Source organism: Cupressus sempervirens, chromosome 6 (assembly GCF_028749045.1).
Source record: "Cupressus sempervirens isolate cs-2001-9-10 chromosome 6, ASM2874904v1, whole genome shotgun sequence".
Lineage (NCBI taxonomy): Eukaryota > Viridiplantae > Streptophyta > Pinopsida > Cupressales > Cupressaceae > Cupressus > Cupressus sempervirens.
The window spans coordinates 325,566,604-325,710,782 of NC_143123.1; positions in this window are offsets into that span (position 1 = coordinate 325,566,604).

Here is a 144,179-nt window from a genome sequence, read left to right on the forward strand (position 1 = left end):
GGGGTCATAGGTTGACCTATGACCCCTTTCGACCAATTACACAACGACATATGTCCCTAGGGGTCCTAGGACCCCTAGTGACATATTAGAATCGTTCTTATGGGTCGAAGTGGGTCATAGGTTGACCTATGACTCCCTTCAACACATTACATGACGACATACGCCCCTAGGTGTCCTAGGACCACTAGGGACATATTATAATCATTCTTATGGATCAAAGAGGGTCATAGGTTGACCTATGACCCCCTCCAAACCATTAAATGACAACATACGTCCCTAGGGGTCTAGGACCCTTAGGGACATATTAGAATCATTCTTATAGGTTAAAGGGGGTCATAGGTTGACTTATAACCCCCTTCCGCCCATTAAATGGTGACATATCTCCCTAGGGGTCCTAAGATGCCTAGGGACATATTAGAATCATTTATATGGGTCAAAGGGCATCATAGGTTGACCTATAATCCCCTTCCACCAATTACATGATGACATATGTCCCTAGGGGTCCTAGCACCCCTAGGGACATATTAGAATCGTTCATATGGGTCGAAGGGGGTCATAGGTTGACCTATGATCCCCTTTGACCCATTATATAATGACATATGTCCCTAAGGGTCCTAGGACCCATAGGGACATATTAAAATCGTTCTTACGGGTCGAAGGGGGTCATAGGTTGACCTATGACCCCCTCCGACACATTACATGACGAAATATGTCTCTAGGGGTCCTGGGACCCCTAGGGACATATTAGAATCATTCATATGGGTCAAAGGGGGTCATAGGTTGACCTATGACTCCATTATACCCATTACATGAAGACATATGTCCTTAGGGATCCTAGGATCCCTAGGGACATATTAGAATTGCTCATATAGGTCAAAGGAAATCGCAGGGTGACTTATGACTCCCTTTGACCTATTAAATGATGACATATATCCTTAGGGGTCCTAGGACCCGTAGGGACATATTAGAATTGTTCATATGGGTCAAACAGGGTCATAGGTTGACCTATGACCTCTTTTGACCCAATAAATGATCACATATGTCCTTAAGGGTCTTAGGACCCCTAAGGACATATTAGCAATTTTCATATAGGTCAAGGGGGTCATAGATTGACCTATGAGCCCCTTCAATCCATTAAATGATGACATATCTCCCTAGCGGTCCTAGGACTCTTAGGAACATATTAGAATTGTTCATATGGGTCAAAGGGGGTCATAGGTTGACCTATGACCTACTTTGACCCATTCCATGATGACATATGTCTCTAAGACCCCTAGGGACATATGAGAATCATTCTTATGGGTCAAAGGGGGTCATAGGTTGACTTATGACCCCCTTCGACACATTACATAATGAAATATGTCCCTAGGGGTCCTAGGACCCCTAGGGAGATATTAGAATTGTTCATAAGGGTCGAAGGGGATCATAGGTTGACCTATGATTCCCTTTGACCTATATGAACAATTCTAATATGTCCCTAGGGGTCCTAGGAACCCTAAGGACATATTAGAATTGTTCATATGGGTCAAAGGGGGTAATAGGTTGACCTATGACCCCCTTTGACCCATTACATAATGACATATGTCCCTAGGACCCCTAGGGACATATGAGAATTGTTCGTATGGGTCAAAGGGGGTCATAGGTTGACCTATGACCCTCTTTGATGCATTACATGATGACATATGTCCTTAGGGATCCTAAGACCCCTAAAAAAATATTAGAATTGTTCTTATGGGTCAAAGGTGGTCATAGGTTAACCTATGACCTGCTTCGACCCATTACATGATGACATATGTCCCTATTAGTCCTCATAACCCTGGGGACATATTAGAATCATTCTTATGTGTCTAAAGGGATCATATGTTGACATATGACCCCCTTTGACCCATTACATGATGACATATGTCCCTAGGGGTCATAGAACCCCTAGAGACATATTTGAATATTTTTTATGGGTCAAAAGGGATCATAGGTTGACCTATGACCCCTTTCAACCCATTATATGACGACATATGTCCAAAGGGGTTCTAGGACCCCTAAGGACATATTAGAATTGTTCTTATGGATCAAAAGGGGTCATAGGATGACTTATGACCCCCTTTGACCTTTCAAATGATGACATATGTCCTTAGGGGTTGTAGGACCCCTAGCGACACATTAGAATCATTCTTATAGGTCAAACAGGGTCACAGAGTGACCTATGACAACCTTTGACCCATTACATGATGACATATGTTCCTAGGGGTCATAGGACACCTAAAGACATATTAGAATTGTTCATATGAGTCAAAGGGGGTCATAGGTTGACCTATGACCCCTTTCGACCCATTAAATGATGACATATGTCCCTAGGGGTCCTAAGACACCTAGGGACATCTTACAATTGTTCATATAAGTCAAAGGGGGTCATAGGTCCTTTCACTCATTACATGATGATATATGTCAATAAGACCCCTAGGGACATAGAGTCATTCTAATGGGTCAAATGGGGTCATAGGTTGACCTATGACCCCCTCAACCTATGACCCCCTTCGACACATTACATGATAACATATATCTCTAGGGGTCTTATGACCCCTAGGGACATCTTAGAATTGTTCATATAGGTCGATCGATTAAAAGATGAGATATGTCCCTAAGAGTTCTAGGACCCCTAGTGACATATTAGAATTGTTCATATGGGTCAAAGGGGGTCATAGGTTGACCTATGACCCCCTTTGACCTATTACATCACAACATATGTCCCTGGGACCCCTAGGGACATATGAGAATCATTCTTATGGGTCAAAAGGGTGTCATAGGTTGACCTATGACCCCCTTCGATGTATTATATGACAATATATGTCCTTAGGGATCCTATGACCTCTAGAGAAATATTAGAATCATTCTTATGGGTCAAAGGTGGTAATAGGTTGACCAATGATCTGCTTCGACCCATTACATGATGACATATGTCCCTAGGGGTCCTCGAAAGCTGAGGGACATATTAGAATCATTCTTATGGGTCTAGGGGGTCATAGGTGTACCTATGACCTATTTTAACCTTTTACATGATGACATATGTTCCTAGAAGTCCTATGAGCCCTAGGGACATATTAGAATCATTCTTATGGGTAAAAAGGGGTCATAGGGTGACTTATGACAACCTTCAACCCATTATATGATGACATATGTCCTTAGGGGTCCTAAGACCCTTGGGGACATATTAGAATCATTCTTATGGGTTGACAGGAATCATAGGTCAACCTATGACCCCCTTCAATCCATTAAATGATGACATATGTCCCTAGGGGTCATAGGACACCTAGGGACATATTAGAATTATTCATATGGGTCAAAGGGGGTCATAAGTTGACCTATGACCTTCTTCAACCCATTAAATGATGACATATATGTTCCTAGTGGTCCTCAAAACCCTAGGGATATATTAGAATCATTCTTATGTGTCTAAGGGTTCATAGGTTGACATATGACCCCCTTTGACCCATTACATGATGACATATGTCCCTAGGGGTCCTAGAATCCTTATGGACATATTCGAATTCTTCTTATGGGTCAAAGGGGATCATAGGTTGAATTATAACCCCTTTCGACCCATTACATGATGACATGTCCAAAGGGGCCCTAAGACCCCTAAGAACATATTAGAATTGTTCTTATGGGTCAAAGGGGGTCATAGGTTGACCTATGACCCCCTTTGACCCTTTGCATGAGGACATATGTCCCTACGGGTCCTAGGACCCCTAGGGACATATTAGAATCATTCTTATGGGTCAAAGCGGGTCATAGGGTGACCTATGACAAACTTTGACCCATTACATGATGACATATGTCCCTAAGGGTCCTAGGACCCCTAGGGACATATTAGAATCATTTTTATAAGTCAAAGGGAGTCATAGGTCAACCTATGACCCCCTTCGACCTATTACATGATGACATATGTCCCTAGGGGTCATAGGACACCAAGGGACATATTAGAATTGTTCATATGGGTCAAAAGGGGTCATAGGTTGACCTATGACCCCCTTTGACCATTTAAATGATGACATATGTCCCTAGGGGTCCTAGGACCCCTAGGGACATATCAGAATTGTTCATATGGGTCAAAGGCCTTTCATCCATTACATGATGACATATGTCCCTAGGACCCCTAGCAACATATGAGAGTCATTCTTATAGGTCAAATGGGGTCATAAGTTGACCTATGATCCCCATCGATACATTACATGATGACATGTCCCTAGGGGTCCTATGACCCATAGGGACATATTAGAATCGTTCATATGGGTCGAAGGGGGTCATTGGTTGATCTATGATCCTCTTCGATCCATTAAATGATATTATATGTCCCTACGGGTCTTAGGACCCCTAAAAGTATCTTAGAATAGTTCATATGGGTCAAAAGGGGTCATAGGTTGACCTATGATCCCCTTTGACCCACTACATGATGACATATGTCCCTAGGACCCCTAGAGACATATGAGAATCGTTCTTATGGGTCAAAGGGTGTCATACGTTGACCTATGACCACCTTCGATGTATTACATGACAACATATGTCGCTATGGGTTTTAGGACCCCTAGAGAAATATTATAATCATTTTGATGGGTCAAAGATGTTCATAGGTTGACCAATGACCCGCTTTGACCTATTACATGATGACATATGTCCTTGGGGGCCCTCAAAACCCTAGGGACATATTAGAATCATTCTTATGGTCTAAGAGTATTATAGGTTGAGCTTTGACCTCATTTGACCCATTACATGATGACATATGTATCTAGGGATCCTAGAACCCCTAGGGACATATTCAAATGCTTCTTATGGGTCAAAAGGGGTCATAGGTTGACCTATGACCCCCTTCGACCTATTACATGATGACATATGTCCAAATGGGTCCTAGGACCCCTAGGGACATATTAGAATCATTCTTATTAGTCAAATTATATGACGACATATGTCCCTAGGGGTCTTAGGACCCCTAGGGACATATTAGAATCATTATTATGGGTCAAAAGGGGTCACATGTTGACCTCTGACCCCCTTCGACCCATTAAAAGATTACATATGCCCCTAGGGGTCGTAGGACCCTTAAAGACATTAGAATCTTTCAAATGGGTCAAAGAGTGACATAGGTTGACCTATGACCCCCTTCGACTCATTACATAATGACATATGTCCCTAGAGGTCCTAGCACCTCTAAGGACATATGTCATCATTTAATCGATCAAAAAAGGTCATAAGTCAACCTATGAACCCCGTTGACCCATATGAAGCATTCGAATATGTTTGTAGGGGTCCTAGGACCCCTAAGGACATATGTCGTCATGTAATAGTTTTAAGGGATGACCTATGACCCCCTTTGACCCATAAGAATGATTCTAATATGTCTTTAGGGGTCCTAGGACACCTAAGAACATATGTTGTCATTTAATATGTGACCTATGACCCCATTTGACCCATATGAAGCATTCTAATATGTCCCTAGGGGTCTTAGGACCCTTAGAGACATATGTCATCATGTAATGGGTCGAAGGTGGTCATTGATCAACCTAGGACCCCTAGGGACATATATCATCATGTAATGGATCGAAGGTGGTCATTGGTCAACCTATGACTCTTTTTGACCTATACAAATGATTCTAATATGTCCTTAGGGGTCCCAGAAACTCTACTAACATATATCATCATTTAACGGATCGAAGGGGGTCATAAGTCTACCTATGACCCCCTTTGACCCATATGAATGATTATAAAATGTCCCTAGGGGTAGGACCCCTAGGGACATATGTCATCATGTCATGGGTCAAAGGGGGTTATAGGTCAACCTATGACCCCCTTGGACCCATATGAATGATTCTAATATGTTCCTAAGTGTCCTAGGACCCCTAGGGACATATATCATCATGTAATGGGTCAAAAAGGGTCATAGGTTAACCTATGACCCTGTTTGACCCATATAAACTATTCTAATATGTCTTCAAGGGTCTTATGACCCCTAGGGACATATATAATAATGTAATGGGTCATGAACAATTCTAATATGTCCATAGGGGTCTTAAGACCCCTAGGGACATATGTCATCATGTAATGGGTCTAAGGGGATCATAGGTTAATCTATGACCCCCTTTGACCCATATTAACAATTCTTATATTTCCCTAGGGGTCTTAGGATCTCTAAGGACATATGTCATCATTTAATGCATGGAAGGGGGTAATATGTGACTCTATGACCCCCTTTAACCCACAAGAATGATTCTAATACATCCCTAGGGGTCCTAGGACCACTAAGTACATATGTTGTCATTTAATGAGTCGAAGAGGGTCATATGTCAACTTATGAAACCTTTTAACCCATATGAAGCATTATAATATGTCCCTAGAGGTCTTAGGACCCCTAGGGACATATTTTGTCATATAATGTATCAAAGTGGGTCATAAGTCAACCTATGACCCCCTTTGACAAAGAATGATTCTAATATGTCCCTAGGGGTCCTTGGACTTTTAGAGATATATGTCATCATGTAATGGATTGAAAGGGGTCATAGGTCACCCTGTGAGCCCCTTTGACTCATAAGAATGATTCTAATATGTCCCTAGGAGTTCTAGGACCCCTAGTGACATATGTCATCATGTAATAGGTCTAAGGGGGTCATAGGTCAAGCTATGACCCCCTTTTACCCATAAGAATGATTCTAATATGTCCTTAGAGGTCCTAAGAACCTTAGAGACATATGTCCCCATGTAATGGGTTGAAGCATGTCATAGGTCAACCTATGATCCCCTTTGACCTATATGAACAATTCTAATATTTTCATAGGGATCCTAAGAGTCTTAGGGACATATGTCATCATTTAATGGGTCGAAGGGGGTCATAGGTGAACCTATGACCACCTTTGACCAATATGATGGAATCTAATATGTTCTTAGGGGTACTAGGACCCCTAGGGACATATGTCATCATGTAATATGTTGAAGGGGGTCATAGGTCAGCTTATGACCCCCTTTGAGCCATAATAATGATTTTAATATGCCCCTAGGGGTCCTAGGATCGCTAAGGAGATGTGTCAACATTTAATGGATCGAAGGGGGTCATAGGTCAACCTATGAGCCCCTTTGACCCATAAGAATGATTCTAATATGTCCCCAGAGATATATGTCATAATTTAATGGGTCGAAGGGGGTCATAGGCCAATCTATGACCCCCTTTGACCCATATGAATGATTCTAATATATCCCTAAGAGTCCTTGGACTCTTAGGGACATATGTAGTCATTTAATGGGTCGAAGGGGTTCATAGGTCACCCTATGACCCCCTTTGACCCATAAGAACAATTCTAATATCTCTTTATGGGCCCTAGGACCCCTAAGAACATAGGTCCTCATGTAATTGGTCGAAGGGGGTCATATGTCACCCTCTGAGCCCCTTTGACCCATAAGAATGATTCTAATATGTCCCTAGGCATTCTAGGACCCCTAGTGATATATGTCATCATGTAATTGGTGTAAGGGGGTCATAGGTCAAACTATGACCCCCTTTGACCCATAAGAATGATTCTAATATGTCCCTAGAGGTCTTAGGAACACTAGGGACATATGTCATTATGTAATAGGTCAAAGGGGGTCATAGGTCAACCTATGACTCTTTTGGACCCATATGAATGATTCTAATATGTCCCTAGGGGTCCTAGGACCCTTAGGGACATATATCATCATGTAATGGGTTAAAGGGTGTAATAGGTCAACCTATGACCCCCTTTGATCCATATAAAAGATTCTAATATGTCCTTAGGGGTCCTAGGACTCCTAGAGACATATGTCGTAATGTAATGGGTCGTGAACGATTCTAATATATCCCTAGGGGTCCTAGGACCATTAGGGACATATGTCATCATGTAATGGGTTGAAGGGGGTCATAGGTCAATCTATGACCCCCTTTCACTCATATTAACCATTCTTATATATCGCTAGGGGTGCTAGGTCCCGTAGGGACATATGTCATCATTTAATGGGTGGAAGGGTGACCTATGACTCCCTTTGACCCATACAAATGATTATAATATGTCTCTAAGGGTCTTAAGACTACTAGGTACATATGTCATCATTTAATGGGTCAAAGGAGGTCATAGGTCAACCTATGAAACTTTTTTACGCATATGAAGCATTCTAATATGTCCCTAGGGGTCTTAGGACCCCTAGGGACATATGTCATCATGTAATGTGTCGAACTGGATCATAAGTCAACCTATCACCCCCTTTGACACAGAAGAACAATTCTAATATATCCCTAGGCATCTTAGGACCCCTAGAGACATATGTCATCATGTAATGGGATGAAGGAGGTCAGAGGTCACCCTATGAGCCCCTTTGACCCATAAGAACAATTCTAATATGTCCCTAAGTGTTCTAAGACCCCTAGTGACATATGTCATCATGTGATGGGTTTAAGGGGGTCATAGGTCAAGCTATGACCCCCTTTGACCCATAAGAATGATTCTAATATCTCCCTAGGGGCCCTAAGACCCCTAGAAACATAGGTCATCATGTAATTGTTTGAAAGGGGTCATAGGTCAACTTATGACCCCCTTTGACCCATAAGAACAATTCTAATATGTCCCTAGGAGTCCCAGGACCCCTAGAGACATATGTCATCATTTAATGGGTCAAAGGGGGTCATAGGTCAACCTATGACCCCCTTTGACCCATATGAAGTATTTTAATATGTTCGCAGGGGTCCTAAGACCCCTAGGGACATATGTCATCATGTAATAGTTCGAAGGGGGTAATAGGTTACCCTATGACCCCTTTTGACCCATAAAAACAATTTTAATATTTTTTTAGGAGTCCTTGGACCCTTAGAAACATATGTTGTCATTTAATGGGTCAAAGGGGGTGATAGGTCAACCTATGACCTGATTTGACCTATATGAAGCATTCCAATACATATGTCATCATGTAATGTGTCGAAGGTAGTCATAGGTCAACCTTTTACTCCCTTTGACTCATACGAATGATTCTAATATGTCCTTAGGGGTCCTACGACCGCTAAGAAAAGATGTCAATCATTTAATGAGTTGAATGGGGTCATAGGTTTACCTATGACCCCATTTGACCCATTAGATGATGACATATGTCCCTAAGGGTCCTAGGACCCCTAAGGACATATGTCGTCATCTAATGGGTCAAAGGGGGTCATAGGTTAACATATGACTCCCTTTGACCCATATGAATAATTCTAATATGTGCCTAGGGGTCTTAGGACCCTTAAAGACATATGTCATCATGTAATGTGTCATGAACGATTCTAAGATGTCCATAGGGGTCCTAAGACCCCTAAGGACATATTTCATCATATAATGGGTTACCTATGACCCCCTTTCACCCATAAGAACGATTCTAATATGTCCCTAGGGGTCCTAGGACCCCTAGGGACATATGTCATCATTTAATGGGTCGAAGGAAGTCATAGGTCAACCTATAATCCCCTTTGACCCATATGAATGAATCTAATATGTTTCTAAGGGTCTTGGGACCCCTAGAGACATATGTCATCATGTAATATGTCAAAGGGGGTCATAGGTCAACCTATGACCCTCTTTGAGCCATAAGAACGATTGACCCCTAGGGAGATATGTCATTATTTAATGGTTCAAAGAGGGTCATAGGTCAACCAATGACCCTCTTTGACCCATATGAATCGTTCTAATATGTCCTTAAGGGGCCTAGGACCCCTTTGGACATATTTCATCAAGTAATGGGTTGAAAGAGGTCATAGGTCACCCAATGACTCCCTTTGACCCATTAGAAAGATTTTAATATGTCCTTAGGGTTCTTAGGACCCCTAGGGACATATGTCATCATGTAATGGGTCGAAGGGGGTCATAGGTCATCCTACAACCCCCTTTGACCCATAAGAACGATTCTAATATGTTCTTAGGGGTCCTAGGACCCCTATTGACATATGTCATCATTTAATGAGTTGAAGGGGTTCATAGGTCAACCTATGACCCCCTTTGTCCCATAAGAATGATTCTAATATGTTTCTAAGTGTCTTAGGATCCGCAGGGACATATGTCATTATTTAATGGGTCAAAGGGGGTCATTGGTCAACTTATGACCTCCGTTTGACCCATATGAATGATTCTAATATGTCCCTAAGGATCCTAGGACCCTTGGGGACATATGTCATAAAAGAACATGTCCCCTTTTAATTAAATAAAAGACCCCATTCTTCTAACCCACTTAAAGTGCACACATAAAATCCTTTTTCTATTTTACAATTAAAAGAAAAGGCTTAGTGACTTTTTTCTTATATGACAAGTCAACTTATATTCTATTGGTTGATTTGTGTGTGCATATGGATCACTCCTCTTTTCAAATTCCACCGTTGATCATCCACCATCTTCATCTTGATCTCTACTGTCTGTACAACTTTAAAAGGGAGAGAGCTTTCCCCTTCAATCCATCCTCATTTTGAATATTGTTATGCTACAGGTTTTCTAACAGGTTTCTTTGGAGCTTTGTGGAGAACTTCTATTTCTTGTCTACATTCTCTCATCCATGGCATCAACACTCAAAAGTGTCCCACTCTAAACCCTTCTATCCAAACGATTCCATGAGTTTGGAATGCTTGGATGCTAGCTTAGAGCTCCCTATCCATGGAGTGCAAGAGAGTATATTTCAAGAATAAGAAAACTCTCAGATGAGCCTTAGAGATACTATTCTTTCTAGTAAACCATGCAATGGGAGGTTTCAAAGACAAGATTCAAGAATGCAAATGTCTCAAAGAGTTCCTCAAGGATGCAATGCAAATGAAAATTAAGCTAAAATGAGATGCAAAGTGGAGCTATGCTAAAACATGTATGAGAGTGTTACAAAACCAAATTTTAAGCTATGTGAGATTAAACTACATGTAAAAATAAAAGCTAAGCTAAGCTAGAATGCCATGATGCCATGGATGAGAGAATGTAGACAAGAAATAGAAGTTCTCCACAAAGCTCCAAAGAAATCTGTTAGAAAATCTGTAGCATAACAATATTCAAAATGAGGATAGATTGAAGGGGAAAGCTCTATCTCTTTTAAAGTTGTACGGATGGTAGAGATCAAGATGAAGATGGTGGATGATCAATAGTGGAATTTGAAAAGAGGAGTGATCCATGTGCACACACAAATCAACCAATAGAATATAAGTTGACTTGTCATATAAGACAAAAGTCACAAAGCCTTTTCTTTTAATTGCAAAATAAAAAAAAGATTTTATGTGTGCACTTTAAGTGGGTTAGAAGAATGGGGTCTTTTATTTAATTAAAAGGAGACATTCTAGAGATCAAGATGATGGTGGATGATCAACGGTGAAATTTGAAAAGAGGAGTGATCCATGTGCACACACAAATCAACCAATAGAATATAAGTTGACCTGTCATATAAGACAAAAGTCACAAAGCCTTTTCTTTTAATTGCAAAATAGAAAAATGATTTTATGTGTGCACTTTAAGTGGGTTAGAAGAATGGGGTCTTTTATTTAATTAAAAGGGGATATGTTCTTTTAATCAAATAATGAACTTAGGATAGCATAGTCAAACTATAGGTTATTAGCAATTTGGTCTAGATAAATGATTAAATTAATTTAGTCAAAATGTTGAAAAGAGGGCTAATAGTCTAGATGACCATTTTTAAGTGATTACATTATGTACACTAGAAATGTGTCACACTCTAAACCCTTCTATCCAAATGATTCCATGAGTTTGGAATGTTCGGATGCTGGCTTAGAGCTCCCTATCCACGGAGTGCAAGAGAGTATATTTCAAGAATAAGAAGGCTCTTAGATGAGCCTTAGAGATACTATTCTTGCTAGTAAACCATGCAATGGGAGGTTTCAAAGACAAGATTCAAGAATGCAAATGTCCCAAGGAGTTCCTGAAGGATGCAATGCAAATAAAGATTAAGCTAAGAATGAGATGCAAAGTGGAGCTATGCTAAAACATGTATGAGAGTGTAAATCTTGGGGTGATCCGGGTAGTCCACTAGGATCAATCCTTGCACCAAGAAGTTGAGCGGCTAAAAAGGGTAGTAACTAACTTAGGGTTTTTAGATCTGACTTCCATTCATAGTGTTCCTCTTGCTCCCAATTATGGGACACCTCACCTTGTGGTGAGTAACCAATCTTGCAATCACAAGAGTACCTTAAGCATTCTTGCCTAGTGATCTACCTATGGTTAAAATCCCATAAGCAATCACACTAGGAAAAGATAAACACTACATCTACCAAAGTTTTGTGTCCTTGATAGCCTTGAGTTTATAGTGGGTTGGAAGAGCTGGATAATTTTCTTGTCTCCACTTGGGTCGTTCCTCTCAGGTTTTCCGAGAGCAAGCCCTCTAAAGGATTCTAAACTACACAAAGAGTGGATCAACTTTTGGAAGTCAAGATTTTTAATTCACCACAAGGGTGAAGAGTATACTCTCCTATTCCAATCATTTTCTCCCAAACATGCCAAGAAGATTCAGTTACCCCTTACTTTTGAAACCAAATGGCAAGTCAAAATTTTTGATTCACCTTGAGGGTGAAGAGCATACTCTCCTATTACCAAGAAGACTCCAATCACAAGTTTTATGTGCCTATAAAAATGAACAATTATTCAATGCCACACATGTAAAAGTAAAGAACAAGAAAAATTAGGTTTTTATGCATTGGGCAGCCCTGCAAACAATCATTAGTAGCCCTTGTGCATTTGAAGCTTTGACATGTGTTCTTTTTATGCAATGTTTCAATTTTTTTTCACAAGGATGGCAACCTGCAATCACAACTTGTTAGCACCAAAATTTAGTGTGAAATAACATAAAATAATGCAATAAAAAGTTTTTATTTTTCTCAAATATCCAGGTTATCTTCCAATCAAGTGTATGCAAAGAAAGGGCAAACTAATCACAAATGCTCTCATTTTTTACTCTTTGCTTTTGACCTAGTCAACAAGATTGAACTTGTTTGCTATGATTTCGGATCCAAAAATAGAAATGAAAAGAAGAGACCCCTACTAAAAATTAGAGAAATTTCCAAAAATGTAAGAAATTCAAAAAAATTTCTTCATTTGCTCGCTAGAGATCGATTTTGTCAAAACAGGCTAGATTTATCAAATCGAGTTTTTGATTCCTAATATGACCTCAAAAGACAAAAAACAAAGATATTACCACCCTTAGAATTCAAAAAATTTTTTGAAAATGTAAGTTTCTCTAAAAGATGTGCTTATTTGCAATCAGAAATGGCTTTTTATGAAAAATAAAGAAAAAATCATAACTCTCGTAAATTACATCAAAATACTCTAAAAATTGGACTAAGACATTTTGAAAAAATACCCAACTTGCAAAAGAAATTTCAAACCCAAAATCCAAGCGGTTTAAAATATATGATCAAATCTTTAAACCAACTAGATTTTTGGCCTTCAAACCAATTTACTAATGGGTTGGCCTTAAAATCAAAGTGATAATTCTACAAAAGCACTTGATTAGATCCAATATGCTGCTGTAAAAAACTAGAGATAAGAAATGAAAGAAAATGGAGCTAGAAACTTGATTCAAGCTCCACGGTGGGTGCCAAAAATGTACACTCGAAAGTGTCCCACTTTAAACCCTTCTATCCAAATGATTCCATGAGTTTGGAATATTTGGATGCCAGCTTAGAGCTCCCTATCCACGGAGTGCAAGAGAGTATATTTCGAGAATAAGAAGGCTCTCAGATAAACCTTAGAGATACTATTCTTGCTAGTAAACCATGCAATGGGAGGTTCCAAAGACAAGATGCAAGAATGCAAATGTCCCAAGGAGTTCCTCAAGGATGCAATGCAAATAAAGATTAAGCTAAGAATGAATATGAAAAGTGTAGCTATTCTAAGCATGGATGAGAGTGTTACAATCCAAATATTAAGCTATGTGAGATAGATTATTGAAAAATAGAAGCTAAACTAACATGCAACATGAATCTAAGCTAAAATGCTATGGTATGAGAGAATGTAGACAAGAAATAGAAGTTCTCCACAAAGCTCCAAAGAAACCTGTTAGAAAACCTACAGCATAACAATATTCAAAATGAGGATTGATGCTTTGAGGGGGAAAGCTCTCTCCCTTTTAAAGATGTACAGATAGTAGAGATCAAGAAGGAGATGGTGGATGATCAACGGTAGAATTTGAAAAGAGGAGTGATCCATGTGCATATACAAATCAACCGATAGAATATAAGTTGACTTGTCATATAAGAAAAAAGTCACAAAGCCTTTTTTTTTAATTGCAAAATAGAAAAAGGACTTTATGTGTGCACTCTAAGTGGGTTAGAAGAATGGGGTCTTTTATTTAATTAAAAGGGGACATGTTCTTTTAATCAAATAATGAACTTAGGATAGCATAGTCAAACTATAGGTTATAATCAAATAAATTGATTATTAGCAATTTGGTTTAGGTAAATGATTAAATTAATTTAGCCAAAATGTTGAAAAGGGGGCTAATAGTCTAGATGACCATTTTTAGGTGATTACATCTTAGGACCCATAGGGACATATGTCATTATTTAATGGATCAAAGGGGGTCATTGGTCAACTTATGACCTCCGTTTGACCTATATGAATGATTCTAATATGTCCCTAGGGATCCTAGGACCCTTGAGGACATATGCCATCATGTAATGGGTCAAACGGGGTCATAGGTCAACCTATGACCCCCTTTGACCCATATGAATGATTCTAATATGTCCCTAGGGATCCTAGGACCCCTGGGGACATATGTCATCATGTAATGGGTCGAAGGGGGTTGTAGGTCAACCTAGGACCCCCTTTAACTCATATGAATGATTCTAATATGTCCCTAGGGGTCCTAGGACCCATAGGGATATATGTCATCATTTAATGGGTCGAAGGGGGTCATAGGTGAAGCTATGACCCCCTTTGACCTATATGAAGCATTCTAATATGTCCCTAGGGGTCCTCGAACCCCTAGGGACATATGTTGTCATGTAATGGGTCAGAGGGGGTTATAGGTCAATCTATGACCTTTTTTGACCCATAAGAATGATTCTAATATGTCCCTAGGGGTCCTAAGACCCCTAGGTACATATGTCATCATTTAATGGGTTGAAGTGGGTCATAGGTCAACCTTTGACACCTTTTGATCCATATGAAGCATTCTAATATGTCCCTAGCAGTCTTAGGACTCCTATGGACATATGTCGTTATGTAATGTGTTGAAGTGGGTCATAAGTCAACCTATGACCCCTTTTGACCCATAATAAAAATTGTAATATGTCCCTAGGTGTCCTAGGACCGCTAGGGAGATATGTCTTCATGTAATGGGTTGAAGGGGGTCATAGGTCACCCTATGAGCCTGTTTGACCCATAAGAATGATTTTAATATGTCCCTAGGGGTCCTAGGACCCCTAAGCACATATGTCATCATTTAATGGGTCAAAAGGGGTCATAGGTCAACCTATGACCCCTTTCAACCCATATGAAGCATTCTACTATGTCCTTAGGGGTCCTAAGACCCCTAGGGACATATGTCGTCATGTAATGTGTCAAAGGGGGTCATATTTGACCCTATGACCCCCTTTAAACCATATGAAAGATTTTAATATGTCCCTAGGGGTCTTAGGATGCTTAGGGACATATGTCACCATGGAATGTGTCGAAGGGGGTCATATTTCACCCTACGATCCCCTTCGACCCATATGAATGATTCTAATATGTCCCTAGGGTTTGTGGGACCCCTAAGGACATATGTCATTGTGGAATGGTGGTCATAGGTCACCCTATGACCCCCTTCAACCCATATGAATGATTCTAATATGTCCCTAGGTGTCCTAGGACCCTTAGGGATATATGTCATCTTGTAATATGTCGAAAGGGTTCATAGGTCATTCTGTGACCCCCTTTGACCCATATAAACTATTCTAATATGTCCCTAGGGGTCGCAGGATCCCTTAGGAACATATATCATCAAGGAATGTGTTGAAAGGGGTCATAGGTCATCTTGTGAGCCCTTTCAACCCATATAAATGACTCCAATAGAAATAATATAGTAAAAATAATAATTATATATATATAATATTTATAGATTATAATAATACTAACATAATATATTATATATTATATCTTTATGTTACGTTATATATATATAATATAATAGTTTTATATAATATATAGATTATATATTATTTTATATATAATAGTTATGTTATTATGTTATATATTTATAGATTATATATTATATCTTTACATATTTCATAACTCAAATTAGTTATATCACTTAGAAATTCATTTTTCCCTCTAATTTTTGTGTCTTTTCTCTCCAATTCTTATGCCTCCGGTATCGAATATCAGATCTCATATCAGATATTCGATATGAGATCTGATATCCAATATGAGATCAGCTATCTGATCTCATATCAAATATTTGATCTCAAATTGAATATCCAATAAGGCTTGGGAATTACTTTCCAAGTTTGGTATTTGGATAGGTGAAAAAAAGTCAGAGCGGATTTTGAAGCGCTTTTAGATGTGTTCAAACTCTATTTTTTGTATATCGCCACTTTTTGGCACACCATGATCTTGCACATACCCATGTTGAAGAAAAGTCAAGTTGATGTAGTAATGAAAGGGAAGATTACATATGAATTTGTATAGTAGGTATAAAAAAATTCACTGAATATTGTCTTTGGCATAAGATGTCAAAGAGAGAGAGTTTTCTATCATATCATAGAAATTTTCTAAAGAGGGAGAGTTTCACTATCATATCATGGAATTTTTTTTGTTTGAAGATATGAAGGAGAACTTGGCCTAATATCAAAGTGAGACAGTTTTCTATTAGAAGAAGATGTTGAAGATAGAGTAAACTTGCAAAGTTTTCTAATAGAGAGAGAAACTGAAGTTAGATGGAGTTCACATTGATAGTGGGAGTTCTCATGGATGAGAATAATAATGAAATTATGGATATTATCTTTACTATTTTAATTTTTTTTAATTTCATTATATTATGACATGTTGTGTTGCCATCAATGCCAAAGAGGGAGATTGTTGAAAAAAGTTGGTTAATCGTATATTTTCTTTGATGTTACACAAAATGTCATATCTCTCCTAGACAATGTATTCCAAGCTCACTCAAGTGATGAAGATAGTTTCTTGTGTCTACAAAGCATTTCAGTGTTTTCCAAGTTCACTCAAGTATTGAAGATAAGTTCATAGAAGTTGAGTGTTAATTGAGCTCACTTAGTTAACAAAGGGAATTTGTCATGGAACCAATGTTAACCAAGCTCACTCGGTTACAAAAGAAAGTTTGCAAAGATGCAACATTAACTGAGTTCACCTGGTTTGCATAGGAAAATCATTTTAATGTTAGTGTCTTCTGAGCAGGGTCAGCTAATGAAGGATTTTCTTGTTTCGACATATTGAGTTTAATGGATTTGTTTATTGGTTCAAGCTGATTAAGAAGATGAAAATTAATTGTTCTAAGTTATATTCAAGTGAACTTGACAATGTACATGGTATAAGGTCAAGTTGAGGATTGAAAGTGTGTGAGAATGTGTAGAAGATAAGAAGATGTTTAGAAGAAGTGAATTGGAAGGATAAGTAGAATATCCTTGAGGATCTACAAAGATGCATTTGATCAAGAAGGATCAAGTACTAAATCTAGAATTGAAATTTAAAATCAACAAAGATAATTTTGCATCAGAAATTAGGTCATATCATTGTTACTCTTTAGTAGAAATGAACTAAATCTCTTAACAGAGTTGGCTTAACAGCTATTTGTAAATCCTCTCACAAGGTGACAATTCTAGATTGAAGTTTCTAAAGACCTCTCACTAGGCCACTCCTAATAGGGTGATTAAATCCTCTAATAGGGTCACACCCAATAATGTATTTTTTAACCTTTAACAAGGTTGGCTCCTAATAGGGCTCACTTCAGAATAGTGAAAAATAGTAACTAATTGCAATTGGTGGTTTTTTCCAAATTTGGTTTCCATGTTAAATCTTAGTGTCACTTGTGTTCATGCTATTTGTTTTATGTGTATGAAACTATGTTAAGGATAATCACACTTAATATATTAAGATATGCATGTTCAGTATTTGTTGAGTAATAGTTTTTAATACAGTGCTTTCCGAGTTATAGCATATTGTTAGTGTTAACTAAGTTATAGTAGTCTCAATAGAGTTTATGTTTTGTTCTGACATCGAAGAAATCTTGGATTTATTTGTAGCAATTGGTTCACCCCTCCCCTCTTAGTTACTCCTCCTATATTTTCAATACCCTCATCATTTTATTTGATCTCAAACTAGAGCTTGTGAAATATATGAATTAATTGATATTTAGATATCCAGATGGATTGGTATGTTGTTTAGAACTCCACTGATAATTTTTCATCCATTGGCATTTAACGCAAAAAATAGGTTTGATGGTCTAACACTAATAGATTCAGGGATTGTTGTTGCACAAGATAATGGATACCACCTAGAACTATCCTATAATGAGTTCAACTTTTGGGGGCTCTGTCTATCAAGCTATGTTGAGGATCAAAATAGGAATTTTCTAGACCCATGATTAGAACATTATGGAGATCGAAAAGGAGAGAAAATAATTAATATTGGAAAATACACTTTAAATTTATTTAAATATTAACCTAGCAACATCTTTTAAATGTTAAATATGTATAAATTGGTAGTATATAGATACTTTTACTTAGATTAATGATACTTTGGTTAATTTTTGACATATGAATTAATGCTAGTATTTATATAATATTACCCATATTTTCTTTGATATATTATTGATAAAATATTATAAATCTAAGTTATTTCTATGCATGTTCAACACTTTTATGATTTATGAGTAATAAAAAAAATTGGAACAACAATTTTTGAATTTGGTGCTAGATGAATCTTGAAATCTTGAGTTGACTTTATGGTTTTTTATGAACTAGGAGTGGTCATCTTGATCAACTAAAGGAATATTGAAGACTCTTGATGCATCAAAAAGTCACCAAGATGTGCCATTATGATTTTATAAACATATGTTGTCATATCCCTTCCATATGTCCACATTTCTCTCATGTAAATGCCAAAATATTTAGTTCTATTCTTTTTAGATGTTTATTCCTTATTATAGGAGATCTCTAGTTTTTGAATTCAAATAAATGATACCTTCTATACATATTTTATGGTTAGTCTTATTTTGAGATAGTGGTTATTTAGTAGTAGGAAGTATCTAATTAGTAGTTCAAGTTGTAGGGAATCATTTTTTTGTTTTTACACTATTTTGATTAGAACTTGTTTTTGTTGACTTTACTTTGAAGTCTAGGATAATATAGATTACTAGTTTATTTTTTTATTTTGTGTCATGGAATATTTGTTTTGGAGAAGTTACAACATTTATTTGATAAGGAAAGGTAGTTTCTATGGTTGTTAGTTATGAATTTAATCATTTTCAAATGCATAATGTAGGTATTTTTCAGGTTTATTTGTTAATTTAAAATGGGTTAAGTAGGAATTATCATTCTTCATAATATTTTTCAAGTTATGTCAATAGTTATTCCTTGTTTTAATCTAATTAAAATTTGAATTGAAAAATGATATGTTTTGATATAGAGCATATGTAATATAGATTTATATGGATTCAGAATCATTAGATTTACTATTTTATTTCAATTCTTCAGAATCAGACAAATTTCATAAAGCAAGAATAGATTAAGAATCTTGTGATTTTGTATCATAGTTTAAATAGTTAGTTTGCAAACATCTTAACTTAAAATTTTCTTTTATATTTATCTTAAAGTGTTGAAATTGAAAAGAAACTATTCGCAATCTATTCTAGGTTCAAAGTTTAAGGTTGTTAGTTCATAATTAAGCTATTCTCATTAGAATATAGGAGAGTTAGGAGAGGTCCTAATGGCTTCGAGTATTGCCAGAATTCCAAGTTAGTCACTATTTTACAATATAAACCCCCCAAAAAACTACTGAGTCTAATCAAGGATCCTTATAGAAGATCACCTTGTACACACCCTTGATGATATTGAATTAAAATTAAATGATGCAAGTGGAAAAAATAATGATCTTGCACATCAACTAATGAAACATGCCTTTTTTTTTTAATAATCTTTCTTATATTTTGATTAGGTCATTTATCCTTTGCTCTAGTATAAGAACTTGGCTCATCAATAAGAAAACATTCTTACCTATAAGCCTACCCAATTAACCTATAATATCATATCACTTTAAGCTAATTAAATCATCTCAATATCTTCATAAACCATGTCCAATAATCAAATCAACAATTCCTTCACAAATTTAATAAACCATTCACATCATTCAAATACTATCATTGTTATATTCCAACTATTGTTGAAATGAGATTATTGAAGTGAAGAATAATGATGAAGTTATTAATGGAACAATCATTATTTTGTCATTGATGTCAAACCTACTACTTGTTGGTGTGACAATTGCTTACTTTGGTCTAAATGCTATCATTTGTTTGATTGATGAAGAGGATTTGAAAAGAAAGGATAACAAGATAACCTAGAGAAATGTTGACTTATTTGGTGTATAAAAGAACCACTAAGACCAAGAAAGACATTGATGATATAGTGCATTAATTATCTACTTAAGTCTATAAAGAAAGTATACTTGAAAAAATACTAGAACAAGGCTAAGTAAACAAAAGTTTCTACCAAGTTTAATTGAGCAAAGTTAGTGCACGCCAAGTAGAAAATAGTTGAAGCCAAGAAAAAAAGTTTAGTATGTGTCGAATGAAGAAAGCTAGTATGAGCCAAGTAAGAGAAATCTAGTTGGTACCAAGTGAAGATAGTTAGTATGTGTTGAGCACTAGTAAAAGACTAGTGGATGTTGAGAAACCCAGTGTTGGCCAAGTATTAGAACACAGTGTTTGCCAAGAAAATAGAGTGTTATTTCCAAGTGCCAATAAAATGTGTTAGATCAAAAATCTAATGAATCTGAGATACCACAGTTGATTTCTTGAATTGTGGCATAGAATTCAAGATAAAGAATTTTGAGGCAAGTTCAAAGAGGATTATAGAAGAAGTTTATAGAAGGGACTAAAATAGAAAAGTTGGTAGATTTATTTAATCTTACCTAACCCTAGAATGGTCGATTGTGGGTAAGTAGAAAAAGACCTAAATTATCTATTTATAGAGATAGTAGGCCAAAAGCAATAGTTGTCATGTGCGAGAACCTAAGGAAGACAATAAGTCTAGGGTCTTGCTTTATATGGTGGCCAAATAGAAGAGTCTACAATTGGCATACAAGGGAAGAAGGATTAAGAGATTGAAGGCTTGAAGGGTAAACAAGCAATCAGAAATGAAGGATATAAATGCTAAGAAAAATGGAGGACTGAACTAGAGATTTGCAATCTTCAAGTGCATTGTGTTTTATTATCAGATCAAGTCCTACCATTACTTTCTAATCATTGTATCAGTTTAGATTAATCCTTTGGATTAAGGTTGACCTAATATTCATTAGTAAATCATTTAACAAGGTGAAATTCTAATAGAATGTTCTAAAGTCCTTTAACAAGGCTCACTCCTAATAGGGTCATTTAAATCCTTTAACTAGGTCACATTTAATAGTGTGCATTATAATGTTTAATAGGGTTGGCTCCTTACAAATTTCACTTCAGAAGTGTGGAAATTGGTAGCATGTTATTAGTGGTTTTTTCCAAAATTGGTTTTCTATGTAAAATCCTTGTGTCAAAATGTGTGATTGATTTTGTGGTTTTGCATGTTTAAATTTCTACAAAGTTATTTTGAGATAGGACAACAATATGCATATGTTTAATATATTGAATGGTCAAAGCATGCATAAGGATAAGGTGCAGTACTGAAAAGTTTTATTTGTACATTTGGACCTTGGATAACCAATTCACCCCCCTCAACTATTCTAAAGTATTCTAACAGTTGGTATCAAGGCACCAAGTTCTTGTGAAGAGAAATTTGGAACATACTTAAAGCTAAAGATCAAGATGTACAAAAAGGAAGTTTCCAAGTTAAACAAGAAAATAATTTCCTAGATGGAAAAGCTTGATGAAGCTAAATATAGGAGGTCTTAGAGATTATGTACAGTAAACTATCACCACTAAGCATGTTGATCCAAATGGAACCCCAACTACTAATCAATTAAAATAGAAGAAAGAACATAATCAGGCAATGTTAGAGATTTTGTTTTCCCTAAGCTACTCAGAGTTTGATGACATCAATGGATGTGATAGTGCTAAGAAGATGTGGGATTCCCTACAAGTGATCTTTGGAGGAGACAAGAATGTGTTGAGAGACAAAATTGAAATCCTTAGAAGAAAATTTGATGAAATGAGAATGCAAGAGGGTGAGACTATAGTCTATTATTGTGCAAGAATCAAAATATATTGTTAATGCTATTTGAGGATATTATGGAAAGATTTAAGATGAGATTGTGATCAGAAAAGCATTGAGAACCCTATTGCCTATCTATTCTATTAGAGTCTCTGTTATATAAGAATTGAGATGTACCCCTAGTAGCAATCTAACTCCTAAAGGACTAGTTGGTAGACTAACTACTTTTGAACTTTCAAATATTGCTAATTTCAAATCTGAAAAATGTTGAATCTACCTTTAAAGCTAAGATAACCCTAAAAGAGCCTAAGGATAAGAAAAAGAAAAAAGCCAAACTTGCTACAAGTGACAATGATAGATATGATAAAGAGCTAGAAGAACTGGAAGCATTGTTGGCTAGGAAGTTTCACAGATGAAAAGGAAAATACAAAGCTAAGTTACCTACATATGGTTTAATTGTCATGAGGTAGGTCATATTGTTGCGAGATATCTTGATACGTCAAACAAAAAGAATGAAGGAAATTTTAGAAGTAGAAAAGGTGATGGCAACAAAGGCCATAAGGAAAAGGGAAAGAAAGCTTGTTACATTGCTGAAGAAGAATCCAATGATGAATTTGAAGATCATAATAATGAAGTTGTCTATGTTGCTATGAAGGATGATTCTGATGAGGATGAGGTAACTACATTGGTATCTTATGTGAACAGAAGTGATAGATGGCTCATTGATAGTGGATGTTCACATCACACGACTCTAGACAAAAGTAAGTTCATTACCATTGAGTATTACAATGGAAATGGTATTAGATTTAGTAATTATGTACCTTATCTAATTAATGGAAAAGGATCAATAAGATCCTATTTGGCAATTCTTACTATGTGGAAGGACTTAACTATAATCTATTAAGTGTGTCACAATTGAATAGTTCAAGTTGTCAAGTTGAATTTGATAACAGAAAAGATAAGATCTATAACACTAAAGGAGAACTAATTTTAAGTGGAGATCAGAATAGAGGTAATCTATTTTATTTTGATATTAATGATGTCTGGCTATGGAACAAGAGGTTATGTCATGTAAATTTTGATAATTTGGTTAATATTAGTAATGAATTGTGCTAGAATACTAATGATGGATAAGAATGTTGTTTTGAAATATTGGAGAGAAGTTATCAATACAACTATTTATACCTTGAACCAAGTACAAGTCAAGAAAGGTACAAATTCCACACCTTTTGAATTATGGTATGGATACTCACCCAATGTCAAATATTTTAAGGTATTTGGAAGAAATTGTTACATTCTTAAGGATAATAGAAATGGTAAACTTGATGATAAAAGTGAAGAAGGTATATTTTTAGGCTATTCCACAAGAAGTAAAGCTTATAAGTGTTTAAATACTAAACACTAAAAAAGTTGTGGAAAGTGAAAATGCTAAGTTTGATGAATATATAGAATTCCATGAAAATGAACCAAAGAAGGAACCTAGAAACTATAGAACCTTCATGCACTACTATGAAGACATGTCTACTAATAATGATAATTCTACAAACCAACTTTCTAATAAACAAGAATCAATTATTGTTGAGTCAGATACAATGGATGTGCTGAGTTGGAGTGAAGAGCCGAGTTGTATTTAGGAGCTAAGTTGTAGTTAGAATTGGAGGTACATTCTGGTATTGAGATTAGTGTACATGAAAGGAATGTTGAGGTACCTAATAGAGAAGTTAAAAGTGATTCTAAAATTGACCAACCCATTGTAGAAAGAAGAGAAAAACTAAGATTTTCAAAGCATTTCAAAAGAAATCATCCTCTTGGCCAACTTATTTGAGATAAAGAAGATAGGCTAATGAAAAGGAATATGTTGAGAAATGATACATGTTTGTTAAGCATGCATGAGCTTAAGTTACTGAAGGATACATTGAAGGATACATTAGAGAATGAAGATTAGAGTAAAGCCATGAAAGAAGAGATTGATTAGATTGAGAAGAAGAAAACATGGACTCTATTACCTAGACTAGAGAACAAGAATGTGATTGGAACCAAGTGGGTGTATAGAAACAAACTAGATGAGAATGGTGAAGTCACAAGGAATAAGGCAAGAATAGTTTGCAAAGGATATGCACAAGAAGAAGTAATTGAATATGGAGGGACATTTGCCCTAGTTTCAAGATTGGAAGGATTAAGAACTCTACATACAAAGGTTTTAAAGTTTATCAAACAGATGTGAATCCATCATTTTTGAATGATATACTAGACAAGGAGGTTTACATAAAACAAATAGAAGGATTTGTTGATCCAAACAACAAGAACATGGTATGTATATTGAATAGAGCTTTATATGGTCTGAAGCAAGTGCAAATAGCATGATACAAGATACTTCACAAATATCTTATGAAGAATGGTTTTGAGAAGACTCATGATAAAAACAATTTGTACTTGAAGATGGAAGGAGGTAAAGAGATTTTACTAGCTGAAATATTTATTGATGATACCATATTTGGAGGACAAAATGCATTGTGTAAGACATTTTCAAATGAAATGAAAAAAGATTTTGAGATGTCTATGTTTGGAGAGATAACGCTCTTTGTTGGATTGCAAGTATATCAAATGAAATATGCTATTTACATCACTCAATCCAAGAATATGAAGGAAATACTAAAACTTTTTCTATGGAGGATTCAAAACCTATTAGTACTCCTATGGTGACAAGACACAAACTATCCAAAACTAATGATTTTGTTGAAGTAAATCAAATAGTTTACATGTCTATGATTGGAAAATTTCAATATGTAGTTCATAGTAGACCTAGCATTGCATTAGTTGTTGGGATTATTGCAAGGTTTTTTGCAAATCCTAAGGAGAAACATTTAATGGTTTTTAAAAGGATCGTGAGATACTTGAAAGGAATAGAAAACTATGGTCTATACTAAAAGACAAATGGAAAGTTTGAATTAAGAGCTTGAATTGATGTTGATTGGGTTGGAAACATTCATGATAGAAAGAGTACAAATGGAGGAGAATTTTTCTTATGAAAGAGATTGGTCACCTAGACCAGTAAGAAACAAAATTTTATATCATAGTCTATTGATGAAGCTGAATATGTGGTTGTTGCAATGGATTGCACAAATATGGTATGAATCAAATAGTTACTCGAAGGAATGAAGAAGGAATTTACTAAACCTATGGTACTTTATTGTGGCAATACAAGTGCTATAAACATATCAAAGAACCTAATAGGAGGACAAATTCGGCTAACAGGCTTAGTCTGGTAGAAAAAAGGATACATAACCTAGAGAACTACAACCACAACCTTGCGAATCAGATGTTCTCTTTGTTAAGCTCCATTAACAACAATATCATCTCTCTTATGGGTTGGATCAAAGACAAAAATGTAAGAAGATGAGGAAGGAAAAGATAGGGTTAAAGCTAGAATGGAGGATGACTCTGAAAATGACAACTCCAATTCTTGATCAGGACCAAGGAAACCAAAGGGTGCAATAGCTGGAGGTGAAGAAGAATCAACTGGCCTTTGAGGTTGCTTAGGTTATGCAAGAGTTGGAGTGAAAGAACGAGGAATAACTCTCACCCGTTCTTTTGTTTCTTGTTGTCTTTTGGCATTTTTTTGGCTTTAGGCCATGGCTTTGCCTATCTTTTTTCTTGGTCTTTTCTTAGAACTCTTCTTTTTGGCTGGGCTTTATGCTTATTATCAGCCTTTGAACTTATACTTTTTTGGCTAGGCTTTCATGCTTATTATTAGCCTTTTATGTTTTAACTATTAGGTTTTAGGTTCCTTGTAAAACCTATTTATCTAATCAAAAACATATCAAAGAACCTTATGATGCACAAAAAAACAAAGCATATTGAAATAAAGTATCATTACTTGAGAGAGGTTATTTAAGACAAATAAGTTAGAATGGAATATGTGAATACAAAAGAATATAGAGTTGATATATCCACAAAAGCTTTACCTAAAGATGCACATGAATATCTAAGAGATAAAATAAGGGTGATATCCCTATCAAAAACTACTTAAGAAAGAAAGAGTAGTGCCCTACATCAATTGAGTTGAATGTGTTGACATAACAATCAAGTTTGTTATTAGTGACAACATTTATTCAGATTTTGTATGGCTACCGAGCTCATTGAATAGTCTATAGTGTTTGCCATATAATTTAGTAGCCACCAAGCTCTATAATTGCTACCAAGTCTTCTGGACTAATTTTAAGTGGTTACCAAGCATTCCAATGGTTACCAAGGAAATTTAGTTAGTGTGAAGTGCAACAATTCAAACCAAGAAAAATTAGGTAGTGTGAAGTCTAGCAGTTCAACCCAAGCACTCTAGTGGTTATCAAGCTTTGTAGTTTCTATTGAGGTAGTAGTTCATGTGATGTGAAGCTAGTGTTAACCAAGTAATATGCAAAGATAGTGTTTGCTGAGTGAAGTCATGGTAAACTAGTGATTCAATTTATGCCAAGTGATACAGTATCTACCAAGTCACCAATGCAGACCAAGTTCAAGATTACTTTGAGGTGATCAGTATGGACCAAGCTTCTACTTCTACTAAATGCATGATGATGTCGAGTAATGATAGTGGACACCGAGTATCAGAACTTCACCAAGTTAGTCTTCAAAACTTGAGTGTCTTCATATGGGTTGACTTTGTAATATTGGTGCTAACTTGTATATTGGCCAACTTTGTTATTATGTAAATTGGATTGGTAAATATGTAATGAGTTGTATCATATCCAAGTAGTAGTGTGTGAATATGTAATTTATGAACATGTAAGAATGTGAATGAGATCAAGAAATAGATAAAGTATATATATTAAAGGCCATATTAGAAAAGGAGTAGCAGAGATATATCCATCAAAAAAGGTGATCAGTATAATCAAGGAATCTCTATCAGCAATTCAATTGTAAGTCGGAGATATACTATTCCATTCTAATAGGTGAATTAGTCTAAATCCTTTAACAAGGTAGATTTAACAGTCTTTCTCAAAATCTCTTTACTAAGTGCATACTTCATTGTGTGTTTGTAAAAACCTCTAACAAGGTGGACCTAGCAGTCCTCATTGCTCCTAACAAAGTAGATCATAAAAGTGAACATTGTAAGCCTTAGCAGTCCAACTTCATGTTGCAGTATTGAAGTTTTGTGGGTATCATTTCCACCCCAATTTTAATTTCTATTTGGAAGGTTTCCATGTCACCAAATTATTGTGTTCAAGAGTTGTGGATGCTTTTATGTTTTCAATTTCTCATGCATGCAATTAGATCAATAAATGATAATTGGTATATTTCTATAAAGTGTTGAATTTGATAAAATTTTAGAGGTTACTACTTCATCCCTCCTCTCTTAGTAACCTAGCATAGTCTTGAATATTTCCAATGTTTAGGAGAAAGTTTAACAACTTGAGCAAAGATCAAGAATATGAAGATATTTAGACTTGATAAAGAAATTGACAATGAAAAGTTGGATCTAGAAATGGCCATTGCACAACTCAAGAAAACTAAGGAGCAACTTTCCCAATCATTGAAAAGAAGGAAGGAACTTGCAAATCAAATGAATGATAATTAGTACATTGAAGAAAAAATTGAAGACTTTTTCCCTTCAAGCAGTTCAGATGAAGCAAATGATGCAATCAAAGAACTCCTAGAGAAGAATGGTCCCCTACAAGAAAAAGTAAGAAATCTCAAAAGAGAAGAAGAAATTCAGTTAGTAAGGCTATGTGAAATCTTGGAATAGAGCAAGAAGATGAAAGAAGAAATGGATGGAAGAAACAATGAAATCTAGAACTAATCCCTTCAACATGTAGATCTTATGGACCAAATCTCCAATACAAATGAGGAAATCATGAGCCAAAGATAGATCAATGAAAGATTAAGAAATGATCTAAATTTGGAAAGAAAAATCAATGAAAGAATAAGAAATGAGTTGAGGTTTGAAAAGAAAATCAGTGAAAGATTGAAAAATGACCTAAACACTAAAAAGAAAATCAATGAAAGAATGATCAAATCTCAAGTAGACATGAATCAATTAAATTAACTAAATGAGTAGAATCTCTATAGGCAAAAGGGTAAAGCAGGAATTGGATACAAAGAAGAAGGTGAATCCTTTGAATAAGGTGCTCAAAGGAACCAAAGACTTACTTGCAATCATTGTGGTAGGTTAGGTCATATATCAAACAAATGTTGGAGTAATAGAAAAACAAAATTTAATGGAAAATACTACAATTGCAATCAGCATGGTCATAGGGCTAATGAATGTAAAGAGAAACCAAAATTTGAGGGCAAGTGTCACAAGTGCAAAAAACAAGGTCATAAGGCATCAGAATGCAAAACTAAGTTATTCAATCCAATAGAGCAAATTGTTAAAGAAATATTGAGTTGGGACTACAACACTTGGTGTAGATGTCATTATTATGGAGAATATGGACACATTGGCATGAATTGTGTTAAACATCACACAAGGAAAAAAGATACCACCATAAGATGTTTCACTTGTACCAAACTTGGTCATCTAGCCAAGAATTGCATGAATACAGGTAGAGTTGAAGATGAAAAGAAAGAAAAAGTAGATAACATTCAAAATTAGATGAGGTAGCAATGGATCCCCAAATCTACCTAAGATGCTAGTTCAAGTAATGATGGTCATGTCACTTAATAAGTCGGTGACTCCACCATTTTCAACTAGGTTTCCAAAGGAGAACTGGAACTATATTATCAAGATCACATTCAAATAGTTCCAATTGAAAGGAAAAAAAGATCCAAATTAGTATTTGAGATACAAAATAATCATTGAGGAAGATTGGTATTAGTTATCATTGAGTTACCTTCTCTATCTAGTAAGTTTGGGTCATAGACTTTACCAAGCAAGGTTAGGAGTAACAAGTCACACATGGTTATGGAGTCATGAAACCTTCACCGAGTAATCAATAAAATAGTGGATGACAACCTGTCGAGCATAATCTCAAGTGTGATGTCAACCCAACTACCTTTGTACAAAGCATTAATGGAAAAGTTTTAACAAAAAGCATGAAATTAAATTCATTTTCACCATAAAATTTAAGTGCTATTGCGTAGAATCAAAATCTAGTGCAATCAAGTGACTTTAAGAAAATTTGTAGCAAGGTTTTCAATGTTTTGATAATTTATCGAGTAATCATGGCATCCAGTAGTAGTAGTAGAAAAGAAAAGAAAGGGTCTGAGATGGTTGTTTGAGGAGTCAAGTGGAAAGTATTAGACTTCAAATTTGTGCCCGTAATCATAGAAACCCTCAACCCAAGTGGAGCTCAATCACAAATTCCACCTAAGGTACTCCTTATTAATGATATTCAAACTCATTTCAAGTGTTCTATCTAGGAAATTAGAATCCTAGAAATGGATGATCCCCTAGGTGAATTATGTATTAATGGTATTCTCAAACCTAAGCATAAACATTTGGAAGACAAAGGTTTGACCCACATTCCTCACATGCCCCAAGGTTTTCAAGTAAAGTAGATCATATAATTTCTAAGTTGGGTGCATAATGATCAGATATGGCTTGAGAAACTAGTTGTAATCACAAAGAAAATGATTCATCACATCACCTACCTCCCCATGCTCACTAAAACCAAAACCACCAAAACCCTAGGTTGGGTTGAGCTAGAAAAGAAAACCCTAGCTGAGTGGGATGGTAGAGGCATGAAAATTAGTAGTGTAACTGATGCAAAACTAAAATTTGAGATACATGTGATAGCTCACAATATAAATAGTTTGAACCACCTCAATAGTCTATCATGTAAACCTATGGAATTAGCCTACAAAGTTGTGAAAAACAATTTTTCTTATAACTTGGTAGATCTATTGTTGAAGCAATTCAACAAGAACATGGAAAGTATTCAGACTTCCAAGAACAACCCCTACAAATTTGGCTCTCTGTTGACTTGTTTGTTCTTCTATGTTTAGAAGTTCTTCCCTTCCAAAGGTATGGTAGTATAGAGAAAAGATGTACCTATACTATACAAAATTAATGAACACATTTCAGAAATGGGAGAGAATTTTGTTAGCATTATGGACAATTACTTTGAATTTTTCTAGCAAAATATGAATAATAGATTGAAAATTCCTAAGAAATTGGTAGAAGATTATAAAGATGATGTTTGTTTCATGGTAGACAGTGACAGAGTTCACATTCAGACAATAAAACCCATAATTGTATGGATAAAACCTCTTCCTTATGAGGTAAATATTGATGAAGCAAAGGATATTGTTGAAGCTTTGATTAATGAACTTATAGATAAAGCTAGAGATAAATCAAGCTAGAGATAGAGCTAGAGATAAAGCTCTCACAAGTGGCTAACAAAGGAAAGAGGAGGATAGAAAAACCAAAATCAAGCACTCCTCTTATGTTAACCAAGGGAAAATGAGAAGATATAGATGAAGAGGCCGAGGATGAGTCTCAAAAGGAAGAAGAGCCCTTAAAAAAGAAAGGCAAGGTGGTCATCACCAAGCCACCAAAGCCATCCAGTGTAGTCTTCTTAAGGAGATGTAGGAAGAAAGGCAGTGATATTGTCTTTAGAAAACCTCCTCCCACCTTCCAAGAAAAATTGAAACAAATGGAAGAAGGTGCAGGTATAACCAACTTCAAATCCTTGAAGTATGAAACTAGGTTAGAGGTAGAGAAAAAAATAGGTTAAAGAATTGGTGTTAACTAAAATGGGAAAATGGAAGTATTTGCTAGACCAAATAGCCTCCCAAATCTCTAATGAATTATTAGAGAAAATTAAGCCAAGATGGGACTTTGCAATTCCAAAAGAAAAAGATATTTATGCACAAACCCTGAGGCAATTTCTACCTAGCATGACAAATGTTGAGGTAAAAGAGTCCTTAAAGAAAAATGAAGATAAGATGACTCTTATATTTAATACTTTTTTAGTTTTGATAAAAGATATAAAGCATGTGGTTAAGAATTCCACAAGTATATGGAAGAATGTTTATCATTTTTATGAACAAAGTGACTTCCCAATAGATGTTAAGGATGATGACAGTGATGGTGATGAAGAAGAAACTTACACTGAGACCACACATTTTGACAATGAGGAAGTTGAAGAAGATAAAGAGGAAGAAGCTATTGAGGAAGACAAAGAAGATGATGAGGAGACTAACCCTATGAAGATAGTAGCCACATTCATTACCTCACTTCCTCACTCTCCAAGCAAACCAGAAGCTACATCAAGCTTGGAGATAGCTTCAAAAAGTTTGATTGTGACAACTATAGGTATCTTTATGAAGCCTTTGTCTAAAGATACATTTGAATACTTGGTTGGTATGCTTGGGATTATGCCCCTACCTACTTCTAAGTAGATGATGCAAATATTGCATTAGTCTAGAAATATAGAGCACTATTATTTGACTAGACTAAATGTTGGTGCTTTGTGTATGGGGAGAATCTAAGATGATTAGTAGAGTTATCAAGGACTCTTTGTAGTTGGTATAGAATAGTGTCTTTGGGAACTTGATCTAATTGAATAATTAGAGTAGATGACTGGCATAATGAAGCCCTAATCATTGATGTCAATGGAGGACAATATGCATGAAAAACATATCTTATGTATGAATGGGAGATAGATTGCCTAAATGAGGGACAGACTCATATCTCCTATGTATAAGGTCTCAATGGGGAGATAGATTGAATGTGGGAGAAATAAAGAGTTTCTCAGTGTAAAAAAATGATGTTGATCCTAAAGGAAGAGATGCAGAATAGAGGAGTGTTCTAGTGAGGTTCAAATTTGATTGATGAAGAGGATTTTAAAATAAGAGAACATCAATAGAAGTAGTAGAGTATTTATTTGGTATTCTTGGAACTTAGATTTTTTTCATCTATGTTGCCATCAATGCCAAAGGGGGAGATTTTTAGCATGAACATTCATGGTATTCCTTTGGGGGAGTATCCTATACATTTCCAGAGCATGAGGAGATTGTTAGTGTGATTGACATGTTGTATTCATGATTGTGTTTGTCATTGATGTCAATATAATAGTAATTATGTGAAGACACACAAAGAAGAAAATAGAGAATAAGGTCATACAAATAGAGATTTGATGGTCAAGTCAAGTTTGGTTAAGGATGTGGTTGACACTATGTCCTAATTATAAGGTTAAGTGCAAATCAAGTAAGGAAAAGATATGCTTGATTTACAAAGAGAAGTATACAAATAGCGTATCTAAGGAGTAAGTTATGATGATTTATTTCTATCTCTTTACTAAGATACAATCATGATGTGTGAAGTTAGATAGTAACAAAAGATAGTCTGATAATGATATTAGCAAGTGCACTATGTGTTGTAAATGTAGTATAGATTGGGCAAATGAGAGAAGGAGGGGTGAATCAGGAACCAATAAAACTTGTACTTTAACTCACCAATTAAATCTTCACAATATATTCTGATCTAATTACATACATGAAAGACTAAAAGAAATAAAATATTCATAACACTTGATACAATATTTCATAACCTAGAAACCTTCCAAATAGAAGGTAAAACTAGGGTGGTGATGATACCCACAAGCTTTATTACTGTAGTGTAAAGTTAGCCTATTAATGCTTATAATTGATCACTTATGGTGATCTACCCTATTAGGAGCAATAAGGACTATTAGGTCCACCTTGTGAAAGGATATACAAGATACAATGAAGGATGCACTTAGTTAGGAGATTTGGAAAAGACTGTTAAGTCCATCTTGTTAGAGAATTTGATTGATGTACTTGTTAGGATGAATTAGTGGGTGATCTTTGATCTACAACTCAGTTTTCTAAATGAGATTCCTTTGAAATACAATGGTCACCTTGTTGTGATAGATAAGACTCTAATTTTTCTTATACTTCTTGTAGCCTTCTTGAATCACACTCATACTACTTCTTACTTGATTTACTTTGATGATTTGGATATATATATATATATATATATATATATATATATATATATATATATATATATATATATATATATATATGTAATACATCTTATCATAAATCAAGTAAGAAGTAGTATGAGTGTGATTCAAGAAGGCTACAAGAAGTATAAGAAAAAGTAGAGTCTTATCTATCATAGCAAGGTGATCATTGTATTTCAAAGGAATCTCATTTAGAAAAATAAGTTGCAGATCAAAGATCAGCCACTAATTCATCCTAATAAGTACATCAATCAAATTCTCTAACAAGGTGGACTTAATAGACTTTTCCAAATCTCCTAACTAAGTGCATCCTTCATTGTATGTTGTAAATCCTTTCACAAGGTGGACCTAATAGTCCTTATTGCTCCTAATAGGGAAAATCACCAGAAGTGATCAATTGTAAGCATTAATAGACTAACTTTACACTACAATAATAAAGCTTGTGGGTATAATTTCCTCACTTCCTCACTCACCAAGCAAACTAGAAGCTACATCAAGCTTGGAGATAGCTTCAACAAGTCTAATTATAACAACTATAGGTAGTTTAAATGTCCAATCACTCTTTTCCCCCACACAGCTCAACACATCATTGATAGAAGTGACTACCACTTCACCTACTAAGCTAAAACCTCCCACTTCTTTAGCTCTCGAGTTGTAGTCATCAATTATGAATATAGTTGCTTCTACAATTTTGAGCTCTTCAAGAATAAGTACTTTAGTTTTGAATACTACAATTTTGTCTACTTTAGTAATGGATACTACAATTTTGACTTCTTTAGCTTTGGATTCAACAATCATTCTTGTTAGTATTCCATCAGTAAATATTATATCAATTTTCACAACAAGTCTTAGTATATCTACAATTATTTCCATCTCGAATACAAAGGCATTAAGTACAAGGATAGTTGAACCTAAGGCTCAACCAAGTACAAGATTTTTGAGTAGAGGAAAGAAGATAGATGAGGACATAAACCTAGATGAGAAAATAGAAATTCCCAAATGGGATTTTGATAATCTCACTATAGATAAAATGCATATAGCTAGTGAACTCCTCCAAAAAAAGGCAAGGTGGAAGTAATTGAGAGAAGAAAGAGATAGGGAATATAAAATTATTGATGATGCCAAGAACATTTTGTCTAAGGCAATAGGTATTGAGATAGATTCTTCTCAATCTATTTTATTGCAAGTAGAAGAGGTAGTCCAAATTTTAATGAGGACTCTAGTGGTCAAGATAAGTTAATTAAGAAAGAAAAAAATAAATTTGATAATAAAGTGTTGAGCACATTGCTCAAAAAATTCAACAAGTTGAGTTTTCCTCAATTTTGACCAATATTGAATCCTCTTGCACCAATGTGAGATCAATTTTTGTGAAGTTATGTGATGTTACCAAGTTCACAAAGGAAATTAAGAGTAAAGTGAAAAAGATTGATGAGGATCTAAAAGCCAGTGCACAAAAATTGCAACTTGACTCTAGTTCAAGCTCTGTACATCATATAAAGATCATATTTTTGTTAGACATGCGAGTAGAATTGTTGAGAGAAGAAGCAATGATCCGGTCTACATTGATGAATATTCAGAATAGATCCTTCCTATCATTTATACAATGAAAAAACACATTGTTTACTCAAAAACCTTGATCCATGACAATAACTTCTCTATTGCAGATCACATGATAGAACTCTTTGTAGAAGTGTAAATTGCTCTCCATACATGCAAGATTTTGCAAGAGAGTTGGGATAAAACTCTAGCACTTATTCTTAAGGCACATTTTGAGTTTCTATCTCATTTTGGTCTCTCCATGTAAATAAGTTTTGAATAAATATTTGGCATTATTGTCAAAAAGGGGGAGAGACCATGTATAGTAAAACTCTATATATGTTGTATGGGGGAGAATCATGAAAAATGAGAAAATGTATTTAACAGAGGAGAATTTTGCAAATATGTTGTATAGTACACTGTACACACTTACAAAGACAAATTTTGAAAAATCTCAAAATAGTATATTCTACCAAGCCAGTATCACATGGTGATGTATATAAGTTTTGGCTAATAAGTGTTTTTTTCACTAATGCCAAAGAGGGAGATTGTTGACATATCAATCAAGTCTGTTATTAGTGACAACACTTATTTAGATTTTGTATGGCTACTGAGCTTATTGAAAAATCTATAGTGTTTGCCATATAATTCAGTAGCCACCAAGCTCTACAGTTGCTACTGAGTCTTTTGGACTAATTCTAAGTGGTTACTGAGCATTTCAGTGGTTACCAAGGAAATTCAATTAGTGTGAAATGCAACAGTTCAAACCAGGCTTAATCAGGTAGTGTGAAGTCTAGTAGTTCAACCTAAGCACTCCAGTGGTTACTAAGCTTTGTAGTTTCTATCAAGCTTGTAGTTTACGTGATGTGAAGCTAGTGTTAATTGAGCCATATGCAAAGATAGTGTTTACCAAGTGAAGTCATGGTAAACTAGTGATTTAGTTTATGCCAAGTGACATAGTATCTATTGAGTCACCAATACAGACCACGTTCAAGACTACTTTGAGCTGATCAGTATGGACCAAGCTTCTACTTCTATTGAATACATGATGATGTTGATTAGTGTCAGTGGATGCCAAGTATTAGAACTTCACAAAGTTAGTCTTCAAAACCCAAGTGTCTTCATATGGGCTGACTTTGTAATATTGGTGTTAACTTGTATATTGGCTGACTTTCTTATTATGTAAATTAGATTGGTATATATATAATGAGTTGTATCATATCCAAGTAGTAGTCTATGAATATGTGATTCATGAACATGTAAGAATGTGAATGAGATCAAGCAACAAATAAAGTACATATATTGAAGGCCATATTAGAAAAGGAGCAGCAGAGACGTATCCATCACAAAAGGTGATCTATAAAATCAAGGAATCTCTATTAGAAATTTAGTTGTAAGTTAGAAATTTATTTCATTTTAATAGGTGAATCAATCTAAATCCTTTAACAAGGTAGACTTAATAGTATTTCTCAAAATATATTTACCGAGTGCATACTTTATTGTGTGTTTGTAAAAACCTCTAACAAGGTGGAGCTAGTAGTCCTAATTGCTCCTAACAGGGTAGATCATTAGAAGTGATCATTGTAAGCCTTAACAAGCCAACTTTATGCTATAGTATTGAAGTTTTGTGAGTATTATCCCCAACCCAATTTTACTTTCTATTTGGAAGGTTTTTGGGTCACCAAATTAATGTGTTCAAGTGTTGTGGATGCTTTTATGTTTTTAGTTTCTCATGCATGCAATTAGATCAATAAATGATTATTGGTATATTTCTATAAAGTGTTGAATTTGATAAAAAAATTAGAGGTTATTGATTAACCCCTTCCCTCTCAGTAGCCTAGCATAGTCTTGAATATTTCCAATAGAATGACATATTTTACAACTTGATGTAGTGGATCTTACTTTAGGACTTACCTCAAGTAAGAAAGGAGCTGAAATGGAAGATTTATAGTCACATGCAAGGTGAAAAATGGAGAACCTCAATTGATTATATCAACATGTATAGATGATAAGTCTTTGGCATTGTTTTCAAAGAGGGAGATATAAGAAAGAGGCAGAGCTTACTGAGAATAAATTGATGGAGATATTAGAGAGATTAGAGATCACATGAAGGAAGACATATTGATAAAGGGAGGAATTTCAATACGAGGTATAAAGTTTCCTTTTGGTATTTTTTTTGGTGTTTGTTTTCCATCAATGCCAAAGAGGGAGATTTTTGAAATGAGATTGTTGAAGTGACGATGATTGATGAAACTATCATGGAAAAATCATTATTTTTTTACTAATATCAAACCTAATTCTTTTTGGTGAGAAAATTTCTTACTTTGGTTTAAATCTTATCATTTGTTTGATAGATGAAGAGGATTTGAAAACAAAGGATAACAAGAGAATCTAGAGAAAGGTTTATTTATTTGATGTATAAAAGGAGCACTAAGATCAAGAAAGACATTGATGATATAGTGTATTATTTATCTACTCAAGAGTATAATAAAAGCATATCTAAACAAAGACTAGAAGGTGGGTAAGTAAAAAAAAGTTTCTACCAAGCCTAACTAAGAAAACAGTGCAAGCTAAGAAAAGTTAATGTAGGCCAAGAAGAAAATAGTTGAGGCTGGACAATAATGTTAAGTATGTGGTGAGTGAACAAAGTTAGTATTGTAATCACCTAAAAATGGTCATCTAGACTATTAGCCCCCTTTTCAACATTTTGGCTAAATTAATTTAATCATTTACCTAGACCAAATTGGTAATAATCAATTTATTTGATTATAACCTATAGTTTGACTATGCTATCCTAAGTTTATTATTTGATTGAAAGAACATGTCCCCTTTTAATTAAATAAAAGACCCCATTCTTCTAACTCACTTAAAGTGCACACATAAAGTCCTTTTTCTATTTTTCAATTAAAAGAAAAGGCTTTGTGACTTTTGTCTTATATGACAAGTCAACTTATATTCTATTGGTTGACTTGTGTGTGCACATGGATCACACCTATTTTCGAATTCCACCATTGATCATCCACCATCTTCATCTTGATCCCTACCATCCGTACGATTTTAAAAGGGAGAGAGCTTTCCCCCTCAAAGGATCAATTCTCATTTTGAATATTGTTATGCTGTAGGTTTTCTAACAGGTTTCTTTGGAGCTGTGTGGAGAACTTCTATTTCTTGTCTACATTCTCTCATACCATAGCATTTTATTTTAGATTCATGTTATATATTAGTTTAGCTTCTATTTTGTAATAATCTATCTCACATAGCTTAATATTTGGATTGTAATACTCTCATCCATGCTTAGAATAGCTCCACTTTTCATATTAATTCTAGTTTAATCTTTAGTTGCATTGCATTCTTGAGGAACTCCTTGGGACATTTGCATTCTTGCATCTTGTCTTTGGAACCTCCCATTGCATGGTTTACTAGCAAGAAGAGTATCTCTAAGGCTCATCTGAGAGCCTTCTTATTCTTGAAATATACTCTCTTGCACTCTGTGGATAGGGAGCTCTAAGCCGGCATCCGAACATTCCAACTCATGGAATCGTTTGGATAAAATGATTTAGAGTGTGACACAAATCAAGTGTACATTTTTGGCGCCCACCATGGGGCTTGAATCAAGTTTCTAGCTCCATTTGCTTTTATTTTTCATCTCTAATTTTTTTACAGCAGTATATTGGATCTAATCAAATGCTTTTGTAGAATTATCACTTTGGTTTTAAGGCCAACCCATAAGTAGATTGGTTTGAAGGCCAAAAACTTAGTTGGTTTAAAGATTTGATCATATCTTTTAAACCGCTTGGAGTTTGGTTCTAAATTTTTTTTTATAAGTTTTTTATGTGCTCAAAATGTTTCAATCTGATTTTCAAAGAATTTTGACATGATTTTCGAGAGTTATGAGTTTTTCTTTTTTTTTCATAAAAAGCCATTTTTGATCGTAAATCAGTGAATTTTTCAAAAAAACTTACATTTTCAGAAAGGGTTTTAAATTCTAATGGAGGTTCTTTCTTTGTTTTTTGAATTTTGACGTCATATTAAGGATCAAAAACTTGATTTGATAAATTTGGCCTATTTTGACAAAATCAATCTCTAGAGTGCAAATGAAGAGATTTTTTAAAATTTTTTGTATTTTTGGAAAGATCTCTAATTTTTAACACAGGTATCTTCTTTTCATTTTTATTTTTAGATACGAAATCATAGCAAAAAAGTCCAATCTTGTTGACTAGGTCAAAATCAAAGAGTAAAAATGAGAGCATTTGTGATTAACTTGCACTTTCTTTGCATGCACTTGGTTGGAAGATAAATTGGATTTTTGAGGCAAATAACCACTTTTTATTGCATATTTTTATGTTATTTCATACTAACTTGTGGTGCTAACAAGTTCTGATTACAGGTTGCCATCGTTATGAAAAAAATTAAAACATTGCATAAAAAGAACGCATGTCAAAGCTTCAAATGCACAAGGGCTACTAACGATTGTTTGCAGGGCTACCCAATGCATAAAAACTCAATTTTGCTTGTTCTCTACTTTTACATGTGTGACACATACTAGTTATTTATTTTTAGGCACATTAAAACTTACAATTGGGATCTTTTGGTGATAGGAGAGTATGCTCTTCACCCTTGTGGTGAATCAGAAATCTTGACTTCCAAAAGTTAATCCACTCTTTGTGTAGTTTAGAATCCTTTAGAGGGCCTGCTCTTAGACAACTTGAGAGGAACGACCCAAGTGGGGACAGGAAAATTACCCAGCTCTTCCAACCCATTATAAACTCAAGGCTACCAAAGACACAAAACTTTGATAGACGTAGTGTTTGTCTTTGCCTAGTGTGATCACTTATGGGATTTCGACCATAGAGAGATCACTAGGCAAGAATGCTTAAGGTACTCTTGTGATCGCAAGATTGGTTACTCATCACAAGGTGAGGTGTCTTTTAATTGGGAGCAAGAGGAACACTATGAACGGAAGCCCTATCTAAACACCCTAAGTTAGTAACTACCCTTTTTAGCCGCTCAACTTTTTGGTGCAAGGATTGATCCTAGTGGACTACCCAGATCACCCCAAGATTTACACTCAACATATGTGTTCTCTTGGTTATGCTTATGGCATTTCTATGAAAAAGCCAATATCTCTTGTGAGAAACCACTTGGTGTGAGGCAAAGGAGCATCAAGCGTGGGCCAAGTTGTTGAGTAATGAACCATGTCCTTTAGGTAGATATTTCTTGATGTGTTCTCAAATGTGCTAGACCTGTGGAAATCTTTGGAACATACACATGACAATAATTTTAGGGAATTCTTTTGAGACCTCAGATATGCTTGTATCATGCAAGGTTGCTTTGTCCCTTGCTTGATTGTTTGAAGAATACTCCATGTGTCACTATCTTGCTTGGAAAGAAATTTCTTTTGAACATCAAATTTGCTATGCTATCAATTATTGTCAAACTTTGTCAACCAAGTTAAAATGTTAAGTGCAAATATTTTCTTGTGTTACTTACTAAGGGGGGTTTCATCATCTGGCTATGATTTGTTATGTTTCTAGTGCTTAAACATGCTTAAAGTGGCTCTTTGGTCTTAGTGCTCTTGGTCTTTTTTTCTTCATGGTCTATGCATGCTTGCTAGTTATCCTTTTGCTAAAATGGTTACCTTGATTTCTTGACTACACTCTTGGGTTGGGAAAGTTGTTCACTTGTCATCCTGCTTGCTCTATCTATTAGGCTATTTGGACATCTTGCCTAGCTATTGACTTGAGTCATTCATGTGGTAAGTTTCTTGGACATATTGTTTGACAAGTCACTTTAATCTCTCTCTACTATCTTGGCAAGTGAACACTCTACCTCCTATAGTTTCAACATCAAGTTATCTTCTAGGCTCTTTTATGCTTGGCTTTGCATCTAAAACTATGGGATCTAAACCTTGTGCTACCAAACTTCAACCAAATCTAGATTATCATGATATCCTCCATGTCACTAAAGAGTTTCAAGATCTATATGCACAATACAAAGAACTAGAAGAGACAAATGATCTTTCTTACCTTCATCTCTCTAAGTTCATGACAAAAATGAAGTCTAAACTTGAGAAAAGGTTAGAGGAGAAAATTTCATCATTACATGAATCTTCCTTAAGGTCTTTATATGCATGTGAGTCACCTTCTTTGAGGTCATCCTCTTCTTCTAGGTCTACATGCTCTACTTCAAGACATCAATTGTCTTTGCCTACTAGATCTAAATGCCTTTTTAGAGAGCTAGAAAATGATACATCCTTGGAGCATACGTAAAAATTTCATGATAAACCTATCTTTGACCAAGACAATGATGAAGACATGTATGCATGCTATTCACTTCGGAAGCAACCAAAGGACTCTAGACATACTTTTGAAAGAAATTTTACTCCCTTGGGGAATTCTTATGATGACATTTTGAGAACACTTCTTGGCATCAATCTCATCATGTTTCCTAAGTCTAGCTCCTATGGAAATCCATTCTTGGATACCTATTGTGCTTACCATCAATCTAATGACCATGCTACTTCTAATTGTATAGAGCTGAAACATAAAATCCAAGATCTCATTGATGATGAAATTGTTGATCTTGGAACCTCTAGTGACTCTTATGCTAAGGATACTTCTCTTGAGCAAGATTACATTGATGAACCTATGTCTAGTAGTGGCTCTATTACATCTTCCACTTCTTCCAACACTCATGCATCTCCCAACACTTCAAAGCTTTCCAACATGCCTCCATCAAACAAAAAACCTAGTGCTTTCCATATGCAATATGTGTATCCTCAAGGGATACCTCTAAAAGAAACTCAAGCTAACCTTCACTTGGCTGCAAACTTTTTCCATGCTACTAATCCTAAACATCCTCAACCTTCATGCACTACTATGCCTAATCCAAGCACTACTCCATTCACTCTTCATTCTCCCTTTTCCTTAGAAGTGGCTTCATGTCAAGAGGGCTCTCAAAATGAAAAAGCTACAAATGTTAAGAAATATCAAGATCAAGCACCCTTTCATCTCCTTCAAAATTTCACTCCTCCATATCCTATGTCTTATCCACCTCCCAAGTATGATGAAGATACCACTTCCATTATCTCCCTTGAGCTTACTAAAAATTATGATAAAAGTTATCTTTATATGCTATCCAAGGCTACTTGTCAAGATCAAAGCATCCCCTCATGTTCTACTTCTCCATATCCACTTCAAAATTCTGCTCAAGCTTCAAGTGCTACTATTAAAAATGTTGTTCCTATCAAAGGTACTCATGAGTCTATTGATGGCTTTGAACACGTTACTCATTCTAAAGATGTTGATATCCTTTCCCACTATCCCTTTGCATCTTCTAAATCTATCCTTGGTCCTTATCCATCTAAGCTAAAGCATTCAAACCTTCCATCCATTTTGGGGCCTTATGTTCCTCCATCTCCTACATTCACTCCTAGCTCATTCTCTAGCTCTCCCATCATACCTCAAGATCAATAAAGACACTCATCCTTGATGACTTTTCACCCATCTATACATCTAAACCAGTCATATCATCCCTATTCATCCACAAATCCCAATTCCTTTGGACGTGAGAATAAACATAAGAATCCATTGAAAAAGAAAGATTACTATGTCCCATCTAATCAACATGTGAATGCTAAGAAAGAGAATGCACAAAAGAGACCGCAAAGGTCCACTACTCAAAAAGCTAAACCAAAGAAAATATGGGTTCCTAAATCCATCATTATACAAAGGCACTCTCAAGCACCCAAAGAACGAGGAAAATCTAAAGCTATGTGGAATCCCAAGTCTCTTTTAAAAGACTTGAATATTGAAAATATTTCAAAGTTGACATTCAAGCTTCCAAAGGCTTCCATTCCATCTTCTTCCAAAAATCTTCCTAAAATTATTCCAAAGCCTTCCACTCCACTTTTCTCCAAATCTCTTCTACCACCTCATACATCTAAACCTCAAGCTACTTCATCCATGACTCCTCCATCATTACAATACCCTTCAAGGTGTGTGTCAATGTTGATCTTGTACAATATTTCAACTACCCTCATGAAATCCTCTAAAGCTTACACTAACTTTCTATACATGAACTATTATCCTCCATATACTCTTCCTACTACCATTTCTCTTTCATCACCTTATCAACATCTTTGAGCATACCTTTCTATGGTCTTGGCTTATCATGACTTATCTTTTCAATAGGAGCATTATCTACATTCAAACAGCTTCAGCTCTTTCTAAAATAAATGAAAAAAGAAGAAAAAAAAAAATTTAAAAAGAAAAAAAATGAAAATGTGCCTTGGTGAAAACCACTTCTTGTGGCACCTTGGTAGCAAAATTAAAGAGAAATAAATTTATCCTATGGTGAAAACTACTTCTTGTGGTACCTTGGATAAGTACCATGATGAAAATCTAGCAAACAAGCATCATGCATAATTCTTCCATCATCCATCTATCCCCTCTTCTCTCTTTAATCTTGACAATGTTGAGCTATCTTTGCATATTGGCTATCTTATCCATGAGATTTTCTATTGTGCTCTCCCATTCACTCATAGCCTCTATCTTGAGCTTTATTCTTATTGCTCTATCCCATTGCTATACTATCTAGTTGACCCCTTGGTCTTGATCATAATAAATGAAACATGGTTCTCATAGGTCTCTTGACATGGCTACTCTTTTGGACTACACACTTCATGATATCTCACTTGTTGGCTTCATTGCTTATCCTACATGCTATCTTGCTCATTTATTCCATTGCTTATCCAAAATATGCTTCATATGACTATTTCACCTCTTTCCCTAGCTTGGATACTCCTGAGGAGTTAGTCCTCGAGGATCACTTTTACTTGCTTCATACTCCTTTCTTATCCATCTCTACTTATCCACTGGCTTGTTTCTCCATTGTGTCCTATACCTTGCTAGACATTAGGAGAAAATGATGTGATCTTGCTCTAGAACCAGTGATCTCTAAAACCTTCTAAAAAATCCAAAAAATCAGAAAAAGTCTTGAAAAAAAGATCTTCTTAGTGAAAACCTAGCAATAGGCACTTTGATGTATCACCAAAAAAATCAAAAATACAAAAATTCAAAAAAAAAAATTGAAAAAAGTCCTGAAAAAATCTGTCAAGTGGTGAAAACCTGGAAACAGGCACTACTTGAAATCCTTGCACCTATGTCTATCAGTCTCAATCATCCACTTCGCTACACATTTCCTAGCTTGGAATTGTTTCTTGTCCTCATCTCGAGGGCATAGCTACTTAGCCTATTGATGTATTCTTGTGCATTAGGGTTTCTTTGACAACTCACAAAACAGTGTTTCTCAACACTTCCCCTACTTTGACATCAAGTGTTTTTTTTAACACTTTACAGATAGTTTACCTACGATCTCTGATGTTGCGATATTTCTCACTATCAGAATCAAGTCTTGAAGAAATGGCCAAGTGACTTGCACACACGCACTTTAACACTTAAATGACTGAGCTATTCTGATCTTTATCTACTTTGTGTGCTATCTATGATGATTTATTTTCCATGTGTTCCCTCCCTAATAGTCTTTCAAGGATGTCATTGACTAGAAGACTGGGGCATGGGACATATTTTCTTGATTTCTACTTGTGGGTATACTTTTGTTTTTCTATAGTGTTGTAAACATTTGTGCTGGTCCTATTCAATACGTTGACTTACAAATGTATCATCCTTGACTGTTTTGCAAGACCACACTTAGGGTTTATCCTGGTGCTTATGCCTTGATATAGGTGTAATCTTGATAAATTAAACTTAAGAAATCTAATCATTTAGTTATCTTGACTTACATGTCTCTGATGCTTAGATTGGATTTCCACATACCTATCTAATATCGATCATATTCATATCCTAAAAGTTATACTAGTAATGGTTGTATGATCTCATGATGTCCCTAATAAATGCTCAATGATGAAATTAAGAGTCTAAATGTTATGTACTTCTTGCTGGTAAACCACTTTGCATATTAGCTTGCATTTTAGGTTCATTTTCTAGCTTAGTCTTGCATTCTTGCATATGGGGAGAGCTCTCTCTTCATCTTTTTGTGGACATATCAGCTAACTCCTTTCATATATTTCTTTACTTTCTTCTTGTTCATGTCTTTTCACCTTCTTAATCTTTCACTTCATCTCTTTTCTATCTTATCATCACATTATATAAAGTTTTGATCTCTTAAATAATTTCAACGTCCTAGATTCATTTTCGGGATCAAAATCCAAATTCATGTTCATCTTGATGGTCAAAATTGTCTTTTAAAATTCTACTTTCTTTTGAGCAATTAGCTGACCTTTTGAGGTTGAATCTCTGAATCATCACTGGGGCATCTTCATTTCTTCATGTCTTCATCATTTCCATACTTCATATCTACTTCAATTCACTATTTCATGTCTAAAATCACCTTTCTACTCATTTTGACCTAATTTTTATGCTATATCCTTCAAGGTTAACTCTAGTCAAACTGGGGCATTTTATCAATTTTTTTATAGTCATTCTTGGGTTCTAATCATCTATCTATCATCTTGGACACTGGTATATTCTAATTTTCTCATGTCTAGCCATTTTTTGCATCCCCTTACCTCATTTCAATTTTGATCCCGAGGGGGTAGAAATACTCTATCACTGATTGCTACAACTATCTATTTCTTAGGAGCATTTATTTGACCTTATCACTTGCTCTCGATCTATTCACTTTTCTAGATGTTAAAATTCTTTTCGGATCCTAACATCATCTTCCTAATGTTTAGTACTACCGCTATCAGGCTGTGCATTCAGGACTTGCTATCTATTTCTGCATTTCATTCTTTGGAATCAGATATCTATATCTATCATCGCCTACTTGGCTTCGATTTTCTTTGACATAATGTGTTCCCAGATCGATCACACATTAGTCAAAGAGGGGCAAATGTAATCACCTAAAAATGGTCATCTAGACTATTAGCCCCCTTTTCAACATTTTGGCTAAATTAATTTAATCATTTACCTAGACCAAATTGGTAATAATCAATTTATTTGATTATAACCTATAGTTTGACTATGCTATCCTAAGTTCATTATTTGATTAAAAGAACATGTCCCCTTTTAATTAAATAAAAGACCCCATTCTTCTAACTCACTTAAAGTGCACACATAAAGTCCTTTTTCTATTTTGCAATTAAAAGAAAAGGCTTTGTGACTTTTGTTTTATATGACAAGTTAACTTATATTCTATTGGTTGACTTGTGTGTGCACATGGATCACACCTATTTTCGAATTCCACCATTGATCATCCACCATCTTCATCTTGATCTCTACCGTCCGTATGACTTTAAAAGGGAGAGAGCTTTCCCCCTCAAAGGATCAATCCTCATTTTGAATATTGTTATGCTGTAGGCTTTCTAACAAGTTTCTTTGGAGCTTTGTGGAGAACTTCTATTTCTTGTCTGCATTCTCTCATACCATAGCATTTTAGTTTAGATTCATGTTACATGTTAGTTTAGCTTCTATTTTGCAATAATCTATCTCACATAGCTTAATATTTGGATTGTAACACTCTCATCCATGCTTAAAATAGCTACACTTTTCATATTCATTCTAGTTTAATCTTTAGTTGCATTGCATTCTTGAGGAAGTCCTTGGGACATTTGCATTCTTGCATCTTGTCTTTGGAACCTCCCATTGCATGGTTTACTAGCAAGAAGAGTATCTCTAAGGCTCATCTGAGAGCCTTGTTATTCTTGAAATATACTCTCTTGCACTCTGTGGATAGGGAGCTATAAGCTAGCATCCGAACATTCCAACTCATGGAATTGTTTGGATAAAAGGGTTTAGAGTGTGACACAAATCAAGTGTACAAGTATGAGTCGAGTAAGAGAGATCTAGTTGGTTCTTACTAAAGACAATTAGTATGTGACGAGAACTAGCAAAAGACCTAGTGGATGTAGAGAAACCTAGTGTTGGGTGAGCATTAGAACACGATGTTTGCTAATAAAATTGAGTGTTATTGTTGAGTACCAATTAAATTTTACTAGTAAAAGATGTAGTGGATGTCAAGAAGCCTAGTGTTGGCTGAGCATTAGAACACAGTGTTTGCTAAGTAAATAGAGCGTTATTACTAAGTGTTAGTAAAATGTGTTAGATCAAAGATTTAATGAATCTAGGCTAACAAAGTTAATTTTTTGAATTTTGTGAAGCATGTGGAAGATTTATATGATGATTTTATTGTACAAACTTCTAGATAAACCATTTTGAGGTGAGTTCAAAGAATATTGTAGAAGTTTCTAGAAGGTACTAAAATGGAAAAGTGTGTAGATTCATTAAATCTTACCTAACCCTAGAATGGATGATTGTGGTTAAGTGGAAAAATACCTAAATTCTCTATTTATAGAGATAGAAAGCCAAAAGAAATAGTTGTCATGTGCAAGAACCTAAGGAAGACAAGAATTCTAGGGTGTTTCTTTGTATGGTAGCCAAATAGAAGACTCTACAATTGAATACAAAATAAGAAGGCTTAAGAAGTTGAAGGCTTGAAGGGTGAACAAGAAATTAGATATGAAGGGTATAAATGCCAAGTAGAATGGAGAATTGAACATAGATCTATAATCTTCAAGTGAGTTATGTCTTATTATTAGATCAAGTCCTATTGCTTCTTTCTAATCATTATATTAGTTTGTATATATCTTTGGATTAAAGCTGACCTAATAGTCATTAGTAAATATTTTAAGAGGGTTACATTCTAATGGAATGTTCTAAATTCCTCTAATAAGGCTCACTCCTAATAAGATGATTGAAATCCTTTAACCAGGTCACATTTAATAGTATATTTTGTAACCTTTAATAGGGTTGGCTATGCTAGTGTTTTGTTTAGGAACTACCAGGTTTGTCGAAACCAATAAACCCAATTCTAGGATGTTGTAGATGAACACAATCATAAGGACTAGCTAGATCCCATATTTAGTAGGGCCAATCTCAACTTTGGACCAACTTCAACAGAGTGCAAAAGATTGTCTACACTTTAGGCTCTATAGGGACAAGGTGGGTTCACCTTAAGGATTTGAATATGACTAGTTATTTTGATATTCTTTAGATACTTTTTTACTAACAATTCTTATTTCAGATTTATTTCATATAGCAGATAATTGTCAATATTCTTCTTTGATTTTCAATAAACTCCTCAATTACAAGAGCTAGTTATAACTAGAAGGAAAGCTATTACAAATAAGTGTTGACCAAAAAATTTAGTTCTTCATTACATAAATGGAAAATTGATTTTTGATAGATATATGTATTGCATAACAATTTGAACATATCATTTTGTGACTAAATTAATTGATTAGTGCCTGATCTATTTTTATTCGAGGTCAAAATTAGTAACTCTAGACCTATTTAATTGACTTGAAATTAAATTTTTTAGTTGTTAACTTTGAACTTCATTCTTGTGACATCCCTCTCATATAGTTAAAACTCTATCAATTATTGAAAGCATTTACTTAGCTCTTTTAATTAAAAGTAATTAATAAAATATATACAATTCATCCAAACTTCACAAAACTGAAAGAACTTTGTTCATTTCAATCCCAAGATTGTAAATATATAAGAATGGACACAAGACTTAGACACAGATATGCAGAACTTCCTTTTGTATTAATTTCTTTTGAAAACAAATATAGTACTAATATCAAATCAAAATATAACCTAGAACTCGACAAACTTAATCAAGGCATACTTTAAGAAACCCCCCTTTGGGAAAGGTGTTAAAACATGGCAAAAGGTGTAAAACACCTAAAAATAAAATTAATTTTTTTGGTAAAAAATTGTCAATTTACAAAGAAAAAATAATAATCTCTATTGGTGAATCATTCATAGCCTCTCAAACAATGTGTAAAATCTAGATGAATTGTGTTACTTTTAAAACCACAAAAATATATGCATTGGTGAATAAAATTCATTTTCTCACAAATTATTAATTTTGTGGATGAATTATCTAATTGTACTAGACTTAAAAAATATACATTTATGATTAACAGTTTTTCAAAATTAAACATTAATTTTGTGGGCAAATTGATTCATTATGCTAAACATAAAATATATACATTCCAATTAAATTGTTAAATTTTATAATAATATTACAATAAAATTAAATTAAATATTTTTTTTACAAAATAAGTAAATTAAAAAATTTATAGCATTCCTACCTATTTACTTATCTAGATACATTGGGTGAACTACTCAATGCAAAATGGAAAATTATTGGCAAAATACATTGAGAAAACTATGCATACACATGCAAATCTAATAGATTAAGGGATGGTGAACATTGCATCAATGAGGATAACCAGGACAGTTGCATGAAAGGTAAATAATTTTACCAAAGAAGTTAGATGTGAATACATGCTTGGTGATGAAAGGAGTAATGTCCCACTAACCTTGATAAAATTAGGTGATTGGGCCACCATGTAATGGCTCAAAAATCACCAAAATTAACACTAAGAAATCCCAATATTTTCTAAATTATGAATATTCACCACTAAAAAAACCCTAAACTTAATTATTCAATATTAATTGTATTCTTAGATTTTCAAGATTGAATACATTCATACAATTCACAAAAGTTGGATCAGCTATGAATAACATAAAACACTAAAAATTCTATAGACTTTGGACCTCTACTCCACATCTTGGAAATCCTTGTATAGAAGAATTGCAAAAAGATTCAAATGGGAGGACACATGTCAAAACTATAATGGAAATAAGAATAAAAAGACATGTCCAAAAAGTTACAATTAAAACATTTTTTTTTAATTGAACAAAAAAAGGAAGGTAGTTGCAAAATTAGTAGGTGACATTTACTACAGGAGTCTCCACTTTAATTTCTTTTGTCTTCTACTACCTCTAACTTCTTTAAAAGCTTCAAACAATTTCTCCATTCTTAATGGGCCACTCATTAAATCTAATCTTATTAAATCTCTTTCTACCCTGAATCACATAAATCTTTAATTACTCCCTGCTAGTAGAGCCCTAATTTCTCCAACCACTTCCCAAAGATATATTTCTCTTTTCATAGGCCATATAGTTTTCTTAACTTCATCTAATTATTTTGTGGCTTTAATCCACCTAGCATTTGTTGTATCTTTTGATTCAAATGAAAATTTATTTAAGTCTATTTCAACTTTAAATAAAGAATCAATCATATTATTGAAAGGAGTATCACTGCTATCTTCAAAAATTAATGTTGTGGTTTCCTGAGTTAGTACTACACCAAAATAATTAAACCACTCCTGCTAGTCTCTCAACTTGTTTTTAGCATCCAAAATAGGAGGAATGTAGGGCTCAATTCCCTATGATAATGCTTTCATCTTCCCTTCTATACTTCACAACTTACTAGTAAAGGAGCCTATAAATTCTTTTACTAGCTCTAGGCCCTCCTTTACTGTAATGATTTTGTCAAGAAAATCTATCTTTTTTTCCATTAACATTATTAGCCTCTCCAAACAATGAATCTATGGCCCCCATGTATTAAAAGGGGTTGATAACCATGCAAGTGATTCATTGCAAACATTCTTAGCATCTTGTAAAGAAATAAATAAAGCATGGGTCTATTGAATTTTTTTAAGAGTTTCCACTCCATGCCCTATCATACTTTTATGGACAATTATCCTTACCTCAACACCCTATTGTGGAGGTGGAGCATCAATGCTCATCCTTTTAGGTTTTGCTTCCTCTATTTCTAGCTCCTCTATTTGAGTAGTTATTTATGTTGTGACACTAGTTGGTCACTCTTGGATGCCCTATTCTTTTCTATGTTATGCACTAGCAAGTTTTTCTACATTAGATGATTGCTCTCTTAAAGATACAACTTCTATCTCTATCCCCTAAACTTTAGCCTCCAATTCTTCTATCCTTTATTTCTACAAATTACTCTTCCTGAGTTCTTCCTCATAAAGCTTCCTAACATCAATATAGTCATAGAAAGCCTTAGAAAATCTTGTCTCTATGTCCTCCATTTTGACCTCATTCATGAATGAAAAATGCTTCATTTCCTTGGAGATTTTTGTACCTGAGGTGCCCTATAAAATCCATATTATCATATTTTATTGATCTCTTCTCTAAACATCCATCAACTTAGGCTTATTTGTTGTAGGATCCATGCCCCACACTACCAAAGATTTAGAATTAGTGTCGAATCATGATCCCCTTTGAAGTCCACTAGCACCATATGCCTCATATGATATTGTATTTTCTTGTCTTCTAATCTAGTCAAGCATAAATTCTTTTTCCAAATCCTAGCTATGCACTAACTCCTTTGCACTAAATCTCTAGCCTCCTCAAGAGTCATCACCTCACTCTCTAGATCATAGGCATGAAGCTTGTCTATTAAGTTTTCTTCTCCTCATTAAATTCTCCTTAGTTCCACTTCAGTACTAGTTCACTCTACTTAATCTTGTGGAGGAATCTCTTGAACTCAATTGATTTGATGAATTCATCATATTCAATGAACTACTGAGCTTGGATGATCCTATCATCTATTGTTGTTGCTACTAGCTCCAAATCAGTCAGAGAATTCTTTGTTGCATTTATTTTATCTAAATTTTTGTAAGATTAGCAAAATTTTGATTCCTTCCAAGAATTATTTGTAGTGACCTATACTTTACCCTTTCTATTATGTGGACTATCTTTTGCCTTTTTTTACCCTTGGTAACCCATGATGCCTCAATAGGCTCATCCTCTTCAATTTCTAAGGTTACATCAGGCTCTAGGCTATCAGGATTTACCCTTTCCTATTCTCCTATTGGCCCCTTTTGCATCTATTCCATGATTTCAGCATGGTTAATAACCATCTTCTTTATCCTTTGTGGATAAGGGATATCCATATAAAAACCTTTGAAACTTGGATCTACCCTCTTTAGCTCCCTCTCCACCCTTAGAACATCATCAAATTTTGCCAATTTTTCAATAGCCACCCCTTAGAAACAATCATGGGAATGAGGTCCTCATGAGGCAATTCCTTGGTGCTTGGCAACACATAGTTTCTAATTTCTTTGAGCGTATTCCTCTAGTTTCTAATTTCTTTGAGGGTATTCCTCATCCAATTATCAGGGTCATACATTCTATAGGGAGTAGTGGATAAATTTAAATGGTGGAGGAAGGAATGTATTTGATCTAAGGATTCTTTTCCAATTAGAAAGTCTCCTATCCTAAAGCACCTACACAAAAATGTGCCTCTATGCACCTTAGGTCCTAGGTATTCTCTATTCACAATGAGTAACTGCCACATGAATTCAATGATGACCAGTCTATGGGGAATATATTTGGGCAATATGTGGGGAGGCTGAGGGTAACCATATAATCCTATAAGGGAAAAAGTTGGGAATAGGAAGGTGTGTCCCCAATTATAATATAATCTTTTATTTCTAGGTAGTAAGGCTGGTCTCAAAAGACTTTTCAAAATTTTAGGGGCCCTAAGTAGGTAGGCTCTAACATCTCCATTCTAACAAAACTAAAATTGTTGAAAAAAGAAACTAAGTCAAAGTAGTTATAGAACATATCCCATATTCATGTCCATAGTTGAATTGGCAAGTCTGCATTTGCATCAAATGTGTGATCAATGAAATCCTAGCTAATCTACCCTATGTTCTTGTATAGGATCAAGTGCATCAACAATGAGTAATAATGGAACTTGAAGTTTCCCATCTCCCCATTTTGTGTCAGACCTATGTTATCTTTCATCTTCTCTAGAATATACTCCACATAGTCATATTCTCCACCATGGTAGGATTTATGTACATCTCTAGCAATAATAAACTCTATCATATAGATGATATCAGATCCATCCTTTTGTACCACCTTGTGGACACCATATACTATCTTTACAAAATAATTTTTGAATTTTTCCAAGGGAATCATCTTGTCCACTTTCTTAGGGTAATCACCTACTTGTTTGGGTTCCATTGGGGTATGGTGTAGCATAGACTTCCCTATCTAAGCCTTGGTATTCCTTTCAAACTTGCTTTGAAGATCAATTAGGTCTACCAGATCACTCATTCCACCCTCCAGTCAAAAGGCTTCAATGAAAGAAGTATGGTCCAATGTACATAAAATGGTCCCATCATGTCTATATAATAATTTGGTAGCTGGGTTGTATGATTTAATAAGGGCTTTTACTAGATCAACCTCCAAAAATACTTCTAGAAAGATGAACTTTTCTAGATTCTTCTTCCATGGATTGCAAACAAGAATTTTATCTATTCTATTGTGATAGAAGTACCTAAAAAAAATTTACCCATTGGCACCAAGGCATATAGAGTCTCTACAAAATGCATAGGGTCTCTAAAATCATGGTCATTTGCAAAGATGGTGTTGGAGGATTCTAGGAATAACTTAATCCATTCATCTACAAACTAGTTTAGCTTCCTCTACCTCTTTCCTCCTTTTGTAGTAAAGGTTTCTAAAATTTCCATATATGAAGCTTGGGTCTCCTCAACCTCTTTGTTAGACACCTCAACTATATACTAAAAACACTAGAACACTTTGTAGTTAGCACTAAAAATAATAATCCTTTGCATTGAAATCTCTACAACTGTTGGAAATCTCTTCTCTCTACAAATGGTAACCTATTACTAGCTTAGAGAATGTTTTTATGATATGTGTACTTCATCAGCCTTCTCTATGCATTGATACCATGCATTATCAAGCCTTAAATTTAGTGTTTTCTATCACCTCAGATGGAGCATCCACATAACTATCTAGCTCAAAACCTCATGTACTTTATCAAATCTCATTGGTTAACAATATATATCATTATTCCAGCTCATAAAAAGAAAATGTCATTTTCAAGTCTTACTTTGGGTTTTCAATCGTACAATCAACTTTGAAATGTGACCCCTTTGTATCATCTTTGGTGGGGAAATTTGGCTTTACAATTTTACAATCACATGGAAATAAAACTCTTATTGAATTTTCATAAGCCTAGAGAATGGCCTTTACGATCCTATGATATACCGTTTACCATGTTTTTGAAGCTCACCCTTAAGTCTCTCATGATCTTATGAGACACAGCTTAGCATAACATTGAGATTAAACTTTTCTTAACTTACAATCTCATGATCGTAGTCAATTATTACTTCAAAAGTTACCTTTAACTACTACCACTGACTTACAACCACATGTTGGTTATTATCCTTTCATCATCATAGCCTCAGAAACCTTAACCTTTATGTTTATTGTCTTATGATCTAGCATTTCTTCATAGATTTGGAAATATCATGACTTTCCCTTGTGATCTTATGATCTACTCTTTGTAGCATTAGAAGATACTAGTTTCCACGTGTCTCAAAAAATCTTAATGCTCATACACCTGGCCTCAACTTGGGCTACTATATCACTTATCATTTTGATCCTTACCATCTTACAATCACTTCCTTATCATGTCATCAAGAAACTCATAATATTATCCTATAATTTTACACTCACAACTCTTGTAGTGCCTCTTTGATGCAAAGATATCAAAAACAACAAATTTGTTTGTAAAACCCTTGGTTTTCAAGAAAATTCAGACCTTTTGTCAAAGATTTTATCATATCTCACATATCCTATCATATCAAGACTTCAAATCTGATTCATTTGAAAGTTATTCAAACCCCCTAAACATTTATGAAGGAATAAAACCCTTATCATTCTACACAAATATGTGACAAATCTGAAAACAAGAAAAAAAGTGAAGAACAATACCCATAATTTTAACCACTATTCAATAAATTTTAGTTTTCTCACTCATATGGAAGAGTTAGAACCTCCAACTAGATTTTTTAGAAAGATAATTTGAATATCTATCCAACCATATAATTTTTAGACCTTAAGCAAGTCACATATACAAATGGGAACTAGACAACGGCAAACATAATTTCAAAAATCAAAAAATCTATCTTGTTTCTATATCCAAACTTGTCAAAAAAACCCTTTTTCGTTGTTCATACATTTTCCCTATGATATAATTCAACCAAAAAAGCATATATAAATGTGATTCTTGGCCTTTTGATTTCTTCTATATTTAAAAGACTCTTATAATTCTAAAATTTCTAGAATTTCCTAGTTTTAAAAGTGCAACTTTGTATTATGCAAGCAATATTAAACTACCATGCATTTCTATTTGTGTGACCCCTATGAAACACTTAGATGATACTAATATTAAATTAAATGAACTAATTAAATTCTTATAGGCTAGTTGAAAAATTGAACATTATGGCTTATAAGTGTGCCAAATCATGTAAGTGCCTTACATAATAAGCCTTTATTATAACTAAATGCAATTAAAAGACTAGATGACATGAACACAACCTATCAAACATGAATAACATGAACTATCCTAATGCATGATGGACATATGTACATGTGGTAATGAAATTTAAAAACTCTTTATGTAGGTGCTCTTGCACCATACACCTCAAGAAAATTTATCTCAAGCCCACTTGAGATGAGCTCTTGTATAGTGGTACCCTTCTTCTTTATATCTTCCTCTTGTCATCCATACAACATCTACATCAAAATAGCCTCTGATTTTTACCAAGTACTACTAGTACTCCTTTCCTCTTGTCTTCTTCACTACTTTTGTGTCAAGTATCTTCTCTAGCTTTGGTGCCTCCTTTAATGGTAGATCTTTAATTTATTTACATCACTAATCTACCATGTATCAACTCCTTCATTGGCTACTTTGAATGGTGTGAGGTCTGCTATGTTGAAGATGGGAGAGATTCCAATCTTAGGTGGCAATTGAATCTCATAAGCATTGATTCCAAACTTCTATACTATTCTGCAAGGGCCTAGTTTTCTCAACATGAGCTTGGTATGTTTACCTTTTGGTAGCCTCTCTTTCTTGAGATTAGCCCACAATAATTCTCCAACTTCAAATTTTAAGTGTCTCCTTTTCTAATTTGCATGCTTCATATACTTTTCAAAGGTTTTTCGGAGTTGTGCTTTGACTTCATCATGGTATCTTTTATGGCTATAGCAAACTCCTCTCCTTGTGCACTAACTTGTTCTTGTGAACTCATATCTCTTAACTCCAAGATCCCTCTAGGATGAATTCCATACACCACTTAAAATGGTGAATTTCCTATACTCCTATTGATGGAGTCATTATATGAAAATTCAGCTTGGGGTATGATTGCATTCCACTTTTCTCCATGTCGCCTTGTGAGTTATCTCAACAAATTTCCCAATGTTCTATTAACTACCTCTATTTACCCATCAGTTTGAGGGTGATAGGTTGATGATAATGATAAATTGGTTGCAAATTTTCTCCATAAAGTCCTCCAAAAGTGTCCCACAAACTTCACATCCGTATCTGAAACTATTTTGAGAGGTAGCCCTTGAATCCTTATGACTTCTTTGAAAAAGAGATCTGCTATATGGGAAGCATCATCGGTTGATTTATATGGTAAGAAGTGAGTCATCTTGCTAAACCTATCCACTACAACAAACACACTATCATGTCATCCTTGTGTTCTTGGTAGACCCATTACAAAATCCATTGTTATGCTTTTCCATGGCCTAGATGGTATTGGAAAAGGGTGACAGAGCCCTACATTTGTAGTCCTCCCTTTGGCTCTTTGATAAATCATACATGTTTCCAAAAATTTTATAACATCATTCTAAAGTTTATACCAATAGTAATACCTCCTAACCAATTCTAAGGTTTTATCCAAACCAATGTGTCCACCCATTGTTCTAATATGCTTCTCTTTTATAATATTTGACCTCATAGAGAACCTAGGTACACATAGTTGCCCTTCTTTGAAAATAAGTTTTTCTTGTATCAAAAAATTAAAAAAAACAACATGGTATCTATCACCAAACTCCATACATACCTTGTAGATTTCACCAAAATCTAGATCTAGTAGATACATGTCCTTTAGTGCTTCAATTCCCACACTTTCTAGCTGAATTTGGGAGAAAGTCATGTTCCTTCTACTAAGAGCATCAGAAACCTTGTTTTCTATACCCTTCTTGTGCTTGATGGTGAAGGTATAGGCCTACAAAGACTTCACCCATTTCATATGCCTATGACTTAGCTTGTCTTGGCTATTCAGAAAACTAAGTGCTTGGTTATCCGTGTACACAACAAAATCCTTTGGTAACAAGTAATGTCTCCACCTTTTGATGACTTGAACCAAAGCATACATTTCTAAGTCATATGAAGAGTATTTTTTCTTGGCTTTATTTATCTTTTCACTTGAGAAAGCCACTAGTTTTCCTTCTTGACTAAGAACAACCCCTATAGCAACCTTGGTAGCATCACATTCTACATGGAAAACTTTGTTAAAATTAGGTAAAGAAAGAATTGGTTGCTCACTAACCTTTTTCTTAAGCAATTAAAAAGCTTCATTTGTTTATTGACTCCATGTAACACTTCCTTCGACCTTTAATAGTTTCTCACATAGGAGCACATATATCACTAAAATTTCTTATGAATTTCCTATAAAATGTAGCAAGACCATGAAAGCTTCTAACATCTCCAACTATTTTAGGAGGTGGCCAAGATAGCATAGCACTTACCTTATCTTTATCCATCTTCAAGGTACCTTGGGAAATAACAAAAGCAAGATATGTCAGTTCCTCTTGCATGAACAAGCACTTTTCCAAGTTTATCACTGATTTCTCCTCGTGAAGTCTTCTGAAAACCATGTCAATGTGCTCTAGGTTTTCTTCCATTGTCTTTCTGAAAATTAATATGTTGTCCACATATACTATGATGAACTTACCATTGAAGTCTTTGAGCACTTCATTCACAAGTCTTATGAAGGTACTAGGAGCATTAGAGAGTCCAAATGGCATTACCTTCCACTTATACAATCCATCATTGGTTTTGAATGTTGTCTTCCACTCATCTCCAACCCTTATCCTTATTTGATGGTATCCACTCTTTAGGTCGATCTTGGGGAAATACCTTGCACCTCCCAAGAAATCAAGCAAATCTTCAATTCTTGGCATTGGAAACCTATATCTGATTGTAATCTTATTAATGGCTCTTGAATTAGTGCACCAACTCCATGTTCCCTCCTTCTTGGGTGCCAAAGTAGCAAGTATAGCACATGGAATCAAACTTTTTTCAATTAAACTAGAATCTAGCAACTCCTTTACTTGTCTAGTAATCTCCTCATTTTGTTGAGGTGTAATCTTGTATGCAGCCTTATTTGGTAAAGTAGCTCCAAGAATTAAATAAATAAAATAACCAATTTCTCTTATAGGTGGTAAAGACTTTGGCATACCTTCTGAAATCAAACTTTCATACTTATCCAAAAGTGCTTTCACTTCACTAGGAATTGCCTTCTTTGTTTCAACCTTCTTCTTGTCATTTTCAATTGATCCTTGTGTTTGTGGTTTAGGTATCAAAAGAAAACAAGGCTTAGGTTCATCCTTCATGTCTTGTAAGAAATCCTTCTTATCAACTATCATAATTTTGGCTCCCCTCTCTTTATTCTCTTCCACTTCTTCATGATCAACAAATGGAATCAATCTAATCACCTTTCCATCCTTCTTGATGGTGTATACATTAAATTTTCCATCATGTTGTGCCTTCAAATCATATTTCCAAGGTCTACCAAATAGTAGGTGGCATGCATCCATGTCAACTATATCAAACAAAATTATGTCCTTATACTTTCCAATCTAAAAATTAACCCATGATTACTCATTTATAAGAGTTTTTTGACCCTTTGTTAGCCATGAAACCTTATAGGGAAAAGGATGAGGAACTCTCCAAATATTTATAAACCATATCAAGAGAAACTAAATTTTTATTAAATCCTGAGTCAATAATGACTTTACATACCTTACCTCCTAATTTGTGAGCAGTCCTAAAGATGGTCTTCCTTTGTGGTGGCTCCATGGTAGTAGGAACCTTCAAAAGTGTTCTTCTCATCATCAAAATTTCTCCTCTTTTAGGTACACTATTTAAATCAGCCATCTCCTTCTCTTGGTATTTATCATCTTGTACCAAATGTGTTCCTCTTTCACCTTATGAACTTGAATTAGCTCTATACGGGCACCTAGATGCATAATGTCCCTCCTAATTGCAACTGAAAAAAGTTATTGGACTTTACCTTCTACCACCAAACCTACCTCTTGAATTGCCTCTTCTACCTCTAAAGTTTCCTTCACTTTGACTAGTTTCTTGCTTTATCTCTGTTGGTGTAAATACGTATTTACTTATTACACTTAGTTAAGTTTACTTAGGTTAATGCATTATTTATTTATTTTGCATTATTTTATTTGTGAGAAACTTAGGATTTTGTGCACTCTTGTGTGTTTTCTTGATGACATCACAAGGGTCCACACCTCTTTTAAGCACATGGTGTCTACAACACAAAAATCTTTTACACACATGTGACACTTTGTCATTCTTATCCATTCATCTAGAATGTTGGATAAGGTGCTTAGTTGTCTTATCTTCTGGTTGTTTCTAGAGACATTCTAGGTGCTTCCTAAGAGGTTTTTATATATAGGCACTCCTAGTGTGTTGAACATCACATTCTGAATAGAGCAATGTATTCAGACATACTCTGATTAATTGATCATATCCATTTTTGATCTACTGTGTACTTGTGTTTGAGTTCTTAGTTCTTAGGTGAATTTTTCCCTTAGGCAAATTCTTACATGGTATTAGAGCAACTTGGAGACTTTATCATCACATAGCCATTTGAGACCACACTTGCTTCATCACCTCAGCCTGAATCTGGAGTGCTGGAGAAATTGGGAGTGTCTAGAGCCAAATCTAACCTCACCATTGCATCTAGAATGCTGCACCGGTGAAAATTGGCTACAAAGCTACCTACCTTAGGCCAAAGTTGATTGTGAGGAAAATTATTTTTGCAAATTGGCAATTGAAGGACTGATTTGCAGAATTGGTATGATCATTTTAGATCTGTACATTTAATTTTTAGATCTACATTTTTTCATCTGCATCTCTGCTATTTTTTCAAATCTGCATTATTTTTTGGAATTTTTTTGGCCATAGGGCCATAGGAGAGATTTTTTGGAGGTGAATATTAAAGCTTGTTGGTGCAAATCTGATATTTGCATCACATTCAGAATGTCCAAAAACCCCTAGATTAGATTTTGTTTCATCCAAATTGGACATCTGAGGCAAAATCTAGAGCCATTTGTTTTTTGGAGGCATGGTGGTGATTCAGAAAAAATAATAGCAACAACAATTTTTAAACAGTGATATCTTCCTCATACATGCTCCTTTTTGTGAGCAATGTCTTTTGTTTTGGGGTAGGATTTTGTGATCTACACATTGGTGCAGGTGGTTTGAGATCTCTATTTCTGAATTTTTCTGCACCTCCAAAATCTTAAATTTTGCCACTTAAAATGCTTGGTATGGGCTCATCTGGACTCCAAATCAAGTCTCATTTTTTTTGAAAGTGCATTTTTTTTGTCTACTTTCCAGATCTGCAATCACATTATAGGTTTTTTAGGTAGAAATACTATTTTTAGAAATAGGCCCTAAATTGGCAAGTGGCTTTCAAGTGCCAACAACATCTTTTTCAAGGGGGTTTTTTTAATTTTCTTTGATTCTTTGGGGGTTCATTGATTGATCTCATGGAGTCTTGTCAGATTTGTTAGTTTGGTATTAGACCACAATTGACAACAAGGAACTATTACAAATGGAGGACTTTGATAATTGACCATCTAAGAGAACATCTAGGATTGCTTCCTTATCTCTATTCAATGCCACCATATTTTGATTGGACATATATTATCAAGATTAATCAATTTCTACATAAAAGTATGAGTAGGGAATCTGTTGGTCCTCTTAGATTGGCACATTTTCCTTGTGATATTTGGTGGTCTATTTGGGAAGCATATGGAGATCCATGTGATCCTCCATCTCTAGTGGACTTTCTACATCCAGTCACTCTAGCTATGGTTTCTTCAACCTCAAATGAGATCACACCTCCAGCTCCTATTGCTCCTATTGATCCTATTTCAGCCATAGATGCTTCAAAATTAGTGCAATAGGATACTTTATGTCTTCCTACTCTACCTTCATGCAAATACTTCCTTTTAGACATTGCATAGTTGTTCATGGAGTCTCACATTGAAGATGTGGGAGACATTATTGATGACATTCATCTTCTTTTTGAGGTGGATATTCCATCCTTTGCCACAATGATAGATTCATGTACTTCAGCACTGTAGGGTACACATGGTCTTCCAGGTGATGATTTATTTCCAAACATTTTAGCTCTATTCTTGGAGTCACACACAGTAGACATGGGAGACTTTTATGATGATTTCTTACTTCTCTTTGCTGAGGCAGATTCTTCTACAGTTATTGCACATTCTCTACATGATCAATCCCTCCAAGTTGGCATGATTGTGGATTCTTATGTATAGCATCTACAGGAGGCCTCTTTATTAGTTGAGAAGATTGTTGGTTTCCTGAGATAGGTTCTACCACACTCCTTGTTCGATCTGCACTTCTCTTTAGCAGTTTTGGAGGAAGCCATCATCAATATCGACACAAGGACTTTTGAACAGATTTTAGAGACACTGATCATCATAGAGATTCCTTCTCCATATAGGGGGCATATCTTGCAGGTACCCTTGCTCTTGTTTCTCCCAAAGGGGAGGAACATCATCCAAAGGTCATGGATCAGCTTCTACATAGGATCATTCTTCACTAATTGGCACACTACTTTTAAGGGGGGGGGGGGACTACCTTGTCTCCTTCTTCTCTTTCTTGGGGGCACTTTTTCCTCATAGGAGGTTTTGTCCTTCTCCATTCTTTCTTGTATATACATGGATGTATGTCGTAATGGGGGGGTCTTGATTACTCCATCCATCAATGCATCCTTAATTATCTCTCTTTTTGGGGAAGATTTTTTCCCATGAGGGTTTCCCTCTTTCCCTGCTTTATGGGAGATTGCATCTTCATTATGTACATGGGTACCTAACATGACCTAGTAGCTGGGACCCATTCTACATCTTCATCCTAGTTTTGTAAGCTTAAGGGCATTCCCCTAAGTTGCACTTAAGGGGGGGTGTTGGTGTAAATAATTATTTACTTATTACACTTACTTAAGTTTACTTAGTTTAATGCATTATTTATTTATTTTACATTATTTTATTTGTGATACACTTAGGAGTTTGTGCACTCTTGTGTGTTGTCTTGATGACATCACAGGGGTCCACACCTCTTTTAAGTACATGGTGTCTACAACATAGAAATCTTCTACACACATGTAACACTTTGTCATTCTTATCTATTCATCTAGAATGTTGGATAAGGTGATTAGTTGTCTTATCTTCTAATTGTTTCTAGAGACATTCTAGGTGCTTCCTATGAGGCCTTTATAAACAGGCACTCCTAGTGCATTGAACATCACATTTTGAACAGAGAAATGTATTTGGACATACTCTGATTGATTGATCATATCGATTTTTGGTCTACTGTGTACTTGTGTTTGAGTTCTTAGTTCCTGGGTGAATTTTGCCCTTAGGAAAATTCTTACAATCTCCTTATGATCCTCATGGATTTTTCCTCTTCCTTGTAAGTTTTCTCTTCCCCTTTGGTTTCTTCCTCTTCCTCTGCTATTTTTCTCTTGTCTTCTCTTAAATTTGGCTTCCACCTTGAATGCTAATTGATAAAATTTCTAAACTATATCAAGACACAATAGATTAAGTTCTACTTGAATGTTCAACCTCAATCCACTGAGGTATCTAGCAACTTTTAAACTTTCACATTCACTCTGTTTTTTCCCTTAGGCTCAATTTTTGGAATTCTTCAATATATGCTACGACATCTAGCTCATTTTTTCTTAAATTTTTTCTTCTTCTATGTACATGGATTTAATAATCCTCGGGTAGGTAAGTTTCTCTTACCTTAGCAATCATCCTGCCCCATGAATCTGTCATGTTCTTCCCTTCTTTGATCATTTCTCCTTGGGTGAAATTCCACCAGGTGAGGGCTGCTCCATTCAACCTTAACTTGGCAATCTTTACCTTATCTTTTTTTGCTACATTTTGACATTCAAAGTGGGTTTTCAAGGATTATATCCAATCCACAACAACATTAGCACCCATCTTTCCTAAAAAGATGGGTAAATCACCTTTGGCATCCTTCTTGCCAAATCTTTCAAGGGCTTGTATGAAGAATCTTTGGTCTATAAGCAAGCTAACCACCTCCTTGTCAAGGGAATTTTCTTATTTTCCTTCTTCCTCTTTCTCTAAGGAAACCTTTACTCTTTTCTCCATCTTCCCCTTCAACTTCTCAAGTTCATCCAATAACCACTTATTGGTTTTCTCATGTTGTTGCATCTTCTTTGCCAATTCAGCATTGGTGACAATGTTTGATGTCTTTGCTTCAGACTCTAATTCTAACATTAAAAAAAAATTGTTTTAGGAGCTTTCCCCAAGTTTTGATACCAATAATGATGCAGACATATCAAAAACAACAAATTTCTTTGTAAAACACTTGTTTTTCAAGCAAATTCAGACCCTCTATCAAAGATTTTATCATATCTCACACATCCTAGCATATCAAGAATTCAAATCTGATTCATTTGAAATATATTCAAATACACTAAACATTTATGAATGATTAAAACCCTTATCCTTCAACACAAAAATGTGACAAAGCTGGAAACAAGAAAAAAAATGTGAAGAACAATACCCAAAATTTTAACTATTGTCCATTTAATTTAAGTTTTCTCCCCCATATGAAAGAGTTTGAACTTGTAACGCCCTACCAAGGCATCCAAAGAATTAACCTAAAGTTTCACTAAGTTTGGTAGCATTTTTTTTTTTTAAATACATGAAAGTAAAAACCATTTACAACTTATACATATGATAACAGAAGCAATAACAATAGTACAAGTGAAAGTAAACATAGCATACATACATAATAAGTTACATTCTTCATGGATCCCCTAATATTGAATTACATCTAAATTAACTAATCATCTAACATCACATCCTCATGAAATAATAATGATACATCCAATGTACTTAAACAATATACAAGTGTCCTTTAAGTGATTATATTTTAGATTGCTCAATCATCCACTATACATGTCACAAGGTATGAAAGGTATAAAAGAATATACATCCGTGTAAATAAAGTACATCATCATCTTAATTGTAATGCATTAATGAAACCATACATCATACGTGATACATCATCATAAGAGATAACCATAAGCAATCAAACATAAATATCTAAGTGCATGGTTCCTCCCAACTGTAAATAGCATCATTAGACCATTGTGGGTCCTAGCCATCCCTCCATGTGTAACATTTCAAATCACCGAGGAGATCATCGATATTAACATAGTAGGAATGTAACTCCTAAACTATACTACATCATATGCAAAAATTAATCTAACATACAAAGTAAAGCATAAGATATCATCATCTAACATATGAAAATAATCAATATAAGAATACATGTCCACCATCATAATCATGAATACATCAGCTACGGTGTTCTAAATGGATCTCAAATGATAAGAGTAATAAAGCACTACCACCCGACCATGTGGAACCTAAGTGGTCCATTCCCACCGCCCTGAGGAGATAATCTCAAGTCCCAAATAGGTTATCAAAATCACATAGCCTAAATACTCTCTAAGTCAAGGAATCCTATAAGTATACTAACTCAAAGGTTCCAATCACAAAATCGACATATAATCCTAGAGGCACACAAAGACATGTAGGAAACCTACTATGCAAGCAAAAAACTGTCATTGCATGGATCACGCTAGAGTTACCTTAGTAGTCTCCCAATAGACCCTAGACCCCTAGTGATCTGTGTGTGGCCACTAGTATCCTCTTATACAGACAAGGCATACTACAAAATGCAAGGTCACAACCAAGCATTCTCTCTACTCCCATCCTAGTTTGTACTAGCACTCAAGGCATGGGTGAGAACAAAACAATTATCTTTTTAGGTTTATTTAGTTAGTATTAGATGTGAATGTTTTCACTTATTAAGGAAACTTACAATGAGTTAATCTAGTAGCCTCTTAGGGCCCTGACCCCCATTGCAAGCCACTTCCCCACACTACAAGTAGATAACCTACCCTAAGCTCACAGAATCATAAATCTCAAAATCACAAAAGATAATCCATGATATAAAAATAAAATCTCCATGAGCAATTGAAAAGCATCATTGATAATCATGACCACAAGAGTTCTCTATTGGCAACTGAAGTATCCCTGATAATCATCATAATCATTGGTTCTTAATAAGTAACCAAAATGCATCTCAAAATAATATTGATCAAAGACACCAAAATGGTTGATTCAAACATGTCACAACATGACATCATCAAGATCAGATAACAATTCAATTCCATCAAATGACTGGAAAGTAAACCCATGTATAACTGATCGATGACTCAAAATGGTTAAGTCAAATGTCTCATACATATGAATCTCAGCTTCACATAAGAAGACTGAAAAGAAATACAAACATTTCATAGAGCATACCACCACATAACCATGGTTGGGTTTATAAAGATCAGAATCAAAAGACATCATCATAACATCGCAATCATAACCCTCGAGCTTTTGGTAGACATCCTACAACTGGTCAACACTAGTCAACCCAAAAACCCAAAATTGATAGCATAGAGAATACACAATGCAAGCACATGTTTTGGTTTGCTAAAATTACATAGTTAAATAAAGTGAGGAGGTCCCAGTTTTCATTTTCTAATTTAGATATTGAGTGGAGGAACATTTTGTACGTTTTCCTAACCCATGTATTGTTTGGTAGATAAAGGTTTCTTCCTGTAACTCTTAAAATCAATTTTCCAATTATTCTAATGACATTTTGTTTATATAAATGTTACTTAAAAATGACCCGCATCAAAATTAAATAATAAATGGAAATTCACCAAATTCTTTTCGTTATCCTCTTTTCTAAAACAATATTGGATTCAAATAAACATTTAAACTAAACTTTTGTTATAAAAAGATTAATTTATTAAAAGTAGTTAAGCTTGAAATTTATTTATAATAAAATTTATAATGAATGATTTAATATATAAAAATTTATTAATATTTAATTTTACACACACACACACACACACACACACACACACACACACACACACACATAATATCTAATGATACAAATGTTTAATCGAATTGTAAATTTGATTCATATCATAACCAAAAAAAAGTATATGAATTATTTATAACTACGACTGCAATACTATCGTCACCATACTAAGTGATAGTGTCATGGTTATAACAAAGTTTTGGCCGCAAGCTTTTTATATATTATGTGGCAATGCTGTGCAGGGCTGCTGATGCAAGCCTGCGATAGTATACTGTCGCAAAGCCTGCGACAGCAACACTGTCGGCCTCTACTTTATTTGAAGTGGGGTAGGGGTACAGGTTCATCCCTCCCTGCCCCATTAAATTTTTTTTTTAAAAATTTTATATATAGCATTTTTAAAATGCTTTCACCATATGCAATTTTGGATTTACAAAAATATTTTCCACTATGAAATATAAGCAGCATTTATATAAATATATATGTTTATATATATATATATATATAAACACACACACACATATATATATATACATATATATATACATATGTATATATATATACATATATATATATATACATATGTATATATATATATATATGTATATATATACATATGTATATATATATATATATACATATATATATATATACATATGTATATATATATATATGCATATGTATATATATATATATACATATATATATATATACATACATATATATATATATACATATATATATATATACATATGTATATATATATATGCATATATATATACATATGTATATATATATGTACATATATATACATCTATATATATATATGTATATATGTATATATACACACAAAATATTATTAAACACTACAGCATAACATATATATATATATATATATATATATATATATATATATATATATGCAAATTTTTAAAAATATATAAAAACATGCATAATTCTAGAGAGAACATATACACAATCTTTTTTAAAAGCCTTCCATTTTTAAGAATTTCCTATAAAGTATTTCTTCTCTAAATTTACCCAATAATTCTCCTAATAGGTTTGATTATAAATTTTAACCATAGTCCCATAATTTCTTTAGATCTACACATAGGAAGTTTTCTCATAAAGAATTTAACTACCCATAACAAAAGCATGCAAGCAAGATATGTAAAAATTCTCAGAAAGCATTTAGAAGACATGAAGAAGATAGGAAATGCAAGAAGCAGAAATATCATGGGAAAAATCACAAGAGGCTACCTAGATTCTGATGCTAATTTGCTTCTCCTCAAAAAATACAGAGCAAGCTCATTCCTTCTCCCACATTTCTGAGTCCTCCAAAAATGCTCTCCAAATGCTCTCCCTAAGCTTCTAGGAGTGCCTGAATATAAAGAACTCTCAAGAAGCACCTAGAATGTCTCTAGAAACAACCAGAAGGTGTTGATAACTAAGCATGAGTCTAGTCCAACCCTCTAGATGAGTCATAAGGTTGTAGACACCATGTGCTTAATTGGTGCGCTAAGTTCTGTATTGTTGACATATGTGCAATCAAGAAGTGTGTTTACTCCTAGGCAAGCTTATAACTTTTATTTTAATTCTCTTATAACTTTTATTATTATTATTTATTTATTACTTTATTATTATTTTATAATTATTATTAATTTTAATTTCTAATTTCTTTTATTTAATTCTTTTTCTCATTTAATTAATTAAAATCAAAATATCTAAAGGTCATGATATTATATTAATTTTTTCCAAATAATTAAATTATTAATAAAATCTATTTATTAAGACTTAATTAATAGAAAAATCCACCATAAACCTCCAAGATAAAATATGAAAATCCATCATAGAGCAATCCATACAAAATCAGTCTAAAGGGTTAAAAATCACAAATTATGTCATCCAACACATTCAGAAGGTAAAATATCTAGATACTTGTCCTACCTCACTAGAACAAATGGTTTAAGGGTTTGGGATTTGGATTTCAGAATTTATCTCCCTTCTCTTATCATTGAGATAGTGTAATGGGGTACGCTCATCTTGGCAATTCAGGGAAGTTGATACCCAGTACTTGCAACTTGCATAAAAACCACACATGTACATACAATATATATAATGCTAAGCTAAATAGGCAATGGAAGGAAGTGGTGCATTGTGTAGATCCTAACTAGCAGGTGACTATGACTCCCTTCCTTAACCACATCAGAAATGCCATACATAAGAACAAACACACACACCATACACACGCAAGTATGGGGTAAGTATCCATAATAAAACACATGAGATAATAAACCATCTAACTAATCATCATCAATAACTGGAAACAATATAATAATCATCATGCATAGATAAAATGTAGAGTCTAAATAATCTCATCATACATTAACTAAATCCATAACATAATATCTGATCATCTCAAAACAATGCTACTAACCATCAACATAAAACTAGTCTAACATAGTCCGACAATAATAACAACAATGTGTCCAAAAAAATGTGAATGAGGGAAGGCACTACATCCACCCCCACTTGGATTAGGCTTACTTCTAGAAGCCTACAAACAAGTAGGGTCCCATTGGACCCTTACCTGCTCGATGGTTTGACCCCTGAGGTTCAACTCCCACTGCTTCAGAATAGGAATTGGCTCCAAAGCTAGCTGTCTATCCTCTACCTACAATGCATTCCAATCAAGAACATATACAACATTAGGAATATACTACCTAAGTACTGAATCATGGAAAACATCATGAATGTGAGCTAGGCTAGGCGGTAGAGCAACGCGGTAAGAAACTGGGCCAATCCTCTCAAGAATCTCGAATGGTCCCACAAAGTAAGGTGCTAGCTTTGAACCCTTTCCATATTGGATCAGACTCTTTCGCAGATACACTCTCAAGAAAACCTTGTCTCCCATAGGAAACTGCTTATCTATCCTATGTGCATCAGCATACTTTTTTTGCCTATCCTGTGATGTAGTCAAATGCTCAAGGATACACACTACCTATTGCTCCATATCATGAAGCATCTCAGGACCCAACAAGATGCAATCCTCAAGACTATCCCAACTTAAAGGTGTATGACAAGGATGTCCATATAAAGCCTAAAATGGTGCCATGCCAATAGAATTGTGATACCCGTTGTTGTAAGCAAACTCCACTAGGTAGAGATAGTCCTCCCAATGTGTCTACCTATCCATCACATACATCCTTAACATATCTTCCAAAACCTGATACACCCTCTCTATCTAACCATCTATCTCTGGGTGATATGCCAAACTGAAGTTCAATTGAGCTCCAAGCTCATGCTATAGCGATGTCCAAAATGCAGATGCCAATATAGGATCCCTATCAGAAATGATCTTTTAGGGAATGCTATGTAATCTCACAATGTCATGCATTAAGACAATAGCTAAAGAAGCTGCTATATAGGAAGACCTGATTGGTGAAAAATGTGCCACCTTAGTCAACTAATCAACATTGACCATGATAGCATCATGATGATAAATAGTCATAGGTAATCCTACTATGAAATCCATGGATATGATGTCCCACTTCCATGAAGGAATAAGATTTAATTGAAAAAGTCCTACTAGGTGCTGGTGTTCTGCCTTAACTCTCTAACACTCAAGACACCTAGCCACATAATAAAAAATGTCTTGCTTCATCCCAGACCAATAGAATAAATGCCACAAATCAACATGCATCTTCTTGACACCTGGATGTGCCGAGTAGGGTGTAAGATGGGCCTCTGCTAAAATCAAGATGTGAAGCTCATCTTGTAACGACACATAAATCCTTCTTGAAAGTCTCAAAAGAACATTTGATTCTCAGATGTATCCTGCAAACTTACCCTCCAAAGGCCTTCCTGAATCTATCTCTCTGCACACCTCCTAGTACCAAGAATCTGTAGGAAGTGCCTGAAGAATCTGACTCCTCAAATCAACACTAAGAGTCATAGATGATATCACATGTCTCCTATGACTTAAAGCATCTGCCACCACATTCTCCTTTCCCTAAATGTACTTTACCTCAAATTCATACTCACATAGAAATTCCATCCATCGCCTTTGGTGAGCATTCAAATTAGGTTGAGTGAAAATGTACTGAAAACTACGATGATCACTATGTAGCTCGAATCTATGCCCCAACAAGAAATGTCTCCACCTTGTCAAAGCATGAACTACTACTGCTAACTCAAGATCATGTGTAGGATAATTTAGCTCATGATCCTTGAGCTTGCATGATTCATATTCAATCACCTATCCATTCTACATCAAAACTTCCCCAATCCCTTCTCGGGAAGCATCTATACACACCATGAAATCACCTCCTGAATCGAGTACTACTAAGATCAATGCATTGGTCAAAAGCTCCTTGAGCTTCTGAAATGCTTCCTCACATTTCTCTGTCCAAATAAACTTCTTTCCTTTCCTCTGAAGGGAAGTGATAGGATGTGCTATTCTGGAGAATTTTTGGACAAATCTACGATAATAACCAACTAGACCCATGAAACTATGAATCTCTAACATATTAGTCAGTGTAGACCAATCTACTATTGCCTAAATCTTTGTAGGGTCCACTAAAATACCATCACCTGAGATGACTTGCCCTAAATACTAAATCTCTGACTTGAAGAATTCACACTTTGCTGCATTGGCATAAAGCTAATTGTCTCTCAAACATTGTAAAACCTATCACAAGTGTTCCTCATGCTCCTTCTAAGACTTAGAATACATCAATATATCATCAAGAAACACAAGTACAACCTGTCAAGATAAGATTGAAACACCCCATTCGTCAAAATCATGAAAACTGATGGAGCATTAGTCAACCCAAAAGGTACCACTGTGAACTCATAATGCCCATAGCGCATTCGAAAGGTGGTCTTGTGAATGTCAACTTCCTTAATGCGAAGCTAGTGGTATCTTGACTTAAGGTCAATCTTGGAGAATACTGTAGCTCCCTTGATCTAATCAAATAAGCCATCAATCCTAGGTAGAGGATACCTATTCTTAATTTTCACCTTATTCAACTATCTATAATCAATACAAAGGCACAAAGAACCATCTTTCTTTTTCACAAAGAGCACTGACGCTCCCCATGGTGACACACTAGGTCAAATGCTCCCTTTGGCCAAAAGTTCCTCTAGCTGAAGACACAACTTACCCAATTCCTATGTAGTCATGCAATAAGGAGATTTAGAGATAGGCTTTACTCTTGGAATTAGGTCAATGCTAAAGTTGATTTCCCTCTTTGGAGGCATGTCTGGAATCTCACCTGGAAAGACATCTACATACTCCTATAAAATTGGTTGATCTAAAGTCTTCCTCACAAGATCTTTCTCAACAAGATCATTTACCATAACAGCAAATATCTAACATCCCTTATAGAAACTTTGCTTCAATTACATAGTAGAAATCATCTGTAAAGATATAGGCCTTGGTAACCCAACAATCATCACATCATTCCCTTGGTCATCTTGGCACATTATAATCTTCTTCCTGCAATCTATACTAGCTCTATGAGAGCCAAGCCAATCCATACTCAGAACCACATCGTAGGAACCAAGGGGTATAACTCAAAGATCAACTATAGTATCAAATCCTCCTAGACCAAGCCCACGCTTAAGAACTATAGAATCTGTAGAGACCTTAATACCTGAGGCTAGTTCCACTTGCCAACCATGATCTTGCTTCACCACATCCAGCTTACACTTAGCAACTATAGATGGAGAAATAAATGAATCTGTAGCTCCTGAATCAAACAACATTGAAAGAGATGTACCTTGAATAGCCCCTATGGTTTCAACCACTATTCCCTAATGATCTGCTTGACGGTGATCTACTGCTGCAAACACTCTATGAGCTCTTCCTGCATCTCCAACTGTAGGCTCGGATGTTGTTGGCCTAGGGCCTGAATACTGAGGTGCTCACTATGGACAGTGAGCTACAAAATGTCCAATCTACCCACATGAAAAGCATCCTATATTTCTACCAAAACCTCTACCCATAGGTGGTGCATTTGATTGCTGTTGGCTATTTCTACTAACAAAAGACTGACTACTCTGAGCTGGCTGATTGGGTTGATTCTGTTTATTATGCTGAGCATTGTGGTTGTTCTTGGAATTAGAACCTCCACCACCACCTTAAGCCTGAGAGTTAAAACCCTTTTGTTGTTGTGTCTATTAAGACTGCTGCTAAAACTATTTCCCCTTAGAAAAAGGAGGCTTCCTGATACCACCTAAGTTCTAGTTGCCTTTCGATCCTGATGCTGTGTGTGCTCCTACAAAACCTCCCTGACCAAGGTTGACACTTTTTTCAACAAGGATAGTTGATCATACCACATCCTTGAGGGTTTTTGGCTCAAATACCTTGACACCTCCAATTATATGGTTGTTCAAACCCCTAATAAAGTGTTGTGTCAACTAAGCTAAGTTTTCACTGAATCCTAAAAAGGACACAAGCTCATAGAATTTGTGCTCATACTCTGTCACAGTTATAGAATACTGCTTGAGATTATGGAACTCATCTGCCCTTTTCTACTTCCATTCCTCTGGTAGGAATCATTCGCAGAAACTCCCTAAGAATAGCTCCCAAGTGACACTGCTCATATCTATACCCAGCTTCTTTTCCTCAATTGTCCACCAAGTGGCCCCAAAATTCTCCAAATTAGTAATCACAAATCTTTCCTTAACATTACTATCAAAGTCTTGCATAGAAAAAATCCTTTCAAGGGCAATAAGCCACTGTTTGACCACATAACCAGAACATTTCCTATTAAAGGGCTTAACCTTGGATCTCGAAAGGTCCTTCATCTGAGTAGATACAATAGATCTCTATTGATCCTTCTAAGGGCTCCTAGACCTGGGTCTATGCTCTTGTTCTATCTGATGTGCTCTATGTTGTTCATGAGTAGGAGGTAGATGATTAAGAATGGTCTGCATCATCTATCTCAAGTTAACCTCCACACACTCAACTTGGTCCTCTCTATGGCTCTCTTCCTACTACTTACTAGCATGCTCTCCTTCACTCTCTTCATGAGAAAATCCCCCATGAGTAGACTCATGGACACTGATAGTTCTACCACAACCACAACCTCTACCATGGCCTCTAACAGAAGGCCTAGTCCCAGATACCATCCTACAATAGTACAAAGTACTATTACAACCAAAAGACACATGTTTGCAATAGACTAAGTTCAATTTCAGTTTTTCCTATGTTTAGGTTTAAGTAAAAATTTAAGATTTGAAACCTAAGTGTTGAAGTATGAAAAATATCCAAATAATAGTTTTAAGTTCTATTGTAGTTCACCTAGTTTGTTCCAAAATACCCAAAGCTCCCAATGTAGAAACTCGAGCTCTGATACTAAATGTAATGCCCCGCCAAGGGATCCAAAGAATTAACCTAAAGTTTCACTAAGTTTGGTAGCATTTTTTTTAATTTTTTAATTTTTAAACACATAAAAGTAAAAACCATTTACAACTTATACATATGATAACAAAAGCAATAACAATAGTACAAGTGAAAGTAAACATAGCATACATACATAACAAGTTACATTCTTCATGGATCCCTTAATGTTGAATTACATCTAAATTAACTAATCATCTAACATCACATCCTCATGAAATAATAATGATACATCCAACGTACTTAAATAATGTACAAGTGACCTTTAAGTGATTACATTTCAGATTGCTCAATCATCCACTGTACATGTCATAGGGTATGAAAGGCATAAAAGAATATACATCCGTGTAAATAAAGTACATCATCATCTTAATTCTAATGCATAAATGAAACCATACATCATACATGATACATCATCATAAGAGATAACCATAAGAAATCAAACATAAATATCTAAGTGCATGGTTCCTCCCAACCATAAATATCATCATTAGACCATTGTGGGTCCTAGCCATCCCTCCATGCATAACATTCCAAATCATCCAGGAGATCATCGGTATTAAAATAGTAGGAATGTCACTCCTAAACCATACTACATCATATGCAAAAATTAATCTAACATACAAAGTAAAGCATAAGATATCATCATCTAACATATGCAAATCATCAATATAAGGATACATGTCCACAATCATAATCATGAATGCATCAGCTACGGTGTTTCAAACAAATCTTAAATGATAAGAGTAATAAAGCACTACCACCCAACTATGTGGACCACTTCACTGAGGAGATAATGTTGAGTCCCAAACAGGTTATCAAAATCACATAGCCTAAATACTTGCTAAGTCAAGGAATCCTAAAAGTATACTAACTCAAAGGTTCCAATCAAAAAATTGACATCTAATCCCAGAGGCACACAAAGACATGTAGGAAACCTACTATACAAGTGAGAAATTTTCATCACACAGATCATGCTAGAGTTACCTTGGTAGTCTCCCAATAGACCTCGGCCCCCTAGTGATCCCTGTGCGGCCACTAGTATCCTCTCATACAGATGAGGCATACTACGAAATGCAAGGTCACAACCAAGCATTTTCTCTACTCCCATCCTAGTTTGTACTAGCACTTGAGGCATGGGCGAGAACAAAACAATTATCTTTTTAGGTTCATTTAGTTAGTATTAGGTGTGAATGTTTTCACTTATTAAGAAAACTTACAATGAGTTACCTTGGTAGCCTCTTAGGTCCCCGACCCCTATTGCAAGCCACTTCCCAACACTGCAAGTAGATAACCTACCCTAAGCTCATGGAATCATAAATCTCAAAATTACAAAGGATAATCCACAATATAAACATCAAATCTTTATGAGCAACTGAAAAGCATCATAGATAATCATGACCACAACAGTTCTCTATTGACAACTGAAGGTATACCTAATAATTACCATAATCATTGGTTCTTAATAAGCAACCAAAATGGATCTCAAAATAATACTGATCAAAGACTCCAAAATGGTTGAGTCAAAACATGTCACAACATCACATCATCAAGATCATATAAAAATTCAATTCCATCAAATGACTGGAAAGTAAACCCAAGTATAACTGATTGATGATTCAAAATGGTTAAGTCAAATGTCTCATACATATGAATCTCAGCTTCACACAAGAAGACTAGAAAGCAATACAAACATTTCATAGAGCATACCATCACATAACCATGGTTGGATTTATAAAGATTGGAATCAAAAGACATCATTATAACATCACAATCATAACCCCTGAGCCTCTGGTAGACGTCCTACAACTGGTCAACACTAGTCAACGCAAAAACCCAAAATTGATAGCATAGAGAATACACAATGCAAGCACATGTTTTGGTTTGCTAAAATTGCATAGTTGAATAAAGTGAGGATGTCCCAGTTTTCATTTTCCAATTTAGATATTGAGTGGAGGAACATTTTGTACATTTTCCTAACCCATGTATTGTTTGGTAGATAAAGGTTTCTCCCTAGAACTCTTAAAATTGATTTTCCAATTATTCTAATGACATTTTGTTTATATAAACATTGCTTAAAAAGGACCCCCAGCAAAATTAAATAATAAATGGAAATTCACCAAATTCTATTCATTATCCTCTTTTCTAAAACAATATTGGATTCAAATAAACATTTAAACTAAACTTTTATTATAAAAATATTAATTTGTTAAAAGTAGTTAAGCTTGAAATTTATTTATAATAAAATTCATAATGAATGATTTAATATATAAAATTTATTAATATTTAATTTTATACACACACACACATAATATCTAATGATACAAATGTTTAATCGAATTGTAAATTTGATTCATATCATAACCAAAAATAAGCATATGAATCATTTATACCCATGACTGCAATACTGTCGTTGCCATACTAATCGACAGTATCGCGGTTATAACAAAGTTTTGGCTGCGAGATTTTTATTTATTACATGGTAGTGTTGTGTAAGCCTGCTGACGTAGGCCTACGATAGTATACTGTGGTAGAGCCTATTGCAGCAGCACTATCGGCCTCTTCTTTATTTGAAGCGGGGTAGGGGTATGGGTTCGTCCCTCCCTATCCCATTAAAATTTGTGATTTTTTTTATATATAGCATTTTTAAAATGCTTTCACCATATGCAATTTCAGATTTACAAAAAATATTTTCCACTGTGAAATATAAGCAAGGTTTATATATATATATATATATATATATATATATATATATATATATATATATATATATATATATATATATGTATATATATATATATATATATATATGTGTATATATATATATATGTATATTTATGTATATATGTATATATATATATATATATGTATATTTATGTATATATGTATATATATATATATATATGTATATTTATGAATATATGTATATATATATATATGTATATATATATATATATGTATATTTATGTATATATATATGTATATTTATGTATATATATATATATATATATATATATATATATATATATATATATATAGACAAAATATTATTAAACACTACAGCATAACATATATATATGTATGTATGTATGTATGTATGTATGTATGCAGATTTTTAAAAAAAAAATATAAAAACATGCTTAATTCTACAGAGAACATATACACAATCTTTTTTAAAAGGCTTCCAATTTTAAGAATTTCTTATAAAGTATTTCTTCTCTAAATTTACCCAATAATTCTCCTAATAGGTTTGATTATAAATTGTAACCCTAGTCCCATAATTTTTTCAGATCTACGCATAGGAAGTTTCTCATAAAGAATTTAACTACCCATAACAAAAGTATGCAAGCAAAATATGCAAAAATCCTCAGAAAGCATTTAGAAGACACGAAGAAGATAGGAAGTGCAAGAAGCAGAAATATCATGGGAAAAACCACAAGAGTCTACCTAGATTCTGATGCTAATTTGCTTCTCCTCAAAAATTGCAAAGCAAGCTCTTTCCTTCTCCCACATTCCCGAGTCCTCCAAAAATGCTCTCCAAACACTCTCCCTAAGCTTCTAGGAGTGCCTGAATATAAAGAACTCTCAAGAAGCACCTAGAATGTCTCTAGAAATAACCAGAAGGTGTTGACAACTAAGCATGAGTCTAGTCCAACCCTCTAGATGAGTCATAAGGTTGTAGACATCATGTGCTTAATTGGTGCACTAATTGTTGTGTTGTTGACATATGTGCAATCAAGAGGTGTGTTTACTCCTAGGCAAGCTTATAACTTTTATTTTAATTCTCTTATAACTTTTATTATTATTATTTATTTATTACTTTATTATTATTTTATAATTATTATTAATTTTAATTTCTAATTTCTTTTATTTAATTTTTTTTCTCATTTAATTAATTAAAATCAAAATATCTAAAGGTCATGATATTATATTAATTTTTTCCAAATAATTAAATTATTAATAAAATCTATTTATTAAGACTTAATTAATAGAAAAATCCACCATAGACCTCCAAGATAAAATATGAAAACCCATCATAGAGCAATCCATACAAAATCAGTCTAAAGGGTTAAAAATCATGAATTATGTCATCCGACACATTCGAAAGGTAAAATATCTAGATACTTGTCCTACCTCACTAGGAAAAATGGTTTAAGGGTTTGGGATTTGGACTTGAGAATTTATCTCCCTTCTCTTATCATTGAAATAGTGTAATGGGGTACGCTTATCCTAGCAATTCAAGGAAGTTGATGCTCGGTACCTACAACTTGCATAAAAACCACACATCTACATACAATATATATAATGCTAAGATAAATAGGCAATGGTAGGAAGTGGTGCATTGTGTAGATCCCAACTAGCAGGTGACTATGACTCCCTTCCTTAACCACATCGAAAATGCCATACATAAGAACAAACATGCACACCATACACATGCAAGTATGGGGTAAGTACCCATAATAAAACACATGAGATAATAAACCATCTAACTAATCATCATCAATAACTGGAAACAATATAATAATCATCATGCATACATGAAATGTAGAGTCTAAATAATCTCATCATACATTAACTAAATCTATAACATAATATTTGATCATCTCAAAACAATGCTACTAACCATCAACATAAAACTAGTCTAACATAGTCTGACAATAACAACAACAATGTGTCTAGAAAGATGTGAATGAGGGCAGGCACTACAGAACCTCCAACTAGATTCGTTGGAAAGATAATTCAAATTTCTATCCAACCATATAAGTTTTAGACCTTAAACAGGTCACATATACAAATGGGAACTAGACAGTGGCAAATATTTTTACAAAAATAAGAAAATCTCTCTTGTTTCTATATCCAAACTTGTCAAAAAAACCTCTTTTTCCATTCATTTATTTTCCTTATGATATCATTCAACAAAAAAAGTATATATAAATGTGACTCTTTTCATTTTGAGTTTTTCTATATTTTAAAAGACTCTTATACTTCTAAAATTTCTAGAATTTCCTAGTTGTAAAAATGCAACTTTGTATTATGCAAACAAGATTAAACTACCATGCATTTCTATTTGTGTGAACACTATGAAACACTTAGATGATCCTAATATTGAATTAAATTAACTAATTACATTATTATAGACTAGTTGAAAACTTTAACATGATAGCTTATAGGTGTACCAAATCATGTAAGTGCCTTACACAATAAGCCTTTATTATAACTAAATGCAATTAAAAGACTAGATGATATGAACACAACCTATCAAACATGAATAACATGATCTATCCTAATGGATGATGGAAATATGTACATGTCAAAATGAAATTAAAAAAATCTTTATGTAGGTGCTCCTTCACCACTCTCCCATTTGATTTCTGTAAGTCACCCTGATGGATGCAACCTTGTTGATCTTTCATTGTGATGGATCATGATTATGACCATGAGTGGTCTACACTATTGAGGTGATTGAATTTATGTTCTGTATTAGTTACATTGATTATGATTATGGATGATTTATGTGATTATGATGTGATTCATGGTTCACTAAGGTTTGTGCTAGTGGTTACTAGGATTGATGTGGTATCATGATGTTGTTATGTGATTACCCTAAGATGTGTGTAGAGATTACACTATGTTCTATTACTGTGCTACACTAGATTAAGTTCCTATAGTAGTGGTTAGTCATGTTTATTACTATGTTCTCTTATGTGTTTTAAGTGCCTTTTAACATTTTGTAAACTACCATTACTAAATGCTTAAATAATTAAAAATGGATTGTCCATGTTGGTTTATTGGTTATGTGTTGTGGATATTTACCTTGTTATACTTTGATCCAAGAGATATTTGTTATTCATGTTATGTTTTACATTTGAGATGACCTAAGGGTCAAGTATTAAACTTGATTTTAGTCTCTTAAATGTTACACTACTAACCTGCTCAGTTGATCATATTACATGATGATGTCATTTTGAGATGACCGTGTGTTTTATGATGATTTCTAGTTATCTGGTATTTGCACATATCTTTGATTATGTTATGTGATGGATTTAATGCTCTAGTTATTTACTTCATTCTTTCTTCCTTATTCTATATGAGAACATGAGTTATGTAAATAGATTATTTCAGTATAACTGAATAAATTATTAAATTAGTCATTTAATACATTTTTTGCTTTAGCTATGTTATTATATGCAATTGCACTTGATCATGACATTTAGTGTACACGATTTATATCCTCGGTAGTGGCACATGGAGTTAGTGACTTAGTCATCCATATTTTACCAATTTCATCCCTATATGGTTGACGTATCCTTATTTTAATTGTTTAATTAATCTATTCGGTGATTGTTAGATCTAAACTCATTTCATTATGTAATTAGACCAGTTAGTGTGTCTATGAATTTAGAGGTTTTCATTATCATTAAATTTGTTAAGGAAATTTATGTGTATTTGGATTTTTGGGCTTTATTTAATTAATTTTTAATTTATGGCAACTTTTCCATAAATGAATTCCTATTACTAGGAATAGCCTATTTTCATTTTGGTTAATTTGGGGTTTAACTAGGTTGGCTAGTTATTGGCCCTAATCAATTATTCACTCGAAAAGTGAATAAGTCAAACCATTGTTGCACTTTTATGTTTGCATTGGGATATGTGTTGCATGCATACTTCTGACTTGGTATTCAGTTGAGTGTTCTTATACCTAGTGTTATTATTTTCTTTGGGACTTTGTTATTGTTTCATGGACACTAGGATTCATGTAGAATCCATATTGCTAGATTGAGGCTAGTTGGGTGAGTTCATGATGTTTAGTCTTTTTGCATCATTGGGATTTGTGTAGAATCCATACTCCTAGATTGAGGCCAGTTGAGTGATTTCATGATGTATGGTTTTATTGTCTTTAGGATTCATGTAGAATTGTGTTCTCATCCAGTCCTTGTGTTATGATCTTTTTGATGGCGGTGCACCACACACAAGTATGTACGTGTACACTGTCGAGTGACTTGCAAGGCCTAATATTCCATTGTACTTTTGAAAATTATGATCATTAGGGTTGGGATGGGAATTTACATGCCTATGGGCACTCATCATTGGATGAGCATGGGTAGGGTAGCATATGGAGGGGGGTTCTTTTCCATGACTTGGTGCCTATTTCCCAAGGGTTAGCGTGCAAAAGTTTTAATCAAGTGATAACTAAAGAAAATGTGTGAGTGCTAATAAAACTTAAGATTATTAAATGCATGTGTAGGGCCCTCCATTGAGGAGTTGAAATGCACAATCTAAGCTTGGGTTTATCAAAGCCAAGTGACTCTCCATTATGTCAGCCCCTACTTAGTAGCCCATTGAGTGTCTTACCAAGACCTCTAGTTTATGCATTGTTTATGTTCTTGGTTTTAGTCATCATACTGTATGGCATGAGTGTTAGCCATGGACATTATTCTTTATGTATTTTTGTGGTTGGATCATTATCTCCATCAGCACTATGGGTGTAGACCTATGGGTTGCACATGGTTGGGATGTATAGCTACCTATACTACTACTAGGGACTGGTGTATAGAGATAGTCTGTTGTCCTAGTGTGACCATTGCTAGATGTCTTCACTTGGTACTTTGGGTTCTAAAGTATGATTTCTTGTGATTATGCTTTCATTGAAATGCTTGGATATCATGTTTAGATGATGTTAGTTTATTTGATGCATTTTTATATTATGATGTTTAGCATAAGATTAGATGATGTGTCTTTCTTCATTGGAGTATCTATTACTTTGGTTTAGCATGTTAGATTTTCTATTTTTATGATGTTTAGCATATGATAGATGATGAGTTTGATTTGTAGGATCATCTTCTACTTTACTTTTAGCATGTTGGATTTCCTTATTCTTATATTATAGCACATTTTACTAGTGACATCCTCATAAGATAATATTGATGATTTGGTCAATAGTTTGGGATGTTACGCACAGGGGATGGTTAGGACCCATGATGATCTTATGATATTATTGATGGTAGGGAGGAACCATGTACTTGGTTGTTTTGTTCAGTGCAATGTTTCTTCAATTTATTGTGATGTTGTTTTAGTACCTTGTGATGTTTCTTTCTATACTTTCCCTTCACTAATTTTTAGATGGTTAGATTGTGTTTCTATCTTTAGTATCATGTTTTAGTGTTTATGCCTCGAATTGTGGATCTAGTACTCCCCAGTCTGGAGGTTTTGAACTATATTTGTCTCTTTAGTTTTCCCTTTGAGTTATTTCTTTCATTCCTTGGTGACCATTTATCAGCATGGGGCAATACAATTTAGTATCACACACTCAATATAGATCTATCATACAATCCCTGATTATATCACACATCTCTTAGAGAAATGTGATGTGATACTTTTCAGTATCACACCCCCATTGAAGAATTGTCATACGATACTTGTAAATTATTTCATGCCACTTAGAAAAGTGTCTCCCAAACCCTAATAATGTTGCATCCATTCTTGTGAAAGGTTGTATGATATTGGAAAGTATCACCCAGTGTTGATTTAAAGTATTGCCTAGTAATTGCAAAAACCTGTCTAGGAAGATAGTGGGCACTTTTTGATTTGACCCAAACTTTTTAGGAAGTGTTTTGGCTACTCTCTTAGGTGTTCTTCAATCCTTTGGCATTGTAATTTGAATTTAGGATGTTTTGATTCAAATTCAGTTGTGCATCTTCCATAGTTTGTCATTCTATTTGGGTGTGGCATTTGGAGACTCTTTGGTTGCTCGGATTGTTGGTAAATTCTTCTATTGTGATATTTGTGATCCCTATATAATGTTGTCATTTACATTCATACTTGTAAAAAATATCTTGGCTTGAATTAAATCCCTGTTCCAAGGATCTCCACGTGGGGCATTACAATTCTTCGTATCTTTAGAAATCTCCTTGAAAGCCTTTATGATTATGTGATCTCCATTTATCCTAGGATCAAAATTCTCCACAATATCTTCACTTTATATACTTGTGATCTTATGATCCCTTTTTTTTTGTATGGTCATGGGTCTCCCTTTTTTCCTTTGCAATCCCACACTTACCTGCTTGTCATAACATCTTATAGCTTAACTTCAAACTCTTCCATGAGACACTTAAGATGACCCAACAAAAGGGTAATTGTAAATTCAGAATCTTCAATGTAAACACTCACGATGCTATGACCATATAGCATATCTTAAGATCTTAACTTTTATCATTTTCTTTTATGATCCTTCACTAACCCTTACATCATAAAATTAGGAGATGGAAGACTTAAGCATACAAAAAGATGCTTGAAATCTTGATTGTACGATCATATCATATGATGAAATTTTTTAAAATGACATACAATCCCCACTTGAAACAAAACCAAGGGTAAAGTTAAAAAATGATTGCATTTTTTTAGAAAATTATTTTCATGATAGGGTAAAGAAACAACCTTAGGATATCAAACTATCTAACTAGGGCACGATTTTCAACACTGAGCTAGGGAAAAATAATCATGTTAGGATTATATTCTAGCAAATTGATAACAAATAAAGAACAAACCCTAATAATATAACACATTTCAAAATATTTTCACAATAAATTTCCAAATTTTTGGCATAATGCAAATAAGGGATATCAAGCTCCTCACAGAGCTCACTTCATAAGAGTGAAAATTGGTAGCATGTTATTGGTGGTTTTTCCCAAATTTGGTTTCCACATAAAATTCTTGTGTTAGAATGTGTGATTCATTTTTTAGTTTTAAATGTTTACATTTCTACAAAGTTATTTTGAAATAAGATAGTAATATGAATATATTTAATATATTGAATGGTCAATGTATGCATAAGGATAAGTTATAGTACTTAAAAAAATTATTTGTACATTTGGACATTGGATAACTAATTCACACCCCCCCCCCCCCCCCCCAAGTTGTACATTTGGACATTGGATAACTGATTCACCCCCCCCAACATGTTATTCTAAAGTATTCCAACAACTATTACCCTATTTGATTTCCATCTTCAAACTTTTCACATACCTTTACATAAAATATTTTTAATATAACTCATCTTTTAACTTATTCTTTCTTCCTATATATATGTGGTCACATATCAAAACATGATCCCAAATAGTTTGACATCACTGACTATAAATAATTAATTTTCCTAGTTGTGTCAGCCTTATACCATTAATCAAAATTATCCATGCTAAAATTTTCACCTACAACTATACTTATCCAATTAGCATATTTAGTTTATTAATCATCTTATTAATTAGTTTTTCCAATAGATAGGTCTCCAGTTAACATTAGAAATGATCTTTCAATCCCAAGAGTTGTGAACTATGGGAGTCCAATGCTTCAAAATCATCTCATTTCTACATATCCCATCCTATTCATGGAAGATTTAGATAGATTATGGGATCAAATTGAAATCATTGAGATGAATATGGTGCTTCTAATGACATTATTTGAGATTATCAACCCTTATAATGAGAAATAGCTTCATACTTATTTTGAGGCAAAAAGCATCCTTTGGGATGCTATTAAGGATTTAAGGGAATTAGTTTGCATTATAGGTTAAAGGGAAACATCCTGATACTACTATATCTATTTTTATTTTGTAGAAAATATATGGATGTTATAACACATAGCTACGAAGTTTGTGAAACTTCTTAGAGGGACTTGTCATTACTTGCCCCTTTCTTTTGGTTTAGAAAATGCAAATGATGGAACAATGTGTGGTATATTTTTTGGTGACATGCTTTTACTTATTATATGAACTTATAAGGATGTTTAAACTAATATAGTAATAATAGTCATTATAGAGGAAGATAGACACTTTAATTATTATTCTCTTTTCATGATAGTTATAAGGAGTTAATGAATGGACCTTTTAAACTCATATACTATGCTTTATAAATTTTTGCTACTATGATTGTGAATTATTAAGAAATGAAATAAATATTTGCAATCAAGGATGAAATTATGAATTAATGTATTTTAGTCATTCACAAAATGGATAAATTATACCTTTAGACCATAGATATTTTTTTTCCTTCCTCAACAATAGAAATTTGTGAAAGTTGTATAAATATATAGGCTCACAAAGTCCAACTGATTACGGAATTCAGAACTATTATTTTCTCTATAGCTTTTTTATTATAATTTCTCTAGAAGGACTTTTACCTTATCCAAGGCAACAAGTAATTCTTAATAGCCATAAAGAGATGAATGATATGTATTCTTTACAATAGGATTAGATAGTGATTCCATTTATCTAAGTAAAATCTTTTACAAATATTTAGTCACTCTTGATGGTGGTATTATTATTCACAACCTAAAATATTGAGAAAAGGATTAGTATATTATAAAGTTAGGCATTCATAGAAGTTAAGGTTAACTAAATTTATACCTAATTTATGCAAGATGTATAGTATGCATATGATAAGTTGTAACCTTTAATACAAGCATTGATACCTACTTTTTTTTAGAGACCATTGTAATAACTTATAATGTGTATAATTAAAATGAGAGAAAATATCTCATGAGGGAAGATAGAATTTTAGTTTTTTAATTATTGACTAGATTTTACTTTTCAAACTATATTAAAGAATCATAACTTTAAGGATTAGCATAAGGGACCTTTTCTTTCAATTAATATATGTTTATATGTCTCCATTGTATTGATAAAAACAAGAAAAGGAGATCAATGAAGAATGTATAATTATCAATGAACTAATGGCAAGCCTTCATTTGGTCCATCATGACTTACCAATCAAAGAATGAATTAAGATGTCTAATTTCCATTATTATTAACCCATATAGTCAATGGATTCAAAGATTACATTTGATAAATATAACCTCAAGACTTCACAATATAAATTAGAGGATCTAATTTGGCTTTAAATTTTGTAATCCTTATTTACATTACTAGCAAGAATATAGTATAACTTTGTTTTATGTACTTATAAACTAAGATTTACTATAGTTATATATGGATTATCTATATTTTTGGATATAGAACTTTTCTAATCAATAATAATGTAAAGAAAAAGGAAATGTCTTTTTGGTATTTGATTATTAAAGATAATATGATAAAGTTAGTTTTCCTTTTCTTCTATAATAATCTATCTTCATTATTAATCCTTGGTCAAGAGGTGTAGAAAGATTTTCTTGCAGATAGATTAAGAATCATCATAGTTAAGAGATGGATTTGGGTCTGAATACTGTGGGGGAGATGACTTGGTTAAGAAAAGAGGGTAGATCCCCTACCTTGACATTCTACCTTTAGCAATTAGTATATGTGTATACGTTTGTTGTAAAAATTTAGCAATACTCAATATTGAAGGCTAAATGAGAGAAGTCTTAAACTATTTTCTGTTAAATAAAGTCCATCAATGTATATTTATAAATATGAACATTTAATGATAAATTTTGGTTATTAGTTAATTTTGACTATCTGTCAAGAGTGACAACATTAGAATTATAACCTAGATTTGTATTACAAACTAAATAAGTCTAATGTAAGACTAGAGGTTTGATTTACTCTAATCTTTCCTATTAATGTCTATGCTAAATGAAGATAATAACTTTATTTCTTACATATTAATAAAATATATTATGGCCTTGGCATTTTATCGATAAAATAAAATATGTATTTTGAAAGCATACCAATTAAATTGAAATTAAACACTAATTCTAAATTAAAAGGTTGTGTGACTTGACTTAAGACCTTTTTTGTTAAAATATTATATTGCTTTTTGCATGTTGAGTTTTTTAATTTTAGAAACCTAGTGTAGTCCTTTATATGGAGGTTTTTGGGGTTATTATTTCATTACATCTATTAGGTATTGGAGAGTGATTTTTGGTTCTTGAGGTGAAATAATTATTTTCAAATCTATATTTTGGAGTTTTTTGTTTGACCTTTTTTTTTTAATGCCAAAAGTAGAATCTATTATACATATACACACACACACACACATACATATATACATTTACACACACATGTGTGTGTATGTACATACATACATAAGTATATATATACATATGTATATAAATAATATATGTATATATACACATGTATATATGTATATGTTGAAAATACAAGATAGGCTAGCTTACTTAGATGGAAGAGGTGTATTAGTAATCAATAAAACTTAATCTTAATTCACCAATTAATCCTTCATATGTATTTTGATCTAATTGTATGCATAAAAAATTGAAAGCATTAAAACATTCATAACACTTTGACACACAATATGGTACAACCTAGAAAGTATTTGGCATTAGATCATGTTTGTTATTAGTGAAAACACTTATTCAAATTGTGTATGGTTATCGAGCTCTTAGTTTAGTCTCTAGTGTTTTCTGAGCAATTTAGTAGTTACCAAGTTTCACAGTTCATACAAAGCATTCCAATGGTTACCAAGTGAATATAGGTAGTGCAAATTCTAGCAGTTCAATTCTTACAAGCAATCAATGGTTATTGAGCTTTGCAGTGTCTACTAAGTCATCAATTCTTGTGATGTGAAGCTAGTGTTAATCGAGTGATGGGATGAGTAGTGTTTACTGAGTGCAGGCATGGTAAACATGGTATTCAATTTTTATCGAGTGACACAGTATCTACCAAGTCTCCAGTGTATATCAAGTTTGAAGCTATGTTGAGTGATTATTATGGACTGAGCCTCTACTTCTACCAAATGCATGATGATGCTAAGTAATGCAGTGGATGTCGACCACCAAAAATTCACCAAGTCAACTTTCAGAACCTGAGTTTCTACATTTGGGCTGACTTAGTAATATTGGTGTTATCTTGTTTTTTGGTCAAACTTGTAATTATGATAATTAGGTTGGTATATATGTAATGTATTGTATTATACCCAAGTGAGGAGAAGTAATAACATTAATGATTTGATGCATGAGAATGTGAATGTGAATCAACAATAGAGTAAAGTGTTGTGCAAGGTCAAATTAGGAGCAATCAGGTTACATCTCTCACAAAGAGGTGATCAATACTTCATAGATCTTAATCAAAAATTTAGTTGTAAGTCAGATCTATTGTTTCATCCTAATAGGTGAATCAACTTCAAATCCTTTAATAGGGTAGACTTAATAGTCTTTGCTGTAAATCTCTTTACCGATTGCATACTTCATTATATGTTTGTAAAACCTCTAACAAGGTGGACCTAGCAATCCTAATTGCTCCTAACAGGGCAAATCATCAGAAGTGATCATTGCAAGCCTTAATAGGCCAACTTTATACTATAGTATTGAAGTTTTGCGCGTATCATCCCCACCCTAGTTTTACTTTCTATTTGGAAGGTTTCTAGGTCACCAAATATTGTGTTTAAAGTGTTGTGTGCTTTCAGTTTATCATGTATGCAGTAGTTTAGATCTATTAATGGTGAATGGATTATGTTATTAAGTGTTGAATTTGTCAAAAGTTTTGAGGTTATTGATTTACCCCTCCCCTCTTAGTAACCTAGCTAGTCTTGATTATTTCCAACAAAAGCTTCCAAATAGAAAGTAAAATTGGGGTAGGGATGTGATGTAGGAGCATCCAGAGGTATAAGGGCATTCCTATCTCACCCAAAAAAATGTACTTAGATTTAGTTTCTATTTCATGTGTTTTCATTTTTGGATCCCCATTTGGGTCAAATAAAGGTTCCAACTCTCATAGTTCCACTATTAGTGTTCTGGGTTAGAGTTTTTAATCACCTTGGGATATGTGTAAATGCCAAAAAAAATAGGAGTATGAAATTGAGCCATCATTTTGGTGAACTAGAAGATGTAAATTGGCTGAATGAATGTAATTTTAATTTAGAGCATTCTAGAAAAAGAACCAGGTCAAAAGGTCCCATGGTTTGAAAGTTATCGCAGTTTTTTAATTTTTGGAGACCTCCTAAGAATGCTTCAAAGTCAAGTGAGGGGAATTAAATGACCTCAAATAGGGCCAAAAAATGGGAGATGAGTGAATCTGGTCCATAGGGCTATAGAGAACTTTGAGAGCTTTCCAAAAATGTAAACGGTTTGTCAATCGGAGCTACGGTTCAAAAGTTATGCCTCCCAAAAGTTCGGTTACCATTTCTGGATTCTTCTAGATTTGTGCCAACTTCTAACATGGCTTCTGGAGCCTTCTACTTGGTCTATAGATGCCAACTAGCACTTTCTAGAATGTATTCCTAATCCTTAACCCTTTGGGGTCTATTTAAGGACATTTCTAGCATTGTAAAAGGTAGTTCGGAGTGGAGTTTGAGAGAAGGTACTAGGAGAAGAATTTATCTCCAAATTTATGCTATTGTAAGCCCTTAGGGCATGTTTTGAAGTCTATTCTCTCTGTACTAAATGTATTAGCATATTTACAAAGTTAATAAAGTTTTCCCCTTTCCTATTGTAGCCATTATGTGCTTGGGTTGTGTCCCCATCAGGATGATGCCCATAAGCTTTAGTACTCTAGTACAAAGTTGACCTATTAAGGTTTACAATGATCACTTCTAATGATCTACCCTACTTGGAGCAATATTGACTACTAGGTCCACCTTGCAAAAGGATTTACAAACATACAATGAAGTATGCACTTAGTAAAATGATTTACAAAAGACAATTAAGTCTACCTTGTGAAAGGATTTAACTATTCCACCTATTAGGATGAACCAATGGTTGATCTCTGATCTGCAAATTGTTTTGTTGAATGAGATTCCTTTGGAGTGTAATGATCACCTTGCTATGATAGATAAATATTTGCTACTCCTTATCATTTGTGTAGCCTTCTTACTTTACACTTCTGCTCTTTTTTATATTTCTATATTTGTACATTACACACATTGGATGTGATACAATGTATTACATATATACCAATCCATTTTACAATTCATCAAAGTTGGCTACAATACAAGCTTCACCAAAATACATAAAGTTGACCCATTTTCAAGTACTTAGGTTTTGAAGACAAACTTAGTGAGGTTCTCACACTTGACAACCATTATCCAAACTTGACATCATCATGCACTTGGTAGATATAGAAACTTGTCTCATACTAATCACTTCCATGTAGTCTAAACTCAATCTACACTAGTGACTTGGTTAACACTACAAAAATTGGCATATAAACATGTTGGAATACTAGAGAGATTGTTGGAAAATTCATTTGGTGATGATATATTACATTCATGACTGAATTTTTCATTCATGTCAACATAGCATATTTGATGACTTCTATGGTATCTAATAGAAGAAAGTTAAAAAGATCAAGTTGGTATGGATAGCCAATTGAGCATGATAACCACCCAAGGTTATGAAAGATACTTTGAAGTATCTAGTATATGCAATTAATGTTAGAAGCAGAAAGGAGAAGTCTAGAAGAAGTTATGAAAGTTTTAGTGATGTTTGTTCTAAGATAGAGTTTATAGAGGCATGTTCTGGTAAACTTGTTATATCTCTTAGCAAAGTTTATATCTTGAGGATTGAGGTTGAGAAAATGAATAATAAATGTTGAGGATGGTGTGGCTAAGCTTGCTCATCATAATATTATGTGTACAAAAAATTATTCAAGTTGCAAAGTAGAAGATTAAGGTTATTGCTAAGTGTAACATGTTCTTAATGTGGTCCTATAATAATTAATTAAGGACTAAAAACCAACTTAGGGAATTTTTTTATGGACTTGGTATAAAGGAAGGACGTCTTCCTTTATCATGACATATGTGGATATGGATGATTGCAAATTGAGAATGTTTGATAAGTAGCAAAGAGTGCAAAACACAAAGTTGAGCAGAGTAGTGCAAAAGTTAAGGAAACTTCATTGCCAATGTTTTTCTGAGTGATCCAAGGTTTGGTCTTTAGATCAAAGGTTTGTGACCTAGTCTACAAGATCTGATAGTGATTGATTTGGTTGATAGAATAGAGGAAAGGACAAAGGAAAGAAGAAGATATCATTGAATTACTTTATTGAGCAATGAGCTATTCTTGTAGTTGAAAGTTAATGTTTGGGTAGTGGGCTCTTCTTGAATACATTATACCACAACTCCTAATAGGGTTGGAATCTCCTAATAGGGATTCAAAGTCTCCTAATAGGGACTTATTTTACTAAATGTCATAATATACTCCTAATATGGTCCATCCTCTAACAAGGAATATTTATATTAGTACATCATCTTGTGGGCATCATTCCCACAATGGTTTTCCCTCTGATCAAGGGTTTCCCTAGTCAACATATCTGGTATAATTGTCTATGTGCATCTTTGCATTTTTTTTTTTGAATGGTTAATTTTTTTTAAAGAATATAAATGTTTTAATGGTCAGATAACTAATCCACCCCCCCCCCCCCCCCCCCCCCTCTCAATTATATTGGTAGACTATTGTTTCTAACAAAACTAAATCACTTGGTTCACACTACATAGCTCGATCAATACTACCACTATGAGCTCAATATAAACTGAATCACTTGGTTGACATTGTATAGCTTAGTCAATAGTAGATTCACATTATTGAAGCTATGAACTTGGTAAACACTAGAAAACTCAATTTGCACTAAGAAACATGGTAAACACTATGAAAAATCAGTTTACATTGATAATCATCAACTTGGTAGATACTTCTTGGTGCAAATTGAATATTGTTCCTAGAACTTGGTAGCAATTGTAGAACTTAGTATAGCATGAATTACTTGGGTAACACTATAGATTACAAGATAAGTTTGGTAGCTACTAACTATTTGATTAAGTGTGTGTGTCACTAATAAATAAACTTGACTAAAATGTCAACAATCTCTCCCTTTGGCATTAGTGACAAAAACACTTTATCAATAAAAACTAAATTTAAAACAATCTTTAGTCTCCATCTTGTGTCTTCAACTCAGCAATATACTTTTTTTTTAGATTTTTCAAAATTACTTTTGTAAGAGATGTTTATCTAAATATATGTACATGTTTATGTATAATATTATGATACTCCTCCATACATATATAGTCAACATACTTTACATATTATACATCTTCTCATTTTCTCCCTTTTTATTGCATCATCACATATTCTCCTCTTTTTACATATTCTCCCCCTTTTTGACATAAATTCCAAAGGTGTATGCTATACAATTATTCCAAAATGTGATAAGAAGTCAAAATGTACCTTTAAAATTAGTGGCATTGTCTTGTCCTAATTTTTATGCAACACCTTTCTTGAATGCAATCTAATTTGAACTTTTGCTGATAATTCCATCATGTGATCAGCTATGGAGAATTTGTTATCATGGATGAAAGTTTTGACATGTGCAATGTGTTTCTACAATGCACCCATGTTTAGAAGAATCATGCCTTGAATATCTACAAGTGTGGCCCTTATCTTGGCTTCTTCCTTTAGTAATTATGCTTGCATATCAATCAAAAATATGATCTTTGTGTAATGAGTAGAACTATAGCTTGGGTCAAGTGACAGTTGGTGTGAACTTGCCTTCAGATCTTCATCTATCTTGGATAGTTTATCTTTGATTTCCTATGTAAAGATAGATGTATCACATAGTTTACCAAATAGAGAAGTGAGATTTTTGGTAGAGGTTTCCAATGAGCTAAGAATAGTAGACAAGTCTACTTGGCATATTTCAATCTTATGTGCAACTAGCTCCAATACTTTATTTTCAAAATTCTTCTTTTCTCTTTGCAAAAATTTCTCTTGCCCATTTAGATCTTCATTAAATTTTTTAACCACTTTTGCTAATTGAGCCAAAAATAGGTCGAGAAGTATCAACATTAGTGCTGAGTGCATTTGCAAGAATGTTCTTTGCATCTTCTAGCACTTGGTGTTCTTTGTTTCTCTCCTCTGTGAGCCTCTATTGCTTGGCTTTCTTCTACAAAATCTCTCCTACTATATGCATTTAATTAAGATTAAGAATAGAAATATCCTAATTTGAAATAACACTGTCTTCTTCCTTATCTTTGCCTTTGCTAGAAACTTTAGTACTCAGTTGAGGCTTTCTCTCAACTATCTTTGCATTAACTATTTTCATACTTGGAATAGTAACAATAGTGGAAATGGAAGGACTGGAAAAAAAAAGTAGATATTGCACTAATTGTAGAAATACCTTGTTGCTAAGTAGTCAAAATTGATGAATGAGGAAGCACTGATTTCTTAGTAGATGAAATGTTGGTCACTTTAGTCAATGAAATACTAGTTGAGTGCTTAGATTTGTACGGTTTTTCACAACTAATTTGGCAAAAGCTTTCTCTGAGCTCGATGGCTTCAAATATTTTCTTAGAGAGTGAGGAAGTGAGGCTATAACCACTGTTGCAATCTTTTCAAGGTTAGTTTCCTCAATTATTTGAATCTCAGGGAGATTCTCCTCAGTGGCTCCTTGCCATCTTTATTTTCATCAATTGTTTCTTCTTCATCAGCATTGTCCTCTTCTTCCTTGCCATCTTCATCATCATCTTTATCACTGATATGAACAAAAAAATCACTCTTCTAGTGAAGATTGTAGATGTTTTTCCATGTATTAGTGGCATTCCTCACCACATGTTCAATGTCATTGATCAATATCAAGCAAGTGTTGAATTTCAAGGTAAATTTTTCTTCATTCTAATTCATGGACTCTTTCACTTATTTATCATTAAATCTTAGCATGAGTTGCCTAAGAGTCTGCTCATATATGTCCTTTGCACTTTTCATGGCATGTTCCCATCTTGGCCTAATTTTCTCCATCAATTCATTGGGAATATGTTGTGCAAGTTGGTTAGGTGAATATTTCCATTTTCCTAGCTTAGACATAATCATTTCTTCAACGCGCTTCTTCTCTTTTACATTCTACTCTCATACCTTAATGATTTCAAAACAATATGCTAGCTCCAAAATCAATCTCTTTCAATTTCTCTTGAAATGTAGGTGGAATCCATTTTAAAATCACATATTTTTCTTCTTCACCTACTTTCAATTTCTTTCTAGATGTTCTTCTTGTAAATACCACAGTCAATGACTTTGTAGGTTTAGTTATGATAACCTTACCTATCTTCTTGATTGGCTCTTCTTCTTATTCTAATTTTGTTTCATCTACCTCATCCTCTACACCATCTTCAATCACATTATCTCCTTTACCTTCTATCAATAGGAGAGTAGAACTAGTTTGTCTTAGTTTTGCTATCATTTTCTTTCCTTTACTAACAACCTAATGAAGTTTCATCTCTAGTTTAATTCTAGCTTTGGCTTCATCATATGTACCAAAATATGGGGCCTTGGGATCCACAGGTTCATTCAAGAATGCCTCAATAATGTCCTTGGTATCATCAATATCAACCTCATAGCCTAGAGGCTTGACCCATACCACTCTAGGTTTGACTAGTTGTATGTATACTTTGTCACAATCTACCATAAAACAAACATGATCCTTGTAATCTTCTACAAGTTTCTTTGGAATTCTAAATTTTTTATTCATCTTATCCTTGAATGAATCAAAATAATTGTCCATGATACTGACATAATTTTCACCCATCTCTACTATATACTTATTTATCTGATATATAGTACAAGTACATCTTTTCTCCATACAACTGTACCTTTTGATGGAAAAAATTTTGTACAAAGAAAAATAAACAAGTTAAAAGTGAATCAAACTTACACAAGTTATTCTTTGAAGTTTTGATGCTTTCCATATTTTTGTTCAATTGGTTCAACATTAGCTTAGCAAGGTTGAAGGACATGTTCTTCACCACTTTGAAAGCAAGATCCACTACCTCACATGATACACTTTTGAGATGATTGGAGCAATATATTTTGATGAAGGGTGCTCCTCTTAATACTATAAATCATAATAGAGAAAAAAGAAACAACAATGAATGTGAGAACAAAATATGGACTACTTATTTGTGCCACAGATATGAAATTACAAAATTCACAAGTATAATATGCTAACCCACATGGGCACCTTCATTACAATAATCTGCAAGACAAGCTACGAACTATCACCCAAAGTTGTCCGAGACAATGTTTAGGCCTTTTTTAAATAGGAAACTTTATGTTGTATAGGAAGGTTCTAGACATTGAAACTTAATAGCTAGGGTTGACAAACCCTAACAATACACATAGAGTCAGCCAAATACATCTTTGATAATTATTTTAGATATTTTGGGTAGGCCAACTTTGAAAGGCCATAACCCTCAACCCATTGCTCTAATTGGCTATTATAACCACATTTTGGAAACACCAACTCCTGATCTAGAGGCTCTAAACTATGCTAGCACCCTTCCATTGAGTTTTTGGACCTCATCCAAGCACTCTAAGGCCTCCAACAATGAGCCTAAAGATTTTTCTACAAATTTTTCCACCGAAAATCCATAATAACTTCTCAGATACTTATGCTCGAGAAATAAGATTTTTTATGGTAGGTTTACAACTCTAAAATAAACATTCTTGTAGAAAATTAAAACATTTTGAGCTCATATGAAAAACTTACTAAAAATAGCAAGTTCCCATAAATAGTAACCACCCTATCTACTAGTCCTTATTAAAATAGAAAAGACTAAAATAAAAAATATTTTTGGGTGAAGCAAGATTTCTCTTATACCTAGGATGCTCTTTCATCATATTTTATGTGCAATTACATGAATTTCAAACTTCAACTCCATTTCAACTACATAGCTGATCTTCATACCTCTTCCATCCCATTCAGCAAGAGTTTTCTTTTCTAGTTCTACCTAACTTAGGGCTTTGGTGGTCTTTTCCTTGGTCAACATTGGGAGCCTTGTAATTTGATGAATCATTTTCTTTGTTATGAGAATAGGTTGCTCCAACCATAAATTCCTGTTATTCACACAACTAAGGATAAATCTTATCCATTTTATTTGAAATTCTCAAGACACATGTGGGATGTGGGTTAAATCCTTGGCTTCCAAGTGTTGATGCCCAAGTTTTAATACACCATTCACACATGACTTTTCCAAAGTTTCATCCATTTCTAGGGTTCCTATTTCTTGAATTAAACAATGAAAATGTAAGTGAATGTCATTAACCAATAGTACCTTTGGTGGAATCTATGACTAAGCTCTAGTAGGATCAAGTAGGATCAAGCATTTCTACAATTGCTAGACTCAACTCAAAATTTGGTGCTTTCCACTCAACTCCTTGAATCAACATTTTAGATCCCTTCTTGGTTTTATTGCTAGAGGATTTCATTGCTTGGTAGGGTTTATGAAAACATGAATAACTTCAACAAAAAATCACACAAATCTCTTAGATGCACAAAAATCACTCTTCACATAAAGCTCTTGAAAATTCATGGTGACAAATGAATTCAATTTCAACCTTTTTAACAATTCCATTTTCCAATTTCCATAAATGCTTGGTACATTTTCTTGCTTGATGACAGATTGCCTTTCACTTGGTTTGAATTAATTGCTTGGCAAAGCTATTCATGACTTAATGTCCATAAAATGACTTAGTTACTCTCACCCTTGCTCAGTAGGGTCCTACAACCTGACCTAGCTTGGTAAGTTCTAGTATTTCTTTAGATACATGGTGACCCCTTCGCATCTTGAATGCTAATATGGATCTTTGTTTTTTCTGACTAGAACTAATGTGAGATATCTACTTTAGAATCTTAGTTCCAATTATCCTTGTAGGAGATCAAGTAGAAGTGTTTGAGTCACCCATTTCTTGAGTAGCATGTGCTTCATTGCTCAGACTTGCAATCTCAAAAGATTTTAGAATCCACTATTGTCTCATATAATTTCTAATTTTATTAGCTTTGGCTTTCTTTTCATCTTCAATTCTTCTAGTGTTCATACAGTTCTTAGCAAGATGGCCAAGTTCTATACAAATGAAACATCTTCTAGTGGAGTCTCTTGTCCTCGTGTGATGCTTTACACAATTTATTCCAATGTATCCAAATTCTCTATAGTAATGACATCTGCACCATGTATTCTAGTCCCAACCAATTATAGCATTTACAATTTTTTCTATTGGATTCAATATCTTAGTTTTTCATTTAGAAGATTTGTGCCCATGCTTCTTACATTCATGATATGTGCCTTCATATTTAGCTTTCTCTTTTCATTCATTGGCTCTATGACCATCCATATTACAATTGTAGCATTTTCTATTGAATTTAGCTTTACTATTACTCCAATATTTGTTTGATGTATGATCTAGTTTGCATTGCAAGTAGGTCTTTGATTCTTTTGAGCTCCTTACTTAGATGATTCACCTTCTTATGTATATCCAATTCCTACTTTTCCTTTATGTTTGTATTGGATTTACTCATTTAATTGATCCATGTCTACTTGAGATTTCATCATCCTCTCATTGGTTTTCTTTTCAATGTTTAGATCATTCTACAATCTTTCATTCTCTGATCTTAGATTCATTATTTCTTCATTTTCATTGGTAAGATGATTAATAAAGTCTGCATGTTGAAGGAATAAATGTTGAATTTCATTGTTCTTTCCTTCTAACTCTTCTTTTATCTTATTTTTTTCTAGAAATATAAGAGGAGTGATCGAGAGGGGAGGGGTGAATCAATTACCACAAAAATAAATCCCAGATCCCTTTAGATGTCAGTACAAAATAAATTCTAAAAATTGAATACTACCAATGCTCGACAAACACACATAAAATGTTGTAACTAAGTAAATACTGAATATGCTTAGTAAGTAGATAACATGCAAATCTTAGATGTTATCTTTGATTATCATTATTTTAGCTTAGATCGAAATACATAAAAGAAACTAGCATGAACACATTTGACACTAGGATGTAATGTAGAAACCCAATTTGGGAAAACCACCAATTACAACTAGTTACTATTTTCAATCTTCTAAAGTGAGCCCTATTAGGAGCCAACCTTGTTAAAGATTACAAAACACACTGTTAGGTGTGACCCTATTAAAGGATTTAATCAACTGTTAGGTGTGACCCTATTAAAGGATTTAATCACTCTATTAAGAGTGGCCTTGTTAGAGGTCTGTAGAAAATTTAATAGAACTGCCATCTTGTTAGAGGTTTTACACATAGTTGTTAAGACAAATCTATTAAGAGATTTAGATCACTGCTACAATGGTTAGAGAGTAATAAGGAGATGACTTGATTTCTAATGCAACTAAATTGCTAATTATAGATCTCTATTCTAGCTTGTACTTGATCCTTCCTAGTCAAATATATTTTTAGCTTCACAAGGATATTTTGCTTATCCTTTTGATTCACTTCCTTATTGCATCATTAGATCTTCAAATCTTCTATGCATTCACACTCTTACACACTTTCAAATTCTCAACTTGACCTTATACTTATATCATTCATATTGTCAAGTTAGCTCATATACAACTTAGAATAACTAATATTCATCACCTCAATTAGCTAGAACCAATAAATAAATCAATTAAACTTAATATGCCAAAATAAGAAAATTCTTTGTTAGTTGACCCTACTTGGTAGACACTAACTTAGAAATGATTTTCTTGTGTTAACCAAGTGAACTCATTTAAAACTACATATGTGCAAAGATCCTTTGATAATTCAGTGAGCTCGGTTAACATAGGTTCCATCCAAAATTTCTTTCATTAATCAAATGAGGTCAATTAACTCTCATCTTCTATAAACTTTCCTTTGGCACCCAAGTTAATTCGATAGACACTACATTCTAAACTAGACAAATACAAGAATTATCGATAGACACAGAAAACTATCTTCACTACTTGAGTGAGTTTAGCATGCACTAACTAATAATGATATGACATTTGTGTAAGATCTAGGACAATACACAATTAATTAATTGTATGCAACAATCTCCCTCTTTGGCATTGATGGCAACACATGTCATAACATAATGAAATTTTTGGAACAAGAATAAAGTAAGGAACACATCCTTAGTTTCATTTTGATTCATATCTATGAGGACTTTCTCTATAGTATGAACTCTTTCTATTTTCATTTTCTTCCTCTGTCATAAAACTTCTCCTTCTAATTAAAATTTCTTATGAGATATGACAATAAATTTCTCCCTCTTGACAAAACATCCCAAAGAAACATCTCTATTAATATCAATGTACCTTTAGTACTAATTCATTTGTAATATACCCTTCTCTATTGCACCATCTGGTTGATCTTCAATAAATTTTGGTTGATGCATCACTAAACTTCATTTAGTGAGCTTTAGATAGGGGAATGACCCCCTAGCTTACCTCTTAGATATAGAAATGCATTCTTAGGTAATGGCTTGGTGAATATGTCTACAATCTATTTTTTGCGTTCACATATTCTAATCTAACTTCCTTATCTTGCACTAATTCTCTTAAGAAGTGATATTTTATTGCAATGTGCTTTTTTTTGGTATGCACCATTGGATTCTTTGATATATTGATTACACTGGTGTTATCATAGTATATGATTTTTGGATCTTTGATCTCTATCTTCTTTCCTTCCAACAACTATTTAAACCAAATAATGTTAGAACAATTAACTATTGCTACCACATATTCTACCTCTACTATAGATTGAGAGATGCAATTCTATTTCTTGCTTGTCTAAGACACTAGTCTTTTACCAAGAACGAATGCTCCACCACTAGTGCTCTTCTTGTCATCAATACTTCTTGCCCAATCAACATCAATGAAAACCTTTAAGTCCAAATTGCCTCCAAGTTTTTAACATAAGCCATAGTCTTTAGTACCTTTCAGATATCTCATGATTCTCTTGATTGCCATCATGTGATTTTCTCTAGAATTTACCAAGAATCTTTCTACCATACCAACTGCTAATGCAATGTTAGGCCTTGTATGTACTACATACTGCAATTTCCTAATTGTTGATATGTATGTGGTCTAATCTACTTCCTTTGAATCATCATTCTTGGAAAGCTTATGTCCAGTAGACATAGGGGTTCCAACTGGTCTTGAATCTTCCATTCCAAATTTTTTTAGTATCTCCTTGATATACTTAGATTGAGTGATGTAGATACTATTTTTGTTCTACTAAATTTGCAATCCAACAATGAATTTTATCTTACCAAACATGGAAATTTCAAATTCTTTACTCATTTCTTCTGAAAATGATTTGCATAAGTCATCATTTCCTATGAATAAGGTATCATCAACAAATATTTCTACCAACACAATCTTCTTGTCTGGTCATTCTGTGATATATAGACTACTATTATCATTTATTCTTTGAAAGACAATTTGTATCATATAATTATGAATTCTTTAATACCAAGCTTTAGGAGCTTTCTTAAGACCATATAATGCTTTGTGTAATTTTTAGACCATGTCTCTTTTGTTAGGATCTACAAAACTATCTAGTTGTTCAATGTAGACTTCCTCATCAAGAATTTCATTGAAGAATGTAGATTTAACATCCATTTGATTCACTTTGAATCCTTTATGTGTTGCATATGCTAGCAAAGTTTTAACACCTTCTAATCCTGCAATAGGAGAAAAAATTTCACCATAATCAATACCTCGTTCTTGAGAATAGCCTTTGCACACCAATCTTGCTTTGTTTTTGCAAACTTTTCCATCTTCATTCACCTTGTTTCTAAACAGCCATTTTGTGCCAATTACATTTTTATCCATGGGTCTAGGAATGAGGGTCTAGATTTTTTTCTTCTCTATTTTTAATATTTCTTCATTCATTGCTTCAACCAAAATTTCATTATCCAAAGAATCTTTAACATTTCTAGGTTCAAATTCAGCAAGTAAACGTATACCTTTTAATTTGCTTCTTGTCACTGTTCTATTAGATTTGTCTCCAATGATCTGATCAAGTGCATAATGCCTTCCAACATATCTTACTAACATAGGTTCTTTGGATTTGGAATGAGTTCCGCTTTTTTCATCATGAACTTCAGTATCTAGCTTGGATTTCACTATCTGTGACTCGGGTCAATCAGACTTGGTTTGAACTAGCTTGGTAGCTTTTGAATGCAACTCAGGTCCTTCAGACTATGACCTAGGTTGCATTATCTATAACTTGATAACTATTGGAGATTTTGGGGACTTAAGGGGTGAAGCTTCCTTTCTCTCAGATAGATTTAACAACATATCAGGTTCATAGGAAACAAATCTTATGTAATCATCTAGCTCTTTGTTGCTTTCTTCTTTGCTCCTTTCTACAAACTCATAAATTCTCACATGTGCACTTTCTATGATTTTATGAGTAGAAAAATTCAAACATTTGTATGCTTTACTTATGTAGGAGTATCCTAAAAATATGTCTTTATCACCCTTGACATCAAATTTTTCTTTCCTAAATTCTTTCAAGATATAACATTTACTACCAAATAATTTCAACTTACATTAGGTTTGTAGCCATACCATAGTTGATAAGCAGTTTGATTTGAATATTTCTTCAACTATACTCTGTTCAAGGTATGAATTGTAGTGCTGATAGCTTCCTTCTAGTATTTGATTGTAACATTCTTTTCAATCATTATTTTTCTTGCACAATCCATGATGGATCTATTTCTTCTTTTAACTATACCATTTTGCTGAGGTGTACCAGGGGCTGATACTTGTCTTTTGATGCCTCCTTCAATGCAAAAATTATTGAATTCATTGGAGATGAATTCACCACCTCTGTCTAATCTTAAACATTTCAATCTCTTTCCAGTTTCTTTTTCTACTCTTTCCAAATACCACTTGAATTTTTGAAAAGCTTCTAATTTTTCTTTTAGATACATTACAATCATCATTCTAGAATAATCATCAACAAAAATAATGACAAAATTTTCTCCACTATAACTCTCTATTCCAATAGGTCCACATAAGTCTATGTGCATAAGTTCTAAGACTTCTTCTAATTGATAGTTCTTTCTTTTAAAACTAGTCTTTCCCATCTTACAAATTTGGCAATTTTTGCATAGACCCATATCTGGCATCTTCAAACTAGGAACATCTCTTACTCTTTTATGTTTTCCTATCTTAACTAGATTTTCAAAGTTTATATGAGATAATATTTTGTGCCATAAATAGCTTTCTTCTTCTTGAGTAATAAAACATGAACTTTCACTAAGATCAAGATAAAATAAACTACCTTTTGTTTATTTTCTAGATCCAACCAGATTTTCTTTACCATCCAATATTTTGGCCTTTCCATCCATGAATTCTACCTTGAATCCAATGTTATTCTACTATGCCACACTCAATAGATTATTGTTTAGTCCTTCAACCCAATAAGCATTGTCACATATAAGTTCTTTAGTTAAAGAAATACATCCTTTTCCTTTTATGTTACATGGTTCATTTTTTACAAATCTCACACTTCCTCCATCATAATATTTCATGTGCTCAATTTTTGTTTTGTCTCTAGACATATAATGTGAACAACCACTATCAATAATCCATGTATCATTTTTGCTAACATGAGAAATAAGTTCCATTTTATCTCCTTCATCATCAAATTCATATTTTACTATAATATATACCATTTCATCTTCAATGTTATCATAATATTAGCCATAAAACAATATCTCTTACATTTTTCCTTGTAGGTCTTATAGCTCTTTGAATCCTTCCTACCTTTCTGCTTATTGCTTTTCTTTTCATAATTGTTTTCTCTATTTGGACACCTTGTAGTAATGTTACCAACTTCTTCACAAGAAAAGCATATCAAAGGAACTTTACCTTTGTACTTTCCTCTACCTTTGGAATATATTCTTGCAAGTAGGGCTTCAAAAACTTCAAGATCACTGTCTAAGATTTCTTTTGTTTCTTCTTCTTCACTTCCTCATTGATTGGACTTTGATTTCCTAATCATTTTCTTGAGTGATAGTTTAGCTTCAAACACAAACTCAGTAACTTTTGAACTAGGAATATAGTTATCAAAGTTATTAAACTCAAAAGCTATCAATCTTCCAACTAGAGCATCCAAAGATATTTTATTATTTGGATCATATCTCATCTCTTCGATAGAAAACACTCTAATTACATAAATGGGAAGAAGAGTTCTAAGTACCTTGCTTACAGCCATTTTTTCTTCAATATCTCCTCCAGATGCTTTGATTTCTCTCACACTTGCTTTGATTATTTCCACATATTTTGCAATGTTCTCATCTTATCTCATTTTCATCTAATCAAAATGACCTCTAAGACATTCAACCTTAGCTCTTCTTACATTGGCATCTCCTTCATAAATGTCTTTTAGTTTGGACCAAATTTCATGAGCAATTTGGAAATCTCTTACTTCATCAAATTCATCATACCTGAGAGCAGATGCAATATCAATCATCGTGATGTTTTGATTCATCTTTTCAGCAATATTTTCAACTGATAATGTTCTAGTGAGAGTCTTATATTTACTATCAAGATATTTACAACCTAGATTATTGATGGTATTCAAATGAAACCTCATAAGTCCTTGCCATGCTACAAAATTGTCTTTGTTCAACTTGGAAATCTCTCTTTTGTAAGACAACTCGATCTTTAGCTTAGGTCCTTGAAAGCTTCTCTACAAACACAAAAATCTCTGATGCCAATTGTTGGAAATATAAAAGGACTAACTAGGAGGGAAGGGGTGAATCATTAACCACAAAAATAAATCCCATATCCCTTTAGATGTTAGTAAGAAATAAAATCTAAAAATTGAATGTTGTTGATGCTCGACAAACACATATAAAATGATGTAACTTGATAAATACTGAATATGCTCGATAAGTACTTAACATGCAATTCTTAGATGTTATATGTGATTACCATTATTTTAACTATATGTAAACACATAAAAGAAAGTAGAATGAACACATTTGACACCAAGATTTAACATGGAAACAAAATTTGGGAAAACCACCAATTGCAACTGGTTACTATTTTCACTCTTCTAAAGTGAGCCCTATTAGGAGCTAACCCTGTTAAAGCTTACAAAACACACTGTTAGGTGTAACCCTATTAAAGGATTTAATCACCTTGATAGGATTGGCCTTGTTAGAGGTCTCTAAACAATTCAATAGAACTACCATCTTGTTAGAGGTTTTACAAATAGCTATTAAGACAACTTTGTTAAGAGATGATGCAACAATTAGGAAAGTCTTATGTTTGAGCAATAATAAGACTTTCCTGATTGTTGCATCATCTTAGTAAGAATGCAAAGCTTTGTGAATCAAAGTAAATTGTATGACTTCATGATTCATAAATTATCATAAAAGTTATTTATGAACATACTAAGAGGGATCACAAAGTTTTAAACAACTTAGAGTTGAACATAAATGTTGATCCTTGTCCAAGCTCAAGTATGTGATCGACAAAATAAAAACCATCATGTACCATCAGAAGAAATTGGAATTTACAATCTGGCAAAGTGAAATAGAACATTGTCTAATCTCTACAAGTCACAAACAAGTGATTGAATTATCTTTTCATGAGAGTGTTAATGGACTCATATCTTTATAGGGAATGAACATGAGGTATCACAAATAAGCTTTCATAACCATTGGAGAATCTGATTGAGATTAAGACCCATCTCTCCTGCACATGGGATTTGTTAAAACAAACTTCTTCTTGTGACCACGGCAAAGATGGAGGCAAAAATGATAAGAGCATTAAGTTTGATGCATGGTTCTGATGCAGGAGCATCTTGCAAAACTTTATTATTATTAAAAAAAAAGAAAGAGAAAAAAAAAGGGGAAAAAAAAAATTGTGGAGGAGCGAGAAAGTGACGAAAATGGAAGGAAAAATAAAAAATAAATAAAAATAGGAAAAAAGGAGAAAAGAGGAATTTCTATTTTCAAGGTGCAAAGGTGGTATAAATAGAAAATTAGGAAAAATAGTTGTCATTCCATTAATCGAGGTGTGTAGGTGGCATTTTAGAAGTTTGTGGAAAGATCCTTAAATCATGTATTTAATATTTGTTGGGTGCTTAGTTGTATTTGGGTGGGAATTTAATATTTATTTAAAAGTAGTTGTATTTATCTTTTATCCCACATTGGTTGTGTTTGTAATGTCTTGGGTTAGAAGTGCCTATTTAAGCAAGGCTTATTATCATTTGTAATCAAGTTGGAGAAATAGAAGCTCTTCAAGTAGAAGCTCTTTGTATGTAATCTCTTGTAAGGAAGTTCAAGAAATGGAAGCTCTTCTAATGGAAGTTCAAGAAATAGAAGTTCTTGAATTGTAAGCTCTTCAAATGTAATCTCTTCTAATGAATTTTCAAGTATTAATGGATGCTTTATGAAGCATTTTTGTCATCTCTTTATCTCCATCTTGTTGCATTTTTTTTGGTTGTGAGTTGGTACAGGTGGTGTGGCCCGTCATCAGTGGTATCAGAGCATACCTTTTGTCCATGTTAGCAGAGCATATGTAAATCAAAGTTGCAAGTCAAGATCAGTCAAAGGAAGCTTCAAAGCCACACTTTGAGCATAAAGTGAAAGTCACAGACCAATGGATAGGGTGATGCCAAAAATGAGCCACCAATTTAAAAGAAATTAGACCATGCATTGAAGGAGATTCATGCTTGATAGGGGAGCTCAATGAAGGATAGGCGGCAACAGGTATTAAAGAACCAAAGGCAGTCAAAGTTTGAAGAATCTGCATGTAGCATTAAAATGAAGGCCATGCAGTAGTGTAGAGATTCATCTTGCAAGAGGAACATGCCAGTCAAAAGAAAATGAAACCACACCAAATGCTAGAAGGAAAATGATTTCCCATACCTCACTAGGAGGGTCGGATTCCAAGGTGCATTGAATTTCACTGTCAAGAACTTTGATAAGATTCTCATCTGTTTTGGATGTGGCAATAACTAAAGAATTAAAAGAGGCATAGAACTTAGTCAACGGATTCCACTTGCTTATTTACTGCATATAATGGCTTGCAATGAAACTCCCTAGGGTTGAATGAATTGCCCTCTGTTGGCTCAAGGTTTTAAAAGCCATTGCCATTAGAATAATGGCATTTCCTATTTTTTGCATTATTTGAAACCAAGCCATTGTTTAATTGCTGAAATTCTATAGAAATAACTTCGATAGGAACACTGAATAAGAATCCCCAAGAATAGAATAGTGTTGCTGAATAGGCATCTACAGGAGCAACTTTAGAGAATAGAGTTCCTGAGTTGGATGATAAGACTGTCCAAATGGAGACTAACGCTAAGGTCAAAATGATTAATGTTAGAAGAAACCACTGCCCCAAGAGGAAACCTCATGCAAGTAAAAGGATGAAACTAGAAGCCATTAGAGAAAGATTCGAATGCCATGTATAAAAAATGAAGAGGTAGCGAATGGCGAAATGTAGAATAGAGAAAAATCCTTTAGATAACATTTGTCCCACATTGGGTGGACAAGGAAACTTTTTATTGTTTAAATACAAGAGTCCTCAATATGACTTGTGTCTAAAGAAAGACACTTTTTCAAAAGTTTTTTGGATGCATGGGGGTCACACTGATGATATTAGCTAGTAGGTCACCTAAATCAAATTTTGAAAGAGAACACATGTGCGATGATGTGGCACATAGAATGGAGATTGCATGAGATTTAGGCATGTGACCAATCTGATGATCAGTGCACACTGGATAGATATTGCAAGAATGTGAGATGCTACCATGTGGTAGCAGGTCCCGTGCATAATGAGGTGGCATTCTAGAGTAGGGTCAAAAGTGAAGCACAGGATCATGACACATGTCACAATCTGATGGTTGGTGCAAGCCTGCTTTCTAGAGTTGCTAAAAAGATTAAAAATGCGAGAGTGCAGGAAGGTGACACGTGGCACTAGGTTTGGGCAGATGGTGATGTGGTAGATGATGCAGATTAGGTAGCTAGTCAAGAGGTGCCATGTGGCACCTGGTCAAAGGAAGCTTGACCCCCAAGTTTCAAGGAAAGGGAATTTTTTTAAAAGTCATAAAATTTTATTATTTTAATTTTCTCCTCAAGTGGGTGATGTGGAGATCTCTTTTAATTCAAATGACATTTAAACTAAAGTTTAAACTTTAGTTTATTTTAAATTTTTAAAATTTAAATTCAAAAGGTGTGCAGACCTTAACTTTATACCAGGAGGGCATTTTTTAAACTGGCTTTTAAGGGTTTTTTGGAAGGCAAAATATGCAATGTTATATATCACCAAAATTAAGAGAATCTAAATTTTCTAAGTATGCAGTTAGTTTTTACATAAGAAGTAGTCTATTCGAGCTATAGGAGGTTTTCTTCCAAATACTTATTGTGCAATTGTATTTAGGTGAGGAAGTTCAAAACTAATTTTTGGTATGGAAATGACTTAAATATGGGTAAGGGACAATGAAAATGTAGTTGGGGTCATTTCTAATTAGTTAAACCTTAATTCCTCTAGCATTTCTTGATGCATATCAGATATTTGGCAAGAAAAAGGGTTTTCATCATTAAACAAGATATTTTCTAATCAATTACATGGTAATGATGAAAATAAATCATATCAAGATGGGAGAAGGAAGAGAGAGGTTATTTAGTTGTAGAAAATTGGATTCCAAGTGGACACATGTCAAGCATAGATCAGATCCAAGAATTCTTTCTCTCCTATATCTTTCTTTCTCTCATTCATTGTGGTTGTTAGTAGTTTTGCTCTGGGTAATACCAATAGTGTTCCAATGTTTTACTATGAAACCATATTCTTTCAGTATATTCTCTCTTCTATGAATAGTAGTAGGAAGGATAATACAGATAGTTCAGATCTGTTTGGTGTTTTCATGTTGAATTGTTTCAAAAAAATGAATACAAATGAACAAGAATTTCATTAGTTTCATTCTGATTCTTGTCTCTTATCTCAGTGAATTTCCAATGTTTTATGGTCTTTGAACAAAGAGCCTAAGTCATAGTTGTAGTCCCTTAAGGCTATATATTGTTTCATTGTTTCTTATAACCCAAGGGGTTATGTAAATGCTTCAGAGAATTTAATAGGGTTGCAAGTTTACTGAGGGGGATATCATGTAAGAATGAGGTTCAAATTGAGCACAAATGTTTATTTACAAGGTAAATATATAGATTGTATATTTGAATATATAAATAAGTATCAGATATCCATATGTATGCATTTGATTCATGGATTTTCCCAATGGTTAAGGCACTAATCAATTATAGGGTCACTTAGTTCTTACTACTGCATATCTGAGGTTTTTTTGAAAATCAACATTATTAATCAAACGTTCTTTCCCTTTAGTGTTGAAGGACCTAAATGTGATGCCCTCACTCAGCTTATGAATTTCATAGATTTGCACCTAGCTACCGTAGATCTATGTCATTTCATGGGTTATTAGGAGATATAAGGGGTTTTCATCTATAGTAAAATAGATTCAAGGATATTTTTTGCACTAGTATGATATCAATTAATTCTAAGGTCTACTCACCTAGGTCTTGTAGAGCCTAAAGTAGAAGAAGGAGTTATGCCTTATAGTTGGCCCAAGACTGCAGTCAAGTGTATCTGTCATAGGAATTTGCTAGCCTTAGATACATTCATCTAGTTTCTTGGTATTTTTCAAAACTATTAAATTAGGAGCCAATAGGAGACACCCTAAGGAACATTTTCCTATGTTCGCAAAGAGATTGGAGTTATCATGTTAAGGTTTGAGTTGTTTATCCTTATTGTTGGAGTTGTGTTTTCCTAGTTTCTGGTTTCCTATTGTGGGTTGTTAACTAATTCTAAGCAATGAGTTAGAGGCTAAAAATTTCAAGAATTGAAAGAGAACATAGATTACTCCCTTTAATCAAAGGTTTAAGTCCTAATTCATTATAAGTTGGGAGATATGGAAAATCTCCTAGAGTATTGATTTATGGCAATTTGCATGACGGGTTTCTATGCATAACTATGAGGATGGATGCATAGATATCCCTAATGAATCAGCCTTTACACCCTTAAGGGTTTGTAGAGGACCTAAATTACTATCTTTAGTGTGAAGTAAAAGTTCTAATTTAATTAGATCTAGGAGATATCACAATTTTTCTTGGGTATCAATTTTTGGACATTTAATTTCTATTGGAGGCTGACTTGTGGTTCTTCAAGTATTTAATGTTAGGTTTATTTAGTTTTTAGCATTCTAAGCTAACTTGTGGATTATATTGGTATAACTAGGGGTTTTGGTGAAGTCTTTAGTGATTATTATTCATCCATCTTGAAGAATGGAGATGATAGAAGGAGGATAGGAAATGAAAAGCATATGTTTTTGGAAATCCAAACTTGAAGCTAGATCTTGGGTTTGAATGAATTTTGTATCTGATCATAACCCAAAAGGCCTTACAAATGGGCATGTATGATGATATTTTCATGAATCAATAAAGAATGTTGTTCTCTCTCGATGGTTTTTTTCTCTTTTGTGTCTGTTTCCATTGTGTTAACTCTTGTATGGTGGTTTGGGTAGCTGAGTGTACCAATTGGCCTTAGTTACTCACACCTCCCTACGTTAGGTGGTATCAAAGCTCAGTTGTTCCTGAGCATGAAAGAACATCACTAAAGTGTGAGGTAGTTTGTACAATGAATTTGGATCATAGAGAACCCTAATTTGGATTTGGTTGTAGGGTTGTAGATCTATGAATTTGACCTATAACTTGCAGAGGGTTATGAACTTGCAGGAACTTGATATGTAATGATGGTTTGTGGTAGAGGAAATGCTGATAATGCAATATTAGACACATTGATCAAAATTAACTCTAAGACATTTAGTCTTAACTCTTCTTACATTGTCATCTCCTCCATAAATGTCTTTTAGTTTGGCCCATATTTCATGAGCAGTTTGGCAATCTTTTACTTCATCAAATTCATCATAACTAAGAGCAGATGCAATATAAATCATCATGATGGTTTGATTCTTATTTTTAGTAATATTTTCAACTAATAATGTTTCAATGGGAGTATTTTATTTACTATCAAGATATTTACAACTTGGATTACTAATGGTATTCAAATGTAACCTCATAAGTCCTTGCCATGCTAGAAAATTGTCTTTGTTCAAATTGGAAATCTCTCGTCTGTAAGACATCCTAATCTTTAGCTTAGGTCCTTGAAACCTTCTCTACAAACACCAAAATCTTTGATACCAATTTTTGAAAATATAAAAGGAGTAATTGGAAGGGGAGGGGTAAATCATTTACCACAAAAATAAATCCCATATCTGTATTAGGAGCCAGCCCTGTTAAAGGTTACAAAACACATTGTTAGGTGTGACCCTGTTAAAGGATTTAATCACCCTATTAGGAGTGGTCTTGTTAGAGGTCTCTATAAAATTCAATAGAACTACCATCTTGTTATAGGTTTTACAAATAGCTATTATGTCAACTTTTTTAAGAGATTTTGATGCAGGAGCATCTTGGGTTGCATTGTTATCCTACATGTTTTAATTTTTCTATTTTTTTCAAGTTGCAATGTCTTGTATTATTAAGCTTTAAATACTTTTTGAGCATTGGAGACACCCTAGGAAAAATTTTCCTATGTTCTCAAAGAGATTAGAGTTATCATGTTAAGGTTTGAGTTGTTTTTACCTTATTATTGGAGTTGTGTTTTCTTAGTTTCTGGGTTCCTATTGTGGGCTGTTAACTAATTTTGAGAAATGAGTTAGAGGCTAAAAATTTCAAGAATTGAAGAGAACCTAGAGTAATCCCTTTTTTCAAAGGTTTAAGTCCTAATTCATTATAAGATGGGAGATATTGAAATTTTCCTAGAGTATCAATTTCTAGCAATTTGCATGATGGGTTCTCTATGCATAACTATGAGGATGGATGCATAGATATCCTTAATGAATCAGCCTTTACACTCTTAAGGGGTTGTAGAAGACCTAAATTATTACCTTTGGTTTGAAGCACAAGTTTTAATTTAATAGGAGCTAGGAGATATTTCAATTTTACTCGGGTATTGATTTTTGGACATTTAATTTCTATTGGAGGCTGACTTGTGGTTCTTCAAGTATTTAATTCTAGGTTTATTTAGTTTTTAGCATTTTGAGCCAACTTGTGGCTTATATTGGTATAAGAAGGGGTTCTGGTGAAATCTTTAGTCATTATTATTCATCCATCTTGAAGAATGCAGATGATAAAAGGAGGATAGGAATTGAAAAGCATATGTGTTTGGAAATCCAAACTTAGTGCTAGATCTTGGGTTTGAATGAATTTTGTATCTGGTCATAACCCAAAAGGCCTTATAGCTGGGCATGTATGATGACATTTTCATGAATCAATAAAGAATGTTGTTCTCTCTCTATGGTTTTTTTCTCTTTTGTGTTAAATCTTGTATGGTGGTTTTTGTAGCTGAGTGTACCAATTGGCCTTAGTTACTCACACCTCCCTAAATTAGGTGGTATCAAAGCTTGGTTGTTCTTGAGTGTACAAGAAGATCACCAAAGTGTGAGGTAGTTTGTACCAAAACTTTGGATCATATAGAACCCTAATTTGGATTTGGTTGTAGGGTTGTAGATCTATGAATTTGACCTATAACTTGCATAGGGTTATGATCTTATAGGAACTTGATCTGTAATGATGGTTAATGGTAGAAGAAATGTTGATAACGCAATATTATATACATTGATAAAAACTGGAGCTAGATTAGATGTTGTGGAGATAGCCCAGAGAAGAGGAGCACATCTTGATGATGTGAGTGATGATGAAGCAATAGCTCCTAACCCTAATCCAAAACTTGAAGAAGATCAAGATGAAGCAAGGTTGCTAAGAGTGTTATCTAGGGAAAGTTCAAAGCCTATTGTAGAAGTAGTTCCTTATGATGGAAAATTTGATACTAATGTTGTGTTAGATTGGATCTCAGATATGGAGAATTTCTTTGAGTATGAAAATGCTCCTGATAATAAGAAGGTGAAGATTACAATTACTAGGTTGAAAGATCATGCTTCACTATGGTGCGAGTATTAGCAAATTGATAGACAAATGAGAGGAAAGGAGAAGATCAAAACTTGGCTGAAGACGGTAAACAAGGTAAAGAAAAAATTTGTTCCTGTTGATTACCAAGTTAGCTTATTGAGAAAGGTGCAAAATTTAATACAAAATGACATGACCATGAAAGAGTATACCAAGGAATTGTATAGATTGGACATTAGAGACATGTGGATGATGATGTTGAGAAAATTTCATGGTACATAAATGGATTGAGGTATGGAATTCAAGATGAAATAAGTTTTGTGAAGTTGGAAAGTGTGGAAGAAGCATATCAATTTGCCTTGAAAGTTTAGGAGATCTTGACAAAGAAGCATGAACAAAGATAAAGAGGTAGAGGTGGTAGATTCCAAAGAGGGAGAGGAAGATCTTATGATGAAGGTGGTAGATCTGATAGTTTTGTGCAAGATAGAGGAAAATCTAAATGGAAGAATGATGACAAAGATAATTTTGAATGGAAAGGTGGTAGTTCTTACCAAGGAGGTACTAATTCTTACCGAAGAAGAGGTAATTCATATTCTAGAGGTAGTTTTCATGGTAATTGTTTCAAATTTGGTAAAGAAGGGCATAGATCTTTTGAACATAGATCTTCTAAAAGTGGGTAGAATAATAAAAATGTTGTGATTGAAGGAGACATTGAGAGTTCACCAAGTGGACAGAGGCTGAAGAAAATCTAATGGTGAGAAGAACCTTATGTAATAAGTGAAGTGAAGAGGAACCTATTTTAAGAAGAAGTCTTTTCAAGACTAGATATAGGATGGCTAGAAAATGCTACAAAGTGGTAATTGATAGTGGAAGTTCAAAAAAAATGGCATCAAAAGAGTTGGTTACAAAGCTCCAGTTGTAGAGGCTGAAACATCCCAAACCTTATCATGTTTCACAGATCAAATATGAGCACAAGATATTAGTAGGTGAGCAATGTATTGTGAGTTCAAGATTAGACATTACTTTGACGAAGTGTTGTGTGATATAATTCCTATGGATTATTGTCATATTTTGTTGGGTAGACCTTGGAAATATGGTAGATATGTTGTACATGATGGAAGATTGAATCAATATACTCTTTGGGTAAATGGGAAGAAGAAAATATTGTTGCCTTTGATTGAAAGTTTAGATGAGGTTAGTTGTACTATAATAAAAGTTTTCATGGTTAATGGAAAGAAATTTTAAAAGGAAGTAAAGAAGAATCAAGTTAGTTTTTGCTATAGCTCCTAGAGGACCAAGTGTTGGTAGTAATGACTGAGCAGCAGAAGCTAGTAATGACTGAGTGACAATAGATAGTGGTAGTTGAGTACCAGAAGAAATACAATATTGTTGAATGAGTATAAAGACATTATTGTAGAGGATACATTTGATAGTTTTCCTCCAATGATAATTATAAGTCATCATATGGACCTAATTCCAAGAGCTAGTTTTTCAAACAAGGCACCATATAGATTGACACCTACAAAGAATGAAGAACTTAATAGACAAGTGCATGAGTTGTTGCAAAAAGGTTTGATCAATGAAATTTTGTGTCCATGTATTGTACCTATTGTATTAGCACCTAGAAAGAATGGAGAATGGAGAATATGTATTGGCTCTAGAGCTATTAAGGGTCTCATTCTCAAAATTAACATTTCTATTGGACTCTTCTCCAAAAAAAAATTTTGACTCTAGATAATTTGCAAAACAGAGGTATAAATTTGGTTAATAGGTGTTCTTTATGCAGAAAGGGTTATGAAGATAGAGATCATATGTTTTTGAGTTGTTCTTTTTCTCAGGAAATCTGGACTAAAATTTTGAACTTTTGGGGCATGACATGGGTTCATCAAAAAAATGTGGAGCTTGCTTTCAAGAGCTAGAGATGTACCTCAAAGGATCTTGATGCTCAATTTCTTTGGAAACTAACACTTCCCATCTTTTGTGGGGTTTATGGAAAGAAAGAAATAACAGGATATTCAAAAGCAAAGATCTTCTAGGTTGGGTGCTGGGTCAAAATATTATTAGAGCATGCAAGGAGAATTTTTTTTCCTAGAGGGAGCCTGCTCAGACCTTCCAACTTGATCGTCCTTTAAGATCTCAAGATCCTAAGTTGAAAACTGATAATCCTAGATCGATTATAAAATGGCTTGCTAATGGATGGATCAAATGAAATTTTGATGGAGCAGCCAAGGGCAACCCGGGAAGAGCAGGATGTGGAGGTGTTCTTAGATATCACATGGGAAATGTTATTGATGCTATTGCAATCCCTATTGGTCACTTGAATAGTCATATTGTTGAAGCTAATGCTGCCCTTTATACTACTAGTTTAGCTGTTGAGCTGGGGTACTCCAAATTATGGTTGGAAGGTAACTCTTTGAATATTATAAATATCCTTAATAAAAAAAATACTACCTCTTGGTCTATAGAGGAAACGGTTATGAAAATCAAAACTCTTTTTCAAAATTTTGAAAAGGTGGTCATCTCCCATACTTATAGAGAAGCCAACAGTGTTGCTAATTGGATAGCTAATCACACTATTCAAATGGGGCAAAAGATGAGGTGGCTCAATGACTTGCACAAAAAAGTGGATCTTAAAGTGATCATAATTATGATGTTATTCATTCCAGAGTGGGAAAGATTTGCTTGGATTAGAAATTTAATGATTTGTAGGAGTGGCCTTACAATTTTTATTTCAACATTCCCTAGGAGGTACGTTCATGTGAAGGCTAATTGCTCTCTGTACGTATCCTCAAAAAGGCATTATCAATATTGTGTCATCAAACAATGGTCTCACTTCTTTCTCTCGACATTTGATATATGGGTGTCTCTAGTTTTTTTTCTTCTCTGCAATATGGGAGATGAACTGAGGAAGTAAGAACCCAAAAAATGTGATGATTGGAAGGCTAGGCAAGACATTTGGAAGATTCTCTAGAACGGGAAGGTGGCCAGCTACCTAGAGCGGTTGCATGGATTCAAACCCCATGTCACCACTGCCTTCTTTAAAAATTGGTTGGATGACAAAGTTACCCTACATGGAGTGTCTGTTAAGCTAATTGAGGAATTAATTGCTGAAGTCACTAGTCTTCCCATGAAAGGTATCAAGTTTTTGAAGTAGACTAGTATTTCCAACGTGCCTACAAAAAAATCCTAAAGATGGAAAAAGAAGAACTGCAATTGGAAAAGAGTGGCAACTTCTTTGATGTGCAATAAATAAAAGGTATTTGGCATGATGTGCTTGGTTGCATTCACGAATATTTCATCCTTGATGGTAGCAGTAAAAGGGTGCACAAATTCCATTTTGTTTTCCTTAACCATTTCAGGTACAAGGATAGAATCTCCTTCCCTTTCTATTTGCAATTTTCTTTGCTCCAAAGTTTGAATGCCCATAAAAAGAAATAGTCTCGACCCATATTACATGAAGATCTAATTTTTCTCATTGAGGGGTTTTGTAAAAATAAGTCCATTGCTTCATCCCTCTCGACTGCCATAAATAAGAGTCCTAATCCCATTACTGGAAAAATGGATGAGAGTGTTAAAAAGATAACAAAGGTCAAACTGAAACCCTCTAGTTCTCAAAGACATATTGAGGAAGAGGACACTAAGGTGGAGAGCACTGATGGCTCTGATAAGGAGGCCCCTAAGGAAGAGGAGGGGACGGATGTTGGGGAGTTTAGCTCTAACCTGGATGGTTACTTGGACTTGAAAGACAATAATGAGGAGGGGAGAGAGGAAGATACTACGGAGGTGAATTTGGAACAAAGCAAGTCTGAAAATGAGGACACTCATCTCGAGTCTGGGGGAGGTGAAAAAGAGAAACATAATAACGATTTAGCCATTTTGAGTGAGGAGGAAAACATGTGGAAGGCTTCCACTCCTCTAAAGAAGATTGAGGGACATGATAAGGTGGGATAGAGCCACCATACTCAAGAGGAGCTTGGTGAGATGGAACCGTTCGACGGGGGGATTCATATTGATAAAGGTGGCCCTATTCCACACACCATTGTTGATGATGCAAGTGACTCCCTAGAGAGGGAAACCAGTCTTTCCTTCCTCCACTCTACTAAACAAAAAGCTGACTCTTTCCTTTAGGTCAATTCCTAGTTATATAGTGAAATCATGGGGCTGAAGAAGAAAGTGGATACATTGCAACATAACCAAGAGGCTAACTAGGCTATTATTCAACACATGGAGGTGCAAATGGGAGATATTCCAAAAAAACTAAAGGACTATGAGTAGAATGTTAGACTGCTCATTAGAGAAAGTGGAACAAAAATGGAGCAAGTTACCTCTAGCATCTATGCAGCTGCGGCAACTCTAGGTAAAAGAGTTAACAAAGGAACCATATCTTCAGAGGGCCCAAGCAAGAGGACAAGATAGAGTTCAAGGAAAAAAGCTTTGATTGATGCTACTTCTTCAGCTGCTAACTCCATCCAAGATATGGCTAAGATTGGTAAGGAGGCTGTGAAGATGATTACAGAATTGCAATAGTTTCCTAGGTCTTCTTTTCTGGTTGGGTTCCTGTGCTGGTCCTATTTGCTGGCTAGTTCTTCTGGTTCCTATGTTTGGTCCTAGTTTTTGGTTTTTAGTTTTTTATATATACTATCAGTTCTAGGTCCTTGTAAAACCTAGGTTTATTATTTGGACTTTAATAGTGGTTTCAGGTCCCTGAAAAACCTAATTTTGATGCTACTTTTTAGTAGGTTTATGGACTCTTTCCTTTTGGTTAGTGTATTTTTTCCTTTTTTGAAGATGTAAAAGGGTTTCAGGGTCCCTTCAAACCTTGTTTTTATCGTAATCTAAAACAACATTATAGTGAAATATAGGTTTCTTATACCAAGGATGGGTAACATTATGGATTATTTGAATGGAGCAAAGTATTTTACCAAGATTGACTTAAAGAGTGGATATCATTAGATTAGAATTAGAGAAGGTGATGAATAGAAGACTGCTTTCAAGTCAAAAGATGGTTTGTATGAATGGTTGTTTATGCCTTTCGGTTTGACTAATGCACCTAGTACTTTCATGAGATTGAAATTAAATTAAAGAAAAATATAGTGGTGGATTGGTTGGACATTTTGGAATTGATAAGACACTAAGTTTGCTAAAGGATAAGTATTATTGGCCACAAATGTGTAAGGATGTTTAGAAATTTGTAAAGAGTTGTGGAGTTTGTCAAGTTGCAAAAGAAGTAAGTTAAAACACTAGTTTGTATACACCTATTACTATTCCCAAGAAACCTTGGAGTGACATTAGTATAGATTTTGTTATTGAATTACCTAAGATAGTGAAGGGATATGATTTTATATTTGTTGTAGTGGATAAATTTTCTATGATGGATCAATTCAAACCATGTAAGAAGACATCATATGTTGAGCATGTAGCTGAACTTTTCCTTAAAGAGATTATGAGATTGGATGGACTACCAAGAAGTATTACTTCTAATATAGATACTAAGCTTTTTGGTTATCTTTGGAAGACTTTGTGGAAGAAGATAGGTACTGAGTTGAATTTTAGTTCTACATTCCATCCACAAACAGATGAATAGACAGAGGTTGTGAATAGAAGCTTGGGTAATTTGCTGAGATGTTTAGTTGGGAATAAGCCAAGTAATTTGGAAATGGTATTGGCACAAGCTAAATTTACATATAATAATTCTATGAATAGGAGTACAAGGAAGGCACCTTTTGAGATTGTTACTAGAATGTAGCCTAGAGGTATACTATATTTGAGAGATATTGCTGGTGAGAGAAAGAGAAGTGCTGCAGTATGAGAATTTGTTGATTTTATGAAATCTTTACATTAGGAAGTGAAGTTGAGGATATTAGAAAGTAATCAAAAGTATAAGTAGAATGTTGATCAGAATATTGATCAATCCAAGAGACATCATGATTTTCAAGTTGGTGATTAGGTGATGGTTCATTTGAAGAAAGGAATATTTCCTATTAGAACATATAGTAAGTTGAAGATGAAGAAGTTTGGACCTTGTAAGATCTTGAAGAAGTTTGACAATGGAAATGCTTATGAAATTTAGTTACTTGATGACATGGATATATCCCCTATATTCAATGTTTCTAATTTATACAAGTATCATGAGTTAGACGATAAAGGTTTTGTATCAAAGGATTATTCTAAGAAGAAAATTGAAGAACTTGAATAGATATTGGATCAGAGAGTTGGTAAGAGCACAACATGAAAATATTATTATGAATATCTGGTGAAGTGGAAGAATAGACCTATGAAAGATTCTTCATGGATTTTTCAATCTCAGTTGGATATAGCGTGCTTAGGTTGGAGTAGTACTGGGATGGGTGACCTCTCGAGAAGTCCCAGTGTTGCACCCCTGTGAGCATCACCTAGATACAATGAGTGTTAAGTGTTCCATTTATTCTTATGAGAGATGGATTCACGTTGAATCACTACTCATGAAATATGGTTCAATGAGTTTGACTCAAAAATCACATAGTTAAATCCTGATAGCAATATCACAATGATACAACTGCTGAGTGATATTTGAGTGCTGAGTCACAAATGATGCCGAGTAATACAAAAATGAAACAAAAGCTAAGTAAGCCAATTTTTTACATGTGTCGAGAATATGGAATCGATAAGTGTCGAGTAACACACAATACACATATGAGTTTGTAACTTTACTAATTCAGATATAAACTATTTTCATGGCTGACATATGATGAATCTCAAAGGATTAAATGATAAGATCAAATCTTTTGTGTTTCCTATGCAATCTACATGCAGCCAATAAGAAAAATGGAGAAGGCATGCAACCAATAATAAAAGTGCAAGGAATTAGCGGGAAACAAAGATTCAACATGGATTGTAGATCCACATCTAACCCTACATCTTCGAATGTCTTTATAAGGAAGACTAAATATTATTGTAAATGTGAATGGATGAAGGTGTGTAAGGGAAACTATTTTTAGAGTGAAGAATATCAGATCTCAGAGGATCAAGATTAGAGAAAGCATATCAAGTTCCTATATTCAGTAATCAAAGGATTGTAAGCTATCAAGTTTATTACACCTAATACTCTCTAGCAATTGTATTAAAAAGGAAACCCTATGGTGATAGGTTAACTTAACAGCTATTTTGTAGATCTTTTAAATAGGTGATTAAATCCTTTAATAGGGTAACACTTCATGTAAAGTGTTTGTAAATCCTCTAACAAGATCACATTTAAAAATGTGTTGTAGCCTTTAACAAGGCAGATCATCAGAAGTGGTCAAACATTATTGCTGTAGTAATTTTTTGGGTATCATCCCCACCCCATTTTTACCTTCTTATTCCTAGAGAGTTTCTAGGTTACCAAAATTTCAAGTGTTATGTGATGATGCACATGTGTTTTTCATAATTGCTTAATGTTGATATGCATGCATGTACATTTCAATATTATGTTATTAAGGATTTGTGAAAAATAGGTTAAAAGCTAGTACTTCTGATTCACCCCCCCCCCCCCCCCCTCTCAAGAGCATTTTTTCCATTAAGAGATTTGAACAATTGGTATCAGAGCTTTAAGGTTCTCACAAGGAGAAGTCTAACAACTTGGAGAAAAGGTCTAAATATGGAAGTCTTCAAACTTGAAAAGATTATTGACCATCAAGTGATTGATGTGCAACTGGCTCTACACAAAGTAGAGGAAGCCAGGGAGGAACTAAGAAAATCTTTGAAAAGAAGAAAGGATATAGCCATAGCTGAAAATGATATAAACTACAAGGAGATACCACAAAACTATTTGTCAATGAAGACACTAAAGAGTTTGATGCAGCAATAGCAGAACTGATGGAGAAAACCAAAGTTCAAGTAGAAGAGATAAGATCTCTCAAGATGGAACATGAATCACAGGCCATAATGTTATGTAAAATCACTGAACAAAAGAAAAGAGTAGTTGAGGATAGAGTCATGATGGAAGATGACAAAAGAAATCTTGCAAACAGACTTGAAGAAAAATGTACTGAATTAACAAGGATCTCAAACATGCAGATGGATACACTTGCCCAAATGATGAACCTTCATCATGAACTCAATATGAAAGATATTGAGATCTCTACTTTGAAGATACAGAATGAATAGCTATAGAATGAATTTAACAAAGAAAAAGAGGTAGCAGAGAATCTGAACAAGTCAAGTGAAGCCATCAAGTACTTTGAACAGTTGATGAAATTTCCAAGATCATCCCATCATACATTAGGACTTGGATACAAAAGCACTGAAATTGGAGAATCATCAAAGAATGTTGAGCATAAAGGTGAAAAAGGTAAGGATTCTAAACCCATTTTTCATTACTATAATAAAAAGGGGCATACTGCTAATATTTGTAGGAGTAGAAGATTCAATCAGCTAAGCACATCCAAGAGCAAGAGTTACTATCACAAGTGCAACATGCAAGGACATATGACACAAGATTGCATATCCAAAGTCACAAGGACACTAAAGATTTAATGGACATTGTCATAATTGTAAGAAGTATGGACATAGAGCATTTGAATGCAGATCAAAGCCTATGTGGGCATTAAATCAACCAGCAAAAACAAAAGGAAATGAAAGTCAGTACCATTGGGATTACAACACCAGGTATAACTATCATTATTGTCAAGAATATGGACATACACCCCAAAATTGCATAAGAAAACATTTCAAAGGGAACTATAAAAGATGGTTGAACAAAACCACATGTTTTAGTTGCTTGAAAACTGGTCATATCAGCAGAAACTTTCCTACAAGGTCCAGAGCACCAAAAATTGAATCCAACAAAGAAAATAAGGGCAAAGAAAAGATTGATGTTGAAAAAATAAGAAGAAAAATGAATAAGACTTGGAAGAAGAAAGATGAGTGTGGAACATCAAGTGGAGGGATCACTTCATCCAATGGGTCAAGTGATCACACTTTATCAAACTAAGCATAAGAGAAGTGTATGGGACTGATATGCAAAAATACATCATACATTAGTCCCAAGATAAAGAAGTATTGAAAAGTAGAAATAAGCATGAAACAAGATGCCAAGACAAAATTTTAAATGATGATGCTGAGCTATCTTTGGATGGCGAGTAAAACTCCAATACATGTCGAGTTCCTAACAGCGACCGAGTTGATAGCTAATGTTGAATTGAGTAACTCCTATGGAAGCCAAGTAGAGTGGAGATGTAGTGTAAGCCGAGTAATGTTAAAATCCTTTAGAAGCTAAGTTGGCAGTTGAACATTTAATGTGATGGAAATAGGGTATATTATCATGATTTTAATCATTCTTCCTCATCGCGATCAAGAAGAAAAGAAGAGAAAGAGAGCAGAGCAACTTCATAATAGAGAATCTAGCATTCTAAGTAGATTACAACCTCTTACAATGCATTTTCATTGATCTTGAGGTATTTTCATTTGTGCTAAGCTATGCAGTTTCATATTTCTATGTAAAGGAAACCCTAGTTTGCATAAATGGCTTCGAGTTTTAAGACAACCCAAGATAAAGAATCATTTGAAGTCCAACTAGTATCTAATGAGGTTAGGCAGCCTAATTTTTTCCCTATCCCTGAAGTTGCATACAAGAATGATCCCATCGGAGCCCTTTCTTGCATATCCCCAAATGTTATTATGGTTCAAGATGTAAGGAGATGCTATAATTGTAAGATAGGAGCCATAGGAGATATGGAAATAAGAGAAGCCTTTGCGAAGCTTTGTGTCGATGGAGTCTTGAAAGATGAATACAAAATTGCTGAAAGGAAGGGTTTAACATGAGTTTTGAGTTTTCCCACCATATTTAAAATAGAATGGATCAAACTTGTGTTGAGCATAATTCATGATGGTAGTATGTGGTTAGAAGATGTCCCTATCAAAATCACAAAAAGAATCATTCATAGGGTAACTAGATATCCTACCCTAGATCGGTTCAAGACCTTGAGAAGTGAATCCAAGGAGTTATTGAAAAGAACATAGGTGCTCAGTGGAACAAAAGAGGAATGACAATTCACACCATTTAGGATCCTCTAGTTGAGTTTGTTGTTAGAGTTATTGTCCACAAACTCTACCAATCCAGTAGATTCAACAATGTGCCATGTATTGTAGTAGATATAGGCTACAAACTAGTGAAAAATGATCATACTTATGATCTTGTAGAACTACAACTACAACAAATTAATGAAAACCTAGCAGCCATAAGAAGGACAAAGGGTGCTCAATGCAAATTTGGAGCAATTCTAGTTTGTGTATTCTTTTATGTTCAAAATGAATTTCCCTCTTTTGGAAAAGTTACATAGAGAAATGATAGAACTATCATATCCCAAAAAAATTAATATATAGAACAAATGGGAGACAATTTTGATACCCTGATGACAAGCTATTTTGAAGATTTTAAGAAATCCATGAAGTAAAGGGTGAGAATGCCAATTCCCTTAGTGGAAAAACATATTAATGATATATGCTTCTTGGTTGATATTGACTTCACCTATATCCAATCAGAAATTCCAAGGGTGAGATGGCTAAGGCCATTTGGTTATGAGATCAACGTAGATGAAGCATCTGTAGAAATAATTGCATTATTGATAGAAGAGACAAATAAGAGTGTCCCACACTTTGGCACTTATGATGTGGTAAGGTCAAAGATAAATATGGAATTAAAGACTACCTCCACATTGAAGAAGAAAGATAAATTGATGAAAAAAATTAAGAAGAAATTTGGTGAAGGAATTGAGGCTGAAGCAAAAGAAGATGATGATGATGACAATGATGATGATGAGGATGAACAAGAGAAAGGCCTAATGGAATTAACTCAAGGCCTAGGTGAAGACAAGGAGGAAGGTGTTGAGGAAGAAGAAGCGAAGGAAGCACCAACCCAAGCCAAGCCAAAGAAGAGAAAGGCAACAGAACAACCTCTAGCTCAACCCAAACCAAAGAAAAGTGCCATGCCATCACCACAAAAGTCAACAACCAGAGCTGCAACAAGGGCCTCCACACAAAATTATAAAGAGGAAGCTACAAAGAAGAAAAAAATCAAGAAGACACAAGAAGAGCCAAGGAAAAGAAGAAAATATGTGGCTCAACCTGAAATTGATGAAGAAGATCAATCTGAAAAGGTAAGCTATTTTTCAGTTGATACATTATGTAAAAAGACTGGAAATGGAGACTTAATCAACATAAATAAAGTTGATTTCAATAATTTCACTAAAGATGAAAAAAATAGAATAGAAGAATCAGTTTATGGAATGGTGACACAGTTAAAGTATACTCCTCTTGAACTAGATGGATAATTTCCAAATGAACTGTCTAAAGTTGTAGAAGACAGATGGCATTTTTGTTTGAAAATGGAGAAGGAGATGAGAGAATCAACCCTAGCAAGCATGTTGCCTGATTTGACTAAGGAGAAAATAGAGAAAGTAGTGAAAAGGCATAATACTAGGTTTACACCTAAGTACATAGCATTCTTCATTCTCCAAAACAAAATGGAAGAAATTGTACAAAGAACAACAAAATCATGGAAGAACTTGTACAAAAAGGTTGAAGATTTTCTTGAAGAAGAATACAAGGAAGAAGCTACTACTCCACTAGAAGAAAGAAGAAAAAGGAGAGAAGAGAAGATAGAAGTAGAGTAAGGAAAAAAAGAAAAGAAGGAAGAAGAAAAGAAATAAGAAGAAGAGAAGAAGGAAGAAGAAAAGAAAGAAATAGAGGAGGAGACACAAAAGCAAGATGAAATGTCAATAGTTGAGCAAGAGCAGCAACAAGACCAGAGTGTGCAAGACACACAATTGCCACCTACTAGCCCTCCTCATGTACCCATCACACCTGTAGAAACTGTAATAGTACAAGATGTTCTTGACACTTTTTCTCAAAACATCAATCCATTAACTACAGAGGATCTCAAAAGAATCCTTGACCAATCCAAACAACAAGAAAAATTATGTACAGATCCAGTATTGGTCAGTATGGATGAATTACAAAAACTAGTAGAAAACATAGTTAGAGATAAGGTGAATCCACAAGAACCACCTTCCTTCATCTCTACAACTACTAGTGGTCAACTTTAAATGCCAATAGTTGTTTCATCAGGCATAGTTGACACAACAATACAAAAGCTAAGTGCAGTAGCAGACAAAGAAATAGAACAAATAGGACAGACTATTACATCTAATCCTACAGCACAAACACAAGGTGCACTTCCTAAAATTACTATAATTGATCAAGGTAGATAGCAGGAGGAGAAAATAGAGGAAACCCCTTAAGAGCAAGAGGCAATACAAACATTGATAAATTTGCCTACCTCGAGGACTCCTTCACAACAGCCATTGCAAATATTAGCACCAAGATCAAGTTCTACAAAAGTTGCAAGGGTACTTCACCGTGGAGACCCTAAACTAGATGAGGAAATAGTCATACCAAGTTATGACTCAAAAAATAATAAACATTGATCAAATCAATGAGGTGCAGGAAGCATTAACTACAGGAAAGAGGCAAGAGATACTCAGTAGGATATCAACAAAAGAAAACTTTACATGAAATTAAAGACATCTTTATGGATGCTTTCAATATTTAGTCACCAGGTGAGTCAAAGCATATCATGGAACAAGTGACCAAGAGACGAATGCAAAACTTATGGAGTGGTTTGAAAGAAAATTTCAAGGGAAAGTTAATGAGAAAATATCTAGTGAAATAGCACTTTCACAGGTTGAATTGGAAAAGGTAATAGACAAAGTAAAAAAGGTACTTGAGAATATATTCTCATTGTACAAAAATTTGTGTGACTTTTCATACTTCACATAGGAGAAAAGTCAAAAGATAATGAGCATGGAAAGGAATTTGAATATTTCAAGCATGCAACTACCCAAAGATCTAGCTCAAAGTGAAAAGCATTTTTCTCAAATGCTTCACACTCAGAAAGAAATAGCTATATTAATAGTAGAAGAGGCCACCATCAAGGAAAAACTAATACAGCTCCAATCCTCCATTACCCCACATTTAGAAGTACTCCATAAAGAATAGGTCTATGTTGAAACTATTCTCAAGAAAGATCCTAATCTTTCTACTTTAGAAGGACTTATTCACCTTGCTGCAAAGACTGCTATCCAACACAAGTCATTGGAAATTGCTTTTTATAATTTGGATGTAGCTCTCAGGATGATTATGGAGGTAAACAACACATTTTTGGTAAAATATGGTCTTAACCCTTAAAACCCTTTGACAAAAGTGTCAAAAAGGGGGAGACAAGATGAATGGGGAAGACAAGATGAATGAGGGAGACAAACAGACAAGTTAATAGGGGGAGACAAGAGAAAAAAGGGAGCATGATATACAACATAAAATTTTGGTTACTAAGATAGTGCAGATAATGGCACAATCAACTCAGGGGGAGTTACAATAATTTTGAGGTATATATTGTAAGTCACAAAATTTTGATCAAGGTTTTAAAACATCTGTATGTATATCAAGTAGATTAGTGAATGTACTCATAACGTCAATTAAGTGTTTTTGTCACTCATGTCAAAGGGGGAGATTGTTAGTCTCAAAATGGTTTTGACATTTGAGTGCCACCACATTTCCATTTTCTACATTGGAGCTAAGCACACTATGTATTCCGAGCCACAACATGAGCCGAGTCAGGAAATCCAATAGGTGTCAAGTGGTCTTCAAGTGTCGAGCAATCTTCAGGTGCCGAGTAGCCTTCAGGTGCCGAGTGAAGAACAAGTGTCGAGTGACTCTAGGTGTCGAGCATGATACAACTGTCGAGTGATATTTGAGTGCCGAGTCACAAATGATGTCGAGCAATACAAAAATGCGACAGAAGTTGAGTAAGCCAATTTGTTACATGTGTCGAGCATCTAGAATCAGTAAGTGCCAAGTAACATAGAATACACATATGAGTTTGTAACTTCACTAATTCAGATATAAACCATTTTCATGGCCGACATATGAAAAATCTCAAAGGATTAAATGATAAGACCAAATCTTTTATGTTTCCTATGCAATCTACATGCAGCCAATAGGAAAAATGGAGAAGGCATGCAACCAATAATAAAAGTGCAAGGAATGAGTAGGAAACAGAGATTCAATATGGATCGTAGATCCACATCTAACCCTAAGTCTTCGAATGTCTTTATAAGGAAGACTAAATCTCATTGTAAATGTGAATGGATGAAGGTGTGTAAGGGAAACTATTTTCAGAGTGAAGAATATCAGATCTCAAAGGATCAAGATCAGAGAAAGTAGATCAAGTGCCTGTATTCAGCAATCAAAGGATTGTAAGCTATCAGGTTTATTACACCCAATACTCTCTAGCAATTGTATTAAAAAGGAAACCCTATGGTGATAGGTTAGCTTAATAGCTATTTTTTAGATCCTTTAAATAGGTGATTAAATCCTTTAATAGGGTAACACTTATTTAAAGTGTTTGTAAATCCTCTAACAAGGTCACATTTAAAAATGTGTTGTAGCCTTTGACAGGACATGCCTTTAATAGGGCAGATCATCAGAAGTGGTCAAACATTATTTTTATAGTAATTTTGTGGGTATCATCCCCACCCTAGTTTTACCTTCTTATTCCTGGAGGGTTTCTAGGTTACCAAAATTTCAAGTATTATGTGATGATGCACATGTGTTTTTCATAATTGCTTAATGTTGATATGCATGCATGTACATTTCAATATTATATTATTAAGGATTTGTGAAAAATAGATTAAAAGTTAGTACTTCTGATTCACCCCCCCGCCTCTCAGAAGCATTCTTTCCATTAAAAAATTTCAACATATATATATATATATATATAGACACACACACACACACACACACACACACACACACACACATATGTATATATGTGTATGTATGTATATATATATGTATGCATTTATATATATATGTGTGTGTGTGTATGTATATATACACATGTATGTATATAAATTTGTGTATGTGTGTGTGTGTGTGCATAATCAAAATAGGTTTAAAGAGATCTTGAGGAAAGAACTAGAAAGAAAACCCTCATTCATTACTCATAGAATACAAATAAGATAAAAAAAGTCATTTCCATAATTTAGCCAAGCTAGTAGAGCCCAAGATATACTCCAAAAGTCACCTATAAATATCATTGATGCTATAATAAATCCCTATTTATCATATGGAGCTAATCCCTTTCTTATTTCATATAGAATCCCTATTCAGAAATTTCTATACATTATATAAATACATACCAATTATCAAGAAAAAATTAAAAAAAGTGAACTCTACAATCGATTAAAAGTGCTAATTGGGAGTCCCAAACAGTAACCATAAACTTGATATGTGAATGCCAATGCCCTATGACTATCTAGAAAAGTTGATTCTTGAAGTAATAAGGAATGTGACTAACAACCATTATCAATTCCATGAAGGGGACCATCGATAAACACCATAAGTTAGCTTTAGAACTTGATGAACATTATAATTCCCTAAAGCCATAAAGAACTTGGAAATCCTTTGAATGTGCCCAAAATATAGAGTAATATGTGTATTATTGTTCTATAATAAGATTATTATATTCTATGCATACTCTATTTTTCTCTCTCAAAATATGCACATAACAAGCCATCTTAAAAGGGTGGGGATGACATCAAGTGCAAGGTGATATATAGCATGTAGTCTATTAATAATGAAATACTTGAGCTTAGATTTTTTATATGCTCTTATACCAATTCTACCTATGTTTGGGCCAAGAAAACCTCAAGTCTAATAGTAGATTTACTGATTATTGAAAATAAATCTTGTACTAGACTTGTTCTATTTTAATTACTTGATAGAAAATAGATAGTTTTTCCATGTTGGACTTCCAATAGTAGAATCAATATTTAATCCATTATATCCCAAGTTCATTAACATGTTTGCAACCCTATTGCCTTCTCAAAGTGTATGAGAAATGATACACTCTATGAAGGTATCCATTAAATCCCATATTTGATTTAGTATAAATGCTAATTTTCAATTGTCTAACTTCCTAAAAGTTCATGAATTTTCTATAATCAAGATCTCTCATTCAATGTGAGTGTTTCTAAAGTAGATTTTCTTGGCTAGAACTAAGCCCAATAATAAATCTTATGCTTCAGCTATATTTTTGGTGCTAGGAAGAATTTTCTTTGATTGAAAAGATTGCACAACACCCATGTAATCTCTAATATTAATATCAATTCTTGACTCACTAGGCTATATGAACCATCAAATTTTATCTTGCATAAGGTTATACAAGTGGAGTCCACTTAACCTTGGATCTATCTATAACTTGTCTATCATTACTTGATCTAATTAGAAAAGTAGTTGTTAGTATCCTTGACCAGTTCTTAAAATTAAAATATCACAAGATGAGATGTAAATAAGGGTAGTTCTATTTCTAATGTAAGATAAATCTACTTATGATATTGTGGCTTCTATACCTTCTAAGACTATTTCTATTGACAAAGCCACATTCCTAAATGTATACTTGTTTCATTCCTGCCAAATTGACCAAAGCACTAAGGCTAGAGGAATCTTCGATAAGAAAAAAAAATAGAGTGAAGGAGACAATATTGGCCAATCTTGAAACAATTCCCATACCATGTTGGGAAGGGACATACATAGATTTAGTTTATGTATAAGAAAAAACCAACATTTTTGAGAAAAGCTACATCATATAAATAAATGATTAATCATTTCAATGTCTAAATGATATAAAACACATTTTAATGATTTTGTAACATTCAATCTTTTGAACTTGTCACTTGTAAGAATGTAATATTTTAAAAACAACCAAGAAAATTAACTCTCTTTGTGTAATACCAAGTTATTCCAATAGAATAAAAAATCTTTATGTTTTGTTCTTTGAACCCCCATATACCTAGGTGAAATATATCCAAATTTGATAGAGTATTGACCATTCTTTGAAGTTACCCAAATGATCCTATTGTGGCATCCTAAAATAAATGCTCTTCTAGATAAGAAAATAACACATAGGACGTTCTTATGGTTGGTTGAAATAGGTAATTATGAAGGGTATTTCCATAATGCTCTTCTAGAAAACATCTCTACTACATTAGTTTAATCAACTATTATAATTCCCTAATCATCTTTTAGAACTTGAATAACAACAAGTGAAAAAGAGTTTTGAATTAGAGGTGGCTTGGCATTTCATGAATCCTCCCAAAATAATGCACTTTTCCCATTGTGTATTTTCCAAGTGATATATATAGTAATCATTATTGGATACATTTTTCTAATTGTGTGTTGTCTTTGATGATACAAAAATGTCATAATAGTGGGGAAACAGTGCTTACCAAGCTTAGTTGGTCAGCAAGGCAATTTTTTGTGTCTACCGAGAATATTTGAAAATTACTCTGTGTAGACAGTGTCTATCGAGCTCACTCGAGTGTTGAAGGAAATTGTGGCAAAAAGTAGTGTTAACTAAGCTCTCATGGTTAAGGAAGGAAATTCAATGTCTACCAAGTTCACTCAGTTGCCAAAGGATTTTGCAAGATCACAGTGTTAACCAAGCTTCTCTTGGTCAACACTAGAAATCATTTTAGATTAGTGTTTACTGAGCAAGGTCGGCCAATGAAGGATTTTTTTGATTTGAGAAATGAAGTTTAATTATTTCAAGTATTGATTCTAGCTAACTAAGGTAATGATTATTGGTGATTGTAAGTTGTAATTGGGCTGACTTAATAATCTGAATTGTATAAAAGGTCAAGTTGAGATTCTAAAGTGTATAAGCAAGTATGATTGTTTGAGAAGAAAAGTGAGAAAATTTGAAGAATGGTTAGATATCCTTGACGAGTAGCAAAGTTATATTTGATCAAGTAGGATCTAGTGTGAAGTAGAATAGAGATCTATAATTAGCAATTTAGTTGCATCTCATTTAGGTCATTTCATTGCTACTTTCTTACCATCGTAGCAGTGATTCCAAAATCTCTTAGTAGAGTTGGTTTAATAGCCAGTTGTAAATCCTCTAACTATACACTCGAAAGTGTCCCACTCTAAACCCTTCTATCCAAATGATTCCATGAGTTGGAATGCTTTGATGCCGGCTTAGAGCTCCTTATCAACAGAGTGCAAGAGAGTGTATTTCAAGTTCAAGGGCTCTCAGCTGAGCCTTAGGAATACTCTTCTTGCTAGTAAACCATGCAATGGGAGGTTCCAAAGACAAGATGCAAGAATGAAAATGTCTCAAAGAGTTCCTCAAGAATGCAATGCAAGTATAGAAACTAAGCTAAGATGAGAATGCAAAATGCAGCTATGCTAAAACATGAATGAGAGTGTTACAATCCAACTATTAGACTATATGATTTAAGCTAAATGTAAAAATGAAAGCTAAGGTAAGCTAGAATGCCATGGATAAGAGAATGTAGACAAGAAAGAGAAGTTCTCCACAAAGCTCCAAAGAAACTTGTTAGAAAACCTACAGCATAACAATATTTGAATGAGGGTGGCTACTTTGAGGGGGAAAGCTCTCTCCCTTTTAAAGTCATACGGATGGTGGAGATCAAGATGAAGATGGTGGATGATCAACAGTGGAATTTAAAAAGAGGAGTGATCCATGTGCACACACAAGTCAACCAATAGAATATAAGTTGACTTGTCATATAAGACAAAAGTCACAAAGCCTTTTCTTTTAATTGCAAAATAGAAAAAGGACTTTATGTGTGCACTTTAAGTGGGTTAGAAGAATGGGGTCTTTTATTTAATTAAAAGGGACATGTTCTTTTAATCAAATAATGAACTTGGGATAGCATAATCAAACTATAGGTTATAATCAAATAAATTGATTATTAGCAATTTGGTCTAGGTAAGTGATTAAATTAAATTAGCAAAAATGCTGAGAAGGGGGCTAATAGTCTAGATGACCATTTTTAGGTGATTACATTTGCCCCTCTTTGACTAATGCGTGATCAATCTGGGAACACATTATGTCAAAGAAAATCAAAGCCAAGTAGGTAGTGGTAGATATAGATGTCTGATTCCAAAGAATGAAATGCAGAAATAGATAGCAAGTCTTGAATGTATAGCCTGATAGTGGTAGTACTAAACACTAGGAAGATGATGTTAGGATCCAAAAAGAATTCTAACACCTAGCAAAGTGAATAGATCGAGAGAAAGTGATAAGGTCAAACAAATGCTCCTAAGAAATAGATAGCTATAACAATCAGCAATAGAGTATTTTTGCCCCCTCAGGATCGAAATTGAAATGAGGTAAGAGAAAGCAAAAACTAGCTAGACATGAGAAAATTGAGATATAGCAATGTTCGATATGACAAATAAATGATTAGAGCCCAAGAATGACTATAAGAAAGTGATAAAATGCCCCAGTTTGACTAGAGTTGACCATGAAGGACACAATGTAAAATTAGGTCAAATCTAGTAGAAAGATGATTTTAGACATGAAAAAGTTCAATTTTAGTAGATATGAAGTATGGAAATGATGAAGACATGGAGAAATGAAGATGCCCAGCGATGATTTGGAGATTAATTCTCAAAAGGTCAACTAACCGCTCAAAAGAAGGAAAAATTTTTAAATGCAATTTTGACCATCAAGATGAACTCAAATTTTGATTTTAATCTTGAAAATAGATCTAGGATGTCAAAATTAGCTAGGGGTGCAATTTTTGCGCAATTTTGAGGAGTTTGAAAATTAGGTCAAAATGAGGTCGGAGGCTATAAAAGGGGTCCAAGTGTCATTTTCACTATTCATTTGTCTTTTTGTGATTTGAGAGATTTTGTGAGTGGTCCACATAGCATCATGGCTTAGGTGAACATTCCTCTTCATCGACACCATTTTGAGCATAGTTAGTTGCACAACCAGCCAGAGCGATATGGGGCACCAGTAAGTAATTACTTTTTTTTTGCTTTTTCGAGCTTTTGGTGAGCTTTTTGCACATTTTAAGGTTTATTTGAAAAAAAGTCGCGTGATACTTTTAAAGTATCGCACGGGTATTGAAATACTATCGTGCGATACTTTTTTTTCAAAAAAAGTATTGTACCGCTTAGTGAAATGTGTCGCTTCGGCTATACCCAAATGTTGCACGAAATGGTGTGAAATGTCGCATGAAAAAATTATGTCACACAGCCTCAGAAAAAGTGTCGTAGGATATTGTTGCAGAAAATTGTGTTGCACGATGCATGTAAAAAGTGTCGTACTAATTTTTTTATGCTTTTCTTAATGTTTTTTACATCATGTAACTGTTACTGATGGTTATATGTTTTACCTAGACAAGAGGTATTCCTGGCATCACAAATCAGAGCTCCCAGGGTAGTAGGTTTGCACATTGTGGAGCATTTGAGTGATATGAGGAGATGGCTCTAGTGGCTATGGGCTTGCAATGGATTGTACAGACGCCCCATATTTGAGAAAACTACAGTTTGCTGACTATGCTAGCAGAGAGGTGGCATAGTGAGCATAACACCTTTCACTTACCGATCGGCGAGGCCTCTATTACCTTGGAAGATGTATATCATATTCTATGAGTGCTATGCCATGGTGAGTTGATAAGTTTCTTGATTAGTAATTTTTTGATTTAGAAATGTTGATGTTGGATGCTAGGTGTACTAATGTCAAGTTTGATGATGGAACAGGTGTACTATGATATGACCCTGACAGAGGGGCAAGCGCAAATGCAAGAGCTATTCTAGGATGTGACCATTTTGGACCTTCACCTAAGTTGGGAGATATTGATGACAAGTATGGATATGATTATCCTTTTCCCAACTTGTTATGCTCTTTGTTAGCCCAGACCCTAGTGACAGATCGAGGCCAGAAGGGCTTCCTGCTAGGATGGGGTCGATTGGTGTATGATTTGATCTTCCAACCATGTAGGATGGCATGGGAGCCTGCCATATTGGCAGAGATGTACTATGAGCTCCATGAGATAGTAAACCATGAGGGTGGGTCATGGGCATGCAAAATAGTCTTAGCATAGATTTGGGCTTGGGAGCACATTTTTGTGATCCGACCGCGAGTGCAGCCACAAGAGCGCAACCAACCTTTCATTTTTTGCTATAGAGGTTTCATCCCATAGAGACATAGTGGAGATGTGACCTACTACTAACACGTGTTTGATGAGCTAATGGAATTTACATGGTGACCATACCAGGAGTGTCAGTGGTGGTCAAATTCATGGGAACTAGACTATATGTGGTATAGCAGACCACTGGTGGGTCAGAGTATGGACATTGTGGAGCAGTTTGTGATCAGTCATGTATGGTGATAGTTTGCAGAGTGGAAATTGGTATCGATGGAGACCACCACCTATGCCCAGATGCACATAGATGAGGGATTGGGATGGCTACCGATGCTAGACTATCAGATAGCAGTTTGGGATACAACGGCACTAGTAGCGACTCCCTGGGATTATTGCCCAGATGTGGCAGATGCAAGGATAGATCTAGGGTATCTTCATGAGATGTAGAGACACCCATTCACTTGATTCACAAATCCAGATGTGGCACCTATAGGAGTGGGAGGTGGAGGTGGCAAGGGAGGAGGAGGTAGAGGGAGAGGGAGGGGGAGAGGTGGTAGGAAGATGGAGGGGGAGAGCTCCTAAGTAGGGTAGAGGAGGACATGAGCACAGATGATGTAGGAGGAAGAGGAGTCATCAGCTTCTAGTGATGATGATGGTGGGGAGGAGGAGGTGCCCCTGAGGAGATGGCGAGCAGTGAGAGTAGAGGCACCTGCAGAGAAGCTAGTATGAGGAGAGGATCAGGGTGCAAGCATTCATGCCTTAGAGGCAGAGCTGCAAGCATCTCGAGTGACTATCGTAGTATGAGATCAGCAGCTAATGGATGAGTGGGCACAAGTAGATGAGCTGCACCAAGAGTGGGATATTGCAAGGTGAGAGGAAACACATCATGGTGCATGAGCTAAATATTATAATGCTACCTATAGGAATGTGGTACCACCAAGACAGGGTCTTCTTGACTATTTAGAGTGAGCGGGTAGATCAGAGGGCACAGTGCAATGATCGGATAGGAGACAAGCTCCTCCACCAGGGCTAGCACTAGCTGCAGAGGGTGGTAGTCAGACATAATGTTGAGCAATAGCTGTGTTTTGATTGTACTTCATGTATTTTTGAGACATATATCTAGATTTTGTATCCTATATTTGTATATGTACCACGACACATTTGATATATATATGAGATATAGGATTTATTGATATCCTTATGTACTTGTCTCAAAATGTATGTTTCAGCTTTCATGTGGTGTTTCAGTTGTTGTTTTCAGCTTATGTATGTGTATATGCTCATGTGTATTGATTTTGATCTCTCATATGGATGGTAAAGACTTAAATGTGTTTGTGAAAATATGTGACACTTGGATAGATTGTATGTGATGTTTTTGGATTAACCCCTTGTGATGATAGGATAGCAAAGAAATGTAGAGAAAGATTAAGGAGATGAAAAGATGAAGAAGTGAAAGATGAAAGAAACTAGCTGATATGTCCGCGAAGAAAAAAATATGAAGAGAGAGCTCTTCCCACATGTAGGAATGCACAACTAGATTATAAATGACATGAACCTAAAATGCAAGCTAATATGCAAAGTGGTTTACCAGCAAGAAACACATAACATTTAGACTCTTAATTTCATCATTGAGCATTTATTAGGGACATAATGAGATCATAAAACCATCACTAGTATAACCATGAGGATATGAATATGATCGATATCAGATAGGGATGTGAAAATCCAATCTAAGCATTAGAGACATATAAGTCAAGATAACTATATGATTAGATTCCCTAAGTTTAATTTAACAAGATTACACTTGTATCAAGTAATAAGTGTCAGGATAAACCCCAAGTGCAGTCTTGCAAAATAGTCAAGGATGATACATTTGTAAGTCAAAATGTTGAATAGGACAAGCATAAATGCTTACAACACTATAGATAAACAAAGTATACCCACAAGCAGAAATCAAGAAAATATGTCTCATGCCCCCAGTCTTCTAGTCAATGACATCCTCGAAAGACTATTAGGAAGGGAGCACGTGGCAAAGAAATCATCATAGACATCACACAAAGTAGATAAAGATCAGCATAGCTCATTCATTTAAGTGTTTAAAGTGTGTGTGTGTAAGTCACTTGGCCATTTCTTCAAAGCTTGATTCTGATATGAGAAATATCGCGACATCAAAGACCGTAGGTAAACTATCTAAAAAGTATTAAAAAACCACTTGATGTAAGGGTGGGGGAAGTGTTGAGAAACACTTTTTTGTGAGTTATCAAAGAAACCCTAATGCACAAGAATACATCAATAGGCTAAGTAGCTATGCCCCAGAGACAAGGACAAGAAACAATTCCAAGCTAGGAAATGTGTAGTGAAATGGATGATTGAGACTGATAGACATAGCTACAAGGGTTTTAAGTAGCACCTATTTCCAAGTTTTCACCACTTGACAGATTTTTTTAGGACTTTTTTCAAAAAAAAAATTGTATTTTTGTATTTTTGAATTTTTTTGGTGATACATCAAAGCACCTATTGCTAGGTTTTCACTAAGATGATCATTTTTTCAAGACATTTTCTAATTTTTTAGGATTTTTTCAGCATCATGTATGATTTTTTGGATTTTTTAGAATAATTTAGAGATCACTAGTTCTCAAGAAAGATCACATCATTTTCTCCCAATGTCTAGCAAGGTATAGGACATGATGGAGAAACAAGCCGATGGATAAGCAAAGATGCATAAGAAAGGAATGTGAAGCAAGTGAAATTGATTCTCAAGAACTAACTCCTCAAGAGTACCCAAGCTAAGGAAAGAGGTAAAATAGTCATATGAAGTATTTTTTGGGTAAGCAATGGAAGTAATTAGAAAGATAGCATGTAGGATGAGAAGTGAAGCCAACAAGTGCGATAGCATTTAAGATAAGCGATGGAATCCAATGAGTAAGATAGCATGAAAGAATGTAATCCAAGAGAGTAGACATGTCAAGAGGCCTATGAGAACCATGTTTTATTTATTGTGATCAAGACTCATGGGGTCAACTAGATAGGACAATGATGGGATAGAGCAATAAGAATAAAACTCAAGATGGAGGCTATGAGTGAATGGGAGAGCACAATAGAAAATCTCATGGATAAGATAGCCAATATGCAAAGATAGCTCAACATTGTCAAGATCAAAGAGAAAAGAGGGGATAGATGGATGATGGAAGAATTACGCATGATGCATGTTTGCCAGGTTTTCATGATGATACTTATCCAAAGTGCCACAAGAAGTAGTTTTCACCATAGGATAAATTTATTTCTCTTTACTTTTGCTACCAAGGTGCCACAAGAAGTGGTTTTCACCAAGGCACATTTTCTTTTTCTTTTCTTTTTTCTTGTTTTCTTTTTCTTTTTGAATTTTTAGAAAGAGCTCAAGTTGTTTGAATGTAGATAGTTCTCCTGTAGTAAAGATAAGTCATGATAAGCCAAGACCATAGAAAGGTATGCTCAAAGATGTTTATAGGGTGATGAAAGAGAAATGGTAGTAGGAAGAGTATATGGAGGATAATATTTCATGTATAGAAAGTAAGTGTAAGCTCTAGAGGATTTCACGAGGGATGTAGCTGAAATATTGGACAAGATCAACGTTGACACACACCTTGAAGGGTATTGGAATGATGGAGGAATCATGGATGAAGTAACTTGAGGTTTAGATGTATGAGGTGGTAGAAGAGATTTGGAAAAAAGTGGAGTGGAAGCCTTTGGAATATTTTTAGAAATATTTTTGGAAGAAGATGGAATGGAAGCCTTTGGAAGCTTGAATGTCAACTTTGAAGTATTTTCAATATTCAAGTCTTTTAAAAGAGACTTGGGAATCCATATAACTTTAGATTTTCCTTTGGATACTTCAAAACACTTTCTTCAATAATGGGTTTAGGAACCCATATTTTCTTTGATTTAGCTTTTTTAATAGTGGACTTTTACAGTCTCTTTTGTGCATTCTCCTTCTTAGCATTCACATGTCGATTAGATGGGACATAGTGATATTTCTTTTTCAATGGATTCTTATGTTTATTCTCACTTCCAAAGGACTTGGGATTTGTGAATGAATAAGGATGATATGACTGGTTTAAATGTATAGATGGATGAAAAGTCATCAAGGATGAGTGTCTTTGTTGATCTTGAGGTATCATAGGAGAGCTAGGGAATGAGCTAGGAGTGAATGTAGGAGATGGAGGAACATAAGGCCCCAATATGGATGGAAGGTTTGAATGTTTTAGCTTATATGGATAAGGACAAAGGATAGACTTAGGAGATGCAAATGGATAGTGAAAAGGGATATCAACATCTTTAGAGTGAGCAACATAGTCAAAGCCATCAATAGACTCATGAGTAGCTTTGATAGGAACAAAAATTTTAATAGAAGCACTTGAATCTTGAGCACAATTTTGAGGTGGTTATGGAGAAGTAGAACATGAGGGGACACTTTGATGTTGACAAGTAGCTCTGGATATCATATGAAGAGAGCTTTTCCCATAATTTTTAGTAAGCTCAAGGGAGATAATGGAAGTGGTGTCTTCATCATACTTAGGAGGTGGACAAGATATAGGATATGGAGGGGAAAAATCTTGAAAGAGATGAAAGGGTGCTTGATCTTGATCTTTCTTGACATTTATAGCTTTTTCTTTTTGAGAGTCCTCTTGACATGGAGCCACTTCTAAGGACAAGGGAGAATGAAGAGTGAATGGATTAGTGCCTGGATTAGGCATAGTACTGCATTAAGGTTGAGGATGTTTAGGGTTAGTAGCATGGAAAAGGTTTGTAGCCAAGTGAAGGTTAGCTTGAGTTTCTTTTAGAGGTAGCCCTTGAGGATAGGCATAGTGTACGTGAAAAGAATTAGGTTCTTTATTTGATAAAGGCATGTTAGAAATCTTTGAAGTGTTGGGAGCTAAATGAGTTTTGGAAGAAGTGGAGGTATCAAGGAAACCATCACTAGAAATAGGTTCATTAATATGATCTTTCTCAAGAAAAGTATACTCATAACATGAGTCATTAGAGGTATCAATAATTCCATTATCAATAAGATCTTGGATTTTATGTTTCAGCTCAATGCAATCTGAAATACTATGCTCATTATGTCAATGATAAGCAGAATGGATATCCAAGAATGGGTTTCCATATGAGCTAGACTTAGGTAACCTGATGAGCTTGGTGCTAAGAAATTTTTGCAAAGTGCCATCACAAGAATCTTCCAAGGGAGAAAAAGTTCTATAAAAATTATGTCTAGAGTCCTTTTTTTGTTTCTCAAGTGAATGGTATGCATCCATGTCTTCATCATTGTATTGGTCAAAGATAGGTCCATGATGATATCTTGGAATAGGCTCAAAGTAGGTATCACTTTCTTTCTCTCTAAGGAGGTCTTTAGATCTAGAAGATGAAGATGTTTGATGTCTTGGAGTAGAATATGTAGACGTAGAAGAAGAGGATGACTTCAAAGGAGGTGACTCACATGCATGTAAAGATCTTAAGGAAGATTTATGTAATGATGCAATCTTCTCCTCTAACCTTTTCTCAAGTTTAGACTTCATTTTTTTCATGCACTTAGAGAGATGAAGGTAAGAAAGATCATTTGTCTCTTCTAGTTATTTGTATTGTGCATATAGATCTTGAAACTCTTTAGTGACATGGAGGATATCATGATCATCTAGATTCAGTTGAAGTTTGGTAGCACAAGGTTTAGATCCCATAGTTTTAGATGCAAAGCCAAGCATAAAAGAGCCTAGAAGATAACTTGATGTTGAAACTATAGGAGGTAGAGTGTTCACTTGCCAAGATAGTAGAGAGAGATTAAAATGACTTGTGAAACAATATGTCCAAGAAACTTTCGACATGAATGACTCAAGTCAATAGCTAGGCAAGATGCCCAAATAGCCAAATAGATAGAGTAAGCAGGGTGACAAGTGAACAACTCTCCAACCCAAGAGTGTAGTCAAGAAATCAAGGCAACCATTTCAACAAAAAGATAACTAGCAAGTGGACATAGACAATGAAGATAGAAAGACCAAGAGCACCAAGACCAAAGAGTCACTTTAAGCATGTTCAAGAACTAGAGACATAGGAAATAAAAAATAAAATGATGAGACTCCTCTTAGCAAGAAACATAAGAAAATGTTTGCATTTGATGTTTTGACTTGGTTGACAAATTCTGACAATAGTTGATAGCATAGCAAGTTTGATGTTCAAAAGCAATTTCTTTCCAAGAAAGATAGTGACACATGGATTAGTCTTCAAACAATCAAGCAAGAGACAAAAAAACCTTGCATAATACAAGCATATGTGAGGTCTTAAAAGAAAGCACTAAAACTATTGTCATGTGTATGTTCCAAAGATTTCCACAGGTCTAGCACATTCGAGAACACATCAAGCAATATCTACCTAGAAGTCATGGTTGATTACTCAACAACTTGGCCCACACTTGATGCTCCTTTTCCTCACACCAAGTGGTTACCCACAAGAGATATTGGCTTTGTAATGAAAATGCGATAAGAACAACCAAGGGAACACATATGGTGAGTGTAAAATCTTGGGGTGATTCGAGTAGTCCACTAGGATCAATCCTTGCACCTAGAAGTTGAGCAGCTAAAAAGGGTAGTTACTAACTTAGGGTGTTTAGATAGGGCTTCCATTCATAGTGTTCTTCTTGCTCCCAATTACGAGACACCTCACCTTGCAATGAGTAACCGATCTCAAGACCACAAGAGTACCTTAAGCATCATTGCCTAGTGATCTCCCTATGGTCAAAATCCCATAAGTAATCACACTAGGAGAAGACAAACACTATGTCTACCAAGATTTTGTGTCCTTGGTAGCCTTGAGTTTATAGTGGGTTGGAAGATCTAGGTAATCAGCTTGTCCCCACTTGGGTTGTTCCTCTTAGGTTGTCCGAGAGAAGGCCCTCTAAAGGATTCTAAACTACACAAAGAGTGGATCAACTTTTGGAAGTCAAGATTTCTGATTCACCACAAAGGTGAAGAGCATACTCTCTTATTCCAATAATTTTCTCCCTTACCTGCCAAGAAGATTCAATTTCCTCTTACTCTTGAAACCAAACGGTAAGTCAAGATTTCTAATTCACCACAAGGGTGAAGAGCATACACTCCTATCACCAAAAGATCCCAATAGTAAGTTTTAATGTGCCTAAAAACAAATAATTAGTATATGCCGTGCATGAAAAAATTAAAGAACAAAAAAAAATGGTTTTTATGCATTGGGAAGCCCTACAAACAATCGTTAGTAGCCTTTGTGCATTTGAAGCTTTGACATGCATTCTTTTTATGCAATGTTTCAATTTTTTCACAAGGATGGCAACCTGAAATCACAACTTGTTAGCACCAAAAGTTATCATAAAATAACATAAAAATTTGTAATAAAAAATGGTTAGTTGCCTCAAAAAGCCAATTTATCTTCCAACCAAGTGCATGCAAAGAAAGTGCAAGTTAATCACAAATGCTCTCATTTTTACTCTTTGATTTTGACCTAGTCAATAAGATTGGACTTTTTTGCTATGATTTCGGATCTAAAAATAGAAATGAAAAGAAAAAACCCTACTAAAAACTAGAGAGCTTTCCAAAAATGTAAGAAATTCAAAAAAATATCTTCATTTGTGCCCTAGGGACCCATTTTGTCAAAACAGGCCAGATTTATCAAATCGGATTTTTGATCCCTAATATGACTTCAAAATTCAAAACACAAAGAAATTACCCCCTTAGAATTCAAAAAAAAAATTGAAAATGAAATTTTTTCTAAAAAATATGCTGATTTGAGATCAGAAACAACTTTTTATGAAAAATAAAGAAAAAATCATAACTTTTCTAAATCACGTCAAAATACTCTAAAAATTGGACTGAGACATTTTGGACACATACCCAACTTGCAAAAAAAAAATTAGAATCAAAATCCTAGTGGTTTAAAAGATATGATCAAATATTTAAACCAACTAGATTTTTGGCCTTCAAACCAACCTACTTATGGGTTTGCCTTAAAACCAAAGTGATAATTCTACAAAAGCACTTGATTAGATCCAATATGCTACTATAAAAAATTAGAGATAAAAAATAAAAGAAAATGGAGCTAGAAACTTGATCCAAGCCCCACATTGGGCACCAAAAATGTACACTCGAAAGTGTCCCACTCTAAACCCTTCTATCCAAATGATTCCATGAGTTGGAATGCTTGGATACCAGCTTAGAGCTCCCTATCCACAAAGTGCAAGAGAGCATATTTCAAATTCAAGGGCTCTCAGCTGAGCCTTATGAATACTCTTCTTACTAGTAAACCATGCAATGAGAGGTTCCAAAGACAAGATGCAAGAAATCAAATGTCTCAAGGAGTTCCTCGAGAATGCAATGCAAGTATGGAAACTAAGTTAAGATGAGAATGCAAAATGCAGCTATGCTAAAACATGTATGAGAGTGTTACAATCCAACTATTAGACTATATGATTTAAGCTAAATGCAAAAATGAAAGCTAAGCTAAGCTAGAATGCCATGGATGAGAGAATGTAGACAAGAAAGAGAAGTTCTCCACAAAGCTCCAAAGAAACTTGTTAGAAAACTTGTAGCATAACAATATTTGAATGAGGGTGGATGCTTTGAGGGGGAAAGCTCTTTCCCTTTTAAAGTCATACAGATGGTGGAGATCAAGAAGAAGATAGTGGATGATCAATGGTGGAATTTGAATAATGAACTTAGGATAGCATAGTCAAACTATAGGTTATAATCAAATAAATTGATTATTAGCAATTTGGTCTAGGTAAGTGATTAAATTAAATTAGTCAAAATGCTGAGAAGGGGGCTAATAGTCTAGATGACCATTTTTAGGTGATTACACTAAATAGGTGATAGTTCAATTGAATTGTTCTAAAGACCTTTTTTAAGGCCACTCCTAACAAGGTGATTAAATCCTCTAACAAGGTCACACCTAACAGTGTGTATTGTAACCTTTAACTAGTTTGGCTCCTAACAGAGCTCACTTCAGAAAAGTGAAAATTAGTAGCTAGTTACTTGGTGGTTTTTCCCATATTAGGTTTCTATGTTAAATCTAGTCTCTCATGTGTTCATGTTATTTCTTTTATGCTTGCATGTTAATAACTATGAATGTTTAAGATCTATTAAAGTATAACACACACTGCATTTATCAAGTTACAAAAAATTCTATATGTTTACTGAGTGACAGTAGAAACTAGTTTTATCAGACATTTAACACATCTTTGAATTTATTTTTATGGTAACTAATTCACCCCCCTTCTTAGTTACTCCATCTATATTTTCAACAATTGGTATCAGAGCTTTTGGTGCTTATAGGAAGGGTTTCAAGGACCTAAGCTAAAGACCAAGATGTCTTACAAGAGAGAAATTACAAGGCTTAATAGAGATAACTTTTTAGCATGGTAGTGTCTCATGAGACTTCATCCAACTTCCATTGGTGGTTTAGGATTGAAATACCTTGATGAAGAAAGCACAACTCATTCTGGTACATTATCTATTGGTGACATTGCTAAGAAAAAGACTCATAACACCATGATGATAGATATTGCATCTACTCTAAGCTATGAAGAATTTGATGATGTTAAGGACTGCAAAACTACCTTTGCAATGTGGAACAAGCTAAATGATATATATGGTGGTGATGAAAATCTAAGGAGAACCAAATCAGGAAGCCTCAAAGGACAATTTGATCAAATGAGAATGAGAGAGGATGAAAACATTGCCAAATATGTTGAAAGAATCAAAGCAAGTGTCAGTACAATCAAAGCTTTTGGAGGAGAGATCAAGGAAGAAACAGTTGTAAGTAAAGTTCTTAGAACATTGATTCCCATTTATGCAATTAGAGTATCTACAATTCAAGAAAAAAGGTGTGAGACAAATCATAAGATAACTTTAGATACCCTGGTAGGAAGATTGATAGCTTTTGAGCTAGATAACTATGACAATTATGTTCCAGCTTCCAAGAGTATTGAATCTGCATTTGAGGCCAAGCTTTCACTTAAGGAAAAAAGCAAGAAAAAGGACACTCAGTCAAAAAGTGAAGAAGAATCAAAGGAAAGTTCTAACAATGATCTTGAAGTGTTGAAACTCTACTCACAAGGAAATATTCTAGAGGCAAAGGAAAATACAAAGGTAAAGTTCCCCTAATCTATTTTTCATGTGAGAAAATTGGTCATATTGCAACTAGGTGCCCAAACAAGCAAAGCAAGGATGAGAAGAACGGTCACAAGTGCAATAGCGAGAAGGATTTCAAATCATTCAAGGATAAAGGTAAGAAAACATGTTTTATGGCTAAAGATTCTAATAATAGTGAAGATGAAATAGTTTACATTGCTGTGAAAGATGAATCTAATAATTATGAAGAAGATAAGATGACACTTATCTCTCATGTGAGAAAAAATGATAAATGGATCATAGATAGTGGATGTTCACATCATATGACTGGTGAAAAAATAAATTTTGAACATTTTGAAGACTATGATGGTGGTAGTGTAAGGTTTGGAAACAATGAACCTTGTTGCATAAAAGGAAGAGGTCGAATCTCATTAACCAAAGAACTTGTATGTGATAATGCCTATTGGGTTGAAGGACTAAAACATAATCTGTTGAGTGTGGCACAACTAATCAACATTGGATTCAAGGTGTAATGCATGCATGGCAAGGAAAGACTGTTGGATGACAAAGGAAAACTGATTAGATCAGGCAAACAAACAAATGGTAACTTATTTTATCTTGATCTTGGTGAGTGATCATGTTTTATTGCTCAAGTTGATAAAAGTTGGTTATGGAATAGAAGGTTATGTCATGTGAATTTTGATAACATGGTGAAAATAAGAAAATTTAGGAAAGTAAGATGCATTCCTAGTTTGAAGAAACCTGATGTTGGGTTATGCAAGAATTGTCAGATTGGTAAAATGGGAAAGACTAGCTTTAAAAGTAAAAACTATCAGTCTAAAGATATTTTGGAAATTGTGTATACTGATTTGTATGGACCTATTGGAATTGAGAGCTATACTAGAGAAAATTTCTTTATTCTTTTTGTTGATGACTACTCTAGAATGATGACTATTATGTATCTAAGAGATAAGTCAAAAGAATTTGAGAAGTTCAATTGGTATTCGGCCAAAGTAGAGAAAGAAATAGGAAAAATATTGAAATGTTTAAGATTAGATAGAGGTGCTAAATTCATCTCCAATGAATTAAATAACTTTTGCATTCAAAGAGGAATCAAAAGATAGGTATCAGCCCCCTAGAACTCCTGAGCAAAATTGAATAGGTGAAAGGAGGAACATATCTATCATGGATTGTGTAAGGACTCTAATGATTAAAAAGAACATTTCTATCAAATACTAGAAGGAAGCTATCAACACTACAATTCATACCTTAAACCAAGTACAGCTGAAGGACTCATTTAAAAATCCCTATGAGTAGTATGGTTATAAACCCAATGTAAGTTACCTGAAAGTATTTGGAAGTAAATGTTGCATCTTGAAAAAATCTAGAAAAGGAAAATTTGATGTGAAAGGTGATGAAGGTATATTTTTAGGATATTCTTACAAGATTAAGGCATATAGATGTTTGAATTTGTCTACTCAAAAAATCATAGAAAGTGCACATGTGAAAGTTGATGAGTTTGTAAAAAGGACTAAAGAAGAAAGGAAAAAAGAACCAGAAGATTACTAGAGATTTCTTTACATTGAACCTAATACATTGGCAGAAACATCTATCAATTAGGAGACTTCTACTCCCAAGTCTTCCTCAGTCACTGAGTTGCAAGAAGTTCAAACTGAATCATAAGGACCCAAGTCACATTCACCAAGTCTAAGCAACCAAAAATTGAAGTTGAAGTTCAAGAGGATGGAAATGCAATTCATTTAACATGCAAGGAACTTGTATTGTCCAAGTATGTTAGGAGGCATCATGCACTAGATCAGATTATTGGACACAAATTAGAAGGTACTATGACAAGAAGTAATCTAAAAGGTACATGTTTACTTGCTAATTTTGAACCTAGAAATGTCAAAGATGTATTGGAAAATGAAAGTTGGATTGAGGCTATAAATGAAGAGATAGAGAAAATAGAGAAGAACAAAACATGGACTCTTGTACCTAGGCCTAAAGATAAAAATGTGATTGGAACTAAATGGGTATTGGGAATAAGTTGAATGAAAATGGTAAGGTATCAAGAAACAAAGCTAGATTGGTATTTAAAGGCT